The sequence below is a fragment of the Hirundo rustica genome, chromosome 23 (assembly GCF_015227805.2).
Source record: "Hirundo rustica isolate bHirRus1 chromosome 23, bHirRus1.pri.v3, whole genome shotgun sequence".
Taxonomy (NCBI): domain Eukaryota; kingdom Metazoa; phylum Chordata; class Aves; order Passeriformes; family Hirundinidae; genus Hirundo; species Hirundo rustica.
The window spans coordinates 4,942,423-5,082,496 of NC_053472.1; the positions used below are offsets into that span (position 1 = coordinate 4,942,423).

Consider the following 140,074-nt stretch of genomic DNA (forward strand, 5'->3'; position numbering starts at 1 on the left):
GTCTCTCGTTTCTGCTGCCCTTCCTTCTTTGCTTGGCCTCTGTGCCTTGCGGTTTATCCAATAATTCAGCTGGAGAGAGGGGGAAATTCAGAGGGGAGGGGCAGGGGATGGCGAGGCTGAGAAATACCTGCTGGGAATGCTTTGGAAAGCACCCAGAATCGGGAATACATCATTATGGAGAGGGCTGTTAACACGGAGCGAGCGGACAGCAGCCTGATGGAGCGGCTGCAGTGCCAGCTTGCAGGTCTGTGGGCACAGCCCGGGAGCTCGGGATGCCCTGATTGCCATGGAACCCTTTCCCCGATCCCTTCACTCCAGGGGAGCAGCGATCCCGCGGGAATCGGGGTTTTTCCATGGTGTCTCCCTGTCAGGGTGCTGCGGAGCAGAGCCAGGCGCGCACAGGAGGGGCTGGGGGAGGCACCAAGTGGCGAGGGGTTAATTTCCCTCATCGTCAGTTCAGCCTCCCGTAAATTCAATTCCGTGATGCGGCGCCTGTGACGTCGGTAAATCACGGCCATAAAGCAGGGGAGGCAGGAGCAGTGTGTGGAGGGAATGTCAATGCCGAGGGAAGGGGGAGGCAGGGCCGGGGGGCTGCAGGGCTGCCCCGGGTCCCACCAGCTTCACCAAGCACCTCCTTGGCAGAGGGCTCGGCTGAATGGGTTCAGTGCATCGCCAGCAGGTCTCTCTCTGCACAAAAGTTGATGCTCCTGTTGTTTTCCCGACCGGATTTTCCCCAGACGAGCGCTGCACGCCTTCCGTACCTGGATGTGGAGCTGTACAAACGCTGGTGGGTTCTCCCTGTTCCTAAAAGGGCATTTCCTGACACTCCCACTGTAAGGTGCTCCTTCTCCGCACGTTCCAAAATCCCTCCAGAACGCTCCGGGTGGGAAAGGACTGCAGGTTCACTGTGGCCTGACGTCTGTGAGACTGCCACCGAACACCCCCTGCTCTGTTCCCAGGGCTGGGCTCACCCTGCACGGCTCTGCCCAGACCATTGCTCCTCCAAAATCAGGTCCCAGGCAGTTTCCCCACGCAGGTGACCTTCTCCAGGGCCACCTCATGTGTGGCTCTTGGCAGCACAACGTGACGCTGACCTGAGCTCGCCTCCCGTGCCGGCTGCTGTGCTGAGCTGAGGCCAGGCCAGCAGCGCCTTCCGACAGCCCTGGGGAGCCCTGACAGCAGGGAGAGCCTTCCCTGCCCTCTGTGCCCGCTGCACCCCCTCTCTGGGTGCCCCCTTTGGGCTGTCACCCCTGTGCGTGGCCGTGCCGCTCCCCTGTCCCCGCCCAGGGTGGCTTTGGTGTGCTGTCCCTGCGCCTCAGCCCTGCTGGAAGTGAAGCTAATGCTGTGTGACATCGCACTCCCAGCACATCACACACCCCAGACAGCACCAGCTGAGGCTGCTCCCTGCTCCCCAGCCTGGAAACTTCCCGCACCAGACACCTTTGTCTCCCTGCAAAGAGCTTTTGCAGCGGCGGAGGGGTTTTGTGAGGCAGCTGGAATCAGCCTGTCACAGTCATCGGCGCCTGCTCTTTCCCCCCAGAGCAGGGTGACTAACACAGCTGCAGATGGGGTCACGGGCTGGTCCCTGCTCTCATCCAACCAAACCGGGAGTGGCAATGGTAGAGGAGATTCGGGGCTGCCAGGAGCACGCAGCCTCCCCCCTGGCTGTGCATGGCAAAAGCCATCAATGAGGTCTGCGAGAGAGGGAGCTGGGTAAAAGATTCTGCCCTCCCCTCCTGCTTCCGTAGAAAAACTCATTTCAGCCCCGCAGGCTTCCTTCAGCTGTCTCCATCCCTCGTCTGTGCACAGAAACACGGAGTCACAGCCAGGCAGGGGCCCTTTCTATTTGCAGCCATCGCTGCGCTCCAGCCACTCGCTGATGAAATGCTCCTCACCCAGAAACGAGGAGCATCTCCTAAAAAAAACCCCTTCTCCTCCCTCCACCTCCCAAGCAGGCTCCCTGCCTGATTGACAGCTTGGGAAAGTTCCTAATTATGTCCCCTGGACACTTTGGAGGCGACCCACCCCAGAGCGTGATTTGATGGCTCAGCGGCTGGATGGCCTCGTTTGTACTGATTTATATTACAGAGCCAGCTCCAGCCTCATCAGCCTGGCCTGACCTAGATTTTCCTCTTGCATAGGTCAATAAAAACACAGCAAACAGAGCTAATCAGACGCTGAGGATGCACAGTTAATCCAGGCTGGCCCGAACTTACCAGGAGCACTGCAAACTCTGCTGCCAGAGAAAAGAGAGGATAAATCTTTCCCTAAACAGTCAAAGGGAATTGTAAAGAGAACGCGCTGTTTCCAGGACAGATAATTCATGAGGGTTCGTTTTTGTTTTTTTTTTTCTCTCTCTCAGCTTCCTTCCCTCTTGGTCTGCCTGCCTCTGGCGGATACTGCAGGAGCCTCCTTCCCCTGGAAGCAGCCAGCCTTGGTCCCTTCTCCACGCCGATTTTATAAGCAATCACCAAAAGGGCATGAAGTCAGACAAAAAGCAAATGAAAAAAATAAAATAAAATAAAAAATGTGTGCAGCTGGCTCTGGAGTGTCCAAATAAACCCTGGGTAAATGCCAGGCTGCCTTAGTCACTGCACGGAGCGGGACGAGGATGAGGACGAGCTCCCTTCGACCGCGCAGGGAGCGGAGCTGCGGCCACATCCGCGGGCTGGATGTGCCCCGGCCCCGTGCCACGGCCGGCTGGGCTGGCACAGGGACACCCAGGGTCTCCCAGGAGCCACACGTGTCCCTCACTGTCACCCACGTCGGGACCCAGCGCTGAGGTTTGGTGCGGTGACTCAGGCGCGGCGTGTCGGCTCTGCGGTGACACGCGGTGACGCTGCCAGCCCTCCTCGGAGGTGACGTCTGTGCTCAGGCAGCCGCGTCAGCACGTGTGTCACCCACGTTGTGGGGCATGCAGGGACCCCTGGCAGTGTCCCTCCGTGATCCCGCCGGGAAATGTTCTCTGTGCGGATGGACTTCCCTGGGTTGTCACACTCCAGCATCCTCACAGCTGGCCTGTGGCACTCCTCTCCTGGAAATACCAGGGGGATCTTCTCCAGACCATACAGATCATGGGAATAACAGGGATGTGTTATCCAGACCATACAGATCATGGGAATAACAGGGATGTGATATCCAGACCCTATAATACAAATAAAATGCACCCAGCACACCCCTATACAATAACACACAGTCTACAGCCTCCTGAAAGGCTCTCCCTGAACATTTCCGGCACCTTTCCCTCCCCAAAGCAGCCAAAATTTACCACTAACCCCAGACCACACCTGCCAAGGTGCTCCAGCCTTTTCCCTGTGGGGTTTGAATGCCGGCCTTGCTCTTATCCCTCTTTTCTCCTGGTTTTTTCTTGCCTGTAATGAAGGAGCCCCGTCTTGAGCCATAACTTAACGAGGGCATCTCTCATCAATGTGCTGATGTCACCTCTGCTGCTGATGATCACCACTGACAGTGGAACCCGACAGAGCTCAGGGTTGGCTCAGCCTAGGGCTGAGGTCAGGCGCGCGTTTCCCTGGGAAAATGAATATTTGCTTTCTCCTTGCGAAGCGGGCAGGAGCCGGTGCCTTTCCCAGGGAACGTTCCCTCGCAGGGAGAGCCCAGCCTCCCTCCTGCAGCCAGCGCTGCCTTCCCCACCCAGGCACTGCAGCTGCAGCGCTGCAGGCGCTCAGAAGGGCAGGCAACAGGGCCAAGGTCACCCCGAGCCACGCTGGCACTCCAGTGGGAGCAGCCAGTGGCACTCCCAGCAGAATCAAAGCTGGCACCGACACGCCAGCAGTGATGAGCTCTCCACTTCTGGACAGAGCTGTGATGCTCAAACTGACCTCAAACCACCCTGGGAGAGAACATGGATCCCTGCAGGCTCTGAGCAGCTGAGTCCCCAAAAAGGAAACTTCTTGGAGGGAGAAACAGCAGGAAGAGCTGGGCTGGGGTGGGCAGAGGCTGAGCTGGCCCACGAGGGACTGTGGGGCAGCGTGGCTGGATTTGAGCCAGTCACAGGGGACCACAGGGCAGAGTAGAGAGCGGTGCAAGGGCTCAGCTGCACATTCCCTGGGCCTGGACTCGTGGGGACAGAACCACTCACTGTGAGGACAACCCGTGCCCACCACCAGACCTGCAGGGGACGAGCAGCAGCTCTGCCTGCCCTGTGCTGGCTGCTCCCTCAGGAGATGCTCCCGTGCTCGAGCCGGGGAAAAGGCAGCTGCCAAAAGCTCTTCCCAGGCAGTCAGCCCCCAGAGAAGGCTGGATTGCTCTGCATCCATGGCCTGCTATGCAGTTGCCAGGGCAGGGGAAGGAGCATGAGATGAACGCACAGAAATTTCCTCGTGTGTGTGTGCGGGAGCTCCCACCACTCTCCGTGCAACGCGCGAGGGAATTTCCATGCAGGATCCAGGGAAACTGCAGCTCTGAGCCCTTGGCTTCTTCGGAAAGAGCTGGGCACTCTCAGAGCCCTGCACTTCAAGGAGGCAGTGGTGCAATCCCAGCTGCGTGCAGGGACACAGCTTTTTCCAAGGAACTGTTTATTCAAACGATTACAGCGTTTAATCTCAGCTTGGTAAGGCGAGGTTTATCAGCAAGGCTGCGCTCCTAAGGCAGCTGACGCACAAGCGAGTGGGATATGCCCATGCAGAAAAGCTACGACGGAGCAGTGTTTAAGGTCACTGGAGATACCTGGAGTTTATTTTTCCCCACGATAAAACAGAGCAGGGCCAGGCATGGTGGCTCCCAGAGCCGAGTGACACCACCAGGCAATTCCAGCACCCACAAGAGACCTGCCCTGCTCTCCTGCCCTGGGGAAAACCCAGCTCAGGCTGTGCTCCAGCAAGGAATCAGCACTGGCAGAGCCAGCTCCTCCCGCTGCCTGCTGGCCCTCCCCACATCCCCGCTCCGCAGCGCCGGCCCCGCGTCTCGGGCGCCGGAGCATCAGCGTAATGTGATGTGACACCTTCCCCCACACTTTGTTATAAATATCGTGGTTCACTGTAACTGTGTCTGACACCCCCTCGGAGGCATTTTCTGCTGCTCGCAGCCGGGGTGCGGGCACGTGCGGAGCGGCCCTGGGGAGCGGCGGGAATGCGTGCCTGGCATCCATCCATCTATCCATCCATCCATCCATCCATCCACCCCTGTGCCCACCATCCATCCATCCATCCATCCATCCATCCATCCATCCATCCCTGTGCCCACCATCCATCCATCCATCCATCATCCATCCATCCATCCATCCATCCATCCATCCATCCACCCCTGTGCCCACCATCCATCCATCCATCCATCATCCATCCATCCATCCATCCATCCATCCATCTATCCCTGTGCCTGGCATCCATCCATCCATCTATCCATCCATCTACCCCTGTGCCCACCATCCATCCATCCATCCATCCATCCATCCATCCATCCATCCATCCATCCACCCCTGTGCCCACCATCCATCCATCCATCCATCCATCATCCATCCATCTCTCCACCCCTGTGCCCACCATCCATCCATCCATCATCCATCCATCCATCCATCCATCCACCATCCATCCATCCATCTATCCACCCCTGTGCCCACCAGCCATCCATCCATCCATCCCTGTGTCCACCATCCATCCATCCATCCATCCATCCCTCCCGTCCCTGTGCCCACCATCCATCCATCCATCCATCCATCCATCCATCCATCCATCCATCCATCCATCCCTCCATGCCGTGCCCGTGCCCGGCACCAGCCGCGGGTATCGGTGTCCCCAGGACGGGGCAGTGCAGAGCGATCCCGCAGTGCTCCAGCCTGGCTGTCCAACAGGGATTTCTCCCTTTCTTCCTTCCAGAGCGGAGGATGGCGGTTGAGAGCTGCCCGGACCGAGGGCTGATGTTTATCCCTGTGTTTTCCCGGTGCCCCCCGGTCCCTGGGCACCCCCGGCCAGCCACACGTGCCTGTAGTTATAGGAAATGCCACTAGATGTCTGTCAGGGTCCTGCGCATCGCCTGCTGGGGACAGCCTGCCGAACGGGGGGACAGGGACGGGGTACAAGCTGTCCGTATCAGTGTCCCAGACAGTGAGATCTTTTTTTGGTGGGAAACACCTCGGTTTGCCATTTCACAGACTCTCGGAATGGCTTGGGTTGGAAGGGAGCTTAAAGATCATTTTGTTCCACCCCCTGCCGTGGTCAGGGAAACCTTCCACCGTCCCAGGTTGCTCCAAGCTCTGTCCAGCCCGGATTTGAACACCTCCAGGGCACCCAGAACTTCTCTAGGCATTCATTTCCTTCTGAGAGGACAGCACGCAAACACAAAACTCTCCATTCTCTGGCCGGGTTCTCTTCCCTGCAAGGCACAGCAATCCCATTGGGATCCCAAGGCTCTGCTCCTGGAATTGCCCACGGCTCTGGGAGCAGAGGCCAAGCCTCGGATGTGCTGCCCAAAACCCATCCCGGAGGCTCCTTCCAGCCAAAGGGCAGCTGCAGCTTTATGGCTTCACCCCTCGGGTATCTTCTCTCTGCAGCAGATGCGGGGAAATTACCAGCGCTGCTGAGAGGCAATTACTGCTCGAGCTGCTTGAGAAATGCCAGTTCTTTTTCAGAGGAAATTTGGGATGGAAATCATCTCTTTTTGTGTTTTGGGGAATTTGAGCTTCTTTGGCGCTCAAAAGAAAAGGACGGCAAAACGTGCTTTTCTTAATGCTGTTGATGTAAAAACATATTAAGGAAGCACAGGGATAAAAAGAGGAGAATGTATTTTTGAGCATAGCATTTTGAGCAAAGTATTTTACATATTTTACTATGTTTTTTTTAAAATCTACAATTTATTTTTTTTTCTCTATTATAAAGGTATTTATCTCACTCTGTAATAGAGGTTGGATAAAATACTAACCGGCTTTAGGTCCAGGTCTCTCCTGCAGAGGTCAGGATAGCACAGGAGCCTCTGCATCCAGGGCTGTCCCTCCCCATGGCTGCACAGCCCAACTCCAGACCAAAGGAATTGTGACAGTAATGGAGCAGAAAAGCAAATTTATTTCCCTTTTGCTTCACAGCTCACGGCCCAATGCGGGACCAAAGAGGAAACCCTGCTAAAACCTCCCAGAGAGGAGCTGGCTGAGCGCTGACTGGGAAAAAAAAAGGCAAAAGGCAGTTAAAAATGGAGAGGACAGAAGGGAGAGACAGGGAGAGATCCTTGGCTCCCAGGATTTGGGGATTTAAGGAGCACAAAGCAGTGGAAAGTCTCAGAAGTTGTGCGTGAAAAGCTCCCCTGGCTGATGTGTCAAGGAGCTTCCAATCGCCTTCCAAAAGATCCCCTTCCCTCGCTGCCTTTGTAATGGGTGGCTGTTCCTAATTATCTGTAAATGTTAAATGTTCTCTAATTCAATCAGAACAACTTGTTCACAGATGGCAAACCCTTCATCTGCTCGGCTTTCGGCGGAGTCTCTGCCTCGAGAGCCATTGATGTCTCTTCCTTCCCGGAGAGGCTGGCTGGAGGCACGCAGGGGAGGGAAGGAGTGTGCAGGCTACAGGAACACCTCCAGGTCTCTCCCTTCTCCCTGGCAGCTCCCACAGCATCCTGTGTGACCCTGTGTGATCCTGTGTGATCCTCCCTCCTGGGCAGGGCACTGCAGCCACGAGGATGGCACAGGAGAGGTTTGGGATGAGGGGTGAGGGGTGAGGAATTAGGGATGATGAGGGGTGAGGGATTCGGGATGATGAGGGATTCGGGATGATGATGGATTCGGGATTCCTCCGCTCCCCGCTGCCGTGGTGCTCCCGTTCTCGCTCCCACCCAGCCATAGGTGCCCTGTGTGTTACCCTGGATCCCGGCGCGGCTGTGTCACAGGCTGGCACTTTCCCTGCCCGCTGCTGTCCCCTCCATGCCGGCTCCTGTCACTCCCGTGCCCCGCTGACGCTGATCCCGCCTGACTCGGCGTTTCTCCTCTCGTTTTCTGCCCCTGAGTGGCACATGCCAGCACTCTGTCCCTCCTCATCCCCTGCTCCCGGCACGCCCGTCCCCCTCGGCCACAGTGCCCGTCCCCTTGCCGCTGTCCAGCTCCGATGGCTGGGGCAGCAAAGCCCTGCCCAGCATCCAGGAACGCCTGTGCCAGGGATCCTAAACGAGGTGTCCTCACTCAGGACATTGAAATTTGTGATTTGCGCCAGGGGCACAGGGACAAAGGAGGGGGCGGCGAGGTTTTCTCCTCAGACCCCAGGGGAACTCTTTGCTGCTGATTCCTAATGATTTATTGAAGCATCTCCTCTTCCTCCCAGACCCAGAAAAGGGTCTCGCCTTTGATCAACCAGTGACTCACCATCTGCAGCCGAGGTGATTTACGACAGGCGAGAGCTATTTCTGCGCACGGAAGGGGAGAAAAATAGGCTGCTCATCACCGGGAGGGTGGGAAGGATGGAAAACAAGCCGCCCACGGGATGTGAGGCTGCCTGGGCTGCTCCCCCACGGCAAAGGTGCTGCTGGAAAGGGCCGTGAGGGGGAGATTCTGACGTCTCACACAGGCGGCTCCACGCCAGGATGGGAATAGAACAGCTCTGCATGTGGGATCAGGGCTGGGACAGGGGTCCTGTCACCCTCTATGTGAGATCCAGGGCTGGGACAGGGGTCCTGTCACCCTGCATGTGGGATCAGGGCTGGGACAGGGGTCCTGTCACCCTGCATGTGGGATCAGGGCTGAGACAAGGGCTCTGTCACCCTGCATGTGGGATCAGGGCTGGGACAGGGGTCCTGTCACCCTGCATGTGGGATCAGGGCTGGGACAGGGGTCCTGTCACCCTGCACATGAGATCCAGGGCTGGGACAGGGGTCCTGTCACCCTGCATGTGGGATCAGGGCTGGGACAGGGGTCCTGTCACCCTGCATGTGGGATCAGGGCTGGGACAGGGGTCCTGTCACCCTCTATCTGAGATCCAGGGCTGGGACAGGGCTCTGCCACCCTCTATGTGAGATCCAGGGCTGGGACAGGGCTCTGCCACCCATGGGGTACAGGCCCAGCATCGACAGATGCCACTGATCACAAATCCTGAGCCTCATTCCAGGCTTGAACCTGCTCCTTTCCATGCCCATCCTTCCCCCCCTCACAGCGTAGCCACAATCTAATCGTTTCCAGATCAGCATTTTCTGGAAGAGTTTTGCCTTTGAAGATACAAAACTGAAATCCTTAAAGACCCTTATACTTTTTCCAAGACAGCCCTAAAAGCTGGAGCATCACCTCCACTCAAATTTCCCTTTTTTTTTTCAGGTAAAAGACCTTTCCTGGGAAGGAAGAGGTCTGGTTGCTCAGGATGTCAGCAGATTCACAGCTAACGTTCAGCCACCGTGCCCAGCCACTTCTCCACCTCCTCCAACAAGTGGCCAAGGAGAAGCAAAGTCATTAAAGTGCGTGTTATATTGGCTGGAAAAATCCTTGGGAAGGAGCCCCAGTGGGCAGAGTGCTCGGCTGCTCAGGAGCAGTGATTAGGGGGAGTTTGTTAATGAAGCAGATTTCAGTGACTGAAGGCAAGCGGCGAGAGAGGAGAGGGAGCAGAGCGTGCAGCAAACGCGCTCCCGTGGGGCTGCTGCAGCTGATCCTCGGGGGCCGTAAATCCGCCCAGTCCCCCCAGCTCTCATCAGCTGAGGGGCTGACCCAGGGGATGTGGGAGCCCCTGAAGGCCACAGCACCGTCCCACCCCACAAAACTGCTCAGCTCTGCCCGCCGCACGTCCCAAAGCCCTCTGCAGGCATCCAAAGCTGCCAAAGAGCCAGAAAGGTTTTGCTGACTTTTCCCTTTTTTTTCCCTGCAATCCCTTTCAGTGAGGGGGATCCCCTGAGGCAGAGCAGAGGGACCCTGAGTGAAGCCCAGCCTGTTCTGATGAAAATCAGCATCACCCCGTGGACACCGGCGGAACACGACGAGTTCCCTCTGTCTGGGGCTCTGTTCCCAGCTCCCTGCACCGTATTTGGCCCGGTGGGAGAGGTGAAAGGCCAGATCAGTGCCCTTAAAAGACCAAAGACCGCTTTTTGCCGGTGTTTGCAGGAGGATTGCACCCAAAATACACCAAAAGTATGGGTTTTGTTCCCTATTTCCTCTTCTAACCTGCCATCCCTCCCCCACCTCACTCCTTTCCCGCTGTGCAATGTGTTGGCACAGCCACACAGGGGATTCCCATTTCCTGCAGCAGATTCCCAATTTTCCAGGTATGATTTCCTCCCTTTTATCCCCTCAATGATGGGCAACTGGAAAAAGACTTCAGGGGAGTTCGTTAGCCCAAAAGCAAGACCAGGACAAGCCCTTCCCCCAAAACAACTCCCATCAGGTGATGAGAAACATTCCAAACCCTTCAGGGGATCCAGGCCCCCAGAGCAGAGCTCTCCATGGCTTTTCTGGAAGTGCCAGCCTTTATCTCCTGCCTTATCCCTATCTAATCTCCCTGCCCGTGCTGAATCAGCTGTGACAAGAGGAAATTAGATTTGTTGGGAGCAGGGCAGGGTGGTTTTGGGCCGGGGGTGGGGGGAAACACTGGGGCATCCAAAGTTTCTGGCAAAGCCGGGTGAGGATACCCCCTGGAGCCAGGAGCAGAAAACTTCTTTATTCTGAATCGCAATCAGATTTTGAACAGCCCTTCCACTCGTCCTTCAGGCACCGCTACCTCAGCTTGGCAGGCCCTCCTAAATCCCTGCAGTGAGCAGGGAGAATGAGGCGTTTTCCCAGCTACCCTTCATCAATCACTGCCCACCCAGCCCCGCTCATCCCCGGGATAAAGCCCATTTAGCCAAGCCCCTTCCCACCCAGCCCTTCATCACCAGGGATCGATATCCCATATTGACTAAGCGGGGCCCAGCCATTAACGAGTTCATTTTCCATCACTTAGATGCAGATGGATTCCCTCAGGAGCCCCGGGGTCACCAAAGTTTCATTAACAGTGGCTGTAAAAGTATTTAAATACATTTAAAAGAATCACTTGATAAATGGAGTGAGCCCACAGCCCCGGCTCCGCTCAGGTTATCTCGAAAGAGAAAAGAGACTTTTGCTGCCCAGAGAAGGACAAAAAGCCCTTAACAGCTCGTCCCTGCCATTATCCACCTCCAACACTTCACCTCCACAGAGGTCCCATTTCCCTACAATGTTCCAGGTGGAAACCAGTTACTCATTTACCCCAGCTCTGCATTAAAGGACTGAAAGGTTTTCAGCCTCCAAACTTCCCGTCTGCGGTGGTAAACTGAGGCAGGAGATGATGAAGGCTCAGGCTCAAACCTGGAGAAGGTGGAGCAGATATCACAGACAGGCGTTGGGAGATCTGAATTCTTGTCCCGATGGTTTGTATCAGGGTAAAAATCAAATGTAACCGGGCCCAACCTGGCCTTGAACACAAAAAATTCCACGGGAAAAAAGGTGTCAAAAATACAGGTTGAACTCAGGGGTCTCCTCCTGCTGCTAAAACTTTTCTCCTTGCCACAGAACTGCAGAAAACATCGATTTTTACCACCACCAAACCCTGTGTGGGAGCTGCCTCAGCTGTCCCCCCCATGAGGATGGGATTTAGAAGCCGGGGATGTCACCAAAGCCCCATGGAAATGCAGCCCTGCAGACAGTTTCCACTGTGAGCTCATTTTGTGTCATGAGCGCTGGAGCCACGCGTTAGAAAAATTTGCAAACAGAAATCTAATGTGACATTCTTTGTCCCCCGCTCGGGAAGAGATGACTTATTAAGTCACTTTGCAGCTCTTGGTGGGTGCCCAGGGTGGCAGGGGCTCACGGCACATGGAAATGCAGTCACACTTAGGAGGGAGGGCAAATAAATTTGGCTCCTCAAAATCCAAAGCCTGCATGAATCCTTCTTCCTCGTGGGAAGGTCTAAAGTACCATTGATCCACTGATTTTTTTTATTTTTCCCAGGAGGTTGTTTGTTTGTTTTTGTTTTTGTTTTTGTTTTTTCCCCATCACAAATAAACCCAAACAGCAAATAGGAGTTAGGAGCTGTTTCTTTGGCTGGTGGAAATTTTGGGACGAGCGCTCATCCTCACTTGCCAGGCCACCAGCTCTCCTGGGGAGATGGGCAGAGCCTTTGGAAAGATCTCATGATTTCCTAGGTGACCTCCTCCCTCCAGCATCTGCAGAAGAAAGCAGAAACTCATGGACAGAGAATGATCATCCCACAATGAGCCAGGAGCCGTGAGGAGAGGTTTGTCCCCCGGGACAGAGCTGTCACCTCGTCCCACTGCCCCCTCTGCAGTCGCTCCAGGCTGACAGAAACATTCCCCTTGGAGCCCCTCCAAATTCCCATTGCTAACTCCTCAGACTGCAGCAAAATCCCTCTGAATAGACATCAGGCAGGCCCAGTTGGCATCCACAAAACAGGCTGGGAGCGGGATTACTCTGGGCTCACACTGCATTGTTCCGAGTAAAACCCCTTCCCTTCCTGGGGTGGAGGAGGAACGTGCACAGGAAACCCCCAGAGCCTCCCCACAGGAGATCCATGGATGCAGACAAGGTAAACTCAGCCTTTATTTTAGCATTCCTGTCTCTGTTTATCAAGTATTCAAGCTGACAGCCTCGGGGATGATTGAATCCGCATCCCTGGGATGTGCTGATTCCTGTGTCCCACCTGGCCTGGTGGATGGGGAGCAGAGGGTCTTGTTTTTTTGGGAAATTAATGACATGGCTGAAAGAAAGGAGATTAAAAGACAACCTTTGCTGGATGTGCCTCAGGAACAATGCCAGGGGTTGAGAGGGGCAGTCCCTCCCTGTCACTGGGGCTGCTCCGTGGTCACAGCAGCGATTGTGCTCAACCCACTCCAGGACTCCACCAAAAATTCCCGTGTCTGGCACGGATTTGCTAAACTTAATGCATCAGAATGGCTGCAAAATTCCACTTTGACATGGATCCAACTTCGAGGTCTCCAGAGGGTGGCAGTGGCTTTACCCTGCTGATGACAGCGTGCCCCTCAAATTTGGGATGGCTGCAGGAGCACAGCTCCCTGACCACAGCAGCTCTGCTGCCACAGCATCAAAATTCACCCTGGTGCAGCCCTGCCATGACAGCCTGCAAATGAGCCAGGCCCTCAAACCTCCCTGTGTGACCCAGAGATCAGGCCCCAGAAGAGCTTACGCAGGAAGAGAAGCCTATTTGTCCAACCACTAAAAGCAAAAGGCTTATTTCCACTTGTAAGTCTGCAGCAAGTCCAGATCCCGATTCAAACCCGAAGCAGAGCGTGTCAGCGAATTTCCAGGGCAGGAGAAATCCTCTCTGTGAGCTCTCTCTCATGGATGGCTGCACAGCAGCTCCTAACACCCTCTGTCAGGAGGCTGCTCCCAGACTCGCTTTGGGACTCTGTCCTGCCTTCCCTGCACGGGCGCTGCCAAGGCCCTGGGGATGGCAGGGCACCGTGCTGTTCAATAATAAATGCTGTTTTCTAACGCAGTAACTGCTGGCTCTGAAGGAGCTCTGCCCGTGCCTCGGTTCAGATCTCAGAGCTGGGAGAGAATTCCCCTTGCCGGACCTCATCAGCAATGCCCTTTGAAGTGTTCCTGCTGATTTCATTCTGTATTTCTCCTCTGGGTTTGCCTTTCCCCGTGCCACCGGGTCCCTGTGGATGCTGTGCCTCATCTCCTGCCTGGCTCTGTCCCTCCACGGACATGCACACACCATCCCCAGTGCCTTGTGTGCATGTGAGAGAGACCTTTTAATCCCTTCTTCCGTATCAGCTCCTTCTGGGAAAGACAGCAGCTCCTTCTCTGAGGCATTTCACAGCTTTGATGAGGGAATTCTTCTCTGCTGATGGGAACAGGCTGACACAGAGCCCACACAAAGCACTGCTGACCAAACCTCGGGCCAGTGGTCTGGGCAGGCTGTGGCCGTTGTTTGAATCGCTCTTATCCGTGCAAGACCCCAAATTCCAGCCCAAATTCCTCCCCAGCGTGAGGCTGGCTGGATTGGAAGCCAATCACTCCAGCCCTCGTAGGGCACCTCCAAACCGTGGATCCCCCCAAGCACACCAGCCTTGCAATTCCAGCTGCTTTCCACTGGAAATCCTTAGCAGAACTCATCCCGCTTCCTGCAAGGCTGGGATTCCTAATCTCCCCGGGTTTCTTTTCTCCCCGTATAATGAGGATTACGGTTTAATTCCTGCCTCACAAGGGGGTGCTGTGGGGATTGCCAGGGTTAAGGCACTCAGACAGCGACGCAAGGCTTTTACAAACCCTTCAGCAGAGGGGCTCAGAAAAAAACCCCACTGCTGTTTGCAGCTCGCATCAGCTCCCATTAGCGGGGAGGCAATTTTCTCCCCAGTCCAGACTTAATTCCTCCTCTAACTGCCGGCTCTATCCAGAGAACAGCAGGGCAGGAACGACTATCAGCGCTGAATTGCCTTTTAAAATAGGACGGTGCCCGGAGGTCTGAGGGAGTGCGAGCTGCCCGTGCAGTGCATGTGTGGGGCATCTCTGTGAGTTCGTGTATCAGGAGAGCCCAGGAGCGGAGCCGAGCACGGGACGAGCTCCGGGAGCCCTTTGCACCTCTGCTCCATCACTGCCTGCGCCGCAGACGCGTTATGTGTGTTTACAGACGAAAAAGCAAAAATAAAACCGATACCGGCTTTAAAATTCCATCCAGCGCAGCCTTCTGCACTGATTCCAAATGTTTATAAACACGGGAGTTAATGTAATCAGCACTGCAGCAAATACACACCAGGTACACGGCAGAGACGGGAGTGTCAAACGCGCTCCCAGCTCGGAGTGACAGCTCGCTGCTGTGGGCTCTGCAGCAAACAAAAGCAGCTGAAAAACCCCACCGAGGAATGCTTTAAAGAGCAATCCCTTCCCCCCTCCTCCCTCCTCCCCTCCTTCCAAGACTTTCTGGTCGTTATGGCTGTAAAAATCCCTGAGAAGGTGTCCATCCCCGCTGAGCCTTTCAAGTGGCAGGGAGCCACTGGGAAGAGGCCACTGCTTGGGAAGACACTGGGGGAATTCCTGGCTCCCCTGAGGGCCATCCACCAGCCCAGCCCTGCTTCTGTGCTCATTCCACAGCAGGCAGGACCTGCTTTAGAATGATTTGGACAAGCCTGACTCCAGGAACTGTTCCACCCTGGGGAAGGATGTGCATCAGCTCGCCAGGGAGGATCCCATCCAGAGGAGCTGTGCCAGTGCAGAACCCTCACCAGGCCCTCATTCAAAAGAGTTGTGCCAGTGCCAACCCCATCCCAACCCCATCCCAGCTCCTGCCCGCTGCCCAAAGACCACGTTTTCCAGTGGGAAGGGTTTGGGGAGGTCCCATTCCAGCAGGTTGCTGAGGAGACGTTACCTCACACAGCAGCATCAGCAGAAAACCCCGGTGCTGGCGGAACAGCCGAAATGCTGGGAGGACAAAACACTGCAAGCCTGTTGGGGTTTTTTTATTTTTTTTTTTTTTCCCAGCCAAATGTTGTTTCATGCTCCAATGGCAATTTTCGAGAGCAATATTGGCGTGACAACTTATGTAAGTGTGGGCCAAGTTCCTACACCACTTCCAGTGTCTGTGCCTAAACCAGATTTCACAGGGGTGCGCAGGAGAGGCTTTGGATCTGTTTTGGTGGCTACTTGCCACCTAAAATGAGACTTTTGCCACCCCTAGAACCCAAGAGAGGGTAAATATGGCAGTATTAGAGATTATTTTCCTTGGAGAAGGTGGGATTCCTCACAGCCCCATTCTATCTGAGTTGGGTTGGGTTTTTTTCCTCTCTTTGTTTCTAGTGGAACACAGTTATAGATTTATGGCAGGGATTTCTGAGTCTCACAGTGGTTCATGTGTTCCTGCAGTAGGAACCTTGAAATCCCCTGTCTTATCACTGCAGGCACCACAGCCAGGGCTCCTTTTCCACATCTCTGGCTCGGATGAGTTTTAGGAACCCACTGCTGTGAGGGGTAGAACAAGGAAGTAAAAAATGGGCTAAAAGCAGCTGATCTAGCAAAGCAGAAGGCAGCTCCCCCAGCCCCTCAGAGGACATGCACACAGAGACCTCCCCAAATTAAAAAAAAAAAAACCAAAAAAAACAAAGCATGATGCAATTAAATATGTTACATATTATGATCTTCCTCCCCTAGAAATAACAAAAAAATTGCCAAACCGAAGCATTCTGCTCCTGCCTCTCCTGCTCATGCACGAGTCCCCTTGGGCTTCACGGAAATTTTGGACTCACAGAATGCTGCAGAACAGGGGCCCCATGGCACTGTGTAATAAATCTTCGAAGTTAACAGCCAGAACTGTGCCAAATGTGATGGGTTTTGCTTTGTGCAGGATCATGAAAATAATACATTCTGGCTCAGTAAGTCAGGCCTGATGCACCAGGGCTAATGGTCCACTGCTGCTGCTGCTGCTGCTGCTGCTAAATGGATTTACATTTTTGTCTCACATGGTTGAGGTCTGTGATTTGGGAGGCCAAGGCCCCAAGGCTCTATCAAATCTCCCCAGATTCTTGAAGGGAAATGTGAATTTTCCCCCAGGCTGAAACGCCACCTGAAATGCAGGAAGCTCAAAGGAGGAGTGTTGAGGTGTGGCTGCCACACAGATCTCAGGGACATCAGCTCGGGTGCAGTGACAACAGAATAAATGGGAGAAAGGGGAGTGCAACACCCGGAATAATGAGAGCTGGAACATTGTTAATGTGGGGAACTCCATGGTAACTCAGAGAGACCTGCCCAGAGGAACAATGTCTCATGGGAGGTATCTCTTTAATGGAGTTGGGAAAGGAAATAATGAGATTTTATGGATTAAAACTGAAATTAGACAGATAAACGCTCCACGAGCAGGAAAACCAACCAGCAACAAGGATGCTGGGAACTCCCCATAGCCTGCCTGTCCACAGGGATGGGGGATGCACTCCTAAGCTCGGGTCTGCAGCCTTAGAAAGGAGGCAGGAGGCAGAAATCATCAGTTCAGCAGCCTCAGCTCCACACGCAGGATGTCCAAAGGAATCCCAGCGGCCTCACAGCCTGCGAATCTATTAACTAAACCTCATTACTACGTAATAACTTTTGTTATTTCGGAGCAAACCTTGTATCTGGCTAATCCGCTTTGTTACAGAGCTGCCCATCCTTCCCTTGAACAGGAATTAACTTCTAAAGGAATTAAAAGGAGGAGGAGACTGCTGAAGGGGTCCTTAGGGCTATCTTTTTATAGCTGCTGGCTGCCCCCTCCTTTCCCTTTCCCACTACGTGCGGTATCCTTCCCCACTGATTCCGTCCTTTTCTGCCTGCCAGGCATTGATTTGTTCCCGTGTTGTTCTAATGGAGCTTGAAATCAACATGACTTTGTTGTTGGTTGTTGTCATTGTCGTTCACATCTTTGTTTGGGGTTCAGCATCCTCGCAGAGGCCAGGGCAGCTCAGGAGCCGGCATTAGCGGGCTGAACACCTCCCGAGCGAGAGATCCACGAAGGCTGCGTCTGTGTCCTCACAATAAAGGCTGCCACAAAGCTCAGCGAAACCGCCGCCCTCTCCTCCTAACATCAGCTCTTGTGCCACTTCTGAACCCCCTCGCTTATGGGCGAGGGTGGCCGGAACAAGCTCCTTCTTCCAGCAGGCCCCAGGAAAACGCGGCGCTACCCACATCCCAGGCATTTCGGATTGCCGCTTTAGGTTCCGCGCGTCTCACACGGCGCGGGGTGAAAAAACACGTCCGGTCTGGGAGGTGGGCGTCGGGCACCGCCAGAACAACCGCGCCCGAAGGGAATTCGGGAACAACCTCCAGTCCACGAGCCGCGGGCTGGCGAGGCGGGAGCACCTCCGCCAACCCGGGCTGCGCGGACACGGCGAACAAAGCCCAGCCGCCGCCAGCTGCCAGCATCCGGAGAGGGGCGGGCGGCGAGCCCGGCCACCCGTCCCGCCCTCGGCGCGCATCCCCGGGAGCCGCCGGGCGAAGGGTTAACGCTGCGCCCTCCTTCCGCCGAGCGCTGACATCACGGGGGCAGGCCCCGCCCGCCAGTGTGTGCGTGAGTGCGAGCGCGGCCGCCGAGCCCCGCACCCGGGCACCGCACCCGGGCACCGCACCCGGGCACCCCCGCCCCGCGGCCGGCCCGGCCCCGCGCCCCCCGCCCGGCCATGGAGCGCCGAGCCCGGCCCCGCACCGGCACCGCCTGAGCGCCGCCGGGGCCCCAGCGCAGGGCGGGCAGCGGGCGGGGGCTGCCGAGCCCCGCCGCCGGAGCCACGGCACCGCCGCAGCCCGCGGAGGGCTCTGCCTCGCCGCTCTTTATTGGTTTTGCCTCCCCTCTTTCTTTTTCGGCTGGGGTTTCTTTCGGTTGATTTTTTTTTTTTTTCCTTCCTCAATTTTTTTTTTTTTTAATCGCATTTTTTTCCTCCCCCCCCCCACCACCACCACATCCCGCTCCCGTTTCCTCGTCACTCGCCCGGGCTCTGCGGAAGGAAGCGCCCGCGCTGCCCCGCGGCCGGAGCGCCCCGCGCCCGCCCAGAGCGGCCCCGCGGATGTGCGGAGCTCCCCCCGGAGCCCTCCCGCCCTCCCGCCGGCTCTTTGTCCTCACGCACCTACGATCTTATTTTTCTTTTCATTTTTTTTTGAATATTTTTTTTTTCAAGCAGACCTGAGCATCACCGGGGGCTTGGGAGGGTGGGGGGCCCCGCGGCGCTGCCAGACCGACCCTTGCCCTTCGCTCTTAAGGAACTCTCATGGCTTCACGGCTGCAGACAAGTTGCCGCGCATCGTGGTGGACTATCGGAGTTTGCATCCTGGCAGCCGCGCTCCTACCAGGTGAGCCGGTCCCCGGAGGGCGCTGGGCTCCGCCGGGGCGCTGCGGGGCTGGAGGCGGCCCCGGAGGGGCTTTGCGGGGTGCCCGCGGGGGAAACGGGGTGCGGGGAGCGCTGCGGAGCGGCGGGGAAGGGTGGGACCGGCGTTTCGGGGTGCGCGCCCGGGTCTGGAGCAGGTGTGGGAGCATCTGTGCGAGGGTGGGAGAGAGCCGGGGCCGGTTTCAGCGCCCGCTCGGCTCGGAACAACACGCTCGTTTGTTTTGGAAGCAGCTGCAGGCAGCGGGCTCCGGAGCCCTGCGAGCTGAGGCCGTTTGTTTGCTTTTTGGATCGAGCGGCGTCTAGCGAGGCGCAGCAGCCAGGCTTCCCCGGAAAGGCAGCCACGAGGCTGGGCGCGGAGCGCAGATGTTCCGGGAGGAGGGATGGAGGGTTTCGGCTCTCCAGCATCCCCGAAATCCCCGCTCCCCTCCGCACACACTTCCCACGGGCTCTTTTGCGGCGGTGCTGGACCGCTCCCAGGTTTCGGAGCTTTCTTTCGCTGCCTTTGAGCTCGGCTGCCAGATGGCATCTTATTCATCGCTTTGGTTCCGATCCATCGCTTGGGTTCTGCTCCGTCTCTGGAACGGAGGAGATGGGCAGGGATGTGCATCCGCTGCTCCCCAGCTCGCCGGAGCCTCCCGGGCGGTGACAGAGCGCTCCGTGTGTCCCTTCCCTGGGCTAGGAGCTTCCCCGGGCTCCAGCACAGCGCTGGGGAGCGGGAGAGTGACCCACTTTGGCCACTGCCCTGCGGGGACTCATTAATTCTGCTCCGGTGCAGAACGGGTTAATGCCATCCTGGAGGGCTTTCCGGGAGTCGGAGCCATGGAAAGGGGATCGTCAGTCTGCGTTTACAGCTTGTGAATGAGCTGAGAGATGCAAACAGAGCTGATGTTTTGCCTTTTTGGGGCTCGGCTGCCGGCGGTGGGGCTGGAGCGCTGGCAGCGGGCACAGGAGCGGATCCAGCCTGTGCCTGCCGCAGCGCCGGGATCTGCAGCTGGAGAGAAGTTGCGGTGGAGGCAGGCAGGGTGGAATTGCATCCGCTCCTCCGGTGTTGGGGCTAGGGCAGCGTCCCGGAGGAGCAGCCAGGCTGGCTGGGCTGTGACTCTGGGATGTGGCCGCAGTGCGCGGGGTCTGGGACATCAGAGAGAATGCCCGGGCCCAGAACTCCCCGGAGCTGGCAAGGACGGGGATGTGATAACATCAGGACATGGGAGATCAACAGATCACAGCGACCGGATGGTCTGGTTAAAATGGATGAGGACAGAGATGAAATGGGAGGGGGGTGGTGATCCCGAAACCAGGGAGGCTGTGAGAGGGAAAAGGTTAACAGGGCGATGAGAGAGCAGGGCTGGGTGCACCTCGGTATTCCCAGGACAAAGGGATCTGCTGTGCATTGCAAAAGGAGGTGACGGAAGGGACAGCCTCGGGCTCCCTGCACTCCTCTGTGCTTGCAGGCAGGTGCCGGGCTGAGCTCCGGCTCCTCACAAGGAGTCTCGGAACTTTTCCATGCTGTTCTTCACCCTCCTGCTCCTTCCCCTCCCCAGAGCCCCGGGGAAAGGCACCGCAGGGGCAGTAATGCTGTGGTGACCGTGCTGCCTAAACCGAAAGGACTTTGTGCTGCCCTGGGGACTGCTTTCACCAAGGAGACACGCAGTGACCCTGACACAGCCTGGCGTCTCACCTTGTCCTGCCAAGAGAGACCTTTTCCCCCCACACTTCTCCTATTTTTGGCCGTTCTCGGGGCTGCGCTGCCAGCAGCCAGGCGGGCTCTGCCTCTGCAGTAGCGTGGCAGTTTGTCTTGCACCGTCCCGCTGGCGGCTCTGCCAGGATAAGCCAGTGGTGCATCTCGTGGTGCCTTGCCAAGCCCGGGGTACAGCCAGCTCCGCAGTGTTCCAGGAGGATAATCCTTCCCAAAGCCTGGCCCTGAGCACCGGTGCCCTGCAGCCTGTGTGGGCGAGACTCTCGGCCCGACCAGTTTAGTGGTGGATGCACCACAGCTGCAGGAGTGTCTGATCCTGTGTATTAAATGTTTATTCATTCGTTTATTTCGTTCGTTCCGGTGCTGTGGATGGACCCAGAGCAGCACAAGGCAGAATCTTTACCAGACCCCAGGTCTGGATGCCTACCTGACGAAGGGCAGTTCCTCAAGTTCACAATGCGTCGTGCCAAAATCATGTATATAAACATATATCAGGCTGTATTTAGGCTTTGAATACAGACAAGCTTGCTTAACAAGGAGAGGAAACTCAAAATCCTCTACTACAAGTGAATTAGTAGCTGTGGACTTGTTGGAAAATGTGGTTTCATACCCAGCACCCGAGAAGGATCAGAGCAGTGCCTGCTCTCTGGAACACCTTTCATGTCCAGCTGATCAATGCCATTTCGTTCTGTTCCCACCCACCTCCCCCTTCAGATAATGTTAGCTTTTTTTTTATTTTTTTTTCCACAGATAAGGGAATAAAAGTTCCGCCGCTGTAAAAGCTGTAAGGAGTCTCGTATAAAAATCTGCTTTACGAATTATCTTTAACGTGAGCAGCTCAATCGTCCAGAACGGATTCAATTCATGGCTCCTGCAGCCTTCCATGCCCATCCATTTGGAACCAGGTATCAACTCACTCTCCATTCAAGATATTGATATCAACAGGGGTTACTGGGGAGCCGTGGGGGAAGGGCAGGAGAGACCCCAGGCAGCTGATCTGCAGAGGTTAAGAACACTTGCAGTTAAATTTATGCTTTACAAGCCTTAACAATCTGTCTGTTTATCCCCGCCGTGGAGCTCCTGCAGCTTGAGATGCAGCCACACAGAGCAGAGGCATCATCTGTGCCTGGTCCTGCCTCCGCACATCTGGGCCCCTGTTCCCAAGCGCTGGCTGCAGACAAATTCCTCTCTGCTATTGCTGGGCTACCTCCTGATCTCCCAGAGGGGCCTGGGAACACTTTGCAAAGTGCTTTGAGATGCCCCGCAGGGGAGAGCTGCAGAGGTGGCTGGAGCTGCCTTGACACAGGGTTTTTTCCATCGCGGTGCTTTGAAAGGAGCATTGACTGAGCCGTGGTGACCTGCAGGGCTGAGGTCAAACTTGGCTGCAGCTGGAGGGAGGTGCACCAGCTCTCTGGAGCGCTGGGAAGAGCCAGAGCGTGTCACTGCAGGAGCAGCTCCATCTTGCACTTTTCAGAGATGCTTTAATATCCCAAAGCAGCTTCCAAAATGCAAAAAAGTTGCCAGAGTCTCCTTCAGCCTTTGGGTCGAGTTCTCGGTTGTTATTTTTTCTTCCCACGCCGCCTGCCTCCTCCCAAAACTCACCAACACCTTGCATCAGGCTATTTCAGGAGGCAAAAGCGTGTCTTTGGCTGATTTTTTTTTCTCATTAAGCTTCACTCAAACCCACCGGTCGGGTTTTAGGCTGGCGTTGGGGAGCTGCTGAGTGTGTCAGCGCGGGTGAGGCGCCAGGCCGGGGGAGAGGCAGCTCAGCCCACGAGCAGGAGGGTGTCTGCCCCACGGCAGAGATGCTGTTTGCTCCCTGAACCCGCAGCCTTCATCAGGCAGGAGCTCCCAGCCCCGGTGCCATCAGCAGGGAGGTGCCAGGGACACATCCAGCAGCACATCCAGTGCTTGGGATGAGCTGGTGGCCGAGGAGATGCCGGCACATCTCTCCTTGCATCCCCCCTGCTCTGGGCCGCAGCTGGACCAGCCACAAAAGCTGAGCTTAAAGGGAGGCACCACAGGGCTCCTTTGAGCAGGGCTCACACCTCGGCTGAATCATGGAAGGAACCAGAAGAGCCGGTTGTCCCTGACCTGCTTCCCAGGCCTGGCTGCCGCTGGCACCTCCTGCGCTCTGCTAGTGCCACTCAGGCTGGGGACAGCCTGGAGGGACAGCAGCAGTGGCCACCCTGAGCCGGGGGGAGGCTCTTTCCCACCTCCAGCGCCCTGGGGAGACCCCCAGCAGGCAGGGATGGGGGCGAGCACTGCAGCAAAAAGGGATTCTAATCACAGAATCCAGAATGATTTGGATTGGGAGGCACCTTAAAGATCATCTCCTTCCAACCCCCTGCCTTGGGCAGGAACACCTTCCACCAGACTGGTTTGCTCCAAGCCAAACATTTTTGGGAGAGCTGGGGTTGGGCCGTGTGAGAGAGCTGCAGGGCTGAGGTGCTCAGGAGGATGGCCGCAGTCCTCGGGGCTGCTGAGAAAGGGTTTGAGTCTTGCGACATCCTTGCCCGAGGGGCTGATGGCTCTTGCTGAGTCCCTTTCACAGGCCAGCAGGGCTTATCAGTGCAAAAAGGCAGAAACGAATGAGGGAGGGACAAAGAAAGGTACTCCAGTCTCACAACCCCCGGAGATCTTGCTTTTTCAAATAACGTCAGATTAAATCAGGGCAGCTCTGCTGAGGGGTGAGCTGGTGCCGCCAGCCACTGGAGCAGGGACCCACTTTGCGCTGGAAACACCTCCTTGTGTTAATTACCAGAGCTCTGCCATCCCAGCACGAAGAATTCCCAGCTCCCGAGCCCTCGGCAGCGTTTTCAGGTGAAGGTTTGTTTAACTAAGGAATGTCTGGTGACACATTTCCTCCTGGCTGCTGTTGAGCCATGGATGTTCTCCCCTGTGCACATTTTCCCTGGCTTCTCCCAGTGAAGGGTTAGTCCAGGCTGCACTGAGACACAGGCAGGGTTTTCAAGGGGAACTCCTTGGCTCCCTAGCAGACGAAAATCTGCTGCTGGTGGGAGGAAGGAGTTTCCCCTTGTGTCACCACACTGGATTTAACGTCCCTTGTGTCACACGGAGAAACGGGAAGCGAAATTTGCTGCCCTTTTGCGGCGCCGTGTCACGTTCTGCGCCCTGCGCTGTGTCCCAGCCTCCACGGGCACTCGAGGACACGCGTGGAGCTCAGCTCCCGCTGCCCATCCGGCGTTTGTCCCCGTCTGGGCACCGATGCAGCCGTTCCCACGGGCTGGCAGCACCAGGGATGTGGCAGCTCGGGCTCTGCTGCAGTCCCAGGGTGCACAAACAGCAGCTCCTGGCCGTGAAAAGGGGAGACAGCTTCAGTCCCAGCTCAGAGGGACGGGAGGGCCCAGGTCAGGGAGGCACAGAGGGTCTGGCCAGTGGTCTCTTGTCGTGTCAGCAGTTTCCTGGGGTGCTGGGGATGCGGTGGGAGGGACTGACCCAGCCTGATGAGCCATCTCTGCTCCATTCCCCCACCACAAAGCAGTCCCTGCAGGAGGTTTATAATCCTGCCTTGACATTGTTGGGTGTGATGCAAGAGGGAGGCATTTCCAAGCGTTATCCACCCAACTGTGCCTCTCTCTGCTGCAGGCCTGCCCTCCTTGGCCCTGAGCCAGAGCAGCTGGGCGCTGGTGGACAGCACTTCAGCCTCCAGGTGTGCGGGGAGAGGAGCCTGAGAGAGGCAGGAGCAGTGTGACTCTCCTCCCTGGGAGTTAAAGCACAGTGAAGGGGTTTCCTGTCCTCCATCCCAGCCGATTTGCCTTTCTAGCTGCGGGAAACAGCAAAGTGCTTCCATCTGCTCCCGACCGTGCAGGGATGCTCCAGATGCGGTCCAGGACCTGCAAATCACATCCCTGCCTCGGAGCAGCGGCAGGCACCAGATGGACCACCTGGCTGAGAGACAGCAGGTACTCCCAAGCCTGGTTAGGCAACCTCAGCCTCCACCTCTCTTCCCAGCAGTTCTCTCCCTACCCGTAATCAGGCTGGTTTTGAGGCTGTTTTGCTTCTCTCGTGGAAGATCCATCCCTCCCTCCTTCCCCCTGTGCAGTGGGAGTTCCAGAGGGTGCAGCTCACAGCCAGGGCTGACATCCAGCCCTTCAGAGCCATCCCAGCTCAGAGGGACACGAGGAGGCTGCAGTGCTCTGTGGGCGGCTGAGAGCAGAACCGGCCTTGTGCTCTGTGTGGGGCTGCTGCACTGCAGGGTCTGGGGCTGTGTCATGTGGGTCCAGGGGTTTCAGCTGCGCTCTGCTCTCTTCTCCTCACGTGTGGCGAAACCAGGTTTCATATCCTGTTCCCTGGCAGGACACCCTCTGGAGCAAGGGAAATGCTGCTTGAGCAGCTTTCCACTGGCCATTTTCACAGCCCAAGGGCTCGGTTCGGGGGCAGAGTTCTGGCTGTGGGCTCAGGGTCTGATACTGATGTGTACAAGAGGCCGGTGTGACTCAAGAGCAGAGGGCTGATTACTAATTAGAGGTTGTGCTGAGTGTCCTGGCAGAGCCAAGGGTTACAAATGCTCCCTGACGGGCAGAATTCACAGACCCAGGGGAGAGTTTAATGGGAGAAGTAGGGGAGGAGAAAGGTCAGTTTCTGTCTCTTTCTGTTCCTGATTTCTGTGCAGAGCAGCTTGACACGGGATGGTTTTGCTGCCCTGTGTGAGGAGCTGTGGCACTCAGGGCAGGAGAGAGCAAAAGGGGAGGGATGAACCCTGCCCTGTCCTTGAGCAGCCCAGCACGAGCCTGCTCAGCTCGAGCCTGGTGCCAGAGGAGTTATCAGTTACGAGTCCCCAGTTAGGAGTTCCCAGTTTTGAGTTATCAGTTAGGAGTTATCAGTTTTCTGGAGTCATAACTCACCCCTCACCCAAACCCTCGGCCCTGATGGAGGCTCCCCTTGCCGTGAAACCTCTCCTAGAAATGACACCTTACAAACCCCGCTGTCAGGAGGACACTTTCCACTGGAGAATTACCTGCATCAAGCTCTGGCTACATTTTTCTTTGGAAGAGGCATCCGAGGTGCTTCACTCTGACTTGTCTTGGGCTACACAATCAGCAGAGACCCTTGGAGGCAAGCCCAGAGTCTTGTTCCCACCAGTGCTGATGGCCTTCCTAAACTGGGGGGTGCCAAAACTAGAGGAAATATTAAGGATGGATGATCCAGGTCAGTTTAGGGGCTGTAAGAACACACAAGAAGATCTCCCCAGTTCTGGAGGGGTTGTGTTTCCTTTTTCTTGCCTGTCTCCTCACTCAGCCAAGGCAGTGTGAGCAGCAGTGTTGTTTCAAGGGCCGGAACAGGAGGCAGCAGCAGATTTGGTGGTGCACAACTGCACAAGCTGCTCATTCCCGAGCCTCTCTGGGCTCTTCCCCTGGTCAGCTGCACCAGCAGAGTGTGTGGGGACCGTGCTGGAGGAAGGGACAACTCTGGATACGGGGCAGAACCGAGGCTGTGCCCATTTATGGCCACTGAGGCTCAGGGATGTGTTGCGTAGCAGCATCCCTGCCTTGCTGTAATTCATATCAGCTGCCAGTTTCCATTGGATACAGGACCCCTCTTGGCTCTGCCGGGCTCGATGGAGTGCTGGATATTTTATTGGGAATGGTGAGTTTATTTTCGTGTGCTGAGGGGAAAGGGTGGTCGTGGATCTCCTTACTCCAGTTCAGCCCCCCAGTTTCTGCGAGCTGCCGTGGGAGCAGGAGAGGCCAGGAGCTCTCTGTGTGTGAGTTTTATGGAGAGACTCTTCCCAGTGATGGGGCTGAGCTTTGCCAAATTTACCTCGAGCTCGGGTTCAGCGAGAATCCCGGGAAAGAGGGGGAGGGCTTGCTGGGATCTCCTAGCACAGGGAGTGATTACAGTGCTCTGATCTTTCCAGCAGGCTTGTTTGGGGATTTGCTGGATGCTGTGATGCCTGATGGGTGTGCTGGTGTATCCCTTTGATAGGGGATCCTTTGGAGGAACGGCAGCAGTCATGGGGAGGGGTGGGAGAGGGGAGAAAGGCTTGGACAGAGCAGAGCTTGGAAAAGGGGGAATGTTCTCTGTGCCCGAGGAGGGGATGAGGAGCAGGACTGAGGGAAAGGGAGGCTGCAGTGGTTTCCAGGGAAAGGCAGTGCCCTGGCAGTTTTTATTTGGGGTTCTCCAGCACAGCCAGGATGGGAACTCTCACATCCTGACACCTGCAGCCTCATTCAGCCTGTGATCTTGACGAGATTCCCTGGATGTCCACCCAAAAACCAGCTCCGGTGTGCCCACTCCAGCACTGACCAACCGTGTGCACTCCAGCACAGCAGAGGATCCGGAAGGAAAACTGGCCTGGAGATCTTGCCCACGCTGATCCACGGATTCCCAGCTCCAGAGCTCATGTGGCCTCACCAGGGCTGGGACATTCCCCTGGGACATCATCCCAGCCACCAAGCAAGCAGGGACAGGGCAGGAGTCACCCTGCAGGATTCCAGGGATTTGCTGTGATTCAGTTCCGAGCTGGAGCAGCAATTTGCCAGCGAAAGAACCTTTATCCCCTGACTCCCCCAGTCCTTCTGGGAGCTTGATTTCTCAGCTCTCAACAGTGTGATGGTGGTAGCAGTGAATTCTCTGGGGCTAATATTGCCAGCTAGCACGCTACGGAAAGAAAATTCTTTATTTGTTGGCGTGGCAGGAACAGACTTGGGAAAATGTACCCTGATTTTTAAATACCCATTTCGCCTGTGGTGTAAATACTAAAATGTGTTTTTTCTCTCTCCCCCCTCTCTCTCTCTCTCTCTCTCTCTCTCTCTCTCTCGGAGTTTAAAAATATCGCCAGCCTGGGGAGGTGCATCTTTCACTGAGATTTATAACGGCTGCTCTCAAGTGATCTGGAAAATGAGCCTCCCTCTGCCCCATCCAGCCTGGCACCTTCCAAGAATTTATTTCCTGTATTTGCGCAAGCCTAAGAATACTTAGAGGCTGCATCTCCACCCCAAGCACTCTTAATTATTTAAGTTTTGTTTATGGCCACTCTCAGGGGAGCTGGGTACATCCAGGCTGCTGATGCCTCCCTCCTGTGGGTAATTCGGCGCTGCGTTACTGCCGTTTAATAATGACCAACAAATCACGGACGCTGCGCCGTTTGCCCGGGATGGATCGCCCTGGGTCCGTAAATTGGCCAAGCCCTCAGGGCAGGGGGAGGGAGACGTGCACGGGCTCCTGTGTGAGCACACAGCTTTGGCTCCGAGTCCTGCTCGGTGCCCCGTGCCCGTGCCAAGCTGCCTCGTGCCTCATCCAGCCATCCCCTGCTCGCTTTTGGCTCTGGCAGCTGCTGGGAGCCTGTGGCTGAGGCGAGGCAGGAGCCTGGGATGGCAGGAGGAAGAGGAGGGAGGCTCCTGACATAACCCAAGACCCCTTTCTGGGCTCTGTCCACCTCCACAACCGACCCGTGGCTGCCTCTGGTGGCACCCCACATCGCCATCTCCTCCTCCCTGCTCTGCCCAGCCCCTTGGGGGTTCCAGGCCACCTCTCCCGTTATCCCGCTCATCCAAAAGCCGGAGTTTTGGCGGTGAGGGGTTCTTTCCCCTGCCCTGTGGCGAAGCTCCCCAGCCCCGGTGAGATTTGAAGGAATGATCTGTAGTCTCCTGGCTGCCTCTGCTCCTGTCACGCTCGGTGATAGAGAGAGATTTTGATTACGTTATGACAAGCGACAGGGAGATGGAGTGAAAGCTGCAGTCTGCCTGCTGTAATTCCAATTAGCAGGGGTGGTGTGGCCAGAGCCTGACAGCTGTATTGATCCCAGCTTTGGATGGGGGCAGCCTTGCCAGGGGTCCCTGGGGCACGGGGACAGCTGTGGGGCAGGGAGGGGAAGAAAAGCCTGTCTGTAATGGGGCACTTGAGCAGGAAACTGCATTTCACCCTCCAAAATACCACAGCCAGCCTGGTACTTGAGCTCTTTTCTGGGTTCACCTCAAAATCTGTGCTGCAAACCCCCCTTGGGGTCTCTCTCTACCTGCAGGACGAAGCAGGCTTCTCCCTGGTGTGCACGTGGAGTGAGTTTATCAGGATTCGGGTTCTTCCCTAGATGGAATGTACCCACGTTAAATAAATCAGCATCCGGGGAACAAAAGCCCGGGGCTGCAAGGGAAGGGGGAGTTTCCCTCTGCCACTTGAAGGCAGCTCCTCAAGGTCAGAGCTGAGGCAGGCTGGCAGGGGCTGTGGGCAGGCTGTTTGTGCAGATGCTGTCTCAGCTGCACCCTCGCCGTGGCAAAGGGGAGGACTCCAATTTGCAGTTTTGCTGGTATTGATCCGAGACCTTTCACTGCCTCTGAACTCGCTTTGGAAATAAACGGCTCCAGTCGCTCTCCTTAAGTACATATATTTTTTTGTATTCTTGACATTTTGAAATGCTGCCGTGCCCGTGGAGTACCTCACAGTACCTCACTGGGAGTGGGAATATCTGCTACCGACTCCTACCAGGCGTGAATCAGCTTTTACTTACAGGGAAAGAATGGCCTGGAGGTGATGGCAAAGGCAGGCTGAGCTCAGAAGGGCTGGCAGCGTTTCCTGGCTTTGCCACGAGCTCCCTGGAATATCCTTGGCCGGCTCACTTCACCTCTGTGTGCCTTTCCTTGTCAGGAGCTGCTGGGAGCTGTCCCTCGCTGCTCTGCTCACGCTGCCCCGTGTCTGCACACCTGATCCTCCCCGATCCAAGCAGGACACGTCTGCAGAGCACAGGGGAAGGTGGCTCCCCCTTTGTTTGGGCATTTTTTCACAGCAGCCAGGAGCAGGCAGCTCCTTGCCCGGGGAGTTTAGAAGGCAGGAAATGCTTTTGCCTGGATCCACGTACAAATGTTCTGTCAGTGCCAATGCTGGGCCCGGGTTCTGGGTGTGGGATGCGGGGTTGGCATCGTGGAACTGGGCGAACATGGCCCTGCTCGAATCCAAAGGTCTCTTGATGTCTTGCTCTGCTGGTTTTGCATTTGGGTCACCTCTGGTTTCCAGTGGAGAGGTTGCAGGTGGGTGAGAGGTGTGGGCTGGACATCTCTGCACGTCCCTGCTCCTTCCCACCCACAGCCTGGCTCTTTGCTGGACCAGGAACCCCTGTCAGGTGTTCACATCGCGCCCCGTCCCTGTCCCTGGGTGTGCCGTGGGTGCTGAGGCAGGAAGGACAGGAAGGATGACAGCAGCGGGAGTCTCCAGACACCTGCATTTCCCAAAAACCCCCTGCACGGCTGCGAGCAGGATTCCTGACCCCAGAGCAGGATGCAGATAACACAAACGCCCTTTGTTGCGTGAGCGAGCGCTTCCAAACCTCTGTGGTCCTTGCTCCGGGGAGGGATGGAACCCAGGCCCACTGAGGCACCCGGCCTGTCCCAGTGTGAGCCTCACACGGCACCGATTGTGGCTGCCTCAGACGGCAGATGGCTTTAAACAAGTGCTAGAAGAGCTCTCGAGTCTCTCTCCTGGGTAGATTTCAGCCATATGCAAGAGTCTGCGGCGTTCCAAGGCAGGGAGAAACTTCCCTGGGAAGAACCACAGAGAGCAGCTTCATTCTGTGGCCAGAGGAGCTGCAGGATTCATTGGGAAGGGCACATCCAAGCCCAGTGGAGAAGCAGGGAAGCAGCAGAGTCAGCAGCTGCCTCCTGCCTGCCCACGGAGTCTGTCTGCATCCTCCTCCTCCTCCTCACCCCGCAGCCCCAGTGAACCCCAGCACCCCGGGCTGGGAGTGTTGCAGACTGGGGGAGTTATTACAAAACCCTGGTCAGGACACGGAGGGTGAGAGAGGGAGGGTTTAAAGTTCGATAATTGTTAATTATTACCCAGTTTTCCCAGGAGGCTCTCTGGGAAAAAGACGTGGCTCTCCTGTGCGAAGGTGTTTTGTAGAACATTAGTCTCTGTCCTGGCCACACTAAACCCTTTCACTCTGCCTCTTTCTGCCTCCTGTGGGATTAATAAAGTGCTGCTGGAGAGCTTCTTATCTCCGAGCTGAGTAATGTTTGCCGTGCAGGGAGGGGAGCTTTGATCCGGGAAAGGGAGCAGAGGGAAGGACAGAGCAGGGGGAAGGACAGGGGTGGGCTGGTGGGGACGGGCAGGGTGTGGGGCAGGCTGGGCACGGCTGCTCCTGCACCCAACCCGTTCTGCAGAGAAAAGCCCTGGCATCCCAGGCACCAGCAGAGAATAAACTACCTGGGAACCCCCTGTGAAGGAGAGGGAGCCCCAAAAAGGGGTGCTGGTGCTGCCATCCACCCCGGGAGGCTTTGCTGCCCTTCCCTCCCTTCCCTTCCGAGCTGGCGGCGCAGCGGGAGCCCCGGGCCAGGGCCACACCTGAGAGGCAGGACGGGCTCCTGAGCTTCCCACGGGTGTGGGATGGGAGCAGGTTGGGCAGGGCTGGGCCCCCAGGCCAGCACCCAGCACCCCTGGGAGCCTGCCAGGCTGTGGGGAGGGAGGGGAAGGCAAGGGAAAAGCAAAGGAAGGGAGAGAGAAGAGAAGAGAAGAGAAGAGAAGAGAAGAGAAGACAAGAGAAGAGAAGAGAAGAGAAGAGAAGAGAAGAGAAGAGAAGAGAAGAGAAGAGAAGAGAAGAGAAGAGAAGAGAGAGAAGAGAAGAGAAGAGAAGAGAAGAGAAGAGAAGAGAAGAGAAGAGAAGAGAAGAGGAAAGGAAAGGAAAGGAAAGGAAAGGAAAGGAAAGGAAAGGAAAGGAAAGGAAAGGAAGGAAAGGAAAGGAAAGGAAAGGAAAGGAAAGGAAAGGAAAGGAAAGGAAAGGAAAGGAAAGGAAAGGAAAGGAAAGGAAAGGAAAGGAAAGGAAAGGCAGGAGGGGTTTGGCTCCCTGCTCCCTGTGGCCTCCCAGAGCCATCATCTCCCACCCTATTTCCCATCCTCTGGCTCCTGAGCCCTAAGGAATGCTGCCTTCCACTCCCAGAGTCTCCCAGGGACTCCAAGGCAGGGAGAGCAGCTGTGTGGCCCCTGTGGGAGCTCAGCCACGATCCACAGGGGTTTGTGTGGAGCGAAAAAGTTGGGATCATGGTGGTACAGCTCCAAAACTGGCTCTGGACAGTGAGCGGTGCTTTGGGTTTTTCAGGAGAACACGGACTGGAGCAGCTGAGGCAGCCTGTGCTAAAGTTCCTAAAGGAAAAGCCATTTCTTTTCTGTTTTCGTTTTCTTGCAGCAGAGGTTCTCAATGCCTTCAGCCTGTGTTTCCCCACAGAGTCCTTCCCCTGTGCAGGCCCAGACAGCTTTGCAGGCTTTGAAGTGCAGCTTCACACTGGCTGTTTTCCCCCCCAAAAAAGGAACCAGTTCTGGGGCTGAGCACAACAAGCTGCATCAGGTTTGCAGCTCGGTCTGCACACAGGGTGAGGAAAGAGGAGGCGAAGGAGGAGGTGAAGGAGGAGGTAAAGGAGCACCCTCTTCTCTCTGGGTGCCCAGGACAGGCCAGGCTGCTCCTCTCAGACATCCCAGAGGAGCTCTGGGAACTCCAGGATCTGTTGTTTGCCTGCTCCAAAGCCCCACACCACGGCCCCACGCAGATGCTTAATCCACAGGGAGATTAGTGGCTGAGTTTTATCTTCACCCACCCCTCTCCTCATCCCAGGCTGGTCGGATGAATCCGTCTGGGATGGGAATTCTGTCCCCCGTGCCCGTCCTGTTGTGCAATGCCCCGGTTTAGGGGCGAGGTCGGCTGGAGGCGGGCAGGGAGATGCTCCAGATGTCTGAGAAAATGTGAATTTCCCCACAGCCAGGTGCACCTCAGACGGTCCAGGCCCCTTTGGGAGGGGATCATCTTCCTGCTAAGCCACCCCGAGGTGCCACCAAGGTCTCGGCAGGGCGGGAGGATGAGGGGAGGGGTGCCAGGGGCGACGTGTCCCTGTCCCCAAGGCGTGTGGCCCTGAGCATTCTCCTCCAGGGGGGATTTGCCTGCCAGCCCCATCTGTTCCTCAGCCCCGTTGCCATGGCGACAGGGTGGCTTGAGATGGGCCGGGGACGCCGGGAAAAAGAATCCAGGCAGGAAAAATATTCCTTTTTTTTTATTATTATTATTTTATCCTGGGCGGAAATGAAGGGGAGAGGGAGGGGACCCTTCTGGCTCCTCCCTGTGTCCCCTCTTAGGGCTGTGCTGTCCCCAGGCTCCTCCTGCTCTCTGCTTTTCCCTTCCCCTCCAGGCTGGGTCTCCCAGCCAGGAGTGTGGCAGCAGCCAGGTGAGGGTTTGGGCTGTGCAGGTGAGAGTTTGGGCTGTGCAGGTGAGGTCTGGATGTGTTCAGGTGAGGATTTGGGCTGTGCAGGTGAGGTCTGGATGTGTTCAGGTGAGGATTTGGGCTGTGCAGGTGAAGGTTGAGGCTGTGCAGGCGAGAATTTGGGCTGTGCAGGTGAGAGTTTGGGCTGTGCAGGTGAGGGTTGAGGCTGTTCAGGTGAGGATTTGGGCTGTTCAGGTGAGGATTTGGGCTGTGCAGGTGAGGATTTGGGCTGTGCAGATGAAGCTTGAGGCTGCACAGGTGAGGTCTGGAGCTGTTCTGGTGAGGTCTGGGAGCTCTCCCAGCCCCCTGGCGTGGCCACAAGCAGTGAGGGTGCTCTGACACAGGGCTCTGCCTCTCCCTCAGCCATTCCCATGGAATCCCAGACTGGTCTGGGTTGGAAGGACCTTAAAGATCACCTCTGCCCAGCCCAGATCGCCTCACCTTGCCCAGGTGCGTGCCCGAGAGGAGCCTGGCAGCTTGGTTCTAATGCGGAGAGTCACTTGTCAGAGCGAGTTACTCCCAGTCTTCCCAGTAAAAAAAAATCCTGGAACGGAGAGGAGATGGTGCCCTGCTATTTGTGTGCGTATGGCTCTGCCTGCCTGGGCGCATCTCAAGTGCAAATGGCCCGGAAAAAAAAAAAAACAAACAAAAGAGGAAACAACAAATAAATATCTGCTTGTTGACAGCGAGATCCGGGCTAATGTTTGACAGACGAAAGTGAGGGGAACGCGAAGTGACAGATTGACAGAAAGACAGACATGTTTTTGTGCCAGTTTAGCATCCTGATAGAAACAGAAGATAATTCAGGTCTGCAGGGGACCTTGAGGGGTCACCCACCTGCCTGCTGAGGTGGGTGGGTGTGCTAAACACCCACTGGCAAGAGCTCCACACCCCTGGCCCCCTTCCCCTGCCACCACAAGGCTGCTCTGAGTGGCGGGGCTGGCAGGAGCCGGTTCCAAACTGGTGCTGCTGGGGCAAACTGGGGCTGGGGGAGGCAGGGGGGCAACAGGAGCGGCCTGGGGGAAGCTCTGTGGCTTAGTGATGAGGGGATGTTTGGGCAAAGATTGGACTCGGTGGTCTTGGGGGGCTTTTCCCACCCTTAAATCCCGTGGTCCTAAAGCCAGGGCTCCTTTGGGGTAGGACACTTGCTGCCAAGGCAGTCTGGGGGTTTTGATGACGAGGCTTTTTGGTTGTTCCTCCTAAATCCGGGATCGATGGGGTGAGCTGTCCCTGTGCATGTTTGTGGTGCAGGCTGGTTGTGCTGGCTGCAGTCCCAGCTGCAGATTTCCCCATCTCTGGCTTTCCCCCTGCCCTGGGCACCTCTCTGCTCCCAGGGCAGGAGGCAATGGGAGGCATTTCAGGTTGGATGGGGCTTGGAGCAACCTGGAAATCGTCCCTGTCCATGGCAGGGGAGTGGGAAGTCGACCTTTAAGTTCCCTTCCCACCATTCCATGATTTTAGGCTTTGGGGCCAGGGTCAAGTGTTGAAGACGAGCTTTGTTTTCCCAGCGTCAGACCCGAGGCTTGCGCTGGGAGCTGGGATGAGGAACCAGGTGCTCACATGGCCCTTGTGAGTGCAGAGCTGACTTGGAGTCACCTTTGTGTTCCCCTTTATCCCAGATCTGAGCGCAGCAGGGCTGAATGTCACCTGTTCCCTCGTGAGCAGCGATTTACAAGCGCTCATCCTGCTCCTTGTTTGCAGAGCAAATGCCCTTTTCCTGTTGGCTCTGCCCTCCCTGCAGTGGGGAATCAGCAGATTCTGGGCTTGAAGCTTCTCCCAGATTTATGAGCTTGCTCTTCACCTTGAGAGTAAGGCTGCCTTGCCCTGAGAAAGCTTTGAAACCCAAAACACCAATTGCTGACTTCAGCAAACACCATTGATCCTCCTGCAAATAAAATTACTTTCTTTTTCCTTCTTAGGACACGGCTTGTGGGGATTTTGTTGTTGTCCTCTTTGTGTTTCTCTTTCTCCTCTCGAGACACGAGGCCCAAATGGTTCTGAGCAAAATCCATGTGATCTGAAAAGGACTCATCGATAAAGTCCTTATGGGGGATATTTCCTACCAGCCAGGCACCAAACAAAAACCCCACAAAAACCCCCTCCTCTCATCTTCCTCTCCCCTTGAAAAGCCAGGTTCTTTAATTGCCTTTTAATCCTGGGAAGAGCAGAGCTGTTCGCATGGAATCGGTAATAGGGGATAATATCTTGCCCTGAGTGATGGGTTATTCGATCCCGTGCGTCAGAAACCTGAGCCTGTGCCTGGGAGATCAGGTGGGGAGGGGGATCCCAGCCTGGCCCGGCGCCCAAACACAGGCACAGCTGCTTTTCTTATTCCTAATAGTGATGAGGAGTACGAGGGGGGAACAATCCCCTTTTGTCCTGTTGCTCCAGGGGACGGAGCGATACTGGGGAAATGATGGATGTGTGGGGTGCACAGAGGGGGGTCACACTGGGCACTTTGGGCACGGGGACGTTGTTTTGACCTTGGTTCCAGTTGTGTCCCACAGCTGACCCTGGCTGTGACTGCACGGGGACAAACGTTGACCCCCGTGGCTGCTCGGTGCCTCCTGCACACCCCCACCTCATCTCTGTGTCCCTAAATGTCACTGCCAGGCCTCTGCCGGCCCCAGACTGGGCTTGGAAACGGGGGTGAAAGGGTGACAGATCCAGCCAGTCACCAGTGCACCCTCCGTGAGATCCAGAGTGAGGAGCACTGACATCACCAGCACATGGAACGCTCCAGAAAGGGCTGCTGGGGGGCATCTGGAGCTGGGAGAGCTCCAACAGCACCGAGCTCTGAGCCCAGTGAAACGTGCTTGAAATGCCCCCTGGCTCCAAGCTGACTCAAGCACACAAGGGAAACTTGTTGATGTGGATGACACCGTTCGTTCCTGGCTGGTTTTTGTTTGTTTTGTTCTGTGTTTCTTGCTGCAGCTGCCTTTGGAGCGATAAATAGCTGTGGAGCTTGTTTGTGGTCTGTGCGAAGCTGTAAATATTTAATCAGAGGTCTGAAGTTGGATTTGTTTGCCTGGTAAAAGATAAAAACGGCTTTTTCGGGGTTTAGAGGTAGGGACAGACCTTCAGAAGAAAGCTCAGGGTCAGCTTTTAATTAATCAATTATTTTAAGATTGGAGCACACTGTCCAGTGCCAGATTTTCTGGACACCTCAGCTCCCAGCAAACCTAAAGCACGCCAGAGCACCTGAGCTGACTGGCACTCAGCATGGCCCTGGTGTGAAATCTTATTTACAGAGGAAGCCCTGCTGACATGTGCCAGCAAAGTGTTACCTGTGCACGCTCCTCCTGCTCCTTCTTGGGGTTTGGATTCTGCTCTCCAAGGAGAGGAGAGAAGGATATCCTTCCTACACCAGGGTCTGGCTTCCCTCTGCCTTTGTTGGGATTAGGGATCCAGGCCCTGGACAACTGCTCCTGTAGAAACCCCGTTGCAAACTCCTGACGGGGGAAGTTGAGCTTTTATTGCCCCATTGGCAGTTCTTGCCATGAGCAGAAACCTCTCCAGCAGGCTGGACTCCATGGCCAGGCTACCTGCGAAAACGCTGGCACACACCCCGAGGAATTGGCTGCTCCCCTCTTTGCAGGGGGGGAATGCTGAGTGTCCTCAGAGCCAGCCAGACCCCACAGCTCAGTCCCTGCTCGAGGGGTCCTGTCCCAGCTCCTGGGCTGCATCCCAGCTGCTCCCATTTGCAGCGTTTCCGTGTTGACTCTGGCCTGGTGCGGGGATTTGGCAATCCCCAGGGTTCTCCATGGACTGTGTAGTGCCAGGTTTGTGGATTATTGTCCCTTGGGATGGCCACGACTTGGCCAGCTGGTGTTTGCCTTGTGGAGGAGGGCACGGATTATTTCTGAGCAGGACCAAGTCCCAGCTTGTCAGCTCTGGTGCCTGATCCCAACATCCTGCCTGCTAAATCCCAGCCTTGGGATGAGCTCCCGGGGTCCAGCTGTCCACTCCAGGGGCCAGAGCCTTGCCAGGGCTTGTTTCTGAGGTCTGGGATTCGTGTGCTGGTCAGCTGTGCACAGGATAACTGTGATTGATGCACTCCCTGCCTAGGGGACAGAGCTTTTCCAGGCTCACCTTGCACTGCTCCTGTGCTGGTGGCACTCAGTGCAGGATCCAGGGAGGGATGATAATCCACTGCAGGATGGAGATGTGGAGGATACAGGCTGGGGATGCAGGGTTTGGAGGATGGGGATGGAAGGGATGGGAGATGGGGAGGCAGGGGATGAAGGATGAGGATTCGAGGAATGAAGGATGGGGATGTGAGGAAGGCAAGATGGGGATGCAGATTTTGCAGGATGGGCACAGGAGAGATGCAGGATGGGCTGTTAGGGGTGCAGGATGGGGATATTAGAGGGGGTGGGATGGGGATGGGACCGGTACAGGATGGGGACATGAGGAATGCAGGATGGGGAGGTGAGGGATGCAGGATGGGGAGGTGAGGGATGCAGGATTGGGTGCAGGGGTTGCAGGACGGGGATGTCAGGAGTGCAGGATGGGGACACGAGGGATGCAGGATGAGAGTGCAGGGGTTTCAGGCTGGAATGTGAGGGTTTCAGGCTGGAATGTGAGGGTTGCAAGGACGGGGATTGGGAGGTTTCAGGATGGGGTTAACGCTCTGCACCAAGGCATCCTTTGTTCTGGGCAGGCTGCTGAGGTTTGGAAATGGAGCGCTTGAGGAGCGAGCACCGCAAAATAGAAACGTCCGCACTTTCTGCTGCTGATTTTCAGTCTCAACAGCTGCTCCATTTGGAAGGGATGAAAATGCACTCCGGCTTAGTAGGAGTCAATTAAAAATAAACCGAGGGAGAGGATTGGCGTGGGAGCCCAGCGACGCTCATCGGACATAAAAGTTGCATCCTTCCCCAGGCTGGATTTTCGCTCCAATTTGCCACGGGCGGCAGGATGGAACCGGGAGCGCTCATTAGCATGGCAGTGCTGTCGGTTGCGCTGAATTCCCGGCCCCGGCGCTTTGTTCCTGCTCCCGGCGGAGCGGGGATGAGCCGGCCCCGGCCCCGCTGACCCCCCCTTTGTGCGGGGCGCTGGGGAGGGGACAGCGCTGTCCCCCCGCGGGGTGACACTGCTGCCTGCCTGCCCGGGCGGATTAGGCAGCAGCCAGCGGACATCTGCAGGGAGGGGGCAGGGAGCCGCTGCTGCCTTTTGTTCTGGCTTTTTTTATTTTTTTTTTTTTTTTTTTTTTTTTTTACCTTATGTGACCGTGGGTTGCGGCCGTCCTTGGGGGATTTGCCTTCTGCCTCCCCAAAATAACAAGGAAAAGCTCTGGCTTAGCCCTGCACCTGCTCAGGTGAGCGTGCTGCTGTCTGGGGTGCACGGGAGAGGGATGCTTTGAGCAGCAGAGGTTGGATTCTGTCGGCTTTTCTAATGTCTCTGCTCCCGTTCCTGCTCTGCCCACCTATTTTTTTGGCAGGAAGCCTCTCATCCTTCTGCCTGTGTGCTTGCCAGCAAGAAATTGCAAGCAAGGCGGGGAATCCAGGGTCATCCAGGGATGTACGACTGGGAAAGGAATGGAAAAGACCTGATGGCCCCACAGTAGGGTCCTAATTTTCCTCCCCTTCCTATTATTTCTACATGGATGCTCCACTTGAGCTCTGCTGAGCTGGGAAACGGGGGCAGGTCCTTGCAGTGCCTCCTCCCCTGCATCAAACCCTGCTGGCTTTCCTCTGCCTCTGCCTCAGGCTGGCCCAGGAGGGCAGGAGGGGGTGGCACCAGGCATCGTTTTACCAAGGCTGGGCTGAAACGCTTCATCTTTAAGTGATGAGCCCGAAATCCGATCCGTGTGGCTTTTCTCAAGAGGGGGAATTTGCAGAGGGAGAAGGGGAAAGAGAAGTTCTGCTCAGGAATTTGGGCGAGAACCAGTGGTGCTGAGGAGAAGGAGGAGGAGGAGGCAGGCTCAGCTGATGTTCCCCTTGTGGCTGTCCTGGTTGAGACCCGCTAAGGAGAGCAGCACTTCAGAAGTAATTTCTGAAGAGTAAAGGCTCTCCTGAAATGGGTTCTCCAGCTCAGCAGCTCCTTGAGAAAACAGGCTGAGGTCTCCCGTGGTTGGGGAAGTCTCTGGGTGAGCAGAGCTCTTCCTCTTGCCCAGGCCTGTGAGAAAGGCTCGGTTTCACTGAGTTCCCTTTTTGAAACAAAAGGGGAAAATGGAGCAAGTCATCCAGACTCCCTCATGTCCAGGGGAAGAAATAGGCACTTCCAGATTTATCCAGCCCAAGGTGGATTTCTTATGCAGAGCGCCTGAATTAGGAATTTCTCTTCACTGACTTTGCAGTGAGCGCAGACAGGGAGCCAAGACGAAGATGTCTGCACTGCGAGCTGGGTTTTTCCATCAAGGGGGGCTGCTGGTTGTGCAGGCAGAGTTTCTCCTCCTCCTCTCACCTTTCTGCAACTTTAGGAGCCGTTTTCAGTGGCTTGGAGATGCTTAGCAGCTTCACAGTGGGGCAGGCTGCCCCACTTCTTGGAGCCTCCTTCTCCCCTTTCCTGCTTCTCTTGTGCCCTTCCCCTATTTTTTCGTGGTGCGCTTGCATGACAGGAAGAGAAGACGCGAGGATTGGAAATTAAATCTGGAGAATAAATGGGAGATTTATTAATTTATTAATCTGACAGAAGTAATTACTGTCTCTCCAAGATTCATCTCCTTGCCTGGGTTCCCACACGGTCCCAGGAGCTGCGTAACTGTGACAGCAAGGCTGGGAAGAGCTTCCTGAGGGGAACAGAGAGCAGAGCACGCAGCCAGGGTGGACAAGGACATCCCAGCCTCCCAAAGCTGGGTGTGAGGCAGGGCAGGGATGACGGGCTGGAGCTGAACCATCATCTCTCTGCAGATCCCCAGCCCAGAGCTGCCCCTGGGACAGCAGCTCTGGTGTTGCCGGGCACAATCCAAGCCAAACCGGGCTGGGAGCTGCTGTCTGCACTGCAGGAGTTGCTCTCCGTAGGTGGCCTGTGAGAGATGAATTCTGGCATCAACTTCTGGAGTCCTTTGAGCTGCTGGGAGTCCTTGCGCTCCTCTTGCGCCCCTGCTCCTGTTAATGTGTCATTTAACACAAGTATGGGTAGAATCCTGCATTCCTGAGGGGTGCCAAAACGTGCTGATGAATCCCCTGGCTCCGGCTCCTGGCATTGGCAATTAAAAAGCCATTTGTCCTCAGTGCGTGCATTGAAAAGCTCTCAGTTCACTTTATTCTTCATCACCCTCAGTGCAGGAAGGCCTGGGACTCCATTTAGAATCTGTTTGAGCAGCGGCTCAGAGGTTTCCCAGTGACTTGGCGAGGTTTCATAGGCTGTGCACTCAGCCAGTGACTTCCCTGCCTCGCTCGAGATCCTTGGCTCTTTCCACTTCTGTTAAAAAACAAAGGCAGTGGATCAAGGGGAGTTTTCAAACAATCCATGTGCATGCTTTGGCCTGATCCTTCCTCATCTGGCAGCGCCAAGCAAGGACAGTGGGGGCTTTTTGCTGTTTTGTGGCTAAAATGTCCTGTTGTGGTTCTTCCAGTTGCTGGCTGTCTTTGCAGTCATGTCTGTGAAGTGCAGAGCTTTCGAAGCAGGGGTGACAGGGAGGTGCAGTGTGGCAGGGCCAGGCGAGCCCCCCCTGCCCTTCCCACACCCCTGGCTCCCTGTACACTGAATTTCGGCTGCTGTCAATTTGCCAGGCTGCTCTTCCCGGCGCGGCAGAGCGCTGCTGCTGTGTGCAGAGGGGCCGGAGAGGCAGAGCCAGAGGTGGCATGGAGGGTGGGGAAAAGGGAAAACACACAGGAAGTGTGAGTCTGTGCTGTCCCTGAGCCTGCCTCGCTGCCTCTTCCCCTTCCCCCTGGGAAGAGCTGAGAGGCACAGACACAGCCAGGGCTTTGCTGGCTGCCCTTGACACGCGAGAGGGAAATCAGCCTCACCCTCCAGCCCCCGGGAGAAGGCACCAGAGCCAGCTCCAGGGACAGCTCCAGGCTCCCCTTGGGGCAGCCCTGGCTGAGGGGGAGCTCCCCAGAACAGCTGGGGGGCAGCTGGGGCTGTGCTGCGCTGAGCTGGGGCACAGGGTGAGGTTATCAGAGAGGGGAGCCCAGCTCCTGCTCCTCCCCTGCTCCTCAGGGTGTCCCAGCTCTCCGGGTGCTGGTATTGCCCAGCATCTCCTCCACTGCAGGGCACAATGGCCTGGTGACAGTGGGACGGTTGGCAGTGCCTCTGTGGGGTCCCAGCTGTGCTGCGGGTCAGGCTGCACCATGGAATCACGGAATATCCCGAGCTGGAAGGGGAAGCAGGCAGCAGCTGACAGAATGAGCCTTAAGCTGCGCCAAGGGAAGTTTAGGCTGGATATTAGGAACAAGTTTTTTACAGAAGGGGTGATAAAGTATTGGAATAGGGGTAAAGAGGGATAAAGTCTGCCCAGGGAGGTGGTGGAGTCACCATCCCTGGATGTGTTTAAGGACAGACTGGATGTCTTGGGTGCCAGGGTTTAATTGAGGTGTTGGGGCTGGGTTGGACTCTGATCTTGGGAGGTCTCTTCCAACCTGGTGGTTCTGTGATTCTGTGATCGATTCTGTGGTTCTGGGATTCTGTGATTCTCTGGGATCCTGTGAATCTTGAGGTCCAGCAGCCTCCATCCCCACAGGAGGGTGTGAGCTGTTGGAAGCAGCTCCCTGATGGGATATAACACAACCCCTGCAAGCAGGCAGCAGGATTTGAGCCCCACTGCTGCAGATTTTGGCTTTGGACCTCAGGCCTGCCGTTGAGCCCAGGGCAGCAGGGAGGAACGGACAGCAGGGAATGTGTCTGGAAGGAGCAGCTGTGGCGAGCTGGGATCAGCTCCTGCCCTGAAGCATGAGGGCTGGCTGTGTTCTCCTGCAGGTGCTTTTTGGAGGGTCCTGTGAGGCAGGATGGACCTTTGCCACCCGGGCATTGGCTGTGGGTGATGTTGCTGTGGGTGGTAGCTCCAGCACAAGCGAGGTCAGGGAGCCTCATCCCTGCTCTGCTGCTCCTGCCTGGCCCAGCTGCATCTCCAGGAAGGTTTCTCATTTCTGGGCCAGGTTTCTCCTTTTGGCTGCTTTGTTTATGGGGGAATAAATGACACAATCAGGCGGCCTGATCTTGTGTGCTGGGAGGGAGGAGAGGCTGATGCACATCTCCGGGGCTGTCGCAATCAGCTTAGCCATTCCCAGCGTCAGGGGCTGTGGAGATCAGCCTCGGGAGGGAGGCTGGACCCTGCTCTGCCGGCGGGAGGGTTTTATGGGAGCAGCCCATAGCCAGGCTTTCCCAATCCTCCAGCCCTTTATTCCCCGCTGCAATGCCCCCTTTCCACCCCTGTGACTTCCCGTCCCCTCTGTGCTGCCTCGCTCCGTGTCCCCCGTTTTGGGGTGTCACTCCCGGCGCTCCCTGTGTCTCCCACCTCGTGTTCCCGTTTGCTCCCTCGTGCCGTGGCTGCAGGGGTGAAGCCCAGGGAGCAGGGGCAGCACCTGAACCGTGCCAGCACCTGCAGGCACCAGCTGCCACGGGAGCCGCAGCCGGACGTGGGATGGGCAAGGTGGATGGGGAGGGAGCGTGGGAGAAAGAAGGGCCTGTGCACGAAATATTCCAAGTGGGGAAAACTGGCAGGGTTGCTAATGCTCTGAAGGAGGAGGCAGCCCTCTCTCGAGCCCTGGGGCGGATAAGGAGGCAATAAAGGAGAAGAAAACACCAGAAATGAGATCCGCCGAGCTGACGGCCCAAGCAAGCTGGAACTTGCCTGGGAAGGCAGCTCGTTCCAGAGTGGGAAGGGGCAGATTCCCAGTCAGGACTGGCTCTGTACGGCGCCTTTCCCATGGTAACGGAGCCCCAGGTTTCCAGGAAAACCTGGGCTTTCAGTGTCTGGAGGGGAACTCTGCCCCCAGCCCTTAACCCAGGCTGCCCCAAGCTCCAGGAGCTCAGTTCCTGGGCAGCTGGAAACGCCAGCTCAGCCCAGCAAATCCTCCGTGCAAGTCCCAACTCACAGAGCTTATCTGGGCCCGATCTGGAGCCACGCTGGGGCTCATTTACAATGGCAGGATAAAAGCAGGCTCGTCCCAGCACCATGCCAGGGCCTCTCACTCTTGCTCTAGCACCGAGAGCCTGCCAGAACAGGAATGAGAAGGGGGGATCTGCTGTGGCAGCTGGGTTTCTGCTTTGGGGAGGACTGGTGCAGCCCCAGATGTCACCCCACCACCGGGCTGCACCGCTTGGCGTGCAGTTTGTGCAGTTGTCCTGCACTCAGCCTCGCTGGGGCTGGACGAGGGGAGGGCAGTGCTTTTCCTGGGCTGAGCTGTTCCTTGTCACCAGGGCTGGGAGCCTGGGGACATTCCTCAACGAGCCAGCACATCCCCGTGCTCAGGACAGCTCTGACACATCCCAGGCGCAGACACAGGGACCGATTCCACGTCCCTGCTGCTTTGCCTGGGACATTTCTCACTAAATCTGCCTTTCTGGGGCAAGTTGGAGCAGGCAGCCCCATTTCTGGTTGGACAGGCTTTGTTTGTGCTCTGGGAGAAGCGGAGGGGTTGGGAGCAGGGATGGGAGGTGCAGGGTTTGTGGCCTGGGAGAGAGGGGACGTGCTGGGACTTGCTGCCCATCACTCCCCCTCTCCCCAGTTCCAGCTCAAGGTTTTGAACTTTGGGAACGTCTCCCTGAGAAAAAAAGGAGTGTGAAACGGTGCCAGAGGGAAGCAAGGAGTGGAAAAGGGGAGCAGCAGGGGCAGGTGGCTGTCTCGGGGGAGTCGCCTGAGCACCAAGTGCTGGTCAAGGCTGTCCAGTTTGGGGATCAGAGGACAGGCAGCTATCCCCCCTGAGACAACACTCCAGGAACTGAATGGCTCCTGGCTGTGAGGAGAAGGAATGGCGTTGTTTCCCTCTCCCCGCTTCCCTCAGCTCCTTCTCCATTTCAAATGTGCTTTTTTTTTCCCTCAGTCCCTTCTCTTCCCACCACTCTCCTCTCTCTTCCATCCTTTTGTCTCGCTCTGTGTGAACCCCTCTCCTGCCTGCCTGCAGAATTCCTGTGCCCAGACACAGCAGATGCTGAAGGGCAAGACTGGAGCTACTCTAGATGCAATCTCCATTTTGCTCAAGGATCATTAATTACCTCGATGATTAAATACAATTAAAGATCCGTAAGACCTTTCCAATATCAGGGCCTTTAGCGAGGGCAGCTTTTAGGAACCTGCACCAGCAGTAAAACAAAAGGAGGAGACAGACCAGTAAATCGGGGAATCCCAATTAAAATCCGTGCTTAGCTCATTAACCTAATTACACATTGTGTCTTGCTGGCCTCAGCTCGGCTGAGGGGGAGGCGAGGCAGCAGCGGGGGCGGGCTGGGTATCCGTGTGCTGATCCTATGGGATTGTTTATGTCAGGTCTCCATTGTCCCTTTGGCTGGGAAAATGGCCTTGGTGGGGGTTTGGAGCCGGGGCTGCAGAAACGCAGGAGCGTTTTGTTCCAAGCCCTGCGTGCACTTGGAACACTGCACGTGCTTCCTCTTCCCCGAAATGTTCCCTGTGCACACGCCCTGCCCTGGGCACTGCCTGCCAGGCGGCTCCTTCCACGCCCAGCTCACCCTCAGCCCTCTGTGGGGAGCACAGGGGGAGAAGGGAGTGCGTGGATGGGATGGAAATGGGAAATGGGAAATGGGTCAGCGCTGAGAATCCCCCAGGCAGGCAGATTCCTTTGCTGAGCTGAAGAACACCAGACCCCCCTGACTTGGGGCTTGCCCTGCAGGGAGCCGTCTGCTCTGCTTATCTGCTGTGGCACCGGGAATCCCTGCCCCTTGTCCCCTTCCCCCTTCTCACAGCTGGATGCACAAAGGCAGCTTCCTTCTCCCACCACCCTGAGCTCTGAAATCCTGCACAAAGGCTTCCCCTTCTCCCACCCTGAGCTCCAAACTCCTGCACAAAGGCAGCTTCCTTCTCCCACCCTGAGCTCCAAACTCCTGCACAAAGGCTTCCCCTTCTCCCACCCTGAGCTCCAAACTCCTGCACAAAGGCTTCCCCTTCTCCCACCCTGAGCTCCAAACTCCTGCACAAAGGCTTCCCCTTCTCCCACCCTAAGCTCCAAACTCCTGCACAAAGGCTTCCCCTTCTCCCACCCTGAGCTCCAAACTCCTGCACAAAGGCAGCTTCCTTCTCCCACCACCGTGAGCTCTGAAATCCTGCCCAAAGGCCTCCCCTTCTCCCACCCTGAGCTCCAAACTCCTGCTCCCAAAGCTGGCACAGCAGCCTGCCTTGCCAGGAGTTATTGGGAAGGGAGTCCTGTTGTCCTGGGGCTGTCTGTGCCACCGAGAGAGGGGACAGGAGCCGTCACGGGCTGGAGCCAGGTGACTCACGGGTTTGTGGCTTTTCCACACCAAAGTCTGCGGGGTGCAGCTGCCTACGTGGCTGCCTTCAAAGGCTCGGGGAGGAGGCGGCAGGTCCCGGCACGTCCTGCCCAAAACCGGCCCAATTTGGGAAAGCAAGTCAGAGCTGGAAGAGGTCAGGGCGCGGCTTCCCATGCGCCAGGGCAGGGGAGACGGGAGGAGTGGGGACCCTGAGTCCCGTGGGACCCAGCTGTGGCTTTCCCAGTAGCTGCAGACATGGGGGAGAGGGGATGGAGGCAGGGAGCCGAGAAGGTCTGTGCAGCAGAGGAGGGGACGGGATTCCCTGGAACAGCTTGAGCTGCCCTGCGGAGCGCTTGGGAAGGAGCAGAGGGGAGCTAGGCATGCACAGGAGTTTTTGGCAGCTCAGTTTGCCACATTCCCGGTGGGAAGGAGCCCTGCCATAGCCTCAGGTGGCTTCACACAAAGCCAGGGTGACCCAGATGGCCGTCCCTGCTTGGGAAGGGCTGCTGCCCAGCCCTGACTCCTGTCTGAGTCCCTTGGGAAAGTTCTGTTCCTTCCCTTCCCTCTGCCCGCATATAAACACACCCAAACATCCTTTTCCTTCCCGTGGGTTTGCTGTGGGCATCTGAGGAAGATACAGGGATATGAGGGGACAACGGGGAGCTGCTGGGAGCTGGGGAGGGCTTGGTAGGAAGGGGACAGATAGAGACGAGGGATCTGCCTCTCTGCTGGGTTAGGAATGGAAAAGCAATGAAGTTCCTTGGATTTCGTGGTGGTGTCATCCAGGTGGGAGCTTTGCACAGCTCTGGGATCACAGGCATCGCCCCAGCCCAAACACGGGTGCAGGGAAGTTTTCCCCGCTGCCATAAAACCGTAGGGCAGCTCTCACCCAAGAATTTAATCTGAGAGAGGATCAGCAGCAGCCTGGTGAGACATCCCAGCCCCGCTGTGGGGCTGGCTGTGCACCTTGGCCGTTCCTTGGCTGGTGCTCTGCTTGCAGGTAATTAAAATGGCTTAACCCTGCAGCCCCAGCAGCTGCCTACAGATCGTTTGTCTCCATGCCCAAGGGACCCTGCCCTGACTGTCTGCACCAGAGAACCCCCTCTCTGCGAGGCAGGCTTGGAGGATGAAAAGATTTCGTTACACAGGCAGAGAGGGAGGGCAGAAACTCACATGCCTTTTTGGAAAATCAGAGCGATGGAAAGCAAGAAGGCATGGGAGGAGAGAACATCCTAGGGGTGTGAGAAAAGAACTGGGGGTTTGTAGATCCTACAAGGAGAGAATTCTGAGTGTTTCTCTGTTATGCCAAGTGTATCTGGAGTATTCCCAGAGCAAACAGTGCAATTACTTTGGATTTACACTTTGCCACGGAGTTGTCAGGCCTGAGGTTCCAATCCCAAAGGGCTGTGCAGACTTGCAGATGAGCTGTTGTGCTTTCCCAGGGGATGTGGAAGCTCTGAGAGGAAAGGCCACGCTGACTTTTCTGAGGACAGCTGTAAACTTCCTCTTCCTCTTGGGCTTTGTGTTGCTTCCCTGTCTGAGTCCTTGGCTTGGGGACATGCACAGCAAAATATCAGTCCTTGTCTTGGTGTTTGCTGAGGCTGGAGAGCCCACAGGGCTGGGAGCAGCCGTGGGGATCACCCGGGCTCCCTCTCAGCTCTCCCTGAGAAGAGCCTGTCATTTTCCTGTTCAGGGCTCTTGTTCCTCTCTGATGGGATCTCTCCTGAGGAAGGTGTGTCCCTCCCCTGAATGAAGGCTCTTCCTTTCCCTTTGGGCACATCCTTCTCGCCCTCTGTGCTCTGTTTGCTCCATCCCTGTGGGTCAGGGTGACCTCAGATGCAGAACCCACCTCGGCACATGTGGACTGATCTCCTGATCTCCTCTCCCCGTTGTCGATCTGCTGAGGGTTCCCTGTGGCTGTCACAGCCCTGCTCTTGTGACAGCATCACGAACAGGAGGTTCTCAAGCCTGCAAGAAACTCTTGGTTTATTCAGCTGCCTCCTCTCAGAGTTTTTACAGACAAGCCAGACACAGTCCTGAGACCTCCACCCTTCACTGCAGATTGAGCCTTTGATCTCTCTGAGCCCTGCACTAGCAGGGGTTAATGACATTTATCCACGTACTTATCTTCCTTCTCCACTGCCTCTTGTCACTCTGAAGATACCTCCAGTAACATTTGTGGCACCCAGGAGACATAAACTCTTTTTCCAGGATGGGACAATCCTGTTCCAACAGCTTCGGAATCTCCTTTTAGTCTCTTTTCCCTGTCTTCTCTTAGAATTCATTTTCCATTCATTTAATACCCACATGCTTATTTCTGGAAGTCTTCCTCCACTACTATTCTGGTCAGTTTTTTACCAGTTTGGAAATGGGGACTTTTTGTCCTCTTTCCTCTTGCCACTGGCTATTTATATCCTCCCATCCATCTCCTCAGATCGCCAAGCACCCAGCTGTGTTCTCTCTCCCACTCTGGTCCCTAAGCAACAAGTAAAGATGGTTCTGAGCAGTTCTTAGCTCGAGCAGGGGTGACAAACAGGTGACACTGTGCAGCCTGGGAGCAGCCCCAGCCCAGCTGCCGCGTCCAGAGGTGGCGGAGCACCAAGGAGAGCCGCAGCCAGGCCGGTCCCATCCTTCTGGGGAGGAGTTCCTTTGTCTCCCAGGATTAGTTCCTCCTCACCTGGGTGATGGTCCTGGCATGGGAGGTCAAGGCATGGTGTCACAGCATGCTTTGGGTTGGAGGGGACCTTAAAAACCATTTAATTGCACACGCTGCCACGGGCAGGGACAGCTTCCCCTGAGTCCCATCCAGCCTCGCCTTGGACACTTCCAGGGATGGAGAGTCCACAGCCTCTCCAGCCCATCTCCCCTCCAGCCCTCCCTGCTTCTGCCTTCAGTGTTTTGTCTCCAGAGCCGTTTCCCCCATCCTGGGCACTCCCCTGATGGAGGGCAGAGCTGCTCCTGTGGGAAATGTGGAATTCTGGAGCACCCATCCTCGCTCCAGCCCTTGGGGGATGCAGCAGGCAAGCGCCGTGCTGTGCTGGGGAAGGTGCTCAGGAGTTTCCAGCTTTTCCAAGATAAAAGTTCTGCTGGAAACCTGGAGGACCCTTTCATTCCTTCATTCTTCCTCCCACTAGGAGAGCTGGCTGACATTTTGGGGGTAAAGTTTGTCTTAAAATACGCACAGTGTTCTGGAGGAGCTGTGTTCATGTTGTCATGTCTGCAAAAAAATGTAATAGTCTGGCTTGTGTTCTCTCTCTGTGTCTCCCTCTTTTTTTGCCCCCAAATCTGAAAGGAACAAGAGTTCTCTCAACCAGCCTCCCCTGGAGTTGTTAGAGAGTGGAAAGGCACAAGCAGCAGACGGAGGAGGAGGAGGAGGTGGGCACACCAGGCAGGTGCCGGGTGGGAGCAAATCCGTCTGTCAGGAAGGAGGAACAGACAGGGAATGCAGAGGGGAGCGGTGCTGGAGCGGGGCTGGGGGTCCCACACAGCTTGGAGCAAGCCCCCAGCAAACTCCTAACCCAGGGACAGGCTGGGATGAGACCCAGGAGAGGGTGAATCCAGATGGATCAGAGCCTGGAGTGGGCTGTGGGAAGTGAGGGTGGGGAGAGACACGGGGAGGTGATTTGTGTTTGGGGGAGAGAGACACGGGGAGGTGATTTGTGTTTGGGGGAGAGAGACACGGGGAGGTGATTTGTGTTTGGGGGAGAGAGACACGGGGAGGTGATTTGTGTTTGGGGGAGAGAGCTGCTGGAAAGGTCAGCTCTGGGGATGACTAAGGCAGAGTGGGGATGCTGGGCGGTTCAGAGGGAGTTCTCCTTCTGCTTTGAGAAGCAGAAAACTTCCCCAGAAAGGAAATTTCAAAGGAAAACTTTGGCCTTGGTTCATCCAAAAAGCATCCCCATTCCATGGCAACCAAAGCATCCCATCCTGGCTGCACTCCTGGTCGCTGTTTTACCATAATGCCATTTAAAAGAAATGAGAGTCCACAAGGAAAAAACCATTTCAAACTTATCAGAAGGGCTTTTTTTTTTTTTTTTTTTTAATTGGATTTTGCCAAACTCAGCACGTTCCAGTAGATGGTTTTGGCTTGGACTAAGTGACACTTTCCATCAGGAGAATATGCTGTGCTGGAAAATTTCCCACCAGCTCCGGTTATTTTTTCATAGCATGCTTTCCATTTTTGTGGCAGCCCCCAGTCTGAGCTGGGACAAAGCACACTCAGGGACTCCTCCCCTGAGAGCTGCTGACCTCCTGGTCTTAGGAAGACCAGGATGACTCCCTGGAGCTCTCCCCAGTGGCACAGGAAAATCCATCTGGCATCCGCATCCTTCTGCACGTGCCTCGTTGCTCCTTGAGAAGGAAACAGGGAGCCTGGTGCTGATGTAGTTGAACAAAAGTCAATGAAATCGCCATGAAAGTCAACAAAATCTGTCAATTCAGGCCAGCTGAGCTGTTTAACCCTGAGAATCCTGGCCAGGTTTCTCCAGCACGAGGCTGGGAATGGGGCAGTGGCTCTTGGCTTGCTCCATCCTGCTGCCTGTTCCTGGGTCTCCGTGGAGAGCTGATTGCTTTTGGGTCCTGGCTCGTCTCTGGTGAATCAACACTTGGGGAGGAGTTTTAGGGTGAATGTGTGATTCCAGCCTTCCACAGGGATTCAGGCCTATCAGAGCCATTGGGATCCTGACTTTCCTGCTCAGGCAGGTCTGGGATAAAGGTGAAACACCCTGAGAGAGGCCCCCAAAAGCAGCCCAGTGTCGAGGGTTGTGTTTGAAGGGACACCCTTGTCCCCAGGCACTCAGCACTGGTGTCATTTGGCACTGGTGTCACTCAGCACTGCTGTCACTCGGCACTGGTGTCACTCCACCTCCTGAGAGACCTTTGTCATCAAATCCCCCTAAGTGTCCTAGCACAATCCAGCTCCTCCCTGGGGCTACCTGGAAGCACAAAGCCACTCTGTTGGAGAACGGGATAATCAGGCATGGAGAAATCTTTCATTTCTCTTCCTGGGAGTTCACCTGAGACCCTCATTGCATGACAGTCACTAAGGGGGATACAGCTTCAGAGTCCAAGTTAGCTCAGCAGAAGGAGCAATGCTCCCACTGAGAGGTGCCCACAGGGAAATGGGAGTTTGTGAACTCCTCTCTGCAGGACAAATCACCTTTTTCCTGCAGAATTCCCCGCTCCTCCTGCCTTGCCCCCTGCTCTGGTCCCTCTGAGCCCTTGCTGACAGCCCTCACCTTTCTGGGCAGGGAGGAGTGGCTGTGCCTGTGTTGGTCTCCCAGGAAAGTGAAGCCCAGGCACCCAGGATGGGGCAGGGAGCGTGACCCGTGGTGGGAGGTCTCCCTGCTGGGCTCCAACCCTTCCTCCTTGCTTTCCTCCCCCCTTCCATGCTCAGCCTGCCTTTAATGGGTGGTCTTGTCACTTGTTTACAGTCCTGGCTCTTGCAGGCCCCTCTAAGCTCAGCACTCATTCCTCAGACCACCTGGAGGGAGGTTGGGGCCTTAAAGGAAGTGAGAGCTGCATCTCCCCCACAGAATGATCCCATTTCACCCCCTGCCACAGGCAGGGACACTTTTCATGAGCCCAGGTTGCTCCAAGCCCTGTCCAACCCGTCCTCAGTCACTTCCAGGGATGGGGCAGCCACAGCTTCTCTGGGCACCCCGTGCCAGTCTCTCAGAGTAAAGGATTTCCTCCCAAAATCTAATCTAACCCCGCTCTTTTTCAGTGTGTGGAATATTTTGGAAACGTGGGCCTGGCTTTGCTCAGAGGGTGAACGGGACACTCAGCCCCAGCCTCAAAGTCTCTCCTGATTCCTGGCATGTCCTTAGCACAAAATCCCAGAGATTTGCTCACAAGCACTTTGCTCATGGTTGGGAAAAACCTGAGCTGCATTTTGGGAACTTTTCGTGGAGCTCTTGCCTGGGCCATGTTTAGGTTTCTACAGCTCTGCCTACTAAATGGATTTTCCACTTCATCTCCCTGGGTTTCCTCGGCCAGGGAAATGAGGGTGACTTTGCCATTTGCCTGAGGGGTGGGTGGGGCTGTGGGGCCGCCCCACAGATCCCTCCATCCCTGCTTCCCCGGGTGAGAATTGCCTCTGTCCTCCGCAGATCCCCACCTCTCACCGGGTGAGATTGCCCCTGCTTGCCTGGGTGGCCTTGGGCACATCTCTTTGTCATTCAGCACCTCTGATTTCCCCACCCCTGAAAGCGGGGGTAATAACTCTTTCCTGCCTCTCAGGGTGCTGGAGGATTAATTAGTCGCTGTTTGAAAAAGCCTTTTGAAGATGCAAAGCTCTTTTTTTTTTTTTTTTTTTTTCCCCATAAATATGCAGAGTGATTCCTGCAGATGGGGCCCAGGTAGGACTGGAGCTGTGTCTGCCTCTGCTCCGTGGAGACCATAAACCCTGGAAGAAGTGAAATTTGTAGACATTCCTTGCACAGGGCCTTGATGACAAGAAAGCTGAGCAGCAGCAGGCTGGAAATCAAGCAGAGCACTGACTTTGGGGTTATCTGTACTCACTGTTCTTTCTGGGCTGTTGTTCACGGGCAGGAATCCTTAAACAACCCAGAGAGAGTTGGGAGGTCTGAGCCTCTCCCGCTTGCCTGCAGAGATATCTGTAGGGCAAGATAAAAGCACATTAAAAGAGGAATCACAGGCAGGGAGCCTCCGAAGGGTGTCTGTCCATTGCATCTGTTGGTGCCATGTTTGCATTTGTCTTGTTTGCAAAGCTTTTCCCTACTTGTCAGCCACCAGAACATATATCACGTCCTCCTGGTAACAAAAAAAAAAAAAAAAAAAAATCCTCGCTTGTTTCCATCTTTCGAAACAAATTACAGAAGAACAGAGCGTGGCGTTCCCGCTCGCGAGAGAAGGAAACATTTCTTTTTAACTTCGGGAGATAGTGAGATATCAGCAATATGTTATATCCTGAGAGATAATGGGAGGGAAGCAAAACCACGGGCAGAAAGCTGTGACTGTTAAACATGCACTTCAGCTGTAGGAAAGTCGGGAGTTTTGATCTTCTCCATGAAAATTACAGGGCTGGCCAGCGCCAGCGTGGTTTGGCAGGGATTCGTTTTTCACCACGTTTTGGACAGAAGAGCAGCGTTTGGATCTTTGATAATTCCCTGTGACCGGGCATCTATGCTGATGAAAGAGGCTTGGTTTGAGTGGGGACAGAGGGAACTGGCTGGTGGGGCCGGCCAGAGGAGGCTGCCACTTATTAACCCCGGCGCTGAAGTCACGCCTGAGTCAGCAGAGTTTCGGCTTTGTCCCGTTCCCATTGTGGAGGCGAGTGAGTCATTCCCTGCTCCAGCCCTGAGAGCTCCCCCCGTTTCCTGCTCCAGCTCCCAGCCCACAGACCAGCCAGGGAAGGAAGGCTCTGATGCTCTCCCATTTTTCCATGCCATCGAGTTTATTTTTGTTTTTTATTGAGTCTCTTCAGTCTCGAGTTCCCTCGTTTCGGAAATGAGGCTCTCCATGGGTTGCTATCTTGATCCCCTCTTCACAGCTCCTCATTAAATCCCTCCTCCTTAGCACCTGGAGAGCTCTAATAGCGAGGAGATTCAGCCCTGGACCAAAGCTCCTTGAGCGACATCCAAGGCAACAAGGAAGTCCAAGAAAGAGGCAGAGCAGAGCAAACACTCGTGTGCATCTGGGGACTCAGCCCATCGAGATAAGGTCTCAGGACAGTCTCAGCTTAATTAGCTTCCATCTTCTCAAAGCTCCAGCTCCTTTCCCTTCCTCCACACTAGATTTTCCAGCTTTTCTTCCCCACCCAACCACCAAATAAGCATTGGCTCTGCTTGTGGTCCCCTTTCTTTGCTTACAGGTTAGAATTGGTAAGCAAAAGCACCTTGGGTTTTTTTGTGGGTTTTGTTTTTTTTTTTTCCCTTGCTGGCAGGCAGTGAGATGATTCCAGAGGGAAGAGTCTTGCATTTTTGGTTCTTTGTCTTTGCCTGGCCAGCTGCCTGCTTTTCCTAGTGCAGAATGTCATCCTGGACTGGTGGAATAGTGGCTGGGGATGAGAAGAGGCAAGGTGGAGTGTGGTGGTGGAGACACAAGAGGGGCAGAAAGATTTTTAAGGCTACAGTGGAAAGGAGGGCAAATCAGAGAAAGGCACAAGCTGGGGAGGCAATCCTGGAGACAGGCAGTGGGGAGAGAAGGAGATGTGATTGCAGGAGAAAGGAGATGGGAGTGGTGAACCCGGGCGCTGTGCAAGAGCACACAGCGGGAAAAGAGCGGAGGAAGGAGCTGGAGTCACGTCCAGCCCAAAAGGAGAGGGGAGAATGGGCCAGGTGGGCAGCACTGGGGCAGGGCAGGGGCAGGGGGCAGGCTGGGCTGTGCTCAGGTGTGTGGGAGCTGGCAGCTGGGTGCCAGGGTTAGCTGCGTGCGGCTGGGCCAGGCCGGGAGCCTTTGTGCTTTGTTGCTGAGCACGGGCTTTGCCAGCTTTATTGCAGGAAGGCCTTTCCCAGTGCTGCGTCAGCTCTTTCTGCAGCAGCCCTGCTCTGCCAGCCTCCCTGCTTTTGCCATGGGGCATGTTCCCCTCCCCATGACTTGGGGGGTGAAGCAAAGCAGCTGTGAGAAAGGCAGGGAAGGAACGGCAGGGAGCGAGGGCTGGGAGCAGAGGCAGGCTGCTGTTCCCATCCCACTCCTCTGCTTTGCAGCCCTTCTCCTGGCTGGATGCAGCTGGGGACGTTTGCAAAGTTGAAAAACTCGTGGTCTAGTCTGGTGGTCACCTCTGTGGCCCATCCTACCCCAGCCTCTGCTTTTGTTTCATCTCTTTCTAGGAGGAGCACTGGGACAAGCACGGCCTTGTGTGTGGATCCCAGCGGTGCCTCAGTGGCCAGGTTTCCCAAAGTGGAACGGGGAATTAGCAGAGCATCGATGGGTCAGGCCCTTTGGGGAAGAGCTTTCATTCGAGGGGCTCCTGGGGCTGCTTTGTGCTCCATTTACCCAGGGAGGGAACCCTGCATGGGCAGGAGAAGGCTTTACCCCAGAGGCAGGCAGTGATGGCCTGGCTGGAGCCCTCACTCGATACACGCCATTGACTGGTCCTGGGATAAAATCATCTCTGCTCTGCTGGATCTGGGTCTGAACCAGTGACCTCGAGGACAGGGCCCCGTGTTTCCCATTTGCAAGCCAAAGCCCTGCCCGGTCCTTTCTTGTTTGAGAGGGATTTATTTGGCTGAGGGCCAGGCGGGCCATTGTACGGCGCTGCTGTTTCCCGACAGCTCCCGTAAATCTCTCCCACTGGGAAGGGGGAAGGGATGCCTGGGCGTGCAGTCTCTCTCTTGGGGTGCCCCCACCCCATCCCAGTGTTATCTCAGGCCTTTCATGTGCAGCCATGTCACCTGGAGCTATAATCTTGCCACATCTCTCTCATCTTCCAAGGCTCTCCCTCCCCTTGCGTTGGAAACTCGAGTTTTACAATCCCCACGGTGCTCAAGCTCCGCAGGAGTGAATCAGTGGATGACAGAGAGACCTCCAGTGAAAGTCTGCTGCCACAGGAAGGGCCCGGGGGTGACTCACTGGAGCCCACTGACTCACTGGAGCCCACTCCTTCATCACAGCGGGCTCCCAGCAGGGCGAGGCAGGCCCTGTGCGCTAGGAAGAGCAGCAGGATCCTGATTTAAATGCCTGGCAATCGATGCAAAGCCTCCCTGGCAAGAGCGGAGGTACTAACCCCAACCTCTTGGCCAAGTGCCACCTCACACCTTTGCTTCTTGCCACCTGAAATTCCCCTGCTGGGATTTAGGATCTTCTTTCCCTTGTTTCCCACCCTGCCTGGCACACCTGGGATGTTCCTGTGGGCTGTTGGAGGCTCTGCCACACATAAGTTGGGTTTCAGACCTTGTGTTCCTTTGCAAAGATGAGTTCAGAAACAGCAGGAGAGAAATCTTTAAGTGCCACCGAGTGGAAAGTGTCGGGCTCCTGTTCCATGCCGCTGCTCCTTCATGGAAGATCTGCAGTGTCTGCCAGGGATGTGGGACCACGGGTGGGACATCGCTGCCCGTGGCCACGGTGCTGTCACAGCGTCAGGTGCTTTTAGTGGGTTTGTGCAGGTTGAAATGAGATCTGTCCTTTTGTAAGGCCCCAGCTGCTGCGGCCAAGGCTGTCAGGAGCGATGCCTGTGACATCTGCATCAGTCCTGCTATTGCCACACCACGGGGTGGCTCATCACGCTCCTGCCAAGGGCTGTTTCAGTGCCCTTGGGGGCAGATGAGTATCAGGGAGCAGCAGGGAGAGGAGCTGGTGAGAGGCTCAGCAGAGGCAAGGTTGTGCAAAGCGGAGTGCAGTTCACATGGCTCTTAACAAAGAGGCTTTGAGTGAGGTTGTGACAGAGCTCACCCAGAGCCTGGAGATCATTTCCAGAGCTTTCTACATGGGGGAGCAAGAACCTGATTTGCAAGTGTGGGAGCCTGGCTGGAGCAGCACCTCCCGGGCTTTTAGGAGAAAGGTCCAAGAGCCTCTCGTGCTCTGTCCCCAGTGCCCCTGACAGCCAGGGAGTGCAGACCTTCCTTCCCAGCCCTCAGGGCACCCCGAGCCGTGCACGGTGCCCCCGAGGCCTCGGCGAATATCTGGGCTTGGGATCGTGGGGAAAGGCATCGACACAAACCACTTCAGAGGCCAAGGTGGAGGAGTAGGATCTCCGAGGTCTGCACTAACGAGGTCTTGGCACCAACACGTCTTTGGCACACGGCTGGGCCCTTTCTGGTCCCTGACGAGAAATAACACCACAAAACTAATGAATAAAACGCAAGTGGGCAAGCTGCAACCTATCCAGCTAATCCTTGCTCGGGTGCTGGCTGCCCCTGGGAGGTGTCAGCGTGGATTGGTGGGCACTGGGAGAACTGGCACGGGCCGTGAAAAACGGCAGGGATCATCCCAAGCTTTTTCCCTGCCCCACTAAGCGGAGGAGAAGCGAGGCGAATCATCCCAGCGCTTCACACACGCACACATCCAGCTGAATATGTTCAAACCTCTCCAGAGGCTGATTAGTGATTTTATTTTCTCCTCCTCTGCCGGCCGTGCGTGCTCATTGCCATCAATTATCTATGCATTTGCCCTGATGAATTATTGAGTGTGTAACGGGGCGAGGGAAGGCCCGCCAGCCCGACTCAGTCACCTTGCAAACAAGCGCTCCCCAGAGCCTGGCAGCAGCCAAGTTTGCCCTCTGGCTTCTGATTTAGGGTGGGAAGCTGATCCAGCAGCTTCCCAAACCCCTCTCCTCCATCTGTCCCCCTTCCTCATCGCTGCCTTGAGGTGCGGGCGCTCCTGGAGCAGAAGGAGTACGTTGTTTTCCCGATTGAAGGCTCGGATGAGTGGAACAGGAAGAGTTTTTCCTGTCTTGCAAAAGAGTTGTTCCGCCACCCGGAAAGGAAACGCGATTTCCGCGCTGTGTTTGGGGTTTTTCAGGGTGGTTTGGGTTTTTTTTTTTTGTTGTTGTTTGTTTTGTATTGTTATTTCTTCTGCCGGGTTTTTGTTTTGTTTTTCCTTTTTCCCTGGAGCCTGGAGAAAGTTTGGAATGTGTTTTTGTCAAAGCTGCTGCGTGTAAGGGCCTGAATCCCAGCTTTGGCAGCATTTGGATGTTGGCAAGCTCTCCTCGCTCGACTGGCACCAGCTTTTTCCCTGGCCAAATACTCTGGCTCTTTACACCTGGGCACAGGGGCATTCTGCAGAACCATTCCAGGTTCAGGATCAGGTTTAACACCTCCAAAATCCACTTTTTTCTCCAGTTTATGTCCAGGCCCAGCCTGTCTTGATGGATAGATCCCATGGCAGGGGAAGGGTAGAACTGGGAATTGTTGCTGCTGCTCAAGGTCAAGATAAATAACTTGATTTTTAAAAGGGTCAGTTCATTAATTTGCAGGGAAATCACCGCGTAAAGAAAGGGCACGGCAATGATGGATGGAGTGAGGGGCTGGATGGACCTCCCCTGCGCTATCCATCACGTTCCCTGCTGGAATGGCTGTGGGTTGATTGACTTTATCTCCATTTAAGGGGCACATCTTGGTCGCCCGTCAGTGACGGCCTTCAGCCTGGCAGTGCTCATCCAGACGCCGCAGGAGGGACTGCCAGCCCTGCAGGGGTGACTCTGAGGAGAAGCTGGTGGCCTTCCACCCTCTGCTCTCTGCAGCTCCCGGGTGCCACGAGGAGACGCCGAGCCGTGACTCCCCGCAGTCCGCTTTGTTGGGGCGTGGAAGCGGTTCAAAGGGGGGGTCAGGGAGCTCGCGGGGAGCAGAGCCAGCTGTTGTGGGGAGCAGAGCCAGCTGTGCCAGCGCCCCAGCCCCAGGCAGGCGCTGCTGGGGGCACGAGCCCTCGGTGAAAGAGGCGCTGATGACTCCGCGCTCCCCCGGCCCTGGGAGAAGGAGGGAGCGCTGAGCACACCCACCCGGGCTGGGCCGTTCCCAAGGCCCTGGCTACGTGATGGAAGTGCTCCCCAGCAAGCTCCCACACGCTCTGGGAGGCTCTGGGAGCCAAACTGCTTGGCAAAGCTGTTCCTCGCCTCGGCGGGTGTGGGCAATGCTGCAAGAGGCTCGCTCACCTCCGGGGTGGAAGGAGCAGCATATGCTGCACAGCGTGGTGGAGACATCTCCCCCTTCCCCTCTCCACCCATCCTTCCCTCAGATCCCAGCCTGGCCTCATCTGAACCCAGCCTGTGCCCTCCTTTCATCAGGGAGGACGTTGTGGCACAGAAGTCCTTCGCTGCGTCCTGCTGCTGGGACATCCTCCAGAGGGGAAACGTGGTCCAGACGCGCCTTTCTCGGAGCAGGGACATCCCTAGCCTCTGCTTTGAGGGGGGAAAACCGTGGGGAAAATGGCCCTGGCTGTGCTGGGGGGGCAGGGTGCACCCTGCCCGCCCCGGGGGACGCGGTGGCTTCGAGCGTGCAGGCACATGAGGGCACCAGCGCTTTGCTGTGGCTGTCAGAAGCTCTGCAAAACATTCCTGAGCGCCCAGCTGCAGTGCTGGGGCGTGGGGCTTGGCCCGGGGAGCAGGGGGCAAGTCCACACAGAGCTCTGGAGGCCGAGTTTCGGTCAGAAGTGCTGATGGCTGTGGTCAGCTGGTGGCGTCTCGCGGCCGGGCTGGGTTGTTGGGGCTTGTCCTCAGGGTCACAGGAAGGAGAAGGGAGAAAGAAGAGGCGTGGATGAGATGTGGGGATTAAGATAAGGCTGGGAACAGCAGGCAGGGAGTGAGGGGGCAACGTGGAGAGTGGGTGGGTGGAGGAGAGTTTTGTCTGCCTGCGCTTGTGTGTGTGTGTGTGTGTGTGTGAGAAACTGCAGGAAGGAGACTGTTGGAGAAGTCCCAGGGCACGTCTGCCACAGGGACCAGCACTGAGGAGTTCATTTTAGCCTTGGACAGGGAGCCATTCATCCCTGGAAGAACAGAGTAGGGTGACATTTCTGTTAGGAGGTGCTGTCTTGTTTCTCTTGCTCTACATTTTTCTTTCTCCAGCCCCTCTGTCCGTTCCATCACTCTTTCATGTTCCTCACTCTCTGTGCATCTTTTTTTTTTTTTTTCCCCCCATCCCTTTCTTTCCTTTCCTCCCTGGCTCCCAGAATCCATCCAGTTGCAGATTCTCCCAGAAGCGGGGAGCAAAACCCGCTTTTCTCGTTCTTACCACCTTGCTTTCTATTGTATTTATCATACAAACACTGGCTGTATAATTACCAGAGCATTATCTCTAAACACACAGATTAGGAAAAGACACAGTGGCAGCAAAGATGAATTTCAGGGTCAGTCTGGTGGGAGATACTTTTCTCCATCTGTCAGGGGAGGAATCAACTGAGACAGAAGAGCTGTCATGAACTGCAGCTCCCACTTTTCAGGAGCACCTTCCACGGGATCAAGGTGGAAAGTTCCTAAATTCAGCCACTTCTGGGGTTATAAAAAGGCCACAGAAACGATCTGGGGTGATACAGGAGGATCATGCAAGGTGCAGAGGCAGTGCCTTAAAGCCATTCTCATATGGGAATTATTGCTGCCCTGGAATGAGGGCTGAGTGTTTGCAGCTCCTTTAATTACAGCTGCAGCTCCAGCGGTATTAAATGGATGTCTGAGTGTGCGTTGGGATGCGCTGTGCCGATAAACATCTGGGCTTTCACATGCCTGCAGACACACATGCCCTGCATATTTCCCATCACTGATTCAGTGTCACCCCGAGATGAAGACAAAAGGGAGGAAGGTGTTATTGATCCAGCCTCCTTGTGCCTTTGGGTGATGATGGTGAGCCCTGGGCTGGTCATGGTGTGAGGAAGGTGTTACTGATCCAGCCTCCTTGTGCCTTTGGGTGATGATGGTGAGCCCTGGGCTGGTCATGGTGTGAGGAAGGTGTTACTGATCCAGCCTCCTTGTGCCTTTGGGTGATGATGGTGAGCCCTGGGCTGATCATGGTGGGAGGAAGGTGTTTCTGACCAAGAATGAAGCTGCAGGTGGATGCAGAAGCTGCCTGTAGCCACAAATTGCTCTTGTATCAGCCACGCCAATAAGAAACAAGAGGAATTCCTCTAGGAAACAACAGGAATTCCTCTGCTTGCCCAACAACCCCAGTGCTCCTGACGCGTTGCCGTTTTGTTGCAGGGCTGCAAGCTCAGAGCGTCTTGGTCAATGACTCCGTCTCGGGGTTCATCGGCACGGACGTGGTGCTGCACTGCAGCTTCACCAACCCGCTGCCCAACGTGAAGATCACGCAGGTGACGTGGCAGAAGGCCACCAACGGCACCAAGCAGAATGTGGCCATCTACAACCCCGCCATGGGCGTGTCCATCCTGTCCCCCTACAAGGAGAGGGTGACCTTCCGGAACCCTTCCTTCAAGGATGGCACCATCCAGCTGTCCCGGCTGGAGCTGGAGGATGAGGGGGTTTACATCTGTGAGTTTGCCACTTTCCCAACCGGCAACCGGGAAGGGCAGCTGAACCTCACCGTGCTGGGTAAGGCTCTGGGCAGCTCTGCAGGGGGAAGCTCCAGTCCAGCAGAGCTGGAGGAACCTGGGATTCACGTCCTGGGGGCTCAGGGCGAAGGTGAATTTGGGGTGTAAATTGTGCCTGTGATGGATTTTTTAGTTGACTGGGAAGAGGTGAAGAGCAGGGAGCACAGAGCAGGTGGTTCTGAGACAGCTGAGCTGTCACACCTCTTCTTATTTACAGGTCCCAATTCCCCTTTTCCCTCCACCTACACTCTTAATGCAGTGACCAGGTCCCTGTGGGAGTGGTGAGTTTTAATGAGTTGGGGGCTGCCAGGAGAGAAGAAACAACAGATTGATCCTAAATTCAAGCAGGGCTTGTCCCTGGAGCTCAGGGCTGTCAGTGAACAGATCCCTCCCAAGGTCCACATGAGTGGTTTTCTCTCCAGTTTCAGTTCCTTTCTAACACAGGGATGAAAACCTCTGGGAGGAAAGGATTGGTTTTCCATATACCTGTACATTTGGGGCACCTCCACCATCGTTACCCCATAAATGATGCAGGTAGATGGTGCAAGGTGCACAGGCACTGCCGTAAAGCAATTACTACATGGGAATTACTGCTGGCAATTTGCACAGCTCTGGACTCACCACGAGCTCTGGCACAGCCTCAGTGGTGTTAGGTGGCTCTCGGGGTGTAGCAAACAGAGCAGCATTGCTCTTCTAACCATCCCTTTGCTCCCTTTTCTCCTCCTCCTCTCTGCACCCCCCTGCAGCCAAGCCCACGAATTGGATGGAGGGCACCAAGAGGCCACTGATCGCCAAGGCTGGCAGGACAGAAAAGATCTTGGTAGCCACCTGCACCTCCTCCAACGGGAAACCCCCCAGCACCGTCACCTGGGACACGAAGCTGAAAGGGGAAGCGGAGTTCCAGGAGATCCGGAACAGCAACGGCACGGTGACGGTGATCAGCCGGTACCGGCTGGTGCCCAGCCGCGAGGCGCACCGCCAGCAGCTCGTCTGCGTGGTCAACTACCAGCTGGAGAGGTTCACCGACAGCATCACCCTCAACGTGCAGTGTAAGGGCGCCTGGGGGGGCTCTGGGGAAAGAGGGGTGGGCTTGGGCTGGTGGAGGGGATGCGGTCTTGTTTTGGAGAGTGAAAACCGGAAATGATCCTTTGGAGTAATCGTGGGGTTTCTCTTTTTCTTGCCTTCTTTCTCTGCCTCTGCCATGTCCCTTTCTCTCTCTCTTTTGCACTCCCCTCGCATTCCTTGTCGCTTCATCTTTCCCTCCTCATGTTCTGTCTCCTTCTCCCACTCCTGCCTCCTCATCTCTTCCTATTTCACTTTCTCCCCTTTCGCACAACCCTTTCCCTTCCTTTTAATCTCTCTCCTTTTCCAACCCGTGCCCCCTCATCTCTTCCCATCTCATTTCCTCCCTTTTCCTTTCCCACAACCCTTTCCTCCCTCCTTCTCCCCTCCTGCTCTCCCTTTCCCCCCACGCCTGCAGATGAGCCTGAAGTCACCATCGAGGGCTTTGATGGCAACTGGTTCCTGAACCGCAAGGATGTGAAGCTGATCTGCAAATCTGATGCCAACCCCCCAGCTCACACCTACGAGTGGAAGCTGTAAGTGTCCCCAGAGGCAGCTGCCAGCACAGATGTCACCTCCCAACAGGGACGAGGAGTCTCTGCAGGCAGCTCACTCGCCCTGTGGTCACCCAGGGCCCAGTCCCACGGGTGTCAGCGGTGTCACCCCAAGGTACAACCTGTGATGAAGGGTGGCTGGCAGCACGGTGCAGCCTCAACATCCAGGGAAAGCTTCCCTTTCTCACCTCACCGGGATGACATCCTGCCCCGGTGACGTGAGGCAGCTGAGATGTGACAGGGTGATTAATGTGCCCAGCACCGCCGAGTCCCTCAGCAGCAGTGCTGGGAAAGAACACAGGATTTCCCTGCTTTGGAGGGGCACAAATAACACCAAATTTGTCTGTGTGTGAACAACCTTTCCCCGGAATCAGCTCCAGCAGCCCCTCACGTGACTGACATTAAACAGCAGCAATTCCTCGTCCTCAGGTTTCCAGCTTTGGGCTGAACACACTAAAGGGACTTGAAAAGTGAGTGAGGGGTGTCTGGGCAGTCAGGTGGGAATTGGTACAACCTGATGTGGTTCTCTCTGCCGCTCTTTCTTCTCCGTAAGCACTCGTGTAGCTTTAAAAGAGGAAGATCAAATGGATCCTTTCTTCTTTTCAGCTGGCATTTGTCATCAGGAGAGAGGCTCTCAACATGGCTTTGCAAGGAGCACGTTCTGTCTCATTCCACTTCCCAGATCAAACTGTTCAAAGGGAAAGTCTGAAGAGGATTGTTTTTTCATGCCTTTTTTTCCTAGCTCTCCATCCCTAGCTCTCTCCATCTGTTGATTCTGCCAGTCTGACTTAAACTCCGAGGGGCTCTCTGGGTTCCTCACAGCATTTCCAGGAGAGCCTCAGAGGCAAAAATGCACCTGAGGCAGGCAGAAGAGATGCCACTCGAGGCTGTCTCTGTGCCTCCTCCCCTTCCTGGGGGCCGCTGCTGTTTTGCTGCTGCCTGGGATGTAAAACCCAGCAGTGCTTTTCCTTCTCCTCCCATTTGGATGGTGCTGAGCAGCAGCCAGGGGAGCTGTCAGAGGAGGCAGCGGCCTCCTGGAGCATCCACACCACCCTTCTGAGCTGTGCTCTTGGTGTTTGTAGCTTCAGGGCTCTGTAGGACCACGCTCAAGGTGTTTCTCCATCAGCTTTGGGACCTTTTGCTCGATGCAGCTGGGAAAACTGTGTTTTCTGTACATGTGTGTGTATGTAGACATGCAAAGTACATGCATTTAGGCACTGCTTTGCAATCCTAATTATACCCCCACTATTCCCTTTTGTTTCTTATAAATTGCTGACAATATGTGCACGTTTTGGTTGGGAGGAGGGGAAGGAATTACTTGAGTAATTTTTAATTGCCTAAGAGAAGTAATTACTTTACTTTGCTTCAGTAATTAAGAATAACCAGGCCATGTGTGTCTTTTCCTAACACACAGGGGCTTTTTTTTTTTTTTTTTTAATTTTTTCATCTGCCTTTGTTCATTTATTTTCTGTGTCCCCGGGTTTAGCTTTGCATTATTGCAGTTTCACACTTACCTGACTGTTCTGACGTGGGCAGGGCTCTAAATCAACACTGCCGTCCTTGAGTTGGAGTTGAAATAAACACTGGCTGAGTTAAACGGGCAGGAAATCGGGGTAAAACAGGGTCAGGCCTGCATTAATGGGGATTTTCCAGCCAGCACCTCCAGCTTCCACACCTGCCCGAGGGCAAGCACAGACCCAGGACGTCGGTGTCACCTCTGGGTGTCACCTCTGGGGTCAACCACGGTCTCTGTCCCCCCCCAGGCCAAACGGGACGCTGCCAGGGAGCGTGGAAATCCAGAACAACACCATCTACTTCAAAGGGCCCGTGTCCTACAGCGTGGCGGGCACCTACGTCTGCGAGGCCACCAACGCCATCGGGACACGCTCGGGCTTGGTGGAGGTCAACGTCACAGGTAGGACAGCACCTGGGCTGCTCTGCAGCCTGGGAAAGGAGGTGGGGAGGGAGGCAAAGGTGTGAGCAGTTGGCATCTACCGCTTCCATCTCCTCAGTCACCGGTGTCTGCTCTCAGGGGTGGGAATCTCCTGGGGCAGCGGAGTTCTTGGCTTTGGAATGGTGTCGCGCTGGTTTGCTTTGGAATTCTTTCTTTTTTTCTCCTTTCCTCTCGTGGTCTTTTCCTTTCTCACACCGAATCAGTTTGTTCCCCCTTTGTCTTCTGCTTTGGATTCAGAGGTGGTTGTATGTGAGATATCGATCAGAGCAAGGGGTAGGATGAGGATGTGGCCTGCCAGGAAGGCAGGAGATGGATGAGTCACTTGTTCAGGATGGTGTTTGGTGCTCCTGGTGTTGGGCAATTCTCATGATTCTTCATTTGAGCTCCTTCCAGCGTTGCTCTGTGGACCCGCTCACCTGCCTGCCACGGATTCCTGTGAGCGCTTGAGGAGCTCTGTCTGGGCTCCAGGGAGGAATGACATGCCAGGGTGCAGGCAGTGGGAAGTGATGCTGTGATGTCACGGGAGACAGAAGGAATCTGACGGCCTGCAAAGCAGCGTGGCCACAGGAGGGGAGGGAAAGGCGTGGGCACGCTTAGGTAGTGTCAGGGAGAGAAAGTCATGTCAGGAAATAGCTCCAAGAGAAGAAATAACATATGGCAATAGCCTGATTTCTGAAAGTCACAGTGACATTGCGAGACGTCACCAAGGGGGAAAAGTGGCTGTGGGTGCCTTGAGAGCAGGAAAGGGACATTTATCCCATTCCTTTGGGCTCAAAGGAGCGGTTTGGGTTGTCAGGCAGGGCTGGAAGTGCCTCTTGGAGCAGTGAGGTGGAGCACAGCCACACCGCAGCGAGCTGTGGGCTGCAGACACCCCGGAGGGATGGGCAGGGAGGTGAATGAGGTGCACTGGGGGCTTGCAGGGTGTGGGGAGCACAGGACTGGCTCCCAGGGCTGTTCCCTCTTCCTCTGTCCAGCCCAGGGAGTCAGAGCTTCTCCTGCCACCCCTGTCCTTGGGGAGATGTCTGAGCTGAGCGTGATGAAACCCCAGCCCCCTCCACCAGCTTTCTCTGGTGGTAAACGCTGAGCAAGCACAGAGCAGGGTCTGGGGCAGCTAAAATTAGCAACAACTCAGTGTTTGGCACCCTCAGCACCTCAGCTCCCCTCTCTGTAACGTGGGCAAACCAGGCTGAACTTCTTCTCTTCAAGTGCTTGGAGGTCAATGGATGGGATGTGCTAATTAGATGCTAATTACCCGGTATTTATTTATGATCATTATCACTGTAGCAGGTCTTTAATTCACACCTCCTGCCCTGGATCCCTGCCTGCCGAGTTGTTCCTGGTACAGGCATTTCTCTGGGGGCTGGTTCTTTTTCCAGGGAAAGGCGCTGGAAGAACAAAGCCCTTTGTGCCCAGCCCTGCCCAACCACCCCAAACCAGGGCAAGGTCACGGCCAAAATCAGCTGCTGGCTGTTCCACGGGAGTTGTCACCTCTGTGTTCCTGGGGCAGTGCCTGCTGCAAACTCAGCTGACTGCCCTTGGCAATGGAAATCCATCCCACAGTGTCCAGGGCACCTTTGAAACAGCGAGCAGAGCTTAAAATCCTCCGAGCTCAGCCCTCAGGCACAGAGGAGGAGGTGGAATAGGGGCTGAAGAAGACTTTGAGAGTAACAAACTCTCACTGTCCGTTCCTCCATAGCCTCTGTGTCCATTTCTTGCTGTCACTCTGCCTTGTCCAACCCCCCCCATGTCACTTGAGGTGTCGGGACACCAGGCACAGCCCTCTGCTCGTGTTTCCTGCCCGTTTTGGGGGTGTCTCAGCACCGCAGTGGCACCGAAGGTGGCTGCAGCAGCTCACCTGCACGGGCTCTGCCAGAGAGACAAGGGGCCATGCATTCCCCCTCCCTGGGATTTGGAATTGTCTCTTTTCCTGGTGGTTTTCTTTCAGAGGACTGGCAGAGCATCGTTCTCATGCCTCACCACAGGGCTGGCAGAGGAAGTGGGGGCTGGCAGGATTTCTGGGGTTGGGTTTGGTGCCTGCCTGCCCGTGATCTCAGCTGCTTCCCAAAGGTCCCGGTTGTGGGGTCGAGGTTAAAGGAGAGGGAACGAAGGGCACACCCACAGCTGCCCTGCCAGGAGGGATTAACAGCCAACCCCACAGGCCAGGCCTGCACCACATTAAAAAAAAAAAAAAATCCTTTAATAATTCATGGGATGTGAATATGTTTATCCAGCTCTCCCTAAGGAGCGATTAGGCCGGTGCTGGGGAGGGCTCAGCCCTCCTCGCTCAGCTATTACAGGTACATTTGTTTGGGTCTTGCAGGCAATTTAGGGATTGTCAGTGGACCACGAAACCTCTTTCAAGAGCTGCTTGCAATAAATGGAGTTCAATCTAGTGAGCAGCCAGCCTTGGGAGAAAAAAAAAACCAACATGGAAGGCTGATGCAGAGAAAACCCTGCAGCAGCTTTTCCTCTTTCTGTCTCCCTGTTCTCCCCCCTCCTGCCACCCAAAATTTCCCCTCCAGGCCTCAGAGAGGAAGAGTGCAGGGCTGGTTTAGCCCCCTGATGGGGAGGACAATTTGTTCATAGAGAGAAGGCTGAACGCTGCCATGAGAGTTATGGCGCATTAAAGAGATTGATAAGTGGAAATTTAATATTTTATTCCAGCAATCTGTTCCCATAATAGCTTCTCCTGCCTTGCAGGACCTTTGTCAGTGGCAGGCAAGCCATGTAGTGTGACATGTAGCTATTTATTACGGGCGGGAGGGTGACAGGAGGAAAGGCTGTGCTCGTGGATTGCACGTGTGTGGTGGTCCTGCACAGAGAGCCGGCCATGTGTGATCCCAGTTCTGCATCCTGCCCGTGGATAGTCACACCTGTGTGATCCCGTTTGTATCCTGGTCATGGATATTCATGTGTGTGTTCCCAATTCTGCATCCTGCCCGTGGATAGTCACACCTGTGTGATCCCATTTGTATCCTGGTCATGGATATTCATGTGTGTGTTCCCAATTCTGCATCCTGCCCGTGGATAGTCACACCTGTGTGATCCCGTTTGTATCCTGGTCATGGATATTCATGTGTGTGACCCCATTTTCAACCTGCCCATGGACATTCCCATGTGTTTGATCCCATTTTTATCCTGCCCATGGACATTCCCATGTGTTTGATCCCATTTTTATCCTGCCCATGGACTCACACACCTGTGTGATCCCATTTTCGTCCTGGCCGTGGATATTCACACCTGTGACTCCCAATTTTCATCCTGCCCATGGAAATGGTTTTCCCCAACCCGCAAGCACAGGGCAGGAATAAAGCATTTGCATGTTGTGAATCCATGGATTCATCAACCTGGGCTTTTCTGGGTGCAGCAGAGCGTGGACGTGCCCTGGCCCTGTGCAGGAAACATTCACCCACTTGTGCACTGGCTCCAGCCAGAGGAAGCACAAGGAGAAAGGGGGAAAAAAAATGGCAAATGGACCTTTGAAGGAGACTCTCAGAGCTGAGGGAGCAGGGAGAGCCTGTGCCAGCAGCTTTGCAGCCCTTGGATGTGCTACAGGCTGGGGGGGAGGAAAAGCTGGCAGGGGTTGCTGTCCCCCCCGCTCGCTTGGCTTCCAGCAGGGAGTTATTTACACACCAGCAGCGCTTTCGTCCCAGCAAGGTCACTGCAAACAGCCCCTGGGGCTCGCTGGAGCTGCTGCGGGCTCGGGAAAGCCCTGTCTGGGGAGCCCTAAACCCCAAGCCCTGCAGCAGGTGCTCTCAAAGCCGGGCAGATTGAGGTGGGGGGATGCAGGGCCGGGGGGGCGAAGAGGAGCAAAGCCCCGAGGGGGGGCTCTGGCTGATGCTGATCTTCCAGAGGGGCCGTGCATCCTGTCTGGTGACATCTGTGCCAGCGGCCCCGAGGGGAGCAGGGCTTGACTGACAGGGGATGGGTGACCTGAGAGGGAGATTAAAACCTAAGACACGTTTGGCATCTGGCCTGAGAGCCGTCACACTCTGACACGCCAGTGGCAGCTGCTGAACTTCTGGATTAGCCGCCAGGGGTTTTTCCACCCCCGCCCGGCCTGCAGGAACCCCCGGGAGGGAGAGGAAAGCAGGATGCCTTGGAAAGCTGCAGATGGACGTGCAGAGGGCAGGGAGAAGGGCAGCAGCGCCCCGGGTTTCTCAAATGGCAGCTTTGTCCCAAGGTTTCTCCTTATCTTCCCTCGTGTGCATAACCCAACACGGGAGCAAAGTCCTGGGGTAATTTGGCGTGGGCGGTTCCGGCAGGGAGAGTTTGCCATCAGCAGTCTGGCTCCTCAACAAACCCCACAGGGCCGTTTCTGTATTTGCTGAGGCCATCTGGGAGCTGGGAAGCCCCGGGAATACGTTGGAATTCAGGTTCCTGTTCCTCCCTGGAGCTGCTGTTCACATTGTGTGGCTGTTTGGTTTTCCCAAGGTAGAAGGAAATCCAGAGTCTTCCTCAGGAAGAGCTTGGGCTGACACACGTCCAACAGCTAATTCCTCATGGAGTTTGACATTTTCTTCTGTTACAGGGGGAATCTGGGCTGGTGCTGGCTTTTCCCTCGGTCCTTAGCATTGAGGGGAAAAGGAGGGCAATGGGACTTAAAGGAAAAACATGTCCACAGGAAGAAGTCTTTTAAAATATCCCAGCAGATGAGCAGAAGAGCTTTTGAAAGCTCATTTCCCGTGGATCTGCATATCACAGAAGAATCACTGGGTGTCTATAAATACCTTTTTTTCTGATCTGGGTCCTTTCTACCCCTGGGAGCAGCCTCCTGTCCCTCTGGGTTCTCTGATGTCTAATGAGGTTTAGCTCCCACCTCTACCTAGGATCCCACTCCAGCCATCTCCAAGAGCTCTCTGATAGGGATAATTTCAGCTCCTTCTGTCACACAGCGCTAAAATTGGCCAGCAGGTTCAAAAAAGCAGCAGATAAAGGATTGATGGACAGGTGGGATGATTTGCATGCGCCTCATTTTTTACTGGAAAACAGCCATTAAGAGAAAGATGGGATTTTTATTTTAAACCCGTACTTTTGAAGCCTCTCTCATGACGGGGAAGGTCTGGGGAAGTTTGTAGGCTCACTGTTGAGCCCTGGGGCGCTGCAGGAAGAGGGCAGGAGATGCCCAGAGCCTTGCAAAGGGATCAAAGAGAACCTGTGGGCTGGGCCGGGTGCCAGGCTGAGCCCGGGCTGCCCTCCTGTCTCCCTGCCCTCCCAGCTGCTGTCCCAGAGGTCGGGCTGCTGGCACGGGGACAGGAAGCTGGGCTGAATGCAACAGCTGGCAGAGCCGGGCACGGGCAGATAGTGTTGCTGCTTGAATTCCTATTCATACAGCACTCCCTCTTTCTATAAGGGCTGGGGGGTGGCAGGCGGGGGGAGGCTTTTCATGCTGGCATTAAAGCCTGGCTTGTTCCCCCTCCCTGGGCTCCGCTGTCTCCTGTTTCTCCAGGCTTTCACAGCGGCTTTAATTCTCTCCAGACTCTTCCTAATGGATTTTTCACATGGGGCCCCCGAGCACGCTCAGGCATCGCACCGGTTTCCAGGAATTTCACGCCCCCCTTGGACACACAAAAAAGGGGATCCTTTTCCCACACTTCCCCCTTTCTCTCCGTGGCGCTGCTCTGTTTGCACCCCGGACACGGACCGGGGTGGGCAGAGGGGTGGCTCCCAGTTTGCAGGGCTGGCAGATGTCCTGGTCGTTAACGGAGCTGGATGAGGGGACAGGTGACACGCTGGTCCCCGCTCAGCACCTGCCAGTGCCAGGGCACCTTGTCACGGGGCACAGCCACGTCCCGCTGAGGGTCGAGCTGTGCCCACCCTGCTCCGGGCCAGCCCCGGTCTGTGCCGCCATCCAGTGGCTGTGCCGGGCTCGGGAGTGGCCGGAGCCCTCCTCCCCGGACACTGACCCTGCCCAGGGCCACCCACCACACCCCAGAGCCCCCCTTGCGAGGGTGAGGAAGCTCTGTGGGTGAGCAGGGGGTGATGTGGGGCTGCTGACACCTTCTCTTCCCTTGTCTTTCTTCTTTCTCCCTTCCCACAGTCAGGGTTTGTTCTCCCGGGCATGGGAACGGGGCCATGGCAAGGAGGATGGGGATGAGGGGAGAAAAGAATTCCTTGCTTGAGCGACGTGTGAAATGCACCAGGGATGGATGGAGGATGGATGGATGATGGATGGATGGATGGAGGGAGGGAGGGATGGAGGGAGGGATGGATGGATGGATGGATGGATGGATGGAGGGATGGAGGGATGGATGGATGGATGGATGGATGGATGGATGGATGGATGGATGGAGGGATGGATGGATGGATGGATGGATGGATGGATGGATGGATGGATGGATGGATGGATGGATGGAGGGAGGGATGGATGGATGGATGGATGGATGGATGGATGTGTTCCTGCTCGTGTCCACGGCGTTGGCAGTGCCAGCACAAGGGGTGGCACGGAGGTGGCGAGTGCTACATCAGGGATGGGCAGCACAAAGGTCAGGGAAGAAATAAATATCTCCTGAGAAAGGTGGGAACACATCCTGCATTTCTCTTCACGCGTGCAGCCTGGACTGTTGATGAGGCTTTTAGCAGGAAAGTGGGCCAAGCTCCTTTAGAAAGCAGGCACAGATCTGTTCTCCAGAGCTGTGGGGCAGAGGGGTCAGTGTGGTTTGAGGGGTCTGCGCTCCACGGCTGGGGCTTGTTGTGGGGCCACGCACAGAGTCAGCCTCGCTGTAGGGACGCTTCAGAGCTGGGGGGAAATGGAAGACGGAGCCCCTGGGGCCTGAGCCAGCTTGCTGGGCTTCCCCTGCTCCCACTCAGCCTTCGGGTGCTCCCCTGCTCCGTGCACAGCTCTGGGAATTGGGCACCACAGGCGCTGGGACAGCGAGGAGCAGCCCGGAGAGGTGTCTTGGGCAGGGGTAGAGGGAACAGCGTGGATGTTGTGTGGTTAAAGCAGAGCCCTCAGCAGGCAGGACCGCGAGGGGACGGACGTGACTGTCCCTGGTGTCCCTGCAGAGAGGTTCTGCATTAACCAGCTGCCTGGGACAGGCCTTCTGTCGATGCAACACGTGGCTTTGGCTTTGCACAGCCCAGCCCCGGCTCCCCGCGCTGCAGGACATGCCCTCGCTGCTTCTCTGAGGCTGTTCTTGGGGAAAAAACTCTGGCTCCTGCCTGCACAGCATCTTGCTCCTCACGCTGGCTGCAGCAGGGCCCCTCCATCTGTCCCCCAGCCCACTCTGCCCAGTGGGCTGCTCTCTGTGTGGGTTCAGCCTCAGGAGGCTTCGCTCCAGGCAAGTCAGCGCTGCAGAACCCAAGATGCTGTTGTCGGGTTGACATTTCGGGAAAGGCAGGAATTAATCATCTCCCAGGCACAAAAAACCCCAAAACATTTCTGGCTCAGGCCAGCGATTGCTCGAATTCAGTGCCCTTGTCCAAAACCTGCAGCTGTTGCAGTGCCTTCACTTGGGGGAAGCTCTTTTCTCCCCTCACCCTCGTGGCTGGGCTCAGCTGTGCCAGCAGGGACGTGAAGAGGGGCAGGCAGCAGACCCTGCCTCACATCCCTCTGGAATCTGCTGCCCTTGAGCCCCTCTTTCCCCATCGCCCCACCCTGGCTGTGCTCAGGGATGCTGAGTTTGCTGGGTCTGCGCCTCTCCTTGGGCTGCTGGGGGGAACAGTGAAGGGCAGGAAGCTCCAGGCTTGGCAGACAGGCCTTGGGGATGGGAAGAGCACTGGGAGAGGTCTCAAGTGCTGCCTCAGGGCATTAACCAGGCGCCTGCTGCCTAAATTGGGAGGCAGGTGAAGGGCTGAGACAACCATGTGGTGTTTACTGCCTCATGGACACGGGTGTTCAGCAGGCGCTGAGCTTGGCCAGGGGCTGTAACTGTGCCCAGGAAGGTTGATTGAAGTCCTGGCTCAAACTTTATCTGTGCCAAAGTGTAGGTGTTGAACGGCATGAAAGAGAAGGGAGCTGCTTTCTCATCTCTTCCCTCTGCCTCTTTTTGAGGGTTTTTTAATTTATTTATTTATTTATTTATTTTAAATAGGTCAGGGTAACTGTAGGAGCGAGATTAGCAGGAGGAGAGGCACAGTGCTGGCCAGGGAAGGGAAAGAAGCAGTGGGAGGGTGGGTGGTCTGCAGGGTCAGGAGGCAGCAGGGCTCTGAGCAGCTCTGCGCAGCCACAGGGCACCTGTGGGTGGGGGATCACGGGGGGCTGCTGCCTTCTGGCCCCAGCTGGTTCCGATCCGGGCTGGGATGTGAGGAGAGGGGTGCAGAGCTGGTGGCACCTCTGAGCAGCTCGGTGCCCACCCTCGGGTGGGGTTTGGGGCCTCGCTCCCTGTCAGGAGCACTCTCTGTGGGACTGGAATTGTGTCAGCCGGTGAAACGGAGCGCGTCCGGACTCGAGACACGGGGCTGGTGGGATCTGAGCACGCCTGGAGACAGCAGGAGGGCTGGGGAGGGGAAACCACTGCTTCCAGCCTGCTGGGCTCCTGCATGAGGCTTGGCCAGCTTGGCACGGCACCTTCCCCTGGCTGAGGCAGAGCTGACCCCTGTGAGGACACCCCTCTTCCCCTTCCCCCAGCTTTTCCCTTCCCTGTTCCTTACCCTCATCTTCCCACCCCCTCACCCCCCACCCCGCCCCAAACTGGCAATGAGAGCACGGAGGGGAGGGCGCGTTTCCGCATGGTTTGACACTGTTCCCCCTTCCATCTGTCTTTTCCTACCCAGAATTTCCCTACACCCCGTCTCCAATCGATGATCACAAATCCATGGTGCAGCCGAACATCCCCACACCGGTGATTGGGGGCATAGTGGGAGGCGTCTCGCTGGTCCTGCTGGTGGCCGTGGTGCTCTTTGTGGTGCTCCGGCGCCGGCGTCACACCTTCAAGGGTGACTACAGCACAAAGAAGCACGTGTACGGCAACGGCTACAGCAAGGCCGGCATCCCGCAGCACCACCCGCCCATGGCGCAGAACCTGCAGTACCCCGACGACTCGGACGACGAGAAGAAGCCGGGCCCCTTGGGCGGCAGCACCTACGAGGACGAGGATGAGGACGCGGGAGGCGAGCGCAAGCTGGGCGGCCCCAAAGCCTACGAGGAGGACGCCAAGAGGCCTTACTTCACCGTGGACGAGGGCGAGGCCCACCCCGAACCTTACGACGAGAGGACACTCGGCTTCCAGTACGACCCCGAGCAGCTCGACCTGGCCGACAACATGGTGTCGCAGAACGACGGGTCTTTTATTTCCAAAAAGGAGTGGTACGTGTAGCTCCACGCCCCCGTGCTACGCTCGCACGCACGCACGCACGCACGCCCGCGGGCGCGCTCACGACGGCGCCCAGGAGCGACGCCCTCCCTCCCCCCGCGTCCCTCCCGGCACACCCGCGCACGCCCCGGCCGCCCCGCACGGACTTTTCGGATGCTCCCAGCAGGATCGGGGCTGGGGGCCGGCAGGGAAGGGAGGGAGGGAGGGAGGGCGGCTTTGCTTACGGATTTTTTTTTTTGTTTTTTTTGGTTTTGTTTTGTTTTCGGGTGGGGCGGGCGGGGCTCGTGCGGGAGGGCGGGAGGCCGGGTAATTATTTTCTTCTCGGTTTTGGTTTGGCTTTTTAATTTCTCTCTTCGACGACTTTTCGTCCCCTTCTGTGGTGTTCGTATTGGTCGGTGGCTTAGGTGTTTACTCTTTGCTTTTGACGACTGTTTTGCCCAGCCTGTATATTACACTCTGTTTGTGTCTTCATGTCTCAGAGTGCCCTTCCCTCCCCGAGGCTTCCTCCTCCCACTCCCACCCCCCTGAAACACTGGAAATTCGTTTGTGTTGTTGTCTTCTTTGTTTGTTTTTTAACCTTGGGAGGGGGGCAGGTGGGCTGTCCGTAGGACAGAGGCCAGGAGGGTCTGATGGCGATGGAAACATAGGTGCCATTATCAGGTGGATGGATTTTGGGTTTTTGTTCCCCCTAATCGCTTTTTTTTATTATTTTTTATTTTTTCGGTGGGGTCTGGGTGACATTCCAGTTGCCTGCTGCACACCTGGAGAGAACCACACCCAGTTTTTAATGACTCAATGAAATGAAAATGAGGAGAAAGGGGAAAAAAAAAAAAAAAAAAAGCCCTAGACCAAACCCCAGGTGCAAGGGCTGATAGCAGAGCAGGGAAACAAAACTGCCATTTTCCTCCTACAATTTATTATTGCCTGGCTTTTCATTTTTTCTGTCTTGGTTGGAGTGTTCTTTTAAATGAAAGACAAGGAGTATTTATTGCTGACATTTTCCCCCCCCGTGATGGCTCAGAGAGAGGCTGGCTGGTTTTGTTCTCGTTGCTGTCGTTGTCGCTGGTACCAGCCACAGAGCAGTTCACTGGGGCACGACTGTGCCGGGCACATCCACTGGGGAAGGGACCAGGTGAGGACACTCCGCTGCCACGCATTCACTGCCTTCAGCCCTGCTCTGCACACCCAGGCAGGGCAGGCCCAGCCCCTGAGTTTTGTTTTATTATACCACTAAGACTTAATTGTCATGTGTTTACACTTTATTTTTTATTCTTGGTCAGAGCACGGGGGTGCTTCCCTCTCTCTCTCTTTCTCCCTCTCCTAGCAACAACCCCAGCCTGTGGCTGCACCACGTAGCTGGCATTGATTGCCACTTTTCCGATATCACATCCCTCTTCTGAGCACGGGCTTGGCAGACAGGCTGGGAGGGATTGAGCCTGGGGTATTGATCTCGCCCTCCTCGCCTTGAGCCACGGCGTTGTGCTGGGGAGGTTTGGATTGCTGCTATCTCTGCTCTGTGAATAAATGGGATTCCAGACTTCAGGGCCCTCTGTCTCACGCCGACCATCTCCAAATTAGATTCACTGGGTTGGGGCTTATTTTTCTTCTTGTGGGTTATAATTTTTTTTTTTTTTTTTTTTTTAATTTGATGTATAAATAAATCTTTTGTTTGAAAAAGAAATCCCCAGTTTTCTGAGCTGTATTATCATGGACATCTAAAAATAGCAGGACTAATTCTCCTCCTGCCTTACCCGCTGGGTTTTGTTCCACAGCGGTTATCCTGCTGCAGAAAGGGAGGAGGGTGGAGAGGCAGACCCACACAGATGAGGCCAGCTCACATCTCTGATCCAGGCAGCCTCCAAAGCTTTCCTTTCCCACAAGGTGCCCGGTGCAGACCACGGGGAGCTCAGCCTGAGCCATCCCCAGTCCCTCTGATTGCATTAGTGGGGTAGGGCGGTGGGCAATCCAATTGTAGGGCTGTAATCTCTCTGCTGTTCCTGCCAGCCCCTCAGGCTTCCTGGCTTCTGGCACGACAGCCACATGCCACAGGAAGGCTGCTTTGTGTGCTCTCAGAGCCAGGGCAGGCAGAGATTCCCTCGGGATCCCTTAGGCTGAGCCGCCCCGCTCCGTCCGCTGCCGCCAGGAGCACCCCGCTAGCAAGAAAGCCCCCAATAAAGGAAATAAAAGCCTCTTAACATCTCTCCAAGTCTCTGATTAGCGATGATTAGGGGTGGGAATGACCTCCCTCCAGCGCCTGGGGAGAGCAGCGCACACTGGGCTTTGATTCCCCCGAAGGGAGAGCCTGTAATCTGGATCACGGCGTGTGGTGCAGGGAGAATTCCCAGCAAGGTCCATCCCTGGAGTGAATAATCCTTCAGATCTGAGTGTGAGACAGGCTGGTGGCAGTGCCTCCAACGCCAGACCCTGGGGAGGCATCAGCAGGCGCTGAGATCAGTGGCACAGACTGATTTCCCCCAGCACAGCTACGCCCTGTGAGGAGGCGGCTCTGGAAGGAAACAATCTTTTACAAAATCTGCAGGGTCCAGCAGTGATCCTTCACGTTCAGGCAGAGGCCGCTGCTCAGGTCTGGCAGATTCCCACCGCACTTCAGGGGTGAGCAAAGGAGCCCTAAGAAATCTGCTTTGGCAGTTATTAGTTTGCCTTTGAAGGAGTCATTTTTGGAGCTGTCATTTTTGGCTTCTTTATTGTTCACACGCTGTCCACTGAGTGAGGGCTCAAAAACCCGGTGGGACCCAGGGGAAGGAAAGGAGAGAGTGGAGCAATGTGGAATATCCAAGCTAGAGCCTGTGCACAATCCCCTCCCTGCTGCAGCACTTTTCCCTGCCCTTTCCGCACCAGCCCAAATTCAGGACTTAGCTCAGGCACTTACCTCCTCAGAGTGGTTCAGAAAAGGGGTCAAATGATCATTTTTCATCCAGAACCTTGCGTGGGAGATCCTTAGACAGCGTTGCCTGGCACAGCAGCGAGGCACCCCGCGAGTTCAGGGTTCAGCGGCGCGTTTCTCTCATCCTTGAGCTCTCCAGCGTTGCTCCCCTGGTGCAGTTATCACCACAGCCACGGAGAAACGCCACCTCTGCGCCGTCATTTGCTTCTTGCTGGCCCTTGCAAGGTCAGCTGGACGGCCAAGGCGCTCTTGGGGTGGTAATTAGCCAGGTGATTAGCCATTAATCCGTAGCAAGGTGGAAGGAAAAAGAAGTGTGGGGGAAGAAAATCAGATTGTTGCTTCATCTGAGAGCTGTTTTGGTCCAGTAATAGCATCGCTGCCTTCTCTGGGTTAAATTGCTCTGAGGGGGCTCTTGGAGGGAATCAGATGAGTTTTTTTCCACCTTCACCACGCAGAAAGTGATGCCTGTTCCTACCTGAGCGCAGGGGTGAGCTCAGGAGAGGGGCCAAAGAGAAGAACCACGTGCATCCTGCTCCTGGGGGCTTCTGCAGGGAGGGAAAGTGCTAGGGCCTGTGCAGGGCTCGGCGGCAGGGCCAGCCTGGGCAGTGCCGATGGCGTCCCCCGTCCCTCTTGTGCCCCGATTTCCCGCAGTGGGCACATCCTGCCAGGCTGCAGTGCCACACACCAGCTCAGGGGCTGGGCCAGCTCTCCAGGACCCCCAGGCTGCCCCAAGTGAAGAATCCCCTGCTTCTCCAGCCCCCCATTCATCAGAGGTGCTAAGGAGGCGGAAAATGCCCCCGTGGGACCTGGCAAAGGGGAGTGGGAGCTTCCAGTTGGGAGAGGGAAGCTGTCCACGGGCCTCCTCCCCTCCACCGCGGTGCTAGGGAGCATTTCTGCAGGAAATGTCCCATTTCACACCAGTCCCGAGCTGGTGTGGCCGCCCTGGCCATGCCTGGGTCGGGTTTGTGCCTGGGGAACGCCTTCCCACTGCTGGGGGCCGGGTGTCAGTGCCTCATCACCTCCCCTGGCAGGGATCCCTGGCCGGGGGGATCAGAGACATCACCGTGGTGCTTTTCCCTGTCCCCAGCCCTCATCCTGCATGGCAAAGCTGGTGGTACCTCAGGGTGGGTGGGCAAGCTGAGCAGGCAGTGAGAGAGAGGTCAGTGACCCAAAATTCGGGTGAATTCGGGCCAATCCCCCATTTCCTTCCCGGTGTGAATTCAGGGAGCTGTACAAGCAAACAGGTCTGTGTCACAACCCACGAGCAGCCTGTGCTTTATGTTCAAAGAAACCCCAGCTGTTTCCCTGCTGGGGCTTTTCTCTAGGATTATTCATTGCAATTCACCCTAGTGACGTTATTTTCCCTTATTTAATTACCAGGTTTGTTGTTTTGGTGGTTTTTGTTTTTTGGTTTGTTTTTTTTCTTCCCCTGTTAAATCATTTTCATTCAAGCAGGAGTAAAAAGGAAAAAAAAAAAATTAAAAAAAAAAAAAACAACCTGAAGATTTCCTCGCGAAATAAATCAGCGGGCTGAGATGGTTGCACCAAATTGATTGCAAAGACGTGAGGGACAAAGGGAGCCATTTTCCTGATGTCGAGTCAAAAAGAAACACAACAACAGTTCAGCAAAAATCACGGAGGGCTGGGGAGAGAGAGATTCCAGAGATTGATCTGGAGGCAGTTAGAGAAGGGAGCGTGATTGGAGCGGGGGCTGCTGCTCTGCTTGGCTGTTTCCCTTTGCCGTGCACACACACACACGCACACACGCTGATTTTGGGGGTTTGGGTACCGGGTTGGACGGAAGGGAAAACCCCACTGCCCTTGTGGGGCTCAGACGTGTCATTCCTGCAGGCTGGCAGGTTTCCCTCTGTGGAAATGGGGGGATCCCAGCTTGCCAGCGGGTTAAAATCCACTTTTAATTTTCCCTCAGCCTCTGCTGCTGTAGCACTGAAGTTTTGGGGTCTGTGCAGGCTGTGGGGACAGGGGACGGTGCCAGCATGGTGGCTGCCGCCTGTTCTTCACTGAAAGAGCTCCTCACCCTCCCCACCCCGCACTCCTTCCATCCCCTTCGTCCCCAAGGCAATCTGCTCCCGGCTTGAGCTTTTCCTTGGGATGAGCAGGGGATCCTTGGGACAGGGGAGGGTGGGAAGGCCTTGGCTCCTTCCCCAGCACCCCAAAGTCACCCGGGGTGGGGCCAAGGGCGGAGGGGCTGGGGGAGAGCAGGGGGGGCTCAGCCATCAGCAAGGGAAGGAAAGCCGTGCCTCGGAGAGGAGGCTGAGCTGGGATGTGGGACCGGGGGGATTTTCCACCTGTGATCCCCTGGGGTGAATGTGAGGAGCACACGGAGTCACATCCTCCACTGCTCTTGGTGGAGGGACTCTCGTTGAGGATCTGGATTTTCTTCTCTCGTTGAGGATCTGGATTTTCTTTTCTTTGGCCTTTATCTATTTTTTTTTTTTTTTTTAGACATGATTCCTCAGCTCCAGTGATTTTATCTCTCTTTTTCTCCTTCCTCTGGCTGTAATGATCATTGTGAAATTAAAACTGCAGGCAGACAAACAAACAACCCCAACCCCACTTTTTTTTTTTTTCTTTTATTTCTTAATTTTTTTTTCTTTTTAATTTTGTAATCTGTGTTGTAAGTGCTTTTGTAAAAAATTAAAAATAAAAATAATGTAATGGACTTTGATGAGTTAGGGGGGTTTTCTTTTTTTTTTTTTCTCCTTTTTTTTTATTTGGTTTGTTTTCCATCCTTTGTAATTTGTTCATTTCGAGTCCTGGGGTGGGGGTGGGGGGTATTTTCATGGTTATAATTTGTGTGGGTGGGGTGTTGCATCACCCTTCCTTTTACTTGTATTAAAAAAAAAAAAACAACAAAAAAAAAATAGTGGCTGAGCTGTGGAAAAAAAAAAATGTACTTTTTTATAAATAAAGAATTTTAAAAAAAGAGAGACCTTCTCCTTCTTTTTGGGGGCATCCATGACTGCGTCGTCGTGCACTGAGTGTCTGGGGGCTGTGAGGGCACAGCAGCAGGAGTGGCACCTGCTTTCCAATGGGTTGGAAATATCCCAGGATGTGCAGTATTGTTTGGAAACTTCAATTATTTGTGTTTGTATTTTGGAAGGGGAGGTGCTTGCTGGTGAAGGCTGAAGGTTAAGGGTTAGGAGATCTCCAAACCAGCAATGGGCTGGAGAAGGTGGACTGGGAAGGACTGGGTTTGCCACTGGCACGGTGGTTTCGTGTGGAATTCTTGATCCAGAATAGGCTAAAGGAGGATGGGAGCGCTTCCCTTTGTTGGTGTAAGCAGTGAAACTCCTTGGCTGAACCCCAAAGTTAACCCGAGCTTAAAAATAAACTACTAGGAAAACACAGGGCAGAAAAATCCATCCCCAAATCCGTGGAAAGTTCGGAGAAGTGTCTGTGGCTGAGGAAGTTCTCACTGCTGGCTGCAGCAGTAGGGACAGGCTATTGGAAAAACGTCAATATTTCCCTAGAAATGTGGAATTAGCTGGCGTCAGGGCCAGGATGCAGGGACTCTGGAGGATGTTTTACAGTGCCACACGTGCCTGCCGTGCCACTGGTGCTTCAAACCCCTCCGCAGGCTCAGGGTGAGCTCAGGGCGTTCCCTCATGTCCCTGTCCCTGCTCCCTGCCTTGGGAAGGACACTTTGCCTCTCCCTGTGAACAGAGGCTACAAAGGAAGCCTTGTTCCCAAAGATCAAGGCCAGGGAGGGAGAGACAAGGCAGGCAGGAGATCAGAGGAAACGCTCCTGCTGTCCTTGCAGGTTATCAGCAGCTCCTCTGCCATTCCTCTGGGAAAGTGGGAAACTCCCCGGGAAGGGATTTTTGCACCCAACCTCAGCACGGGGGTGATGTGCTAGAACCGAAACCAGACCCGAACCCCAGCGCTCCCCAGCACACAGGGGAGGGGATGCTGACCCAAACTGGGATTTGAGCTGCTCTCCACGAGCTGGAGGGAGAAGGGAACGCTCAGGATTATCTGGGAAGGAGTGGTTTGGTGGCTGGGGTTGTGCCAGGGCAGCAGGAGGCTGGCACCAGGCTGGGGATCAGTGCCCTGCGTGCAGAGAATCCTCCCTCGGAGCCAGGTCCCCGTCATCCTGCTGTGGGAGGGAGCAGAGAGCCCTGGGAACGCTTTCCTTGTGGAAGAGGAGGAAAAGCCAGGCCTCAAGAGGACTTGTGACCGCTCTCTGGGCTGTGTCTGTCTCTCCACCCGTTTTGCCCCTCTCATTTTCCCCATTAGCCGAGGCTGGAAGTGCAGCTTTCCTTCGGGAGTGACCACAGCTCCCACAGAACCAGCTCCCAGCAGCTGCCTCAGCCCCTTCAGCCAAGTCTGGGCGTGGGGAGGAACAAAAGGAGCACAGGAGAGCTGGGGCTGAGATGGGGAGAAGGACAGGAGGGGCTGTCTTGGCTGGGATGAGCCCTTGGGAAACGCTGCTCTGGTTTCCCAGGCCAGGCTTTAAGAGTTGGGCGATGATGGATAAAACCCGTGGCCTGGGGCCTCTCCCGGGCAGCTCGGGTTGCAGAGGGCTGAAGGCAGCAGGAGCAGCCCCCCAGGCAGTGCCCCCAAGGATTGGGTTTCTCTGGAACCAAACAGAAACGCGTTGGGGGTGGGATGGCCGGCGGCGCCTGCAGCCCTCGGAAAAAGGGCAGCGAGGCTTGGATCCCTTGTGCAAGGCACAGCACGGCGCTGCTGGCCCCAAAAGGGGCTGCAGAGCCCTGGGGAGCAGCTCAGGGGAGAGCTCAGGGCAGGAGGAGAGGAGCCAGAGCTCTGTGGGTGTTGTGTGCGCAGTGCTGAGCGTGGTCCAGAGCGGGATTCGCCTCCCTGGGGCTGGGGGATGCAGGAGGGATCCGGGGCTGGAATGTCCCTGCTGCAGGTGCAGAGCCAGGCTCCCACCCTGTGCGTTCCACCAGCTTCCCTGCCTGCAGTGGGGTTTTATTTCGGCCCAAAGAAATGGGTTGGAGTGGGATTTGTGATGAGATTCAACCCAGGGCAGTCAGGGAATTTCCAGGGGATCTGCCCCACACCCCTGGAACAGGCACCTGGGATTAACCCCTGGAACAACACCCAAACCCAGGGGGATCTCCTGCGGATGCACAGAACCAGAAGTGGCAGGGCAGAGCCAAAGGGCTCCAGCAGACAGAGGAGAAGGAGGGCACTGGAAGATGTTAAACCAGTGAGGGGGTTCTGGAAACAGGTCAGGTGCCTGAAATGTCTGACCTCCAATCCCAAATTCCTTGTGAGGCGAGAGGCAAATCCTGCTCCAGCTCGGCTCAGAGCACTCAAGGTCACACACAGCCCATTAAAATCTCCACCAGCTACTGCTGGATAAATGAAACCAAGAGAAACTCACGGTGCAGGCTGAATGACTTCTTGTAGCAACAAATATGTTTGATTAGGGTTGGGGTTTGGCTTTTTTTTTTTTTTTTTTTTTTTTTTTTCACTTTCAAATTATTTGCAATCTCCAGTTTGATTTGTATGAACATATTTGTTGGAGGAAATTGCTTTATGCAAATGGATTCCAGCTGAGGGACCTGTGACACCAGAAGTGCTGTTGAGCCTCAGATGCCCTCGGTGGTGCCTGGCAGAAGGCGAGGGGGGCTGGTTCTCTCCTCCTCCTCCTCCTCCTCCTCCTCCAAAGCAGGCATTTCACAGCCTTCCCAGACGTGTTTAGATGCAGCCGGGCTTTAGAGAGTATTTGCAGAACAAGGCTCGGCCTGTATAAAACAAACAAACAAAAAAACAAGAATAAAAAATGGATGTGTGCTGTGCTGCTGGAATTTCACATCCTAGCGAGCAGAAATCAGAGAGCCAGGCTGATATTTTCACCTGAAGCACAGGTTAAAAATGTTGTATCACCCTCCAGGGGCTGAATTATTGAAAGGCAGTGATTTATGGATAGCTGCCATCCGAGCTGCTCCCTTCACCCCGGCAGCTGAGGTGAACTTGGCCTCATCTGATGGAGCCGGGCTCAAGGTGAGTTAGGGATGTTCCCTCCTCCACAGATTTCACAACTGCTGGGCCAAACCCAGGCCCTGGAAGGAAGCAGGCAGAGGGTTTTGTCTGAATGGCTGGGAATTTGGGGAGGAAAACGGTTTGGATGTGAACAGTGAATGGTCTTTCCCTGCCTCTGTGCAGAGGACACTGCCCTATGGTTTGCTGGGGTGCTCAAGGCTGGCTAAATCCTGGGAGGTGATCAGGGATCAAATCCTTTGGGATCAAATCCTTTGGGATCAAATCCCTAGGGATCAGAGGGAGCTGTGAGAGGAGGGGGTTCTGATTTTCCTGGTTCTCGAGTCCTTTTCCAGCCTCACCCCTGAGTCCCAGGTGCACCTTCCCTCCCTCCACCCACCCTGAGCCCCACAGGGAGAGGGTGTGGGAACGTTTCCATCACTCCTTCATCTCCCTGTCCACACCAAACTCCTCCCAGCCTGTTTTCCACACAGGTTTGGAAAAGAAATTTGCCAACTTCACACCTGTCAGGTTTAACCGATTGCCCGTGGCATTGAGGGAGGGAGGGAGGGAGGGAGGGAGGGAGGAGGGAGTCCATCCCCATGGCTCTGCTCGCCAGGGGAAATTCCTCCATCCCTCCAGGAATAAATGCTTCATTTCCAGCCTCACCCCACTGCAGCTCCCGGTCCTTCCAGTGCCCATGTCACCATAACAATGGACAAATAACAGATTTCTGCTGGCACACAGATCTGATCCCCCCCCGAAACGCTCGTCCCAAGGTCCATAATTCCCCCAGTGTGCCCGGCCCAGCTGCTGCCAGCTGTGCTCTGAATGCTGCAGCTGTCTGGGGTTATGAATGGAACGGGAATGGGGTGGGAATGCCAGGCGGAGTGGCTCGAGTAAACACTGCCCAGGAATAATGGCATGGGGGGCTTTGCAACGGGGGGGATCGTAATTAAATAGAAATTAGTTACTTAAATGGTCACTTCCTGGGGTTTCGTCGACGTCCGATTAACTGAACTTTTAATTTGCATAAGCAATAAATGTTTAATTATGTTATTAATATATTTGAGTTGAGGAGCTTATGGGGTTTTATAATTGGCATTTAACTAGATAGTTCCAGCATATTAACTGATGTTTTATGGCTCCGTGTGAGCTTCTCCAATTATAACTGACCTAAAAATTTGCTTGGAGGACCTGCCTTGGAAGTGTTACCTGAGCAACAGAACGGGGGAGAGGCGAAGAGGAGGATGTTGGAACCTGTCCCCAAAAGGAGGGATGAGCACAGGCAGCTCTGCACCCTCCACAGAGGCTCCGGGAGCCCTGTCCCATCCATGGAATGTCCTTTCCTCAAGGCTCTGTGTCGCAGAGGGGTCACCTCCCCTCTCCTGGCTGAGCTGAGCCCAGAGGCCGGCACCCGGCAGGGGATTGGGGTGGGGAGAAGGAGATTTGGGGATGGGGAGGGCTTGTCCTGGGTCAGGGGGTGACCTCGTGACTGACCAGCTCTGGCAGCCTCTGTGTTCAGCTCCCAAATCCTGTCAGTCCTTCTAAATCTATTTTCCACCCCGTCTCCAGCTTGCTTTGATGACATGACTGGTTTAGTAGGCAGAAAAATGACATTGTGTTTGACTGACAAGGCCCATTTCCCATGAACCTCACAGACTGGCATTGATTATATTCCTGCCTTTTAATTCTTAATTAACTGGAGCCTGCGCTTGCTTTTTCTGTGGTGCCAGGAAATCACCCTGTAGGATTCGAGTCGTTCTCTGTGCCCTCCTCCGTTCTGCCAGAATTTAACCTTCTCAAATTTAACTATTCTAACAAATAGTAAAAAAACCAACAGCAGTGAGTTAGGAATCTCCTCAGCTGAGTCTTTCAACCCCGCTGTTTGCTTATAATAAGTGGAGTATCCAAGGAGATGCTGTCCAACAAGCTCCTCAGCCTTGTCATCCTCAAACGCAGGAAAATTGTTTCGCAGTCCCAGAAGCCACAAACAAATGTGTGCCGGTCTCTGGAGACACATCATGAGCAGTTATCCAAATCTTCTGCCTTTTCTGCATCATTACACCCCTCTTGACCACATCCACCTGCTGGAATGTGTGTGGAGCAGAGCAGGGATGTTGTTTATTCCTGTTGTATCCCCAGGGTAAGCCTGGATTTGGTATCCACGGCCTGGCCTTCAGCTTCTCTGTCCTGCTGACTGCTTGCTCCCTTCCCTGCTGTTCATTCTGGAGAAGGGGGAAGCTCCCTGTGCCCAGGCTGGATGAGGCTGCACAGCTAATTATTGGTGCTTCCATCATTTCAGGGGTTGGGTGAGGTGGGAAGGTGTGTGAGAGTCCTTTCAATGCCATTAACCGGGGGGAGAAATCAGGAGAAGGGTCGGGAAGGTGAAGTCTGAGTTGTTTTCTGCACCAGGTCCCTCTCCAGGACTGGGTGGGGACAGCTGGGGACACCGGGACAGGGACAGTGACAGTCCTGGGAGGCGTGTGAGGGGCAGGAGAGGAGGCAGCAGCTCCATCCTCACACATCTGGCAGCTCCCTCCCTGCTCCAGCAGGCTGGAGAGCCACTCCTTGGTCTGGATTGCTGCAGCTCAGGGGGTTTTTGGGAGAGGAGAGCAGAGGAGGAAGGGGGTGTGAGGAGCAGCCTGGAGCCCTCCTTGCTCCTGCCCAGGGACAGGAGACGGCTGTCCCCCTTTCCCTGCCCAGGTTTCAGGGGTGCAGAGCAGCTCCTCCTCACCCTGCCCTGCATCCCCTGGGCGGCTGCACACGGATGCAAACGGGAGGTGAGCTCATCCTTTGGAGACATCCAGGACGCAGCTGCCCGGTGCTGTAAACACCCCGACGGCAACAGGAGACAAACACGGCCCGGGGCGCACGGCCAGGCAGAGCGAGACGTTCCCAGGAGTGCTGCTGGGGATTGTTGAGCAAATTAACTCTATTAACACAAATGATGAGAGCCGGAGCCGCGGTTCCTTGTGCCTCCTATCTGACAGAATTCATCTGGCGGCTGCTTGTAATAGCGTGACCTTAATGGACTCATCGAGGGAGCGGGGCTGTATCTGCGGCTGAACACGGGTTGGGGAGCTCGCCGTGCTCTGCGCAGGCTGCTGAGAGCAGGACGGGCACACTCCGGTGTAACGGGCTGCAGGATCCGGCCCCTCCATCCCTCCAGGAGAGGCAATTTCAAGTGTCATCACCTCCTCGAAACTGTGCGGCAGAAGAAATAAATTACTAAAGGGATTTGATTGTTCATTACTCTGCCAAGCTGCAAGGAAATGAAGCAGAACTAAAATTAAGGGCTGCGAGGCAGAGGAAACGCCGGAGAACATTTCCCTTCCTCTCCAGGGCTCATCTCCTTCCCCAAAACGGGCTGGGGTGCTCCCCACCCTGCGGGTGCCGGGGTCTGTGGGCTTGGCCCAAGAGGGCAGGTGAGTTTGGGGCGGATTAGTGGCAGCAAGGTCGTGCTTGCCCCCTCTCTGCTAGAGTGGCACAAAGAAAAAACAGCCCAGGGAGAGGAATCTGCCGTGGGGCTCCCAGCAGAGTTCTGCAGAATCCTCATCCCTGCTGGATCCCGTGGGGTTAACACCCTGCTCCCTCTGCTGCATCCAAACCCCATCCTTGTCCGTGGCCCCTGGCAGCATGGAAAGGGAGGTCACCGAGGGCTAGGGCCACATTCCAGACGTGCTTTTTGTGGCCAGCAGCTCTTTAACCAGATGTTATTTAAGCAAGGATGGTGCTTCCTGCAGGGGAGGGGAGCAGAGGGACAATCTGGTCATTACTGGAGAGAGCCGTGCATGGCAAAGCCATTCCCCGGCTGGAATGTGTGTGAAATCCCCGCTAAAGCCAAGCACAAACCAATGTCCACTTCAAAGCCGGCACCCCAGGGAGGGCTGGATCCACACACTGCACTTCCAGGCTCTCCCAAAACCTCATCAGAGCCTGGAGGGAGGCTTGAAAAGCCTCAAAGTGCCAGTTGGGCTGGCAAAAATGAGAGAGGGAAGGAAAGTGGTCAGGGATCTCCAGGGGATGCTGTGATCTGTACCCAGACAGGGGCATGGCCGTGCTGGGAATGAGCTGAGCACCCAGGGGACACCCGGATTTCTGGGCTTCAGTGGAGGGAAATTAGAGAGGGGATGGAGGGATTCCCACTTGTGGGAGGATGAGAGAGGATGAGAGAGGACAGAGCAGGGAGAAAGGACAATACAGTAATGTCAAAGATCTTCTGTCACAGAGGAAAGGATGGAAATCAAAGAGGGCATGAAACAGAACATGGACTTGGGGAGAAAGTCATAATAGAAATTGCAGAAAATACATGAGGAACTGGAACAAAAACTTGCCACTAGGAAGAAATGCTCACCATAACAAATTTTCCCTATGGCTGTTAATGCTTTCAAGGTTAATTCCTTAGTCCATGGTTCAGGTCTGTGTCAGTAAACGTTATTTACATTGTTTACAAACATTGTTTGTTTAACCACCCTCGGGACGCTGGTTTTGCCCCCAGCCCACACGCAGTGAAACCAGGACACTCCCAGCGCCCCTTTGCAGGGACCAGCAGCGCCGTGCGGGAGGTGAGCAGCACATTTTGGGGGCCCAGCCTGTGCAGGGGGGGATTTCCAGGGAAATGAGGCATTGCCAGGATCGCAGCCATGCCTTGGCACTCGCCTGTGCAGTGGCTGATTTCGTAAGTGAGAGTTACATCAACAAACACCCCGATGGGAGAGGCTGTGACCGCTCTGGAAATTCCATCTGACTTATATCAGGGCACGGAGGCAGAAGAGCAACTCTGCCTTCAGTTTGGTGTTTAACCTTTAGCTGGCTGTGCTGCAAAACGTGGAATAGGTCGAGATTACCTCGAGTCAGGATGTTCCCTGCTGCCAGATCGTTGCAGGCTTTCAAGGCTAATCAGGAAGAAAAGAGATCTAATCAGGGGAGCAGGGAGCATCCCTCAGCCAAGGACATCCTGGAACTGGCGAGTTTTAGGGATGCGGTAAATGAAGATGTTGTTGTCTAGCAGTGGAAGGGGCGCAGATAGCATCCCTTACTCCAGGACCTAACGAGCTTTAAGGATGTGTTAAATCAAGATGTTGACGGATGTCTATGCGTACATTAATAACTTGGCAAAACACTCAAGGTCTGTGCATCCTCTGTAGCTGAACTACCTTCATTATGATATTGAAAATGGCGTCCAAAAGACCCTGCCCAGGTGAAAACTCTTCCCCTGAGCATGTGCAGAAGTTTGCTGGGGTTATACAACTCACATGGGAATTGCTAATGGGATGCTTTTGTCTCCAAGTGAAGCCCAGACACTCTTCCTGCCCAAAAACGCTGCCTTTCCTAACCAGATCGCTCCTGCTCCCCAAGCTGAGGGCCAGCTGCCCCTTTTTCTGCAGCCAGACGAGCAGCTCTTGGTGACAGAGCTGGGTCTGGATCCTGCCAGGGGTGGAGTGGCGCTGCAAACCGCGAATCGAGGTTTGCCTGGGTTTGTGCTTGCACAGGACAGAATTTCACTGTACCTCCACCTGCAGTGAGGGAAGGGTCTGAGCTGCAGCAGGGTCTGAGGGGGCCTAGGTGGGAGCAGAACTGTGCTCCCCTTCTCCTCTCCCCTTCAAACCAGCATCAAAGCAAGGGCTGGGAAGGTTTTGGACGAGGGGAATGAAGGGCTGAAGGCACTTCAGCCTCACACACTCATGGTCCAGTGCCACTGGTGCAGCTTTCCCAGCAGTGTCTTACCCCCCTCAGTCCCTTTCACCCCCTGGATGCTTGGCTATCCCTGGAAGGGATTCGGATCCCTTTAAAACCCTCAGGGCCTTTCGAGCCCTGATGTTTATCCTCCCCTTGGCCCTGTCAGCTCCACCAGCTCAGGCTTGGGCTCTCCTGGGAACAGCTTTCCATTAACCCTTTGCTGACAAAAGGCACCACAAGCAGGCTGGGAACCAGCTTGTGCCCTGGGGGTGTGTGCTCCACTGGAGCGTGTCTCAAATCAGCCAATCCTGCTCCTGCCTTCAGAACCAAACCGAGGAAGTATTTGTTCTGCCAAGCTTTTCAACTGGGTTTAATTTAGCTCTGTGAACTTGTCTCAGGCTCCCTGGAATGTGTCAGGTGGGGTGTGTTATAAATATGCATCATCCAAGCTCGTTGTCCTGCTCAAAGGACCAGCAGGCAGAAAGAGTCCAGCAAACGTCTCCTTCCACCAGGTCACGGTGACAATCCAGGCTGGGGACAGGTTTTGTGCTGGCACTGGCTGGGGACAGGGTGCTTGGCTGTGGATGCTGTGAGCAGGGATGGATGGAGCACTGAGGTTGCATTAAATCCTGCTCCAGGAGCTGCAGAGCTGCCAGCACAGGAGAGAAGGATCACGATCCTTGCCATGGCTGTGAGCAAGCAGCCCCGTGCTGGGTGCCTTGGCCAGCCAGCCACGAGACTGATGGGGATCTGCTGGCAGTGGGGAGGTGATAAACGAAAAGGGAACCCTGCTTTGGAACTGGTTGTGGGTGCAGGCAGAGCTCGGAGCAGGGGTTTATCAGAGGTGTTGTGTGCTGTTGTGGTGGTTTGCTGGGAAGCAAAGAGGGATCAGGTTGGATTTAGGATGGGGCAAAGACAGGAGAAGGGTGTGCAGCTCTGCTGGAACAAATCAGCTCAGAGGTGCTGTAAACCAGCCCTGAGACTGGCCCAGCTTCCAGATTCACCTGGGGGATGCAGGCTGGGGCCTCAGCAATGAGATGGGGCTCAGGCTCTCCCTGGGGCCGCTGAATTCGGGGCAGACAGTCAGAACAGAAAGAATACCAGTGCGAGACACAGCCATCTGCCCCAGACAAAGCCTTCCTGCCTGCCCAGACTCCATCCCACAGCTCTGCTCAGGACGTCCCTGTGGGTGCACAAAGTGCAGAATGAGCTGTGGGAGCCCAGCTTTACAAAGCCAGGCCCAGAGCCTTGGTGGGGATGCAGCATATCCCACTGTCAAGTCGTCATCCCAAGGGCAGCCAGGCTGCTTCATGAGCCAAATGTCCCAGGAAATGTCTCAATAAATGTCCAAGGAAATGTCCCAGGAAATGTTTCAGAAAATGTCTCAGCCACTCCAGTAGCTCTGAGGAAAGAGACCTCACTTCCAAAAGTGTGACATCTCCCCGTTCCTTTCACAAATTCCTCCGCATCACTCCCTCCACACCAAGAGCCAGTGAGTCATTCCCGCTCTGCCATAGCCTTCCCTGGACGCTTTCCCGTGGATCCAGCTCTGCCTGGCTGCACGCTGCCTTGGGGAACATCCTTCTTGCTCTCCTGCAAGCTGCTTGTCCCGCTGTGCCTGGGTGATTATTGACTGCCGCTCCGGCAGCTGCGCTGTGTCACCGCCGGGGTGGCTCTGTCCCTTTGTCCCTCGCTGGGAAGCGCTGGCCTGGCCCTTGGCAGCAAGTCAGGGACAGAGCCTCCAGCCCCGAGGCTGTTTGGGCTGCTGGGACAAAGGGATTGTAGTGGCCAGTGCCATTATCTCGGTGCCGTGACTCAGCCTGGCGCATCCCGCCGGGATACGGGATACACATCCGTGTCCCATATCCCTCACCTCTCTGGGAGCGACTGGCAGCCTTGGAATGCGCTTTAACTGAGCTCTGGGGCTGGTGGATGGCGCTATCAGCACCTGGCAGAAGGGTTTAGTTGGCTTGGGTGGCGCAAAGATCTTCCTCTGCTGGCGGTTCCTTTCGGGTGACGGGGAACGATGCGTTATGGAGAGATAACCGCTCCCCTCCCTTTCCTGGGCCTGCCTCCATCTCCAGAAGAGCCGTGGGAGAACAAAGTAATGAACAGAACAGCTCTGAAAGAGACCGGGGGTGGGACGCCCTTCTTCTCTCCTTAATTGTAATACTGTGAATTAATTCAGCTTCCAGCAGGAACGAGGAGTTTCCCAGCAGCCCTCAGACATCCAGATAAGGCTGAGCTGTTTGTCGAGCCCCTCTGGGTTCTCTGGTACCTGCCTCACTGCCAACTGCTTCACACAAACTTTTTTTAATTTTTTTTTTTTTTTTTTTTTTGGAGAGTTTTAAGTTGTTCAAGCGTGACACAGAGACACGGGGGTTTGCATTCTTAATTGGCAAAGCTTTTCCCCACTCCCGTTTGGAGGCCCCTGAGCTGTCCTGCCAATTTATTCCGATTCTGATTCACAAGCCTTGCAAACATCTTCCCAGGGCTGCCCAAAAGCCTTGTCAGTGGAGCTGAATCCTCATCTGGCACTTCTGGGCATCTCCTGAGGCTTTCCTGGTGTTCTCCTCTTTGGTTTGAAACGTCCCTTTTTGCAGCCACCCTCCCCTCCAGAAAAAGCCCTGGTGGTGCCCTCCAAACTGTGAGGAAATAAACACTGGATATAGGTGAAAAAATAGGTTTAAAAGGAAAAAAAAAAAAAAAAAAAAGGAAGAGCAAGCATAAAGGAAGGATTCTCTCTTATTCTCATTTTCTTCTATCCTGGGCACTTTCCTGCTCTCTCAGGACCTTCTTCTGTCATTTATCTTCCTCCCCTCCTGAGGTATCCTGTCCTTGCCAGCAATTAGCACTGTCACCTCTGACTTCTCCCTGCCTGGACCCCTGCAAAGCCCTGACCAGCACTTCTGAGTGGCTCAGATTGTCCTCAGCAAGGGGAGCCGCACGTGCAGGGACAGGTTTGCTGTCACAGGCTTTCGCTCCCCTCTGATGCCTTGGGAAGGCTGAGCTGGAACAGGGACTGCACAGAGCTGGAGAATAAAGTAGATATTTATTAGGGTGCACCCTTTAGGGTACACCTTGGGCAGGAGAAGAGCCTGGCCAGGGCTGCACCCAGGCTGGACCCAAAATGGTCACAAAATGGTCACAAAATGGCTGACTGGTCCCAAAATCTTACATTTTGTAAGTTTTGGTCTATTTGCACATTGGGGTTTCATTGTCCAATTCCAGCTCCAGGCTGTGAGCTCCCATCCTTCTTGTTCCTCCCTCCAGCCACTGTTTGTGCTTTTGGGGCTGAAAGTTGTCCTTGGTGTGCAGCAGGAGAAGGATTTGTTTTGTGTCCCTGCTGTGTGCAGAGAGCTGAGTGACCCTGAGTGAGCTCAGAGCTGCACCCTGGGCAGCACAGAACCTGAAATAGAAGGAAGATCAAACTGAAGGCATCACCTCCTCCCCTTAGTGTCTTCACCCACTGCCCTGTACCCACCTCTCCCTCTTCTGCTGTATTTCCCCCCTCTCTAAATATCCTCAGCCCCTTTCCTGCTGTTGCCCAGCCTCACCTGAGCTCCTGGCGAGCCATTTCATTTACTTATTTCCTTTCCCTCTTTCTCCTTCCACCCTCTTTGCCCGCCACACACACACAGCTGATTTACAGCGGCAGCAGGAGGCTGATGTTCTCTGCTCCTTCTCTGCCCGGTCCCTGCCATCCCCAGAGCCATCAGGGGACAATCCATCACGGGAAATGCCCCAGCCAGTGACTGGGACATTCTTTACAGCCACAGCCCCGAACGCTGGGCTGGGGGGAGGTTTGGATGGCGAGATGTCAGCTGTGAGAGAGCTGTCTGGAGGCACAAATGTTATTTACAGGGTGCTGTGGCTCAGGGAGGAGGGAAGTGGAAGAAAAGTGGCTGCACAAAGGGATCCTGCCACCAACACACCCAGCTGGGAGCTCCGCGTTAAGGAGCAGGGGAAGGCAGGGCGAGGGTGGGACGCTGACCGATGGATGCTCCGGGGTGTCAGATTTCGGCTGGAGAAAAGCAGGAATTTGTGGGAAAGGGAACGGGGCATGGGTGTCACAGCAATTCCCAGGGCGAATCGCTCCCCGTGGGGCCGGGAGCTCGAGTGCGTTGTGCGATTTGGGATCGAGCAGAGCAGCGCGGGGGGAGATGTTTGATTCCCAGGGAGATGTTTGCACACCTCAGTTCACTCCCGGATGACGGCAGCAAATCTGGGAAGGCTGGCTGGGAGGGGAGGTCTGGGAATACTCTCTTGGAAATGATCCCTTTTGAGGCTGCACGTGGGGCTTCAGGATAAGCAAGGGCTGGACCCATGGAGGCGAAGCGGGAGTAAAAAGCAGGTTTTTCACCCTGAAAAGTCCTGGATTCGTCGTCCTGTGTGGTTTGGGAATGTGTGCAGATGTTTTATAGCCACATACATTTTGTTTTATTACTTTGCACATGGAAAGCAGGCCTAATTCCGATGCCTTGGGGACGGGTAGTTTAGGGGAGATTCTGGTACCCAAAGCCAAAATTGCTGCAGAATAGGATCCATTAGCCCAATCTGGCCTCTAAGAGCAGCCAGGAGCCAGGGCATTAAGAAAAGTACAAAAAATTAGATGTGACAGACAAGTTCTACAAAACCCCTTGTTCCCTCATCTCTCCCCTCCCCTGAATATCTTTTCCTCCTCCTCCTCCTCCTCCTCCTCCTTCCTCCATCCCAATTATCTCCTCCTTTCATCACTGCCGGAGTTGTAAGTACAAAGTACCAATTAGCTAGTTTTCAAGTTTAATTAGGTTGGAAGGTAGAGCAAATTAAACCCTTTTATCGCAGGTTTCAAAGCGCTTTCCCATCGGGACGGGTTTCCTTTGGATGAGGCCCGTGTTTGTCACCAAGGAGCTGGCCCAGGTCACAGAGCAAGGGATGAAATGCAAGATTGGGTCCTTCCTGCACTCAGGACATTTTTTTTGGGGGGGGGAATGATTTGGGGTGCACAAACCTCTGCTCCACATCAATCAGTTGAGCATTGCTCCTTAGCTGGTTTCAAGAACATTCCAGCAGCACCAGGGATTCAGTGAGGACTCTGCGACAAAACCCAGCAGAAGGCTCTCAAAATACTTCAACAGTATCAAGCAGCAGGTGCACATGAATGCTTGGAAGCACCTTTATTCCCCAAACCCTTCTCCCTTTGAGGCCTGAACAAAGGCAGAAAAGCGGATCCAGGAATAAACACCTGAAGATGGAATTGCAGAGCAGAGCGTTGAACTCTTGGAGACACAATTGTAGCCACAATTTCTGTCCCTCTTGAGCTCTGAGCAGTGCACTTCAATAGGATCTGACTCCCTCCACGGAGCTGCTGGACGGGGACGCTCGGGAAAGCTTCGGAATTCACCCTCACCTCTGCTCCTGGAATCCCTGGGAGTACCAGCACCACCCCAGCTGCGTTTTTGGTGTTCTAACCCTCTCCCCTGTTCTTCTGTGTGTTGCAGACAAGCCACTACCTCAGAGTGCCCCGGGAGGCATCATTGGGATCGTGGGAGGCGTCATCGCCGCCGTCTTCATCATCGGCGTGGTCGTCACCGTCATCATCGTCTACAGGCGGCAGCAGAAGAGCCGCTCCGACACTGACCACGACCTGTGAGTAGCAGAATCCCTGCCCACCGGGGCTGCAGCTGCTCCGGGGATGGGCACACATGGAAAGAGAAGGACTCTGGTCCTTCCTCTCCCTGCACCATGGGAAAAGTTGGTGCTAAAACGTTTTCCTGCTGTTTGTGACTCGTTCCTCTGATCCGTTCCCCTTCCTCGGGGCTTCCTGGTGCTTCCCATCCTGCTCTCTGCTGTTTCTGAGCCCTTGGCACAAGCCTGAAGAGGAAGCTGGAGCACAAGGATGCTCCCCCAGGTGCTGGCTTTGCTGTGGCAGAGGCTCAGTGGCACTGTCCCCCTCCGGGGGTCAAAGAGGATCCTATTCCTCCTTTCCCGATGGCTTCAGGCTCCTGAATGAGACTGAGCCACATCCTGCCACCAGAGAGGGGTTTCTGATAGACCCTGAGCACGTCTGGATGCATCCCGAAGAGTCTGGAAAGGCTCCACATCCAGCAGCACTGCAGCTTTGGACCTTCAGGGGACATAAACTGTCTGCAGCAGGGACGGGGGCCACCACAGGGGCTCCTCCTGGGCAGGACTTGCTTTGCTGCGCCCAGCACAGGGCAGCACAGATCCCAGGCAGGGAACTGAGTGGTGTGGAGGTCACTTTAGCAGCAGGAGCCTCTCCAGGAGTGTTTACCCTGGGCTCTGCTGAGCAGCTCTGTCTTGTCCCCGGCTCCTCACCCCTCCCCTCCGTCCCCAGCTCGCAGGGGAGGCACAGAAAGCCCAGCACCCAGAGGTTGCTTTTATGTTCCCCCACACACCCCCCCCCCAGCTCATTGTTGTTACACCTTGGGCACATTTTGTGCTCCATTTAATCCCATTTGAGAGAGGGCACCGGAGGAGAGCGGGAGCGGCAGGGGAGAGGAGCGGGGGAAGCGGCGGGAGAGGCAGAAAGGCACACAAACAACAAAACCCAGCACCACAAGGTGAAATTGCATCAACAGCAGCGGGCCCGTGATCGAGATGCATCCTGACAATCCACTTCCCACAATGGCCCTCCACCAGGCTCGGGGAAGAGCCACTTTAGCTGAGAATAGAAACACAGCGGAGCCCAGCTCTGCAGAGGTGCTGCCTCCATTGTGGAGGCTGATCCCCAAGGTAATAGCATTTCTTTTCTGCCGAGCCGTGAAGTCAATGTTCTACAGAGCCCCGGGGACCTGCTCTGCCCTGGCTGCCACCGGCACATTCCGGTCCCACGCTGGAATCCAAGGGAAGGCGCCCATCTCCATCAGAACTGGCGGAGTCTGCACGGAGAGAAGGGAGGGGGGGGCAGCCAGCTAATTAGTGGATCAGAGTTTTAATAAGTTTTGTAAAAGGATTAGACACATCTGTGCATGTGAACAGAATGTGCAGAGACAGTCCCTAGGCTGGGATTATCGTGGCTGCCAATCCCTATGCTCTGGGGTAAAAGCTGATCCTTGGCGAGGGGCAGGGATGAATGCCCCTGCCTGGCAGAGCACGTCCATGAGCAGGATTGAAATTCCCGCCGGGAAGCCGTGGCAGGGCTGCCACCCCGGGGAAGCTGCCAGCCCGGGGCTGGCATTACCCTGGCCTCACTTTCTGGTGCCTCCCAGCCGTATCAGGGAGCAGCTCCCGAGGGAGGGTTCGCAGCCCTTCCCAAGCGGGAGTCCCGGCCGCACCCTCGGGACCTGCGAGCTGACACGGGGATCTGCCGGCGGGAGGGACAGAGCGCTAGGAGCGAGCTTGCTGCCATTAACAATTCTAATTGGGGTGAGACAAAGGGCACGGGGGAGTTCCCGAGGATAATCTATGCGGTTGTATTGGCAGTTTGGTGACAAACACGATCAAATCCGCGGGCACAACAAAGCAGCAGGACGTTTTCTCCTGCTCTCCACTCAGCAGCTTCTTCTTTCCCTGCAGGATTGACCTCCCTCCATCCCACAAACCTGCCCCTCCACCAAAGAGGAAACAGGACGTGAAAAGCCACCTGACTCCAGAAGACATCCAGGTAAAAAAACTGCAAATTCCTGCCTCTGGCGTGGAAAACTGATTCCAAGCAGTGTCCGCAGTGCCTGGATTTTGGGAAATGGGGGTCACAAGAGCAAAGGAGTTCCTGGCTTGAGTTTGAGGGACAGAAAGTAAGGATTATTCAAGGCCAAGTTGGTTGGGGCTCTGAGCAACTTGGTCTAGTGCAAGGTTCAAACTAAATTATCTTTAAGGTCCCTTCCAACCCAAACTGTTCTATGACTCTGTGACTCTGTGACTTGTCCCCCCGGAATTCCCAGAGTCTGGCGCTAATTAAAAGCCGTAATTTGCATTCTGCTCTGTCCCTTTGGTGGATATTGAGGTCTGGAGGAGTTGGTGTTTGGTTGTGGTGTCACCTGAAGCAGAGCTCGCCCCGGGCTGTGCCAGAGGACAACCCTTGCTCTTCTCATCCCTCTTCTCTCCCCTCTACTCCAGGTTGTTCACTTGGACAACATGAAACACGAGGAGGAGATCCAGAAGTTCCCTCTGCAGAGCCCCTACTATGACATGGCAGCCCCCGAGCCCTCTCCCTACAGTGACAAACTGGTAAGGAGCACAGGGTGACAGTGGCACCGCCTGGCACCTCAGCCCAGCCTGCCCTGGCACACAGGACCTCTCACCCTAAAACAGCAGGATCCCCCCCATCCACAGTCCAGGATTACCCCGTCCTGGAGGAAAGCAGCCTCCACGCTCTGAGCTCAGCCCACCCTCGTTCCACAGGCCCCAGAGCTGTGCCTTTATGGGTAGAATGCCCTGCCCACCCCAAATTCCCTCCCTGCAGCCCACCCTGGCCCCTCCTCGCCTCCTGCAAGGGGCCCCTGTTAGAGTTTGCAGCTGAGGGAAGCGGCAGTGAGAGCTTCACAAAGCAATTACCTGCAGGGCAGAGCGTGCCAGCGTTTGACTCTCGCTTGACAACAAGTTCTTTAAACCCTTTTTTTAATTTTTTTTCTTTCTTTTTTTTTTTTTTTTTTTTTTTTTTTTCTGGAGCGTGGATTTGTTCAGCCTCGGATGGGGAGATGTTAATGTGAGGCAGCAGCAGCGGGGAGAGATTAAGGGTCAGGAGGAGATGCTGGCAGTCACATGGGAAAGGCTGGTTTGCAAGGAGTGAGGAAATGTTAGATGCAAAAGTGTAGGGAACAGAAAAGAGTTAAGATTAGAGTGGGTTTTGATGAGAAAACAGAAGACCATCCTCCTCCCAAGCCTTGGACAGCATCCTTTCCCTCCCTCAGCCCATGGCATGGGGATGCTCTGGTTTTTTATCCATAGGAGACAAGATATCCCAATGGAAATCCTTGGGGTCTCTCCCAAACCCCTCCTCACGAGGAGTTCAGAGCGCTGCACACCCAGCCCGGTGCTTCAGCAGAGTGAACTCCCTGGCTGGAGAAAGGTGTACAAATATCAGCCCAGACTGGAGTGATTTTTCACCAACACCACTAATTATAACCCAGTTCATCCTGGTGTGACCCTGCCATGTGTGCTCCTGTGCAGATAATGGAAGGACAGGGCCCAGTGACCTTTAGTCTGGAGCAAGGCAGACTCCAGGGGCTTTGGAAATCAAAAGCCACATTTCTGTGCCGAGCCGGGTGGATGCGATCCTATTTACCTCATCCCTAAAGGAAAACTTCCCCTTGGAGCCCTGCCTCAGTCCTGGGGCTGGTCCCCAGCTCCTTCTAATCCTTGCTGAGTTTTAAATGAAACACAGGATGCTGCAGCGAGACCGCGGCTTGAAAAGCGTCTGAAAGCTGAGTTTCAGGCAAGCAGGAGGATGGAGGAGCTCATTTTGGGAAATAACGAGCAGTCAGTTAATTAAGGGGCAGAGTTAGTGATGTGAGATGGGGCCTGATGGGTTGCTGCTCCGTAACCATGGGAACAGAGTTTGCCGCTCTCCATGCTGGCCGGAGAAGATGCATTTCCACCGAGAAGATGCATTTCCACGTCCCACCCAGCCTGGCTCCGGCTGCTCCTCACCCGTGGATCCAGCCAGGAGGTGACGGACTGTGGAGCTCTCCTTTCACTTGGCCCACCAACAACTGGCTCTGCAGCAAGGACGTGGTGCCTGGGGGCCTCCAGCTGCTGCCACAGCTCTTGGCACGGGCCTGGCACAGCTGTGGGTGAGCCCTGGCCCCGGCCAGCTCGCCTGGCTCACCCAGCACGTACCTGCTCTGGCTCTCTGCCCCAGCAGCAGGATGCAGCCTGCTCCCATCCCGGCTAAGTCCCTTGGGCAGGCAGCTGGCTGGTCGGGTCTGGGACCGGCAGGGGAGAGAAGGGTGTCCTTGGCTGCCGAGGAGAGCTGATTTTGCTGGATTCTTCCCAGATCCCACAGGCAGGACGTGCTGCCACAGCCAGGCCAGGGGTGGGGTGGGTTGGGCTGTCCGGCCACGCTTTGCAAAGGAACAAGCTTTGCCTTCCTCCCTGCAGGGAAAAAAAAAAAAGTGGCTTGCATCACTTTTTTTCACCCTTAAAGCGCTGCAGAAGCCTCCTTTTCATGTCACAGCGGGATTCTGAGGGGTGGGAACGCCCAGGGGACAGCAGTGGTTACCAAAACCTCCACGGGATGGAGCAAAGCCTGCCCAATCCTTCACCTGAGGGCTGGGTCAGCGGGAGGATGAGGAGGGAAGCACATCCCTGGTCCCTGCCAACCCCACTTCGGTACAGCCCTGCTCCCACCGTGCTCGAAATGCAGCTGCAGGTGGCTGCTCCGGGGTATCCGTGGTTCTGGGATCCTTGGGAGGGAGAGGCACAGCAGAAAGGCAGGATATTCTCGTTCTGCCTGTACTTCATCTGCAGATCTGGCTTGGGTGGGGAGTGAAGAAGGTGAGAGAGGAAGGGAGCGGATCCTGCAGGAAAACGGGCCGGGTGCATTCAGCTTTCAATGACTCGTGCCAGATTCATCACGAGGCGGCACGAAAGCCACTGCCTGGGGTTGGCGATTTCACAGCCCTAGAACGGGAGTCAGGGAGCCATCAGAGGTGGCAAACAGTGAGGGAGGGGGGAATGGGAGAGGCGCCAGGAGAAAATAAAAGAGGCAGGTGGAGGAGGAGGAACCTCCAAGAGGGTGTGCAGGGACGTGTGCGAGGACGTGTGCTGGCAGGGCACCAGGACAAGGGGAGAGGCTGGGGCACGTCTGCAGGGTCAGGATACCCGCAGGAGGGAGCAGGACTAGGAATGAATATGTATTTTTAGGTGTTGCAGGCTGTGGGAAAGCCAACGCAGCGCTGACGGCCCCGAAACGCCCAAGGACAGTGGCGTGGACACTTGAGGCTGCAGGGGTGGGTGCAGGGGTGTGGGGGCTGCCTGCAGCGTTCTCCTCTGGGCAGTTTTGGGGTGACAGTGAGGACATCAAAGCAGGAAGGGGATGGAGGGTGCGTTCCAGGTGTGTGGGCGAGGGCAGGTGTGCTCTGGCAGTGCTCCTGTGCCAGGTGGATGCTCGGTGCGTGTGTGAGGGGCAGCGGGAGCAGGAGGGAGGTGGGGGCATTCAGCGAGCGTAGGAGCAGAGCTGTGATTAGTGCCCGTGTCAGCAGGGCCCATTTGCACAGGTAGAAGGGGGAAGTTTCATGGCTGCAGACAGCAAAATAATTCCTCTGGGTTTGCAGGGCAATTACCGGGGTGCCGATGGCGATGATTTACACCGAGCGCTCGCGTGAGGCAGTGCTGGGCCTTGTATACAAGGCACATTATTGATATTGTAATAAATTCTGCTCCAAACAGGCAGCAAGGAGCAGGAGCCAGCCCAGGAGTGGGAGAAAGCAGAGGAAATCCGTGGGGAAAACAACTCCTGTGGGAAGGAAGCTGGAGAGGAGTGAGGCAAAGTAGAGAGGATAGGAATGAGGAGGTAAAACTCAGTCTGGCTTCCTCCAGGAGGAGAGGAGGTACTGAGACACAAAATTCCGGGGGAAAGAGCTCTGCAAGGCCGAGGTTTAGGTCTGAGGCTGGAGTTGGCATTGCTAGTTTTACTAAATGGTCAAACTGTGTCCAGACATGAAGCAGAGGCTCCACAGGACGTGCAGCTTTCTGCCAACAACGTGCTGCTGCCATCTGGCCACCGAGGGCAGGACAGGGGCCACCTCCAGCCCTCTGCTCCTGCAGCCTCCAGCTTTGCTGAGCTCTGGAAATGCTGCTGCAGCTCCGTTCCCCATCATTCCCCTCATCCCTGTGGCTGAGGGGCAGGCTCAGGGAGCCGAGCCCTGGCACAGGCCAGCGCAGCAGGCGGAGATCATCGCTGAGTGAACGACCCCTTCCAGCAACAGGCACTCAACCAGCTCATTACTGGGCTATAAACTTCCAAAAACGGCTCAGCCACAGCTGGTAGGTGGCTGAGGACCCTTCCAAACAGAGAGGAGAGGAACACTTTCAAATTAAACACCTTTTGCATCACTGCCACGCGGTGCAGCCATTTTGGAAAGGGGAGAGGGAGAGCGGGAAGCTGTTTTGTTTGGAAGGGACGACTCTCTCCTCTCAGAGAGGAGAAAGCTGGCACTGAAACCAGCCCCAAAAGTGAGGATTAAAGAAACTCCACGGGGCAAGAAGCCAGGATCCCCCTCACACAGTGGTTGCTGGCCCCAAGGCTCCTCCGGGTGATCCATATTCCCCTCTCTGAGCTCTCCTGCCTTCCAGGCTTCTCCCATTATTATCTGCATGAAGGATGTCTGGGTAGGAGCGACCAGACAAATTGGATGATATTCCATTCATGCAGCCCTTGCTGATAAGCCTGCTTAGTGAAGGAACACCCATAAATATTCCCATGCCAAAGGAGGGTGCTTTTAGCATCTCTTAGACCGTGTTGCGATGACAAAATCGTGCTGCAGAGTTAATCTGCAGCGCCAAGCTGTGCAGCCAAGCCTTGTGTTAAGCAAGGCGCTTCAGAACTCCACAGTCCCCACGTCGGGGCAGAACAAGCAGTGCCATTCCCTTGTGGCCACGCCTCTGGAATTTGGGCTTTAAAGCCATTCCCTCCTTCCCAAAATCCAAATTTCAAACCAATGATTTCCACTCATGTTCCCCAAACCTGAGTTTGCTACGAATCCCAAATTCTTGGGTTGAAACAGAGAGCTCAGGCGCATGGTAAGGCTTGAATTCACTGATCCAGCCCCAGCTAGGGAAAATGCTGATCCCAGAGGGGTTCAGTGGAAGATCAGAGCGCTGAGATGCTGCTGGGAGCAGCCCCAGTGAACGGGGCAGTGGCTGGGAGTGCTGTCACTCAGCTCTGCACTTGGGGGAGCAGCGCCTTTGGGACTTTTGCTTTCATTTGGGATTTTACCTGACTGACTGTTCATTACCTCCCTACCTCCCTCTTTTTTTAACTGTTTTTTCTTCCTCCTCCCCTCCCTCCTCACCCTTCTCTTCTTTCTTCCTCCCCCTCCCCCCCGCCCTCTGTGTCCTGTCTCACCCCTCACCATCTGCACGGACCCTCTGTGCACCCTCCACCCCTCCCTCGTGTCCCCCCCACCACCGCCTTGCTGCTCTCTTCTCTCCAGAACCCTGGCAACAAGGACTGTGATGTCCAGTATGCAGAGCTGGACACGTCGGCTCTGGCCGCGTCACCCAGCCCTCGGAGCTCCATCCATGCTGGCGGAGACCTAGTCGAGTATGCAACCATCCAGCCCAACTTTCGCTAGCGCATGTCACTCTAGGCCCTTTCCCCTCAGGTCCTGGCCTCAAGGTACACACGGCACTCTGCCTCCCTCACTGCGCCCCTCCAAGTCACCGCTGCCCCCTCCCTGGATCCCTCCCTCCCCATGGAGCGCTCCCTCTGCGTCCCGTCTGTCCCTCCCTGCCTGCTCTCCGTCTCTCTCTGTCTCTCTGCTGCCCTGGATCCTGGGGGTGCTGCCCAGAATGCCTTTGCCTTGCCTCTCTGCATGCTCTTTTCGCCGTGTTTTCCCTTTGCTTCCTGCAGCCAGGCATGTGGGAGATGGGGAGAGGGGTCATGGCTTCGTGGCAGAGCAGGGGTTTGCCCCCCCTGGCTCCAGGTGGGTTTGAAGTTCCTGCTCTGGTTCAGGGAATTTCTGCAGCACCTGGGAGGGATCAGAAGTCAGAGGTGCTGAGAGGGGTTTTCCAGGCCAGGACGAGGAGGGGAGGGAAAGGAAAAGGGAATGGCTGAAAGGAAGATTAGAAGAAGAAGGGCTTTGCGCATGTGGAAGTAACTGCAGGGAAGATGGAGCATATGTGCATGTGTGAAAGAACAAGGTGGGAGAGGACGTGAGAGAATATGGGAACACCTAAAGGTTCCTGAAGCTGAAAGACTCCGTGGATAGGAGACAGGCACAGAGGGACTGTGCATGTGACAGCGACGGCGCTGGCGTGGCGTCACCTTGGTGCAGGTGGCAAGCTTGGATGCTTGGGAGAGAGGGAGAGATTATTTCCCTTGGTGTTCTCCTTCTCAAAAGCAGGCACAGACTGAGCCCCGTTCTCCTGACTTTTCCAAGGGTCACCAAACCCTTTCAAGCTCAGCTTCTGTGGCAGGGAGTGATTAGGACTCAGCTGGTTGCTCTGGACCATCTCCAGTAACCCTCTGAATGATGATTTTTTTTTAGAGGAAGAACACTAAAACTGGGGTGACTTCAGTTCTACCTATGTTCCTTTTCCCCATAATCACAGCTTTTTCTCAGGTATTAAAGCCACCAGGTCCCTGGAAGGGAGAGACCTCTCCTTTCCCACCTCAGCTGGGTGACTCCAAGAGTTTTTGGCCAAGGAAATGCCACTGGTGCCCCTCTCCTTGGCTGCAGCTCTCCCTCACTCCTGTGTATTCCTCAGGCTGTGGTGACTCCAGGTTCTGCCTTGCTCCTTCCCCTTTATTTTGCTGCCGTTCCAGCAGCAGGAAGGATCTGTGGGTTTATGGGAGGGCGAGGGAGAGGAGCAAAGGCAGACAGCAAATGGAGAGGTGCACTGCAGGCCATTGAGCCCCTCCTGGTCACCCCAGGTGGATCACAGGCCCTTGAGCCCCTCCTGGTCACCCCAAGTGGATCACAGGAGGCTCGAGAGAAGCGGCAGCTCGGGGACGGGAAGGGACGGCTTGGAGAAGATAAAGGACGCTGGATCCTCGGGGAGGAGGGAAGGAAAGGAGGATAAGCAGGAGGAAAATGGCATTTTTATAAAGCCCCCGTGGACAATGCCGTGCAGCGTGTCCCCGAGACGAGGAGCCCTGCGGGTGAGGGTGCAGCACACACCCCTGGGTGCGAGGTGTGCCGGGGGCTGCTCCAGTTTGCCTCTATCCCTGTGCTCCCTGGTTTTCCCGTGCTGGAAGCAGCCCTGTAGCTCCCCTGCCGTAGCAAAAGCCCTCCTAGGTGAGTGTCTGCAGCAGCCCCGGGCCGGAGCAGATCCGTAACCTCTCTCTCTTGCGGTGTCTCACCCACTCCTGCTCCCAGAATGAGGATCAAGGTCTTCGTAGACGTAACGAGCGAGAGTGGACAGTAAGTTTTGGACGGGTTTGCTTTTTCCTTGTCTCCGTTTGTGGGGGGCTGTTTGTCGCTGGGCTCCCAGGCACTTCCAGCCTCCTGCATCCTCCCTGGGATGAGAATTCCAGCCCTGAGGAAGGGGTGGTGGAAACCCGCCGCTCTCCCTCGTGTCTTCGCCTCCCATTCCCGACAGATTCTCGGGCCGCTCCCACTGCTCCAAACAAGGCAAGAGCTCCCTAATCCATCTTGGGAGGTCTCGCCTCGTCCTCCCCAGGGTGGGGAATTTTATTGTCAGCAAAAGGACAGTAATCCTCCAAATCCAAATTTGGAAATCCTCCCAGTCTCTCTGAAGTAAAAATAAAGCCAGTCATATGGTGCTTTGAAGGTGTAATCTCCCTGCTAAGACACACCACAGATCAGGGCAATTTAATTTCTTTTTTTTATATGCTTTTTAAAATTATTTCCTCCCCCTTCACCTCCCCACACTCCAGCTCTTGGTTTTGCTTGGGAATTTCTTGTCCCTGTTGCAGCAAGAATAGCTGGAAGCCATCAGACTTGGATCAAGAACGCAACAAATCAGTGACCAGGGCTCAGATTCCCATTTCCAAATTGCAGGAGAAATAAACCAAAGAGGTGGCTCCTTATTAATTTCCCATTTTTATGTGAGGGTAATCAGCCCTGCCCTGACTCCAAAAGGGTGGAGAGGAGGATTTGGGAGATAAACAGCAAGGAGGGAAATGTTTGGGATGATTTGTGGTGTGAGGTGCTGTAGGAACACGGACCAGGTACGTACCAGAGGCAGCAGGTGAAGAGAAAAGCATGCTGTAAGAAGGAATGCAATGTTCTGAGCAAGTTTCCTGCATATTTAATACTTGCATGTATCTGAATGCAACCATCACCATAGGCCCTTGCTGTGTATTTTGGGAATTTCAGCTCCATCCTTTTATTTCCTGAACCCAGGGGCGAGTCCCTGTGTCCCACTTGCCCTCAGTTTTGTCCTCACAGAAGCCCAAGCTCAGGATCACTGGCTCCTGCTCATCCCTGACACATCACTGCTTGTTCCCTACTCAGGACAGGGATTATCCGAGAACTCCCTCACAGATAAAGCCTCAAACAGAGCAGGAACCTGCCCAGAGATACCCAAAATCATGGCCATACTTGGAAGTGAAAAGCAGCTTGATGTGAGGCTCCCAACACCAGGAGGAAACATTTTTTTTTTTTCTGCTCCCCAGTGTATTTTCTGTCCCCCAACAGCCGCACCCTCTGCACTGGCTGGTGCACAGTGTGACAGGAGCTTTGTCATGCTGTCACTCAACAGAGCTGCTTCTTCCCAGCCACCAGCCTGTGCTGCAGCCCAAAATCCAAAACCGACAGATGAGGAGGGTCAGGGTGGCAGCAGGCCAAAATTTCGGGAGTTTTGAGCAGCAGGGGCTTTTCCCAGCCAGGAAAACACAGCTGAACACATTCCATAAGTGCAAAAATGTGTTTGCCATGAGCTTGGCAAAGCAGAGAAAACCATTACCCGTCCAACTCTCACCTGTAAAATCTTCAGATTTCCCCAGAACCACAGCAGAGAAATCCTCAGGTCACTGAGAAGGAGTTTTTCACTTTCAGACCAGTAAGAACTCATTATTCCAAGATGATTAAAAGGACGTGGTCAGCTGCCTCACACCTCCTGCTACCCAAGGAGATGTTCTGCAAATGGAAGGAAAGATGGAACTGGGTGTGGAGGGATGGAGAAGGGTTGAGTTAAAGTCATGGCAGAAATGAAAGCTCCCTAATTCAATCAAATAAGACCTGTGTAAAGGTAATCTGCCAGGCTGTCTGAAATGGACAGATTGCTGACATCCCCTTTAATCAAGCTCTTGGAAATAAAACTGAGATGGGGGGGATGTAACCCAGATAATGAAGAATTGCACGGAGTCATGCTGGAGACAAAGGCAAGTGGGAGAAGTCAGGTGGGGGGAGGCGGTAGAATCGTGTGCCAGTTCAATTTAATTAGTTCATTATCCCTAATTTAATTTCAAACTTCGTTAAAGATAAATTAGATTGGGGAAAAGTCACAGTGGGACTGGGGAAGGAAGTCAAAGGGCACCCGGCTGCTAAATGTGTTAAAAAACACCGGGCTGGTTTTGATCCCCTCCCTTTTGCCACTCCGTAAATGAGTTCAGGGAACAAAGCAGGAGCAAAGCAACTCCCGGTTCAGGTGCTGAGGACAGGTAAAAGGACACAGGGAATTCTCTTCCTCTGGCCCTGGCATTCTCCAGCTGCCCTGCCCCGACCCCACCTGTGAGCAGCGAGCACAAAACGGGCTCCAGCAAGAAAAGAAGGATTTGTTTGCACTCCGAAGCGCTGGCAAAACTGCACCTGGTGTCTTCGGCAATGCTTCATGGGCGCCTGTCTCGTGGCCACATTAACTGGGAGATAAGCAGGAAGAAAAATGCCTTCCTGAGCCCGTATATTGTCCCAGACAGCGCAAAAAGGAGCGTCCTACAGCTCCTTTTGCTGCCACCCCATCACACCCAGCCCAGCTTCCACTTCCGTTAACTGAGGATCTCTCCTAGGAGACCTTTCTGTCCATCAGAGCCATCCCCTGCTTTTCCCAACGAGCTCACAGACTTCCCCTCCCACTTAATTGATAACAAATTACAAGAAACCCCCTCGCCCGCTTTGCCTCACTAAATTTCTGTAATTAAGACAACTTCCCTTTCAGGTTAGCTTAACCCAGAAAAGTAATGATCTCTATGAAGCAGGAGGGGAGCGTGGTTAAATACAGGGTTTTTCCCCCTTGCAGGTGTGGAAAGGGGTTCTGTAGAGTGTGACAGCTCTTGAGAGTAGATTGTACAGGGGACAGGACTTTGCACATCCCATTTTCCCTATCTGTGAGCCCCTTTTTATGTCTTTTTATCAGCTGGGGCCATCAGAAGAACAGCAAACATTTATTTAAGGTTAAGGTAAAGTTAGTGAGGCTTTTTCATGGCCCCTAGCTTGGGTTCCTCTGGTTGAAGAGCTCTAATGCTGCCCTTGTCCACATTTTCACTCGGTGATTAAAAGGATAAAGTGGACAAAAACTGTGGGAATGGCCCACCCAAATTTAGGATCCCAGCAGAGCAATTCCACTGCTGACTTTTAAAAGCTCAGTCTATAGGATCAACAGTTTTGCCAGTGGAAGAGAAATGAAAGTGAGACTGGCCTCAGCATTGCTGCTGTTTTCCTGCAGCTCAGGCAAACTTTCCCTCGCTGGGCCCAGCCAGGCTGTTCCCAAAATTGCCTTTGTGCCCCTCCCAGCGGTCTGAGACACCAATAAATTATTCTCCACACCTTGCTTTCTGTAGGATTTTTTTTTTTTCTTTTTTTTTTTAAAGCATCCTGGTGAAATATTCATCCAGGAGCTGGCAGCAGATGGGCCGAGTGGATTGTTCTGTTCCTCCAGGCGTTTTCTCCTGAGGGTCAACCCCTTGTCCTTTCCACTAAACTGACTGCTCCCGAGGTTTTGAAAGGGAACAGGGAAGGACTCAAGGGCAAGTTGCTTGCTTCAAACAGCCCCTGCTCAAACCACAGCCATCAAAGCGTTTTCCAGCGCTGTTTGCTCCCTCTTGGAGAAGAAATTATCTCCCGGTGAGCGCCTCTGAGTGCAGGTTGGTTTTAAAAACATCCTGGCTCAATGTCCGTCCTGCTTGGGTCATCCTGCAGGTTCTCCAGAGCAGGAAAGGGTCTGGAAGCAGGGAGGAATCCTTCCCATCTGCTGCCACCCTCTGGGGAGCCGCAGCCCTGGGCTGTGGGAGGGATGCTCCTGAAGGCCAGGAGAGCCAAGTGTCCACACACACCCAGCAGCAGAGGGAAAAACCACAGAGCAGCCTCGGCTTTGAAAGTGGTTTTCTGCTCTCTGTAGTTGATTTGACCCACAAACCTGCCCCCGGAGCTTCCCAGGGAGCTGTTCACACAGGTGAAGCCCAGCGCTTCTGTCTCCCACGTAAGCACCAGGCACAATAAGCGCATTTTGCATCCCAAGCCCCCGGTAGGACACGTGTGCCCTTTAAATGGAAGAGCACGGCCCGGTTTAGATTAATGACGCCTTCAAGTGCCGCCTTCCCAAAACTCAGGTGTGGAAAGAGTTAGAAAGCGTGAAAATAAACTGCCCTTCCTTTGGCTGGCTGCTTGTTTTGCCCAGAGAGCAGAGTATTTACAGACAAGGGACAAACCATGCCCAAGCCATGCATATTCATCAATGATCTGGGTATTTCAAGGAGGGAGAGGAAAACCTTGCAGTGTGAGGGATTTACAGCCTGGGTCTCCATTTTCCCGAAGCAGCGAGCTTGGTAAACTAGTTAATATTCCATCCTGCTTGCTCTCTGTGTGTCTCAGCAAGGAACTGAAGGGCTTGTGTGCGTTTTCTGGCCGGCGATCCCGGAGTTTTCACCCGCTGACTTTTGTCTCTACTTGCAGAACTTTGGAAAGTGTCACTCAGAGATATCGAATGCGAGTGATTACCTGACCCGCTGTTACTCACATGAAGATCGATATCTGGAGAAGATCCCTCATGTCTATGCCCCCTTGTCAGACCTCCCGCAAGATCTTTATCCTCACCATTCCGACATCTCCTTCCGCTGCCCACCTCCCGGCTCCCGGGCTCCTTACATCTGTCCTAAGGAACAGTATGTTTAAAGTGTCAACACTGCTAACAAAAACAACAAAAAAAAAACCCCAAAAAACAAAAATAAGAAGAAACTCATGGCTTTCACCTCTCCTGTCGCTCAGCAACCAAGGCCTTTCGGCTCCCCCTCCCTCCCTTTGCCATCGCTCATTTTATCGATTGATTTTCAAACCCGGGTGCAATTGCCACGATTAGTTCGAAGCGTCTGCCTGCCTCGCTAATGCTCAAGGGAACACTCTGCCTTCTCCCACGTCCCCTCCAGTACCCGCATCTCTCTTTTCTCCTCCTGGCTCTGTGTGTGCATGTGTCTGTGGGTGACAGCTGCCCTGTGGTGGATGGGATGTGCCCAGCCCAGTCCAGTGTCCGTAGTTTTTCCCCCTGTGTCAATCCCTGCACTCTTTGCACCGGAGTAGCCGGGTGTGGATTATTCACAGCCCTCGCTGCAGCTTGTGTGAGGTTTTACAGCACAGCCAGTGCTCAAATCTGAGGCTGTGGCTTTTTTTTCTTCTTCTTTTTTTCTTTTTTTTTTTTTTTTTTTTCCTTGTTCCTTTTCCCCCTCAGAAGCGAGGATAGCAAATCCCCGTTTTGTGAAGAGCTAAACAGCCAAGATTGCTGAACCAAATCATAAGATGCTTATAACGAAAGATGCTCAAAACCAACCCAAAAATAGAGATCAGGACTTGGTTTAGGCGGTTTGTTTCTGTCCTTTTCCCTTCCTGCTCCCACTCCCAATCTCTTGGATTGACTCTTTAAAAAAAGAGGACATATTTTGGAGTCAACACATTTGGAGAAAGCATCCTTTAAATAACAGGTCTGATAACCTGAAACCCAAAGGAGAAAAATAATTATAAAGGAAAACATTCTCTCTAATTTTCCCTTCAAAGCCTGATGTGGCCCCCCACGAGCTTTTCCCCCCTCTCTTCCTCGCATCTGTTGATTGGAATTTTAAAATTAACTCAGGCAGAATATGAAGAATAAATCAGGATTTCAGGTAATCTCCTTGCTCTTAACGCAGGATAAAAGCCAATAGAGGAATTTGGCCTTTTAACTTTTATAAAAGCATCTTAGTTTTGGGACTACACCTTTTTTTGATATTGGGATGTGTGTGGGTGTGTAAATCCAAACATGTGCATTCCCATGACCACAAAGTGTTCTAGAGAAAGGAATTTATCTCCACATCACATTTGTGTTCACTTGTATTAGAGAAAACGAAACAAAAAAATATCGCTATACACTTCAATGTATATAAAAGCCAAGAAGAGGAAGAGGAGGACAAGGAATGAGCATCCTGCCTAAGAGCTTGGTTCCAGGAATAACCTGGTTTCAGGAATAACTTGGTTCCAGGAATAACCTGGTTTCAGGAATAACTTGGTTCCAGGAATAACTTGGTTTCAGGAATAACTTGGTTCCAGGAATAACTTGGTTTCAGGAATAACTTGGTTTCAGGAATAACTTCCGCCTGTCTCACCCATGGCATGGAAGAGGTGATGGTTCTGAGCACGGGGATAAAGCTTTGTGGCCAGAGGGCGTTTCCTTTGCTTTGGCTCAGGCTGGGAATTTGGCATTCTGCAGACACTAAAATCCCTCTGGAAAACGTGAGGATGCTTGAGCTGAGGGCGTGAGAGAGGGAGAGGTGGGCACCACACCCTGATCCTGCTGCCCAGGCACCCAAACCCTGCCAGTGCTGCTCGTACAGGTGAGAAATGAAACTCCCAGCGGGTGACAGCTCCTGTCAGAGGAGCTGTGACCACACAGATGCCCCAGCCCAGCTCCTGCCATGCTCTGAGGCCCCCCTGTGTTTCTGTCTCTCTGGATCCCAGCAGCTCTGCTTGTTCTCTGCCCCTGCTGTGTCCCCGTCACCTCGTCCCTCCCGCTCCCCACATCCCTGTCACTCTGCCTCGTGGGTTCCCTGCAGGCTGGCAAACACCTCGGGGTGTGGGAGAGGAGTTCTTACCCTGCTCGGTGGGGCAACGCAGCCCTGTGGGGGATGACACCACGTGCGTGGATCCCCCGGGCTCCTGAATGGCAAAAAACCACCCCCAGCTCTTCCCACCCCTTCCCCGGGGCACGCTGCCGCTCTGTGCTCGAGACAGGACGCTGGCTGCTCACCAGGACAAGGTTTGTGGGGGGCTGCACCTGCAGAGGGGTTTTCCAGCCTCACACTAAATGACAGGTGGGTGCCTGGCTGCCTGAGCAGTGGATGAAGGGGAATTTTGGGTGCAGTTTTTGGCCGAGCTGGAACGGGCAGCAGCGGCTCTGCCACGTGCTGGTGCAGGGAGCACCCTCATTCCCAAAGGATCGGGGCACTATCGCCAGGACACAGCCGTGGAGTGCTCCTCACAACTTTTCAATCCAGTCCTGACGGATGCAAACCTTTCTGGAGTCATTTGTATCCACATTTCCTCTGCCGGTCTCCAGAGGATTCAGCCGGTCGTTCCCTCACGCCAAAGGACTCCAGTGCTCCGTGTCTCAATTCAGAAAATGCATTTTTCTCTCTGGTTTTCTCCCCAACACACCTTGGGTGCTTTCTGGCTCCCACAGAACTGGGTGTGCTCAGAACTGAAGGCACAGCCACCTCACTGGACCTGCCAAATCTACCTTTGCTCCCTCCCTTTGGAAAGGTGATGCGGTGCTGGAAGCCCCACGGGTCCCTGACGTCCTGGAATCAACCCAGCACCACTGACCATGAGGAAAAAGCAAGCAAAAATCCATTCCAAACTCCCCTACCTGCATGCCTGGAATAGCAGAGCGCTGTGGTTTGATTTGGAGCCTTCACCTGATGCGGTTTCAGACAGATCCAGGAATTTAAATGAGAAGGGGAATATGTTCAGGTCTTCAGATACTGGAGGAAAGGAGCCAGACAAAATGATTGCTTGCCAGAGGAGGCAGAGAACACGTTGCAGGTGGTTTTCTCTGCTGCCCATGTCTGGGACGAAGATCCTTTGATGAGGAAGGGGAAGGCAGGGATACAAACTGCAGCATTACAGAAAAACTCTGCTTGCCTTGTGCAGCTTTGAATCTGAGCTGCCCACTGAAGTCTGCCACAAAGGGTTTTACTGGGCTTGCAGCAAAGCAAAAGGATTTCAATGCTCCCTGAAAAGGTAAAAGGCAGGAGAAGCCTCAGTTCAAAGCAGCAGTTTGACTCGTGCCAGCACAGGTATTTAATCTAGGAATGTCTTGGTTCTCTCTGCCTCTCCTGAAGAGCTGGGTTGATCTCAAAATGATGGCAAGAGAGCCTCGCCACACGCCACCAAATTCCCTTGCACCCTAGGAAAAGGGGGGAAACCCTGAAGGAAAACCCTGAAGTAAGAAACAGTGAGCCCACTGTTTCGGTTTTCCAGATCTGTGCTTGGTTCTGATTCAGGGCTCTCACTCCTCACTGCCTCCTGTCACACAGCGTTTGCCCAATGGCTCTTTCCAAACCTCCCTGCACCTGCTGCCACGGGCTAAATCCTCACTTTGCTCCAGGATAAGGCCGCCCATGCCCGGGGGCAGCCGGCAGGTGCTGAAATCAGGGCCAAGGGGAGGTGTTCTCCTGCTGACACGGTGCCAACTGACTTTAAAAGATCCCTGCTCTGGCGGCTGAGCCACCCAGCAGCGCTGCTGGGCGTGGATTGCTGAACAAATCCAACTGGAAACCGGTGGAGTGGGATCCAGCGGGCTGGCAGTGCACGGGAGGAGCTGGTATTGTAGGATAGAGAGTGGTTTAGGTTGAAAAGACCTCTGAGATGGAGCTGTTCTTCCTGTTGCTGGGGTGAAATGTCACGGGTTCTGTTCCATGTGTTGGTGGCACTGACACCAGAGCTCTTGCAGATGGAAAAGACTGACTGCAGAACTTAAATAAAAGTGAGCTGAAGAGTTACAGCAGCTTCTGTCCTGCCTGTGGGGCCTGTGTGGGGTGTTTGATGTCTGCCTCGCTCCCAGGGCTGCCTTCTTGCTGAGTTGTCCTCCACATCCCTCGTCCCTGGCACTGCACCCCCCAAAACGCACCCACACACACTCCTGCCTTCTCCCAGGAGTCACTGCCCATTCCAGAGGCTCCTCAGGAGTGGAATATCCCATTTTTCCTGTGGTATCCCTCCCTGCCTGCAGCACAGGGGACACAGGACTCAAAGGTAAGCAGAGGAGCAGAGTTCAGTGACCTCCAGGGCGATGTCAGCCGCTCTTCCCTGCCCCGGCTCTGCCCCCAGAGCGGTCAGGGTGCTCAGGAGATGCCAGCCTCCCTTCATTTTGTTTGGGAATCCTGCTCCAGCCTCCCCCTGCACGTGGGTGGGACAGATTCAGTCACAAACAGCCAGTCCTCGGGGCCAGCAGCTATTTAGGGAAAGAAAAGGGGGGGTTCCTCCTCCTCTCCAGCCCACTTCTCATGCCAGTGGCCTGATTTCCTTGCGCAGGCACTCAGCCCTGGTTCCAGAGGCGGGGAGACACTGAACCTGCACTGCTGGGGGAACAGGGGGTGAGCCCAACCCAGAACCTCCTCAGGAGCCTCCCCACCAGACACAACTGGCCCATAAACCATTTATTGATGGCATTTTTCGGTGCTGACTCTGAGAATGGAAAAGCCCCGGGATGTTTCTTAACAGCGAAGCTGCACTGCACAAGGATGGAGCCTCTGGCTCTGGGTAAAGGCCTTTGGGGACAATTTAGCCACAGATTTGGGGCAGGGGGAGGGTGGAGGGTCTGAATGCAGCAGCACCAGCAGCAGCCAAAGCTGGTTATTACTGGCAGGGGTTTGTTGGGTTGAGGGAGGGAAGCTGCCACAATTGTGCTGAGAACTCCAGGGTTTCTCTGGGCTGTTTCTCAGAAATATCAAGGAGACACAATTCTCCTCAAGGCCAGGCTATCACACAGGCTGGTGGGAGCAGAGTGCTGGCAGTGCTCTCCTCAGTCTGCACAAAAACAGGTTTATCCTGTATTTCTGGATCCTGGCATCTCCCCCCAGGACTGCATTTACTTCCCAGAAAGGGGATAATAATCTGGATTTACATCCCACCTGGCAGTTTTTAAAACATTTGCCCGCAGACCGCCCATCTAAACGTGGCCCCTCTGAGCTGAAAAGTCACACCAACACCCAGTGTGGCACCAGAAACGCCTTGCACTGGTGAAAGCTGCACCACTCCAACAGAGGTGCTGGCAAACACAACCCCTCCAGCCCCTTTCTTGTTTCCTCATGGCTGTCAGGGCCAGCGCTGAGTTTTGCAGCCGCTTTCTCCAGTGCTGAATGTCTGATCAGCGCCACGATCAGAACAGAAAACTTCCTGCTGGGTCATTTTATGGCTGTGTAGAAATTTATGCATCTATTCATAATGTGTAAGACTAAAACACAGCTCTTGGACTGCACTAAATACATCAAAGCTATCAAAACACTTACATGGGATAAGCAAATTGATACTTAGGTAGTGTAAGGTGAAAAGATGCTGTTTTACCATCTAATCACCTTCGGAAAGATCTTTTCTCCTAGAACTGAAAACCAGGCCCCATGGAGGGTGGAAGATGTTCAGAGTGAGGTGGGGGGGGAGCTGCAAATTCAAGGCCAGCACAGGAAAGGGCTGCACTGAAGATTTCACATCCCTGCTGCAAACAGGGCAGGCTGAGCTATTTTTTATTATTATTTATTTTATTTTTTTCCCCTTTTCTCTGCTGTCATGCTCTATTTTCTTCCCCTTTGTGGCAGAGGGGAGGTGAGGTTTTAAAGGCTGCCAAGAGCACATCCAGCCCTGCTCCTCTGGTGGAACAGCACCACAGACAGAATGAACTTTCTCCAAGCTTCCTCCCAACCCCAGCTCCCCTCCCCATCGCAATCCAGGCTCGAGTGCCATCATTTTCATATCACTGCTAATTACATTAATTATTCTCCTCAGCATAAAACTCATTAAGCTGGAATTTGCGGTTCATTAAGTCAGAGCCCGGGTTCTTCCTCGGCGCAGCGTTGTGGGGTCAGGATTATTTCTGTCCTGGCTGGGGGCAGGTTCTAATCCTCGTCTCCCTTTAGCGCCTGCTAAAGTGTGACCAAAGTCGTGTGTGCCACCTCAGGAGTGTCACAGCGGGCAGGGGGTGGCTCTGAACCTCGGGAGGACAGGAAAGGTCAGCACTGCTGCTGTGAAATGTGGTTTGTTCCAGCTCAGGGGACATCAGGTGTGACCAGCAGAGCCGGGGGAGTGCTTGAGGCAGGGTGACGCAGCAGGATGTGGGAAAGGTGTGGGAAAAGGTTTGTTCACCAGGAAATCCAGCTCCACTCCTGCTGCAGAGATACCCTGAGCCTCTGGAAGTGGCTCCCAGCAGTGGATTTTCTGCCTGAGCTAAGGCAATGAACTCAGGGGGCTGAAATAGGAGGGAGATGTTCTCCAGGGGGGCTTTGAGGGTGTCCAACCACTCCCTGTGAGTGCCACGGGCTGGAAAATTCATCCTGGCCATGCCTTTGGGGCTGGAAAGTCCATCCTGGCCATGCCTTTGGGGCTGGAAAGTCCATCCTGGCCATGCCTTTGGGGCTGGAAAGTTCATCCTGATCGTGCCTTTAGGGCTGGAAAGTCCATCCTGGCCGTGCCTTTGGGGCTGGAAAGTCCATCCTGGCCGTGCCTTTGGGGCTGGAAAGTCCATCCTGGCCATGCCTTTGGGGCTGGAAAGTTCATCCTGGCTGTGCCTTTGGGGCTGGAAAGTCCATCCTGGCTGTGCCTTTGGGGCTGGAAAGTCCATCCTGGCCGTGCCTTTGGGGCTGGAAAGTCCATCCTGGCCGTGCCTTTGGGTGACAGCAGTGCTGTGTGCCCGTTCTCCTCGTGCCTGTGCCAGGCTGGAGGGTTTATCCAGCTGAGGGGCCCCACCTGCACCCCCTGAGACCTGAAGGTGACGAGCACTTCCACCCTCCCGGGGTGATGCTGTCACCTCCTGCCCTCCCAGGGACACCTCTGTCATTAACCAGCGCCTGCCCTTCTCCTGGAGAGCAGCCAGGAGTAACCTGTCGCTGATTTTGGAGAATAAAACCCGAGCTGGGAATGGGAGGAACAAGGAGAAGCTGTTCATGCCCCAGCCCTGACCCAGGAGCTGGAAGGGATGGGCAGGATCGCTTCTAACGGACCTGACCCACGGGGAATCCATTTCCTGAGCGCAGTCCCTTCTCCTCACCCTGCACATGTTCCTACCACGCTCCCTAATCACCGTAATTAAGCAGTCACACGCTGAGTGATGTCAGACACAGGGTTCAGAGTCGTTTACAGCCCTGCAGAAGATTAAACCACCCCCATCTCCAGGCTCTGGGCTCTTCTCCATCGTGGTGGTGATGGGTTAGAGCAGGGGGCTGTGACACTGTGTCATTTGTCACTGCTCTGGGGTCACAGCACCCTGTCGCTGCCTGCCAGCTCCCAGAGGTGCAGGGCTGCCTGCAGCAGGAGATCTGGAGCCCTGGAAGGGTAAGCTCCTGGTGACGGGCACAGAGATGATGCCTGCGCGTCTGTTCTGTCATCTGCCAGCCATGAGGATGTAAACGTGCAGCTGGATCTGTGCAAAAGTGCTGAGGAGCAGAGAGGGGCCCGTTTTCACTTCATTCACTCAGTACCCACCATTTCCTCTCTCTTCTGGTCCCCTTTAGGGAGGAATTCTGACATTCTGATCATGGACTTTAAGCCCATTTCCTCATGCTTTACCGTCGGCCTGATTAGCTGAGAAATGGCCTTTTCCTAAAGCGCTGGCTGACAATAGCAGGGGAATAAACGGGAGACAACCTTTTCCATCCCACATCCGCGCTCCCTCCCTCCTTCCCTCCCCAACCTTTTCTTTCCCCGGGGACAACCCAGCGTTTTGCAGCTCTGTTCTCACAGTCCGGGAGAAGGGGGATCAGTTCATCCGCGATCGGCATCTAATTCATTTCTCTGTGAATGTGAAAATCGATAGTGTTTATAGAACCCACAGAGGCTCTCCCATCGGTCACTGTCCTCGTTAGGTTCGTTCCTGGCTGCCAAAAGATCCTTTCAGGGGGTGATTCCACGGGCTGAAGGAGGAAAATAATGATCCCCGCGTCTTTAATGAAGCCTGAGAAGTCTCCAGGCTCACCCAGAGCAGAGGGAAAGAGTTTCTTGGACTGGCTTTTTCTCAGAATTTTGCCCGGATAGTCAAATTCTGGTGCTTGGTTTAGCTCCAATTAAGCTCAAAGTGCCTTCTCACACATGCAAGGACACGAATTTCTTCAGCAGATGTTCAATTATTTCAGCTCTACTTGTGCTTGCAGATTTTGTGGGCACAACACCGAAAGCCAAGTTCGGGCTGTCCCACAGCACCAGAGCTCCACATCTTTATTATTATTATTAATTTATTTTTTTTTAATTTCTTCTCTTCTGTTTCCTGTGCCTCTGATTTTATTTCTAGGAAGTATCCTCCAGCCAGTGTTGGATGTCTGTGTCCTGCCTGTGCTAGGAACAATTCCAGCCCCGTGGTCAGCTGCTCCATCTGGGGATGTTCCAGGGGTTTGTACAGCTCTTGACTGCTCCCCTTTCCCATCTGTTTCTCTCCTCCCTGACTCATCTGTCCGTTCCACCATTCCCAGCATGGCAGCACCACCTGGAGCTGCTGGAGAAGGGATTTTAGGGAGCCCAGGCTGAGCTCTCCAGTTCTCCAACTGCTCTTTTTTTTTTTCTTTTCTTTTTTTTTTTTTCAGTGTTTGCCTTCCAAATCCCACGGAATTGTTACTAATATTCCATCCCTGCTTATTGATGGGAAACCAGCTGGAGTGTGATTGCTTGTTATATCTCAGGGCCTGCTGATAAATGTCGCTGCTGAGCTGGCCATTTCCCAGCTGCCCGGGTCTCAGATCCAGAAAACTTCATTTTTCTTTTCCCTAAAAAACCTAAAGGGACGGAGAGCGCGTTCCTCTGGATTTACACCCCTCCCGAGCTGCCTCCTGCTGTGGAAGGGCTTTTAGGCACACAAAAGGGCTTTTAGGCACCTTGCTGGCTGCTCCAGGGCTTTTTCCCAGTATTTGCAGCTCTTCCACGGCTCCATCCTCTCCCAGGGGCAGCAGCATCCTGGGTTGGGATAACCCCGGGGCAAGGAGCCCAAAAACGGCTTAAAATTCCCCAAAAAGAGGGAGCTGATCCTCCCCTGGGCTGGTTTAAAGATGTTTAAAGATGAGCCACCTCAGAGCCCCAGGAGCATCCCCTTTCCCACCCGCTGGATGTGAGCAATGCCCCGAGTCAAGCCCAAGGGCGGGAAAACCCCGCGGGAATCAGGCTCTGTGCCCGTCTCACTCATGGGGAGGAATTTATAAAGACAGCAAAAAAAAACCCCAAAAAAACAACCCTTCAGAGTTCAAATTAATTCTTTTTCTTTTTCTTTTTCTTTTTTTTTTCCCTCCCTTTTTGGATTTTTTTTTTTTTTTTTTTTTCCCAACGTGATATGAATACAATCACAGTGCTCCTCCGAATATTTAGATTTTTTTTTTGTTTTTGTTTGAGCACCGGATTCCTCTGTTCCCATTCGCTCAGCTAATTACCCTTTTAGCTTGCTTTTTCTCTATTTTCACAGATCTCCTGGTTTATTTATATCTACCTATCTGTAATGATTTCAGAGCCATTACTCACAGCAGCACCAGGAAACATTACATTTCCCAATTTACAATTGCAATTATGATATCCGTCAGAAACAAATGCAGCTGCCTTTAATTTTAAGCAATATTTTGATCATTGTAATTAAAAAAAGAACTTATGGCACTGCACACATTAGAGAAATTAATGTAATTTCCTGGCTGCCTTAAAAGGCATGCAAATAGTGGTCTGGATGGGAGATTTAGGGGAGAATTAACCCTTTTTGGTTGCTTCTACCACTCTTCAAGGCACGTTGAAAGCCTTAATGACACGTTTTTTACGACTTAACTTCAATGCAGGATTTAATATGTGAGTTCTTTGTCCTTCAACTTCTTTTTTTCTCCCGCTATTCTCTTTCTGAAATTGCTGGTTATTAAAGGATTTATGTGCAAACAAGACCATTTTCCTGTCACTGCTCATTTCAGCTCGCCTGTTTCAATGTGTGGGGACAGATGAAATCCAGTTGCTGATATTATAATCATCGCCACAATTGCATATTACAAACTCAATAACAAACTCTGGCAGATCCCGGGTCTGCGCCTCACTGTGCTTTACAACAAGGAGAATTTACAGCCTGGATTTGGATTAAATGACATCAAAACCCAAAAATAAAATTAAAAAAAAAAAAAGGCATCTCTGAGGGAAGCAAGGATTCAGATGAACAGACACAGAACATCCTTTTCATGGGAGTTGAAGCCCATTCAATTAATTTTAATGTGCTGCTTTAGCCATGAAAGGTGGAAGTTTGACTTGTTGTTGTCTTAGCAGCAGGGGATTCATCAGTGCATGGCTTTTTCTCCCTGTGTTGTTTTTTCCTCCGGTCCTTTGGCCACTGGATGCCTTTCCCAGCTCGGGGCTTGTTCTGCAGCAGTGAAACGTTAAGAACAGGCACATGGGGATTGCCAAATGTGGGCAAACCTGGGGTTGTCCCAGCTTTCTGTCCCTTCTGAGAGTCTAAAATAAACAAGGAGGAGAGGTGGCCACAGCCCTTGTAGTGGGCAGAATTTAATGGTTGCTTCTTTCACGGTTTGGGCTGTGGTGTTCCCTGCAGATCCTGTCTGGCTGGTGGGAAATGTCCCCGCTTTGAGACTCCTAGTGACAAAAAAAATTTGGGAAAAGGGACATTCTGTGGGATCAGAAACACACACACACACACACAGCCTGGGAAAGTGTGGGTGCTCCAGGATCACGTTGGATGAGCTGGGGGAGAGCAAAGTGACACCGAACTAAATGATCTCATCTCAATTCCCTCTGTTCTGCTTCCTATTTCTGCAATCTGGTAACTGGTCTGATTTCTATCAGCTCCAAGATGATCTCGAGATAATTTGATGTCTGTCAGTAACAGGTCAGGAAGACAAGAAGCCTCTTTTCCCTCCCTTTAAGCACCCAGAGCTACAGAGAAGACACAACCTTATTGCAAACAGAAAATTTAAGCGCGAGAGAGGAAGGACTGGCTCCTTTTAGGAATTTTCCTTCAGGTCAACACCTCATCAGGGTGATCACATTCTTAATTCCAGCCTGGAAAGATCAATCCAGTTGAGGGAAATCAAGCTGCAGTCAGTTGTCTGCACATCAGTGCTCAGAGCATGGAGCAATAATCACTCCCTGATCAGAACTGGCTTTGCCATTATCTGCCTGGTGCTGGGCTATGATATATGAAGCAATTTTGGCTGCGACAGTTTCTGTTTTGTGTGCAAGCAGATCCTGACTGGTAAAAACTATACAGAATTGTTTTTTGGTTGTTTTGGGGTTTTTTTTCCCCTTTGTGCTTTCTTTTTTTCCTTACGAAGGAGCAATATTTTAAACTAAAAGGAGTTTTCAAACCACAGTCGCCATCATTCATCTTTACAGTGCTGGGGTAGGAACAATCTCTTCATTAGACACTGAATTTTTCTCCATTACAGCACTATCTGAATGCATTTATTCGGTCATTTATTAGAAGTCACTTGATGGGGTGCAGGGAAGGAGAGGACTAAATTAAAGCGAAAGGGCTGTGCATGTAAACACGCCTGTATATTCTAAGTGGAGAAGTCTATAAAAATATTCCAGCTTAATAACAGCCATAACTCTGGGACTCACAGCGAAAACACCTCACTTGCTGCAGTTATAAAGAGGGGGTGAAGGGAAAAAAGGGGGGTCGGCCCAAGCCCCATCTGGCAGTGGATTTTAATCCAGCTGGGGCTGAGGAAAAGTGATTTCTCTTTAAATGTTGCATCAGCATCCAACTCTTTGTTCAGGGACAGCCTCGCCTGTCTCAGGCCACGATTGTCTTGTTGGCTGCGCTTTGTTTTGGGAGATCTGCAGGCAGCCGGCATTGAAGTGGAACAAGGTTTGATCAAGCCAGGCTTTTGCTTTCAGGATTCCCCAGGCCCTGGCCTGTGCTTTGTGTTCCAGGAGTGCCTCGGGGCTGGCTGTTCAGAGGCTGGATGTGGAAATTCGTGGGCAGGGTCAGCCCCTCCTGAATCCAGGGCAGCAGAAGGGGCTCACTAATGGAAGAGAATAAACCACGGGAGATCCTGCATGGAAATGTGAGGCACCAGCAAATTAATGCTGGGAAATTCAGACTTTGTGGGCAGGATGTTGTTGTTTTCTTTTTGCTCAGAAGCCGGGTGAGCTCACTTTACAAACCAGAATGTGCTGAAGACGGAGAACCCTGTTCTCCCGCAACAAAACCTCCCTTCTGCACCCTGCTCATCTCCTCCAAGCCTGCTTTTCACCCACACTCCCCCTGCCACCCCTCTTGCTCCCTGTAATTCGTGGCTAAAGCTCTGTGCCAGCAGCGCCCATTTATTTCCCCCAGGGTGCAGGAGCTCCTCCAGGGCGGTGCTGCAGGTTGTACTCCAAGGAGATCACACCTCTGACTCGAGTCAGAACATTGCTTTGCTGCCCAACATCGTGCTTGGAGCTTGGCTGAGGAGATCAAAAAGCCTCTCCCCCGTTTCTGTGCATGCCACACCATCATTCCCAAGTTAGTTCTCCTAGGATGCCTGTGAGGCTGCTAATTTTAGAGGCTCTATCACTGTTTCTGGGTTTATTTTGATTCCCCTTCTCACTTTTATTGAAACAGACAAGCCTTCCCTGCATATTCCAGAAGGCTGCTATGGTTTCTCAGAGGAGATTTGTAAAGACCGCACCAAAAAGAGGAACCATCTCCAACCAAATACTCTTAAAAATTTAACAAAGCAGCACAGCAGCTCACAGCTCAACAGGAGCATTTAGTCTTTCATGCTTAATTTCCGCTGTGAATCTGTCCCTCACAAGTGTGCTCATGCAGCCAACTGCACGGTGAGAACGCCAGGCTGAAAAACAAACGCAGCGCAGGCATTTGGCCTCGCCAAAAGATAGCAGGACATAAAGCAGGATTATGATCCCAGGATGCAATAAAAGGAGATAAAAAATTCAGGAGAGATCAAAGTAATTTCGGAAGCAAATGAAACATTTACGTGGGAATCAGACCTTATAAATGGGGAGAGAGCAAATGGTATCAGCCTGGATTAGTGTCAAGGGGGTCTAAGGGCAGATGCATCTCAGGAAAGTTATTTAGGTGTTAGGTGCATCCTCAGAGCAAAATCAGGGCCAGGAGGAGGGGGAAAACTGAGCTGTGGAGATCACCTGAGGCCCCCAGGGAATGGGGAATGGGCTGTGAGTGGGTGAATAGCTGGGAAAGGTCAGGTTTGTGGGAATAGCAGGTACTTATCTGCAGTCACTTGTTTGTAGACAAACAGCCTGAAACTTGACAGACACCCAGAGCAGGGAGATTTTGAGCCTTTCCTGCCTGGAAATCCTTTGTAAGCTCACCCCAGTCAGGGAAATCGCCCAGGAGATAAAGCAACACTTCCCTGCTACAACTGACACCGAGGAGGGGACCCCCAGCCCGGACTGGGAGAAAACAACAGGATTTCATGGTGTAAATTAGGGAAACAGCTGCTCAAGCGACACGGGTGAGCAAAGCCGAGCAGTTGGAGATGAAAATATTGTTATAACCATCTTTCAGCCTCTCCTTTAGGAGCCCCAAGCAGATGGAAGGGTCAGCATTCCCCCTTTTAAAGGTGGCAAAGTAACGCACAGAGGGAAGGGAATAGCTTGATCCTGAACCAGCAGCAAAGGGCAAGGAGGGACAGGGGTCCGTGTGGAGAGGAAAATGAGCACAAAGGAGAGAGAGGCACAAAAGTAAGAAGAAATCCAAGTCTTTGGAGGAGGAGCAGCTCTGTTGAGGGGTCCAGCAGAAGGGCTGGGGGTCAGCAGCTCCTCAGCACGTTGCTCTCTATCTGTGCACGGATAGGGCTGCTGGGCATTGATGGATGGCGGGTGCTGGCAGCGGAGCCGAGCCTCTGAAACAAAGCCCTTTGTAAAAGTTGTTAATTAGATCCAGTGCCTTATCACCAGTACAGACTCTCCATCTATTTCCCCCTCATGAATTGGGATCATTCCCAGAAGAGACACAAAGGGAAGAGTAGAATCCGGCCCTCAAAGCCGGCTGAGATCAATTCTCATTTGCCTGGGACATGTCACATTTTTTTGTCTCACCTGACACGGGCTCGGAGAAGCAATTTTTGAATGTCACAGCTCATGACCTCCACCTCTGCTGCCTTCTTTCAGGACTCATCCCTGCTCAGGCTGGGGAATGAGGAAGGTGCAGCAGCCCTTGGGAGAAGGTTTCAGTTTAATGCCCAGCATGTTCAGCTCTGGATCTTCTATTGAAATCAGGGAATTTGTTAAGCTGATGAGGGAAGGCTGCAGTAGAGAAACACAATAGCAGAGTGGGATTAGGCCTGGAGTAAGTGTCTGTACTTTGGAGGATTAATGAGAGAACTGCAATGGATTTTACATGGTGAAAAGGATTCGCTGAATGCTTTAGGTGAAATGAAATTAGTCCCACTCACGCTCTCTGAGCCTCCAAGCAGGAGAGGAGACTGGCACCCTCCCATCACGTGTAATAACCAGATCCCCTCCAGCTGCTCCTCTTTATGGAAAATTCCAGTGAAACACTGCTGGCCATTTATTTCCATTTAGGATGGCAACCCAGGCTCCATCTCTGGGCACAGAGAGATCCTGACAAAGCCAACTCCGTGTCCAGGGACTCCGAGGCTCTCTGAGGCTGGAAGTGAGGAGAAACACTTTCCTCGGGCATTCCAGATGCTCAAAATCCCTGCAGGAGAGAAGGCTCAGGACAGGCCCCAGAATGGAGAAGGAAGAAGAAGCATGGGCTCTTGAACACATTGATTTTTCAGGGGAAAGGTAGACGGAGTAAATAAACATGTGGCCAGATGGAATTGTCCCAAGGTCAGGCTGGCACATGGGAGGTGCCAGGGAAGGGTTTCCCAGATCTCTGATGGCGGGGACAGATGGGAAAAAGGGATTTGCTGATGCTGGAGCATTTCCACTGCCCAGAGCTGCTGCTCCTGGAAACAGAAGAGGCCACTGAGAGCAGCTTGGGCCGGCTCGTGCCTCCTGTGTGTTGCCTTCCAGTCCATCATTCTTTCTAATTAGGCACCTCTGACACACAATTAATCCTATTTGCCTGCCGGCTTTTTTATCTTTCCTTCTGCTTTTATCAGGCAGGGAATTAGACTCTGCTTGCATGCAAAGTGCACTGCACGGACCTGGCTTTTCAGGGGGATTTGGAGACTTTTCACAAGGCAGAACCCATGATCTTAAAAGTTTGTTAGGAGTAATTAAATTTCCTTCTCGTCTCTTCTTTTTCTAATCACTGAGTGTTGATTTCACCTACGCTCAGACAAGCAGAAAGGCAAAGAGTGAGGGTGGGTCAGAACTCAATTCAACGCTGCAAAGTCCAGTAAATCCCAGATTTCAGCCTGCTCCCCTCAACTTATCCCCTGTCCCCATCCCAGGCTTCACCTGGAAATTCCACAGACCTTCAGAGCTGCACTTTCAGGCCACAATTTCTCTTTCCAGGGAAGGTGGTGGGGACTGAGCCTTTCCGGTCCCTTTTTCATCCCTTGGAAGGACTGGTCTCACCAACCTCCAAGAAGGAAAAAAAGAAGTTAAAATTCTTGAACTGACAGCATGATCACTTTGGCAATGAGACAGGTTAAACCTCACTCCTTCCTGGGATTTCCCCATGGAGAGCCTTCCCCTTAAGTGGGAAAGAAGGGAAATCTGTCTGCACTCAGGCAAGGTGGAGATGGACTGCAGATACGGTCTGGTGACCACTGAATCCAATATTTCTTCCCATGCAAAGATCAGAGGCAGAACAAAGCTTCCACACAGCCCAGTGCCCTTACCCCGGGAACAGGGAATAGGGAACAGGGAACCTATATTTAATAGATATTAAATTCCCTCCCAACCCATCCTTCCAGGCCCCTCTATATTTACAGCTTCACCCTCAGCCGTGTTTTTGTTCTTGTTGGGAACAAGGATGAGAAGATTGCAGCAATAAGAGTTCTACACTTGTTTAGGAAATGAGGAGGAAAGGAAAAGGTCACGCTGCTCCCCCTCCCTGGTACCTGCTCAGCAAGAGCTGTCTTCCCCAATCAGCCCTAGTTCCAGCCCTCCTCACAGCCACCCTGGGGATCAGGCCTGTTAGTCCCTCTTTGTTCCAGTGGGTTTTTTGATTCCTGTAAAACAATGATTAACAAGACACTTCTGACTGAGCAGGTACTGCGGAGAGCTGCACCTTCCCCACCGGCTTCCTCCGCTGCCTTTTATACGCCACACTGAAATGTAATTATCTTCACGGTGCAGGGTGTAAATCAGGGTGTGTGTCAGGACGATTTCCCTCCGGGTTTTATTTTATTGCGTAATAATATTTGACACAGGGCTTAGAGGTGCTGTTACCTGCCTAATCGTGTGAAACAATTTCATGTGCAAACAGCTGGTAAGTGTGAAAACTACCATAAACCAGCTCCAGGAAACGCTCTGCTTCCCTTCCCTTATCTGTTCTTGGAAAATACCCCCTGGCATCGGTGTTTCCCCATCAGGCTGGGAGGAGCTGCTCTGCCCTCACACTGGGAGAATCCAGCTCCATCCTCCCTCTCAGCTCCTCGGTGTCCAGAGGGGAGCAGGGAATCAGGGTCTGTGTAAAAAGGGGAGCAGGGAATCAGGGTCTGTGTAAAACCCCTCAGGCCAGGAGGGACGGAGTTAATTTGGAAAAATTTATTGATTGGGTGAATAATCTAAGGGAGAAAACCTTCTGTATCAGGGATGTTGTCCCGGGCTAATCTCTCACAAATAACCTGGGAGGGAGAGGTTTGGCTCTCACCCTGCTCAGGAACAGAATTTCACATTCAGTTTCATCATCCATCGAACATCCATGGTCTGGGGTTGGTGTTTCACTACACTTTGTCCTAAAATGGGACATGAAGATCTGCAGGGGCACAGAGGGGCACATGGAAAACCTCTGGGAGTCCAGCTGGGAGCCCAAAGTGCAGCTGAGGCTCTCAGTCCTTATCTACAGACCCTGCTCGGGCACGTGTTCTGAATGCTAAAATCCTCCTTGGCTTGGGAGTGCTCGGGAACACAGAGATGAGCCCAACCCAGGTGTGAAACCAGCGCGGAAAAATTAAAGAGGCAAATCCACGCAGGAAGGGAGAGGAGATCCCCGAATCCGAGCTCCTTTCACTCCGGGAGCAGGAGATGGGCACAGCTTCGTGCCTGTGCTGCAGAAAATCCCCCAAATGCCCCCGTGCCCAGGGAGGGGAGCTCCGAGCAGCCCTACCCTGCTTCTCAGCACTAATGGGAGCCTCCGACTCCGCCTCGGGGAGAGGGCGACAGAGGAGAGGCAGGGACGGCAATCTCGGGACAATGGGGATTATTTATAAGGCTTTTTTTGTGCATTGGAGATCACAGCCGAAAGGCATCTGCCTGAGGTCTGAATTAGTCAGAGTGGGGTTGGGAGGGGAGGTGGGCAGCTGCTGGAAATCACCAGCCTCCAAGTCGTCATGGTTTTTTTCCCCTCCTCAGGGTAGCTGGCATTGTCAGTGATGGTTTAACCTACTTACGATAATAACCCCTGTAATAAAGGCATTTTTTCCAAAAGTCCCTTAGCCCGAACGACTGCATGGAGGAGTATAGGAGGTGTTGTGCAGGGAGGTTCTGTGTGAGGCTTGCCAGGGAAGAGTGGAGAGCCAGCTATGTTCTGTCATTTTTTAATATGCTCCCAGACCACCACCCCCTGCCAGGCAGAGAATTCCTTTCCGGGAAAGGATTTGGCAGGGGCTGTCCCTTCTCCCCCCAAAAAATACCTCCTCCCTGTGGATTAAGGCATCTCACATCTGGAGCAATATTAGATCATCGAGGTTCCTGATGCATCCTGACAAACCCCTAATCCTGGCCACCATCTGGCCCAAACCCCCCGGCCAGCTGCTCCCCGTTCTGCGCACCCAGCGATCTGGGTGCCAAAATGTGTGACCTGGCGGCCCCAACAAGAGCCTGTCCTGCGTCTCAGGTGCCAAGGCAGGCAGGTGTGGTGCCAGGGCTGTTGCAATGGGCACGGGCAGCCCTGGGGCCCGTTAATCTCAGGCTCAGCTGCCTGATCCCGAGGCGGGCAGAGTTCCTGGATAAACCATTCTGATACCGGGACCAGCCTCCATGGCTCTGTGACCGAGCTCTCCCAGCTGTCTCAATTTCACAGAGCTCTTTAGAGGCCATGGACAGAGCCAGCCTCACTCTTTATGTTTTTTTGTTGTTGTTGCTATTCCTCCTTAGAGGCCACGGACAGAGCCAGCCTCGCTCTTTGGGGGTTTTTTGGTTGCTATTCCTCCTTAGAGGCCATGGACAGAGCCAGCCTCGCTCTTCCGTTTTTTTGTTGCTATTCCGCCATACAAAGCCCTTCTCCCTCTGCTCCCGAGATTTTCCCCCCAAAAGCTGTCCAGCAGCACCCTCACACCTCCCAGCTCCATTTAATGAGGGCCAGAGCTCGCTGCTTCCCTGAGTGCAGCTTTGATAAGGTCCAGGCTGAACCCTTCCCTGCTCACCCACTCGAGGAGCCCCGGGCTGCTGAAGCAGGGACGCGTTGGAAGGGACGGACTGGAACCTGCTCTCTCCCAGGGTAACACCGGGAGACAAGAGGTGGTTTTTGGTGTATTTACAGACACCTTGGCAGTGAGTCACTGGGAACTGCTGGGAGCGCTGGATGTGCTGGGAGCAGCGGGAGAGCGGCAGGGCTGGCAGAAAGGATCTCGGGGCTGTGCCCGGCTGTGGGCAGGCAGCGAAGGGATGGACTGGGGCTGTGTTATCCCCTCCATCTGCACCCTGGACGCTTGTCACAGAGCTGCCCGTCATCCCTGGGGGCTGGGTGACGCTTTCCCATCCCTGGTGAGGGTGACAGGGACACCCGAGGAGGGGTGAGGTGCCCTCAGCCTGCAGACGCCAGAGGCAGCCCTGGGGCTGTGTCCGCTCCCCTGCCCGCATCATTCCCATGCTGAGTGCTGCTCTTCGTGAAGGTGCTCAGGGCCCCGGGGGTGCTCAGAAACTGTGGAGCTGCAAATCCCAGCTGCTCCAACCGGGAACGGAACAGCTGCGAGCCGGGGAGGGATTTCGCAGTGCTGGAGCAGAGGTTTGCTGGGCTGCCATGGGATTAATGCAGGCAAGGTGACAGCAGCTGCAGGGATGAGTCCTGGGAGGGAAGCAGAGCCTGCCTTTAACAGCCTGGGGCTTGTCCTGGTTATTTATCCATCAGAAAGGAGGGCTGGAAAATCCTTGGAGGGTAAAAGATGGTGTGGAGCTCATGCCCTCGCTGGAGGGACTCTGTAACACCTGGCACAAGGGACCCGGGGGTGTGACACCCCCGTGGGATGGAGAACCAGAGGGCAGGAGCCTTCATCTCCGTCACTGGAGCAACAAATCAATAGTTTTCTCACTTTGGAGGGACGCTGAGGAAGATGATGGGGGCGGGGGATAGAAGGCAGGGCACGGTGTGTGTGACAAGCAGTGCCTTTGAGAGCATTCTGGAGCCTGCCCGGGCTAATGCAGGGTTTTATTCTAAACCATCCATGAAACACAGCTCGAAAATTGCACTTTCTACTGCTACCTCAGCCTCTGCAATCAAAGGTGAGGAAATGGGAGGCTCGGAGAGCTCTGAGAAACAGTCTAAAAAAAAAAAAAAAAAGGGAAAAAAAAAAAAAAAAAGGGGAAAAAAGGCAAAAAGGAAAAAAGGCAGGTCAAAAGGGAGATGGAGGGAGAGCAGTGATTGCCCTGATGCCAGGGAGGGGGACAGGGGCTCCCCAGGTCTGGGGGGCTGCAGAGGGCTGCATTCTCTGTTGCAGCCTCTCAGGGTTAAAGGAAAAGAGAGGTACAATCAATAATAAAATAAAAAGCAGGAGCAAATCTGCCTTTATTTGCATGGTGAGGGAGTGATTTTGGGGGTCCTGTTGAGCCTGTGCAGATCACATTAACACCAACAAAATAACTTGGTGCTCCCTGTAAAAATGGCAGCATTTACGAAGTGCTGCAGTGAAAAAGCAGCTGGATCTCATCTTTGTCCTTTTGCCTGGGATTTCGGAGGGGAAAGCAGCAGTGTTTGCTTTGAACATTATTATTAAAAAAATCAACATTTGAACATTATTTCACAGGGACACGATTGTGTCAAAAATAAAGGTGGGAGGTGGTGACCCTGGAGATGTCTGGAGCAGTAACGGGGTCTTCCCCGTGCTGTTGTCACCTGAATTCCTCGGAGCCAGGAGGTTTCACAGCCAGGCTGTGCTCTCAGCTTTGTGTGCTCTCATCCCTTTTTCTCCCAGATCCAGGGCTGTGGGAAGGGCCGGGGTAAAGGAACAGCCTGAGGGGACAAATCCAGTGTCCCTGAATTTGTGGGGTTCAGATCTGAAGCCAGCTGCTGGAGACAGTTGCAGGATGGATTGCTCCCAGCTCTGCCCTCAGTCTGGAGGCAGAGATAACAGACTGGTTTGATGTCACAGACCACAAGCCCTGCCTTTTCCATCCTCTGCACCCATCCCCGCACGCCTGAGGTTTGTGCAACCTCCCCGGCTGCCAGGCAGATCTGAGGTATTAAAGAGGGGATCCTAAAGAAATCTGGCAAAGACTTTGCTATCTCAGCCTCGCAGCAGAACAAGATATGGAGCTGAGGGAGCATCTATCAGAGCACACAGCACCCAAAGCATCCCCCCAAAGAGCAGCAGCCACCCTCTCCCGAGACTTATCTGAGGGGAAGTGAAACATCTGTGGCAAAGCAAGAACGTTGTGCCTTCCACTCACTCCCCACAGGCTGGGATGGCCCAAGTGACAGCACAGAGCCACGAGGACTTGTGAAAAATACATCTGAGCAGCTGTGGTGGTCATTTAGCCCAGCACCAATGGGCTACGGGCGTGATGGATGCTGCTGATCATCCTCTGCAACACTGGATTGCCTTTTTAGATGGGAGTTATCAATTTTGCTGCCATAGCAACCCCAAAAGTCACCTAGAGGGCTGCCTGGCTGGGAGAGCAGGGCTGGCTTCTCCACGAGATCAGGGAGAAGTCAGGAGTTCTGGGGTGCTGGGCCCAGCTGGAGGGTGTGAGAGCCCAGGGACCAATGCAGGACAGTGGGGGACAGAAGAGAGGAAGCAGCTCTGAAAATGGGTGCTGGTGTTTCCTGTCACAACCCAGCTGCTTCCCCGACGTCTTTCCTTCACCAGTCCCTCTTACGTGGAGTTTAATGGCACTGAGAGCCCCTGTCCCTTCGTCGCAGTTGAATAAAACCTCTCAGAGGGTTCAGGATTTGTAGGAGGGGGCAGAAAATCCTTTTCTCACTGATGCCGGATGTGGTGTGATCCCATATCTCCATTTCCTTAGAAAATCAGGCAAGAACTGGCACACTCCAACCATTTCAGTGCTTTTCTCTGAATGTTTTCAAACCCAGAAGTTTAGCAAAGCTGCCCTTTTCAATGCAAATAGCTACAATTTAGCTAAATAGTGATTTTCCAACCGAAGATTTCACAGAAGAATTCCCAGACTGCTGTACAGAGCAGCTCAGAGAAACCAGGGTTTCTTTCCTTCATTCTGACATTCATACATTGCACATTTTAAACATGTTCCTGTCCGTCTGTGAGCTGATGTCAGCTTCTCATTCCTACCAAGGGTTTGAAGTGGATTAATTTTATTGGAAGACCTTGTCAAAGCTGCTTCTGTGTCCCCATCTAGGATCCTGGCTCTGCAAAGCCGTTTTATTTTCAGCCTGACCCACTGAGCACCGATTGCAAACAACGATTTCTTCTGCTTTCGCATCCTGTGCGCGCCTCCCTCCTTTTTGCTTGGAGTTTATGGTCACTGGCTCCGGGTTCTGTCATTATTTGTCTTTGTTCCGTGTTTTAACCTTTGTTAGAGACTCGGCCATTGTGCAATCCCTGCTCAGTGACCTACAATATCCTAATTTAGTTGGCATTTTGGTCTGGGTGAACAATCCGCTGTGTGCAAGGCTTCTTTCCTTTTCTGTTTCCCGTTCCTTTACAAAGGTCTCCCGTGTATTTCCTCGCCCTCTCCACACCCCACTCTGTGTTCCCTTGGGTTGTCTTTCACCCTTGCTCTCTCTTTTTGTTCCAGATCAGCCTCAGCTCCCACCCCTGCTCCTCTCCCACCCAGGCATCTCTTCATCCTCCCAGGATCAGCCTGAGAAGGAAACTGCTCCTCTGCTGAGGCTGAAGATTTTGTCAGCTGGTGGTGGGTGAAATCATGGCCCTAAAAACCTCTGGAGAGTAAAGGCCAGCCGCGTCTGAGGACCAGCAGCGAGTGCTTGTGGCGCTCACCAGCACAAGAGGGAGTTGTTACTGCTCGGTTTTGTTAAAGGAGACTGAAACAAGAGAGGGAGTCCCAGGGGTCTGGACAGCTCCTGGCGCTGCAGCCCTTCCCTGGATTGCAGCAGGACAGCAGCAGAGGCAGGAACCTGTGTCACATCTCCGCAGCCACGCTTGAGGATCCTCTCCCAGCCTGTGCTTTATCACGGAGGGCCCCGAGGACACGGAGCTGGAGCTCTCTGCTCCTCTCCTGCCTCTCCCGGGATCCCCGGGGGCTGAGATCCACCGGGCTGTTCCACAGCCACAGCGGGGCACGGCTGGATGGGAGCCCGGTGCTCGCAGCAGAACTTCTCCCGCTTCTCCTCCTCCCGTCCCCACCGGCTTTGAGCTTGTCCCTGATGGATTCCTCTGCCAGGAGAGCCCAGCCGGGAGCTGCTCCCCGGGGAAGGTGCTCCCATTTCCCCTGGCCGTGGGGACATGGATATTGCAGGGCCTGGGAGCCAGCAGCGAGCCAGGAGCTGTCCCTGCTCATTCCCCTCTAACACAACATCCAACACCTCGTCACGGGTGCAGGCAGGCACAAGGTGCTGGCCTTGGTGGAAACACCTCAACCACAGGGCGAGCTGGGGTGGAAACTCAGTGCCTGGTTCTCTCGGCCTTGCACAAAGCAAGAGGAACCAGCACTGTTCATCTCCTCAACACGGCTGGGACCTGCCTGAGATAATCAGGATAATCAGTTCAGGAAAGAGGTGGAACGGGTGAAAAATTTAGAAATGGGTGGAGTGCTCAAATTATAGGGATCTAAAGGAACAGCATCCCTGTACCTGGCAGGTGTCAGCTGGTTGGGACCCCCGTGTCAGTTCAGCCCCCTCCTCCCTCCCTTTCTTGCATCCTGCTAAAACCACAACCTCGGGCAGCCACCCTCAGCCCTGGTGCAAGCCTGGGAATGCTCCAGTGCTCACACCCAGGAGAAGGACACACACACACACACAGGAAAACACCCTTCTGACAGCTCCTAAATCTCCGCTGTCCCATCACTGCGGTGGCATCATCGCGATGAGGGCATGAAGGAGGGAGATAACGCTGAAAAGGAGGAACCCAGGGCCTGCTTTCCTCTGTCTCTCCTCTTTGGAAGGAAAGGCAGAGCCTGGCACGTAGGACCATTAGATCCGTCAGCACGAGTGGCGAGGGGAGGGCAATGCTATTGTACACCCCGTCCTGGGGCTGGCTGGGGGAAGGACAGGGAAAACAGAGGGAAAAACAAGACGCGTGTGTTCGACAGGGAGCCAGCACGTTTGTTATCAAAATGGAAATGCAGCCCTTTGTTGATGGAGGTGTATCTGCTTCCCATTGTCTCCGGTGCCAGCCCAGTGAAAGGCTCCTTTGATGGCTCCGTGTTTGTGCACCGGCTATGAAATTGCCTCGGGAGACAAAGGAGACGGTGCTCGGGGATAATGAAAGGGAGCTGAGGGCTCCGCTCCTCTCGCTCCTCTCGCCCCGGCAGCACAATTTCCCCCGGAGCAGCTGTCAAAGGCTCGCCGAGAAAATTGGAAAGGCCGAGAGACTGGATGGGGGGCCGGCGATGAGCAGGGGGAGTGAGAGGCTGCTCTTTCGCAGGGCTGATGTGGCCATCTGCTCCGATTTAACCGGGCTGCTCCAGCCCCAGCGCTCCCGAGCCCGCGGCCGCTCGTTCCGCGCTCCCCGGTGCGCTGCTCCCATCAGCAGCGAGCACAGGGCCAGGAGCTCTCTGCCACGCTGTGCCACCTTAGACACCGCCAGCAGCTGCCCTGGGACCTTCCCTGCCCGGGGAAAGGATAGGAATCGGTAGCTGGAAGAGCCCGAGGGCTGCACATCTCCTGTTCTCGCCCCTCTGATCGCCAGCGAGCGCGCCGGGGGTAGGGTTGCACGTAAAGCAGCATCAAACTGAGAGGAGAGCAGGTTTAGATGAGATGTTAGGGGGAAATTCTTTATTGAGAGGGTGGCCAGGCATTGCCTCGTTCCTGGAAGTGTGCAGGGTCAGGTTGGATGGGCTTGGAGCAACCTGGGCCAGTGGAAGCTGTCCCAGAGGGCGGGAGGAGATGGGCTTTAAGGTCCCTTCCAATCCAGTCCCAATCTGTGCCACAATTCTACAGCTCTGTGATGCAAAACTGCACGGATAACACACGCAGGAAGCACAGCAGGCATTGGGAAAACACCCAGCAAAGCTGAAAAATTTTTTTTTGTACCCAAAGCACAGCCCAGCTCAGCAGCAGCAGCGCTGCATGGCCCAGTCCCCCAGCTCCTCACGGACTCACCTGGAATGTGCTTTCCTCCTGGATTTCTCCCCAGTTACCTGCTCCTCACGGACTCACCTGGAATGTGCTTTCCTCCTGGATTTCTCCCCAGTTACCTGCTCCTCACGGACTCACCTGGAATGTGCTTTCCTCCTGGATTTCTCCCCAGTTACCTGCTCCTCACGGACTCACCTGGAATGTGCTTTCCGCCTGGATTTCTCCCCAGTTACCTGCTCCTCATGGACTCACCTGGAATGTGCTTTCCACCCGGATTTCTCCCCAGTTACCTGCTCCTCACCCTCAGTTCCTCGCACACCTCTCCGAGGTGTCCCCCCCATCCTGCTCCACCCACACAGAACCCGGGGCCAGGTGTGTGTGTGCGTGAAAACCCTCTCTGCTCACACACACACACACACACACACACACACTCACAGATTCTCATTAACTAATGGTGTTCCTAATGGGGACGGGTGTCTTTCTTCACCCCTCCTGCTCGGCGGGAGAGTTTAATGGCTCAGTCATGCTCAGCCGGCCTCGCTCCTTTATCTGCTCCATAAAGAAATGGTTTATGGCACAAGCACACCTCGGCCCGAGCTGGCAATTTCACACAGGCCTTATCAGCACTCACACACGCTGTAAGGCCGCTGGAAATTAGACGTGGGATTCGCATGTCTAACAACCGGGGTTAAACGCTTTTTTTTTTTTTTTCCCTTTTTTCCCCTTCTTTTCCCCTCCGCTGCGCCTTCTTCTCCCCTCCCTCCCTCGTCTCACCGGTTACAACTCTGACAATGGCTTTAAAAGGATAGCCTTGCCTGGCTCCTGGTAAAAGATGTTAATTTATTGTAGTCGCTCCTTTATTTGATTATTGGTTTATTAAAACTGCCAGGGGTGAGAGCGTTTTTTTCTCCAGCAAATCCTTTAATCTGTCACCAGCTCTGTGGGCAAGGCAAACGCGAGTGGCTGTGGCTTTCTGGGGGGATTGTGCTCCCTTTCCATCAGGGGTGGGGGCACAAGCCAGTGTCCCGTGCTGAGCAGCTCAGAGGAGCTGCCTGCCAGCAGGAGCTCTGTCCCCAAAAGCAGCTGCAGCTGTCACACTCTCCTCAGCCTTGGACACGCTCAATTTCCATTTGTTCAGCTCACCTGCATCCTGAAGAGCTCTTTGGTAGCGTGTAGGGACACCCTGAACCTCTCTGTGCCAGCGTTTCTGGCAGGGACCCTCAGCCTTCTGCACCCCAAAGGGCCCCTGCACCTCATTTTTCACCCCCCGCCCCACTGCCCTGCTCCTGTCCCATATTTCCCCTAGAACAGGGGACCCTGCTCTCTCCTGGCCTGTGGCACCATTCCTTCAGCCCTCAAGCCCAAGTGTCCCACACCTGCTTGCCCAGAATTTAGCTGGATGTCGCCACAAGTGCCCTGGTGCCTGCTGGGGGGCCTGAGGTGACTTTTCAGGTGAAGGTGGGACGGGTCTTTCTCAGCCTGCCCACACAGCCACGAAGCCCATCGGTATTCAGAGCCAAACCCTCCCGTGTTTGCACTCAGGGACGGAGTTATTGCAGTAAATCCAGTTCTGGAAGCACTGCCTGCTGCATCCCAAGGGTTCATCCAGCCTTGACTCTCCTCTTCCCTCTACCAAGTCATCTCCCCTTCACCCCTCCCAGATGCAGACCCCGATTTTCCTGCTGCTCTTCCTTCCAGCTCAGCCACAACAGGGATATTTTCCCTGTACAGGGATGTCTGGTTTGTTTTTGTTTTTTTTTTTTTCCAGAGGCAGCAGCTTGTTCCAGGCTGCAGCTCCTGCCACATAAAAGTCAGCAGCAGCACAGCAGAGCGATTAATGACAGTGGTTAAGGTTTTATACAGAGCCTTCCAGGCCAAGTGTTGCAGGGCACTTTGAGGGCTGCGTCAAAACAAAACCCCTGGGTCCCTCCAGGGGCAGGAAAAGTCCTCTGGGCACCACGAGCTGGATTAGTGGCATGTGGGAAGCTTTGTCCAGGACCTGGGAGGGCGAGCAGAGGGGAAGGTTGGCTCTGTTCCTTCTGAGCTGGAGCAGGGCACTTCAAAGAGCTTTAAAATCCTCATTTGAAGGTCTAAAAGTGGCACAAATTCTGTGCTTTGGCTTGGGGTTTTTGTGTTTTTGTTTTTGTTTTAAGGCATTGCTGTTGTAATTCCTGGAGGCTTTGGGGGAGGCTTGGGGCAGATTTAATTTGGCTGAGGGGAGAAGCAGCCCCTAAAGCAACTGCTGGACCTGCAACTTGAACTCCGAGGACGGGAGAGAGGGGAAAGCTCCCAAGATCTGCTGAACTCCCTCCTCTTCTCCCCCTGCTGCTTTTCAACAGAAAAGTCACCTTCAGCGCTGATGGCTGGGGCAGGACAAGGTGCCTGTGGCTGGAATTAAATCAGGTTTTATCCATCCTGGGGAATCTGCACATTGCCAAGGCTCCCACGCTCGGCGACGCTTCTGAAATGTCTTCATTACAACTGTCTCAGCTGACCTGTAATTTAATTTTCTTCCTTTCTGTCTTAGGCCCGTGCAGTTGCATCCTTTTGCCTTTCAGTGCAGCAGAATAACAGATACCCAACACCTCCTGCAAGCCTCCGAGGGAGGGGCTTCAATGACTCTCCTGGATAACTTGTTCCTCACTCCTCTCATTAAAAACCTTTCCCTTAGACTTCACCTGCATCGTCTTGCTGCATTTTTTCCTCTCCCATTCATTAGAAATAAATAAGTGATGAACCAAGCAGTTTTCCGGCCTCCCTCGCTCCATAAGAGCTTTTGACGTGGTCCATAGGAAATGAACCTCACCCAGAACTTAATTTTTTTTTTTGTTCCCAAACAGGAGACACTTGAGATTAAGGCCTGAGACCCAGCAGAAATTGCTTTGCACATGTAAATAAGGGGCTTTTATGCAATATGTTGATTATAAACCTGGATCTGTCCTCCCTCAATGAAACGGTGCCTCAGGGCATTAAGCTCCTGCTCACATGTCAGTGTTACAGGCAGAGAGGGCTGAATAATTCATCAATAATCCTCCAAATTTGGCTTCCCTGCCTGTCTGAGAGCTCTGTCTCTCCCAGAATCTGTTCATTAGGTGAGGTAACTCATAAAAATGGCAGAGGGACCCCGGGTGTGAAGCCCTGCTCCGAGTGGAAGTTTAGAATTTGCTTTGCTTTGCATCAGGAATTAGCTGGGAAAATTCCAGCAGGGAAATGAGAGCTGTTTGGTGTTGGCTATGCTGCTCACACGGCTCTGGCTGTCTCCTGAGCAGCTGAACTCAACCCCTGGAACGAGTTTCCTGGGTGAATATCACACTGGATTTCCATAAATGTGCTAAAACATTGCCCAAAATTCGCTTCTCTCAGGCGGACTGATCTATCTCCGTGTCCATCTGTATCGTTTTATTTCCACAGCACCCAGCACTACTCCACCTAATTATTGATTCCTCCACTGGAATGCTTGCTGCAGGCTCCCATCAAAAGCTTGGAGATACAACTGGAGTAAATCGGTTGAAAAACGCATAAAACCAGATATACTCTGAATTTTCCTACACTTAATCCCAGTTTTCCAAGCCCTTTTAAACTTTTGAACAACATTCACACATCCGGGAAGGGCTGGGAGGCACGGGAATGAAAATAAACGGACATTTACATTTGTTCGGACAAAATTCCACCAGAAATGGCAAAATCTGACGGAAAGGAGAAGAATTTGGTGATTATTTTTATGGCAGGAAAGTTTGTGAGCCACCCCAAACAAATTTCAGGACACTAAGCTTGGAAGCAGCTGGGGAAAAGAGGGGAACAGCTCAGCTCAGGAGGCAGGAGGTGTGATAATACAAAGTGATAGATCACCTCGAGAAGGATGCAAGGAACCTGCGCAGGGAAAGGATTACTGGGATCATCCAGGGAAATCATTCAGACAAAATCACCGGGCAAAGCGCTGGTATTTTTGTCAAGTGGAGATTGAAAGGGCGTCAGATGCCAAAAGAGCAGGGGAGAAAGGAGGAGGAAAAAGCAAAGGAAAAAGGAATTTCAGCCCTCCAGCCAAACGGGACCGAGGAGGGGCAGTGGCAGGCAGGCAGCAGCCAGGAATTGTCTCCTGTTCCCCACCAGCCAGGGATTTTCAGAAGTGGGCGGTTCCAACATCATTCTCCATGGATTTTAGGCCTTGCCCAGCTGGAAGGGAGGGAAAAGCAAAGCTCTTTTCTGAAGCAGGACTGAATCACTCTCCCCTCACCCTGGAGCGCCGCCCGTCTCCTCCAGGTGACAGCTCACATGGGAGGATAAATATAAATAAAGAGAGGGAAGCCGCAGCATCCTGATGACTCATGTAATATTCATTTTGAATTAGTTTGTACATGTTTCTATTAAAAAAAAAAAAAAAAAAAAAAAAAAAAAAGGCAGGCATTCCATAAGTTTTTTTTTCTTCTTTTTTTTTTTTTTTTTTTTTTTTTTTTTTTGCGAGCTCCAATTTGCTGCTGGCACGGAGCAGCGCTCGGGTCTTTTCTGGGTATTAGTTCCATAGTGTATAGCAGGAGGCAGAGGAAGTTTAATTATGATTCACTGAGCCACATTGTGGGTATGTTTTAAAGCCACTTAATTAGTGTGGAAATATACAGCTGTAATTATCCTGAAATATGGCCTAATTAACCTATCGAAAACCCGTGCACGTGGCTCAGGAAACTTGGAAGCATTAATAGTCTATTAACACACCGGGGCTGACAGCCCATCACGCTCGCGTTTGGGAACAGGAACCTCCTCCCGTGACCTCCCATTGAGCAGAGATTCCTGTGGCAGGTAAATCCTGCTCCTTCCCCGTGCTCCTGCCACAAGCTTGGTGCATAAATTGGAATAAAGTTGCTGCGGTCCAGCTCTTCTGCTGATCGCCCAAACCTTTGTTCTGTCCTCTTCCTCCATCCTGAAATGCATCTCCCACTCCCTCCAGCCCTCAGCAGATGTTCCTGCTGGCTCAGGGTATCCTCAGCCACCTCAGCCCCGCTCTGTCGCTGTCCCCTCTCAGACCCAGAAGGGATTAAACGCTGCCATGGCCCTTCCCTCCAGGATGTGTTCCCAGCCCTGGAGCACAGAGGAGATAATCAGGGAGATAGCTGAAGCACAGCCCAAGCAAAAAGGTGATGGTGAAAGGTCTGGTGTTCAGTGCTGGGTGTTAAAGCTGATAAAAGCTGGGAAAACCAATTATCGCTTCAAAGGTAGCAGGATTTCCAAGGCCAGGCTGGACACTGGGTCCTGGAGCAGCCTGGGATGATGGAAGTTGTCCCTGCCCACAGCAGGAGTGGGACTGGATGAGTTTTAAACTCCCTTCCCACCCAAACCATCCTGGGATTCTATCACAGATCTTCCCACACCCTCTTGGAGACCCACGGAATCAGGCATTTGCCCTTGGGATGCTGCTTCCAGGAGCTTTTATGAAGGAAACAGCAAATTAATGCCCTGTCCCTTATTCCATCATTTTACAGATGAGGAAAGCGAGGCACAGGCCTGGAAATTTAATTCCCTGACTCTGCCTTCCTTAGGCCCTGCTCCAACAATCAGGCCACACTGCTTCTCCACTGAAGAAGCAAAAAAACTGATGGGTTTTTTTTTGTTGTTTTTTTTTTTTTTAATCAGGGAAAACTGATTTTAACAGAGCTTCATCTTCCAGGAAGAGGCATTTATTCCTTCCACTTGAGCTGAAAAAACAACCCCTGGATTGGCAGGGAGGGGTGGTGGGGGCTGAGAGGGAGAGGCAGGGAGGAAGCAGCTGGCAGAGGTTCTTCAGGCAGGAGCACACCACCAGATATTCCAGCGGTGTCTTCATCCCCTCGGTGATCAAAGCAACCGAGATTGAATCCGGCTCGTAATCATCCACAGGGTCGTTTGCTTAAAACTCCCCTAATTATGGAAGCGCGGAAAATTACTGCTCCGTGATGAGGTGAATAGGAAATTGAGGGCTCCCACAACCCAACCGCTGCCACGGAGGCTGGAAGACAAAGCACGAGGGAGGCTGGGAGGGAGGGAGAGAGAGACAAAGAGCAAGGAGAGGAGGGGAGGGCCAAGGGAGGGAGGGAATTGTCTCTCTCTGACGTCTCCTTGGGATGCCACCGCTTTTGGAGAGGTGAGAGATGAAGAGAGCACTGAAATGCAGCCTTGCCCTTCGTGTTGGGAGGGACCTGAAATTCCCTGCCATTTCCCCGGCAATTCTGACACTTGACACTGTGCCACAGGCAGTGTTTTGACCAGAGCTCCTGGCTGAATCCCGGAGAACTCATCCGAGCACCGTTCTGCCCGATATTCTGCGAGAGAAGAAATAATCTGTATTATTTTCTCTCGGAGTGCTCTTGCAGCGGCAATTCCTCATGAGAGGTGAGAGCAGGTACCACCGAGGGCTCAGCTGAGTCACTTGGGGACAAGGGGCTGGGAGAGGCTGTTTTGTGTTAACAAGAGGGGTTCTCTTCAAAATTTACCTACATTTCAGGGCAGTGCTCAGAGCAAGTCCTCTCCTTGTCCTCTTCAGACCAGCCGTGACCAGGATCCTGATGGAGTTTCCTTGCTCTGGTTGTTCCACACTGAGTGGTGTGAGAGAGAATTCTGCTGGCTCCATCTCTCTCAGGAGCACACACAGGCTGTGATTAAGCAGAGCACTTTGCTTACTTAATATCAGTGTCACTCCCAGAGCCCCGTGCTCGCTCGGAATGAATGAGCTCAGCAGTGCAGAGCTTCCCTCAGTCACAGGCGGCTGCTTGGGTTCCATCCTCCTCCTCCTCCTCCTTCCTGCACGGCACATCAAAAGCTGCCTACAGGAGTCAAATCATCCTCCTGGGAATGCCACCCCCATCAGAAACCGATGCTGGGGCGGGAAAACACCACAGACAAGTGTAATCCATCCCACCCGTGTGTTTGTACTCGAATAAACCCTCCGGTTCTTTTTGAGATAAACAACAACAACAGAAAATAAACACCGAGCCGAGAGCGGGGATTTGTGCAGCAGCCTCGGTGTGGTTCTTCTCGACAGTCTTCAAGCCACAGGGAGCTCCTGTGTTGAGGGGAGGTCAGGTGGGATGGGACCCCAGGGCTGCTCTACCCAAACTTCTGCTCAAAGCTTTGTGAGGTCAGAGGAGGTCACCCAGGAGGAGGAATTTAGGTTGGATATCCGGAATAAATTGCCCCCTGGGAGGGTGGGCAGGCCCAGCACAGGGTGCCCGGAGAAGCTGTGACTGTCCCATCCCTCGAATTGTCCATGGCCAAGTTGGAACACCCTGGGATAGTGGGAGGTGCCCCTGCCCATGGCAAGGGGTGAGAGGGGGGAATTTCAAGTCCCTCCCAACCCAAACCATCCTGGGATTTTAAGACTTGGTCCGGTTTGCTCCTGAAAACTTCCAGGGGTGGCAGTGGGCAGGACCTCAGGGCAATGGTGAGGAATTTATGGGCTCAGGAGGCACCAGTGGGAGAGGAGGAAACCCAGGGCAGTGTTTCCTTCTCCTTGACCACAGACACGGGCCCAGCCCCAGCAGGAACAGGAGGTCTGAGCCTCGCCCAGGCGCTCCCAGAGCTGCCCCTGCCACATTCCCGGGGCACGGGGTGTCTGCAGCTCCCGGGAACAGCACAGGACATCTGGCTGCTGATGGCTTTGCATAACGAGGGGATTGCAATTAGCACCGGGGTCCTGTGCGTGAAATGGTGCCGGGAAACGCTCCAGAGGGAGTTGTTCGTCCTGCTGCACAGGGGCTGTGTTCCTGCAGGGCGCCATCAGACTTCACCCACTTCTCAGACCACACAAACTCTTCCATCCTCTCCTCACCTCCCCCTTCAGAGCTCTGCTGAGGTCCTGTGCCATTCCTGTCACCTGAAAGGACCTTCCTTCCCATCCCCTTTTCCTAATTCTAAGCAAAAAAAAAAATGTAGTTTTTCACCCAAAAGTGGTTTTAACCTCTACAGCATCATTTTGACATCCTCAAACAGTTATGAATAGCGAGTTGAGCATTGACCATGGAGAATTTCTCCTTCTCAAGGAGGAGCAGTGGCTGGCCACGATTTAAAGCTCTGCAGAGAGCAGAGTCTGAGTGCCCAAATTAGCTCCTTCCTCTTCAGGTGTAACATTTCTCTTTTATATCACATCTCGTTGTAAATCCAGGTGAGCACAGGGGTTTAAATATTTTCATCACATGCAGCGGCACAGGACTCTCCTTCTTTTCCCTTTATCCGTGTGTTTCCCCCTCCCTCCCAGAGTTGTTTATTTCATAGCCAACCTCCAATATAATTTGTACCTTGTTTTGCATCACTCTAAATCATTTCATTAATGAAAAAAAAAAAAAAAAAGTCATTATAAAACAAATATACAAAATACGCAGAGCTAATCTTTCCCTTATATTGCGAGGATTAAATAAACAGAAATATCAGCAGAAAGTATTCCAGACACGTCGGGCTGCCATAAAATTTAGTAGGTGAACTGTTCATTTACATATTCCCCAAATGCAATGGGATGACACTTTTGAAATTAGAAACTGATGATACAAATGGCATTTAAAGTTCATTTAATATTATTTGTTAAAAATTTCGCTGACAAATCTGTCGTATGTGAGGCAGATCCTATTACTAG

At 54.2% G+C, this 140,074-nt stretch overlaps 1 protein-coding gene across 4 annotated transcripts; it reads left to right on the forward strand.

Moving 5' to 3' along the window:
• Nucleotides 1-18,548: 18,548 nt before the first annotated feature.
• NECTIN1 (nectin cell adhesion molecule 1) lies at nucleotides 18,549-107,401 on the forward strand. Of its 4 annotated transcripts, XM_040085218.2 has the most exons (10): nucleotides 18,549-18,709; nucleotides 59,552-59,902; nucleotides 60,648-60,950; nucleotides 61,382-61,499; nucleotides 63,281-63,432; nucleotides 92,766-92,913; nucleotides 94,804-94,891; nucleotides 95,344-95,454; nucleotides 102,270-102,314; nucleotides 106,746-107,401. In XM_040085218.2, exons 1-10 carry the CDS (start codon nucleotides 18,628-18,630, stop codon nucleotides 106,962-106,964), a joined length of 1,617 nt encoding a protein of 538 aa, XP_039941152.1. In that variant the 5' UTR covers nucleotides 18,549-18,627; the 3' UTR covers nucleotides 106,965-107,401. The 4 variants fall into 4 exon arrangements, with proteins under 4 accessions (XP_039941152.1, XP_039941153.1, XP_039941155.1 ...); XM_040085219.2 differs by lacking the exon at nucleotides 102,270-102,314 and having other exon boundaries at nucleotides 106,746-107,400; XM_040085221.2 differs by lacking the exons at nucleotides 102,270-102,314; nucleotides 106,746-107,401 and adding an exon at nucleotides 95,896-96,023.
• Nucleotides 107,402-140,074: the final 32,673 nt, after the last annotated feature.

Excerpts from the sequence above, each read along its gene's own strand:
- NECTIN1 (XM_040085218.2), top strand. The coding sequence starts at position 18,628 with ATGGCTTCACGGCTGCAGACAAGTTGCCGCGCATCGTGGTGGACTATC. Across the intron at positions 18,710-59,551 it reads GGCAGCCGCGCTCCTACCAG|GGCTGCAAGCTCAGAGCGTC; the intron begins GTGAGCCGGTCC and ends GTTTTGTTGCAG. Across the intron at positions 59,903-60,647 it reads GCTGAACCTCACCGTGCTGG|CCAAGCCCACGAATTGGATG; the intron begins GTAAGGCTCTGG and ends ACCCCCCTGCAG.